Below are 144,179 nucleotides of genomic sequence, written 5' to 3' on the forward strand. Positions count from 1 at the left end.
TCTCTCACACCTTTTCCATATTAGTATTACTATTATTATTGTTGTTGTTATTGTTATAATTATAATTGTTATTGTTATAATTATATTGTCTAGTTATAATTATTATATTTTACTTTGTTTCACTTATTACACTGCTCTTATTTCAAGACACAATGTTTAGTTTCTTTTTGATTCTCCTCTCCACCAGGACAGGGGGAGTTTGGGAGAGAGAGAGTGAGCAGTTGAGTGGTCCTTAGTTGCTGCCTGGAATTAAACCACAACAGAGACAGAAACTGGGCCTCTTGTCCATCATCCACTTTGCAGTGAGGCTGCAGACAGAAAAACTCTGATGCATGCTAGCTGTTTTAGGAAGCCTGCAATTGGTCATAGGTGAGTTAATTTAGATCATCTCCAGCCCCATCAGTGCAAAGCTAATTCCCTGGTATAGTGATGCCAATAAACTATGGATGTTGTTCACTACTGATCATTTCGGTATAAAATTCCAAGCTACTCGAGAGTGCAGAGCGCTGTGTTTAGGTGAGGTATCATGATTCCCACTGCTCCATGTGACCTTGGATTAACTAATCTAGTTAGTTTACAGGGTCAAACATCTGAGTGGAATGAAAGCTTTGTGAAAGTTTGATAATGCAAACGAAAAAACTGTTGATTTCTGAAGGCAAGAGCTAACAAGTGCTACTGGTGACTGAGTCAGGTTTGTTGTAATCTTTACTTTGAAGATAGGCTGGAGTTCTCAAAGGTTAATGAACCACTTGTGGTAGAGCTTTTCTTCAGACTTTAACTCTGTTTTATTCTTGATAGAACCATTAACTTCTACACTAACCTTTCTACTTGTTACTATTACACACATTCTGCCCACTAAAGCTTTATATTGATTTTTGCCAGTGAGCTTTTATAAAATGTAGGTTTAAATACATGGGAGTTTTGGTTCTGTTAGCATTGGGTGGTATACAGAAGGACAATGATTAATTTGTAGTTTTTAATTTATTTTAGATATATTTTACAGTCACTTTGGCAAAACCATTGTCATTAGGTTTTGTTTCTTGAATCATTTGCACTAATTATTCCAGATATCTTTTTAATTGCTATAGTTTCCAGTTAAGAAAGTAAAATTTACAAGATATGATGAATAGTGTTGGCAAAATACATTGAGATACTGGAAATTCTTCCTATCCTTCCAAATATAGGATCTCATCTGTGAAGAATGGTGCCATTGGGTCAGAGAACCAGCAGTCTTTGCCATCTGGAATCTATCCATGCATTAGAAAATCCTGTATTCTCCTTTTAACATTTTAATCTCCAACCTCTTCACTTTGTTTATGAAGTTTTCATATCAAGATTCCAAAGAAACATTATTTTTTTCTTTGGTAACACAACTTGTGGTAAATTAATTAGAAAAAACCTCAGGATGGATCCCAATTTTTAGGATTTTTAAAAATTATATAATTAGCTTCTTTTCCCCTTTTTACTTTCAAGTTTTTTATATATAATCTATATAGTCAGTCATCCTTCTTGATTTCCTTCAGTGAATGGCCCATATTCTATTTCATCTCTACTCGAAATGCTGAAACACTACAGCTATAAATATTTGGTGAATGAAATGTTGGTTTTATCCAACATTTTGAGTCAAAGATGGCTTTTCCACTATTGCTGTATTTCTGCTTGTATTTTACAAATAGAAAATAATGCACTAGTCGGTGCCAATTTGTTGTTGGCAAATAGAAAAATAAATGAGGGAATAAAATTTTTCCAGGATTTTTTTTGATGACTATTTTTTGAACCTCTCTGTAGGCAGCCAGTGAAAGCAGACTGCAGGTAAAGTATATTAGGCTGGTTGGAACCCTTGTGCTTTGCAAAATTACTTGTAGTTTTTCTCCATGGGGATTTTACATCAAGGCAGCTATTTCAACACCATTGTTTTTACAATGGATGGCAATAAAAGCTTGGATATTTGCCTGTTTGATTAGGAAAGAAAGACATATACCTAGTCCTGGGACCTGAGCACGTTACTACAGTGAAGATGCTTAGAAATTACTTTCCATTTTAAGAATTACTAATAAAAGAATTCTTTGCATTATGGGTCAAATTTCTATCTGTGTATTCAAGCTTGACTCCCCTGATTTGATTGCTCTATACATTTCAGAAATCACTGTAGCTTTGAACAAGAATTATTTTCAATAAGACATTATTCATGTCTGCCCAAGAATTAGGCTTTGAGAGATTTGTACTAATATTTTCTATTATGTTGGTCAACAGGGTGGCATTCTGCAAGTTTCACTTTGATATTCAGATTCAAATATTCACAACAAAAATATGAATGTCTCATGATTGCAGCTGTGCAAATAGCATGGGATTACACCAACTTTGAAGTCGGATTCTGTTCTTATTCTTTTTATTATTCATTTCCCTGTGAACAGCAATGGCAGAAATTTGGGGAACTTGCTAAAATTGACAGACAATAATGCATATTCACATCTGAAGTGTTTACTATGGTAAATAGCCCCTATGCCTCAGTATATGTATAAAAAGAGCCCTGCCCCGGAGTCTCGGGACAGATTTCTACCACTAATATGCATTTAATAATTTGAAATGGGCAAATGGCTACCCTTACATCAATGCATTTTAGACTGCCTGGTGCAGCCACAGCTGCATTCAGCACAGAAATAGTACCTATACAAGGATCTCACCGAATTCTTCAGAAGTAATATTGCATGCATTATTCTGTGGTATCAATGTAGTGAGAGAAAATTAAATGTAAACATTTGCTGTAAGCAGCAAAAAAAGTCTAGCATTCAGCAATTTAGGTCATGATCCCTCAGTCAGAAGGAAATAAGATTTTTTTTTAAATCTGGTGTTTGTGAGCATTGCCAGAATATGAGAGTGGCTGGATAATTGAGGGGGAAAAAAAGGTTAATGTATCCTAATTAAATTACCTGAGCCTCTACTTATCTTTTTCTAAAAAAAAAAGAAAAGAAAAAAAAATTCAGTATTTTCTTCATTGAGTCACTCTAGAATAGTAATTGTATCACATAAAGGATTAAATATATGGGAAGAAAATGACCTATCAGCTTGAAAAGTAAATTCAGAAATAATAGTTAGGTGTGTAATGGCAGTCCACAGGCAAGAATTTGTCAATAGATATTTGCTTGGTAATTTTGAGTAGGAGACACAGTCTTGAAATCTATAGCATTTACAAGCAAGCTATGAACAAAGAATTAAATCCACTGAATTAATATATTAATAACACAAATAGTTCTGACTTCCTCAAATCGACAAAATTAGCTCAAAAACCAAACCGCATTTACTTAAAGAATTATGAACCACAGAATACTTTTCAGCAAACTAGAAGAGAGTCTGAAGCAAAGTACAAAACCACGATACCTTAATACAGTATAATACTTCACAGTGAACATTTCATGCAGCTGTGTAAATAAAAGCACCATCACAGTGAAGACAATGATCAATGATTCAGTGAAGCATATTTCCAAGAACTGAGACAACTCCATATTGCTAAAATGGAAACCAATTTAGCATGAACTAGTGAGTTAGAAAGTGATGGTTTGCTTAAAAAAAGCCCAACCCAACAACCTTCTCTTCTTTGTAAACACCAAAGCAATATAAAATCTAACGTCACAAGCACAGATTTCAACTGCAGTTCAGGAACAGACAAGAACAAAATATGATTGTAAACTAAGCAGTTTTCTCTGTGCAGAAAATCACTATTTCCTATGGGAAAATAATTGGGTTTAAATTAGAAAACAAAAGAACTGCATATATATATACACACACACAAGCATACATAAATTTATATTTTAATATGACATAACTCATTATTCATTATATATTGGACAACATTTGAGCATCTCTCTAACCAGTTCTCCAGATATCAGTTGTACCTTCCAAGCTCTTCAGTGTCAATGCTCTTCTTCCAAAGAATAGGCAACATCACATACCATGTAAAATGTAGTCCCATGAACATGAATAGGAGGAGGTAACACTTAAAAAGTGGAGTATAATGAATCAAAACTACAATTATGCTAGAGATTGCCTGGAACTCATTAAGCCATATCTTTTTCCAGCTGAAATTCCCAAATTTTGCCCCATGTAAACAGGGAGTTCAGGATTCTAGAAAAATTTGTCATGTTTATATTTAGTTATTTAAAACGCAGGATGATTGCAAAGTCAGAGGTAAAATTATCAAGATTTGACTTCTACCACTCCAGTTTCTTTTAAGAAATTTTGTTCAGCTTGTGAAGTCATATGAAGAATGAATTTTTTCAGGAAAGGCCATTCTTGCTTTTAAAAATATATGGTACAAATTGTGACTATAAATATAGGTAGCAAATTGTTAAGGGAAGGATTAAAAATGATAATGTGGATAAAATTTGAGCCTATTTTGAACTACAGTGGAGAACTTTTAATGCTAGTTTGTTCTTCTTAAGTCCCACAAACCCAAACACAACCATGAGGTTCTAATATATAATCATGAACAAAACCAAAGTGTGAAACCACCCATATAAATAGAAGATAAAATAATTGGAAAATCTTAATAGAAAAAAGAGTTAAAATGGATAGGCCAACTATTTCTGTGTTATTAAACTAAACAAAACATTATAACAAAAGCAGAATTTTAAATGGATCAGTTAAAACAGTTTTTAACTCATCTACAATCTACATATCCTAACCTAGAATTTCAGTGTCACTACATACTTTTTGCATTTTAGATGTAGGTTCCTAAATAACTAAAAAAGAGTTTGATTTCATACTAATTAAAAAAAAATAAAATTAGAAGTGTGGTTTCCAATACATTCAGTCCAACAGGATGCCATGCCCCAACACATGGTCCCAAAGGCATCGGTCAGAAAAATGGACATGTGCATCCATGACGTGAAGTCTGTTACTGCTCTTGCCACATGGGCTTTAATATCACCCCTTCTTTAACTTGCCTTTTGCCAAAAAGATTTAATTTTCATGCAAAAAAACCTGATCTGCACATACACACCATCCGTGTTGCAGTAGCAGGAACTTTGGCTAATACAAATGGTAAAACAGTCCCAGTGTGCTCAGATTAGAAAGACTCTGCCTTGCAGTGGATTGTATAAAATGATCATGAAGGTCACAGCACAATCCCCGAAAGACAAGTGTTGATATCACAGAAATCACCACACTCAGTAACTGGCACGGTGCTGACAGACTTGGCAGAGTGGCCAGAGATTCAATTGACATAAAGACTAAACAATGCTTTCTTTTCCAGTGGAAATACTCCCTTCAGATCAGAGCTGAGATGCATTTAGCATGAAACAATTCTCCATGGCACAAAGTTGTTCTGTATCAAAATATCCCTAAAAAAACAGAAAAGCAGCAAAAACTGGCTTAAGAAATGAATTTGACCAAGTCAGGTTCTTTTACAGGAGGTGAAGTGCGTCTTTATTCATGACATTCATTATTCAAATAAATACACACACAACCCATGTGCACATGTTTAAATACAGACTGACTCAAAACTAACAGAGCTAATTCTGACCCAAATTGTAACTGCATATCTGATTTCGATCTAAATACAAACAAAGCATCTGAGCATACTGACTGCGTGCTAGTGCATGCGAGAACAATTCAGTTCTCAGCCATGTCACCTTAACTCTGGAGAAACCCCACGGATGTCAATGAAATGGTATTGGATTTGTAATGGAGTGAGAACAGAATATTGCCCAGCATATCTTTTTATATATATATATATATATATTTTATTTTAAGCAAAAAACACAGAAGAAATCTTCCTTTGCTCCCTGGTTATCAATCAATGACCATTGCTCTGTTAATGTATTACAATAAAATATCTCAATGGTGCATTGAGCCGGGTGACTGTAATATATCAGCAGATCAATGGTTTGCAAAAAGGGAATGGTCAAATGCAAGACAACCTTCTCCAATTAGATAATTTTTAAAGATTTCATACACTGAATTCATAATGGCTTAGAAGAAAAGAGTCAACAATATTAACTGACTAACTGGAGATCTCACAGGGCTTTTCAAAGTGTTACCCTCCTTCTGGTTCCCCCATTATTAAAAGCAAGGGTAAATTATACATTAATAATTTAAGGATGTGTGTATCAAAATCTGGGTTTACCCCTGATTTTAATTAACTTCTACACACCGAAAAACACAAGGAGAGAAAGTAGCAACATGGAGAAATGGGGTCTGCAGCCCACACCCTGAGAGTGGGAGGTTTTCAGCCCTTTTGTAAATTCTGCACAGCACCTGCACACCCACCAGGTCCAGTTCCCACATCCAGTCCTGCCACTGCCACCCCAGCACACAGCACCCCAAACTGCCTCCCCCACTGCACCCCTGAGGCACTGTTGGAGAGCTTGTTGTGCTGTTTTATAAGCAGTTCTTGAACCCATTGAAGGCAGAAGTATTTATTTGAAAGACAGTGTTTACAGCACTGAAGTGAGATCCAGGAAATTCAGTGTGAATGTGATATGGCATACACTCATGAAAGAGTGAACCAGTTGTAAATGAACTTTGGCAGTCTCCTCTCTCAGCTCCATGTTCCTAATGCCTGTGATTACACAGTTATCCACACGAAGTCATTAGAAGTCCTGTTTATGCCAGGAATCTAATACACAAACTGCTGCTATATTGTGTTTGTTCAGTTTGGGTTTTTTTAAACCACTTTATAACGTCAGGACTGCGGAACTCAACATTTTGGGCTACTATCAGGACTCATTCATCTCCAGAAGAATCCTTTGTCAACCCAGGGGGAGCCAGGTCACTGCAGCATCAATTCTTTCTAAATCCATTTTCCTTTGTCTAAAATCTCTTTCAAGTTTTTAATGATACTTATACACAGAACTGATGGTATTTGCAGAGTAGACATATGCATATTTCTTTGTATGCAACCAGACATCTGAACACACAAAACAAGAAGTTGTGTGTGATTTCTCTCTCCCCTCCCCCCACATCCCCAAATTTTAAACCCTCCTTGTGGGCAAAATTGTTCACATGAAAAAAATATCTGTTCAACTTTAAAAGCCAGAGCTAAAAGCTTTGCTCTGCATGCAGTTGTTCTGCTGCAAAGAATTTTTTATTCATACATCCCTCTTTTTCATTGACATCATATATTTCTGTAATGGTGCATAATTAAACATTGACAAACTTAAATCGATAAACATCTTCATTGGTTGGGGTGGCATCAGCACTTAGAAGTGCTGCCTATAGAGAAGCTCTGGGGTCTCAGAGATCAGATTATATGTTTCAAGATATTGACATTTCTGATTTGTTCTGATCTAGGAATACAATAAGGAAAACCTCTCTGTTTTGCTTTGTTGTTTTTTCCTCATTGAGAAAGGAGTAGAATAAATAAGAGGGGGAAAAAAAAAAGAAGCTTAAGCAACACAAACAGACTAGTTCAGTGCAGTCTTCACAAGCAATAGACATTTTTAGAATAAGATCTCCATGTAACAGAAGTACGAGGTGATAACTTGTCAAAGAGCTAACAAGAGTAAGCGGAGAGTTGGGCTTTCCTGTGTGCTGTGACTCACCAGATGGAGCTATTCCAGACAGCTGTATTTATCCAGCAGTAAATGCAGAGTGCCAGAAGAAATGCTCCATGATCTTAAAGGTCTTTTCCAACCTAAGCGATTTCATGATTCTAAGATTCTATATAGCGCCTTCTTTTAAGCAAATTGAATCTATCTCCAGTAAAGTTTGTTCTCTATACTCAAACTTGCCCTTAAATCACACAAGCAAACAATAATCCCTAGTGCCAAAGTACTGCAGACTTCATTTAATTACTCAGAGCTCAGAGATATTTTAATTGAGGTTAGGTTTTTTTCTTTTAATGGTTACATATGCAACAAAAATAAAACCCAAGAAATGCACGTGCAGGAAATTATTATTCTCTGTAACATAGTATTCCTGTTTCTGTACAAAAGTAGAAATTGCAAAACATGTAATAAAAAGTAAGCATAGCAAACAAAAATATTTTCCCATTACTCAAAACAGGCAACACATCAGAAAACATCAAAGACCTGAGATGATATAATTGAGTGCAGGTGTACTGTAAGGTCAGAAAAATTGGAAGTTAAAATTGTCCATGCATTTTTAATCAGTCTCTTCCATTTATTTACTTTAGGATATGCTCTATTATTATCACAAAATATAATACTAAAATTTAATAATCAAATATTAATAATTTTCATTTTTCAATGCTAAGGAATCTCAAAGAACTTTCCAAGTAATTAATTGGTCCTTACATCATACTTTTAAGTATAAAGGAAACATTGTCTTGCCATTCTATATGGAAGAAAGAAACGGAGTTCACATAGAAAGTTAATGCCAGAGCTGGAACTAGTTTCTAGTTCTGAAATTCTGCTCACTGAAACTCAAACGATAAGTAGTGAGCAATACTGAATTAATGCAATATAAAATATGGTGACAGAATTACATGTGTTGGATCTTGTATGATCCAGAAGAAGTGCATGAAAGGAATTTATAATATGCTGCTTGTCACACAACACAGCATATCTCACAAAAGTGCTAAGAAAACTTGTATGTTATTACCATTCAGTATCTGACAAATAGTATATGATTCCTTAATGACTCCTGAAGGCTTCAGATCTTTAGTCACAACAAAGTCAAAGAGAAGTGAGGATGTCATCAAAGTCATATACAGTCTTAAATAACTTGTGGGCTATCAACAGATTATGGGGTTGCCTCAAGCAAGCAAGTTTAGCTTGCAAACATATGTTAACAAAACATAACGTCCCAAGCTAGTGATTATATTCCATGGACAGCAAATGAAATATTAACCATGACAATTCTAGGTTTCTACAAGTTTGAACTTCTAACTTCAATTCTCTCTTGATATTTAAATAAGGGTCTTAAATACATATTTTAGTAATTTTTTTGAAGGCAGAATACTACAAAAGAACTAGGGGTATCTTAAAAAAGAATATTTTATCTATACAATGTAAGCCCCCCCCCTCCAGCTTTCTATTATTTGAGGGATATGAGGGATGAGACAAGTGTCCTAGTGCAGCAGCTGTGCACAGCGCTCAATACTTCAAGGCATGGAGGTGCAGGATCCAGGGACACTGTGCGCTTCCACAGAGATCCACATCATCTCAGCACGAGAGGAAACACTACTGTGTGAAACACACGAGGACACTGTAACATGATGCTGTGCCAAAAACATTAACACTTTTCCTGTGGTATTTCCACCCGAGCTAGCGACTTGTTTGTCTCAGAGTGTGGTGTACTGGACATGCCATAGGAACTGGCAGGTCTGAACAACACGTCTGCTTCACCTCACAGTCACCTCTAAGTGCAGGATTCAATCCAAAGCAACAAAATAAAGGAAAACCCTGAACAACTACGTTTTTTGCGGCATTGAAAGATGTCTAGGCCAGATCTACCATTTCTGAGTGTTACTCCAGCATGACTGAGAGCAGAAATCAGGTTATTATTGTAGCCTTTGACAGAAAATGTTGTTAAAGGAATGTTGTCTTCAGAGTCTTTCATGAAATCTGTAAACACGTTAAACATTTCTTTGAATGCGAAATATGGCTTTTCAATCTATATTGACTCAGGGAAAAGAAAAGCCCGATATATTAAGCTTAGATCCTTTAGGCATTTATTTTCCCTAATGATTAACTTTACAATATAATTTCATCCTTTCACAAATCAATCCTATTAATCATAAGAACTCAAAATTAATGTTTACACTACATTAGTCTTCTGGTTTAATTCTTTTGGACATTGCTTAACTGAGCAGAATTCAGTATGGGGAAAACATAGCATAGGTACTGCTGCTAAATTAAGACCACAAATTTACTAATCAGGGGCTTCCAAGTCTTTAATTCAAGTCCAAAGTCCATTCCAGTGAATGAGAAGGCCATCTTTTCTGAAATAGGGTGATTAGTAACAAGCATGCCATGATTATACTTCATGCAGATAAATCCATGACCTATAATCTACACTCTTCACAACCTACACATAGATGTTATTAGTCTTTCAGAGCATCCCCTTATGGACCACGTGTAAAATGGACAAGAAAATACAAGATGATATCTCTTTGTGGGGAATTTAGAACTCAGAGAGAAGAATTCAACACTGTTTCTGGGTGGGTCTGCTTTTTCTGTGCTAAGTCCTCTTTTCTGCAGTTCAGTCTGTACGTGGACAGAGAATGTGGTCAGCCCAAATCTGCAGGTCATTGTGGCTCTGACTTTAGTCCCCAAGATAAAGAATGAAAGAAAATTGATTAAATTACTATTTTGGCTTCACAGTTTATTTCCACGAAGCACATATTAACATACTACAATGGTTAATGAATAAGTTTTCAAATAAATGAGAAAAAATAGACAAGAAAGCAGAAACAATACCCTGTGATAGACATGAACTTTTCATATGAGAAAAATCACGAATAAGAAACTGGAATGCCAAATTAACATCCAGTAGTTTACAAAAGATCCAAAAATCCAGTAAAACATACACTATTCCATTACTGGGAATACAGCAGTCAGGTTTTGGTGCCAGCTACTTGGTCTGATACTAGTAACCATAAATACAGAGATAAGCAAATTTTAAAAAAGATTTTTGCTTGTTGACATCGAAACATACACTTGTGACAAAGACAAGGTTTAATAAGCTTTTGCTACAAATCAGTCAGAACTGCAGGATGATAACAGGACTTAGGTTTTGAAATCTTACTATCAATAGGTTTCTAACCAGACACTCCTTGCTTTACAGGCAGAAATCTTCTCTGCCTCCTCAGAAACCTAGCCAGCTCCCAAAGTCAAAGGTCCCAAGCTCTCAGTTTCCATCCCAGCCACACTGAACAGAGGATAGTTATTTTGTTTTGTACAGTGTGAATGTAAAAAAAAAAAATCAGAAGTGTAAATGCTCACAAAATCAGAAGTGCTATTTTCCATTCAGCTCTAAAAGTAGGAACAACAACCCTTAGGAAGCACTATAAACAGCCATGTTTGATGTGAAATTTCCAGCTGCATGAATTGATCAAGGTTCTGAGGGGGATGAATGAGAACATGGCCTCTGTGCCTTCTATCCAGTGTGGGGTGGTGCTCAGCCATGCTCCCTGACCCAATGCTGGAACTCCACAAACCCTGGTTACACTCCATTTCATGGAAATGCCTAATAAGCCCTCAACTCTGAAAGGGAGCTTGGATGTACCTTGCTTAGAATATCTGAAGTTTATTCTCAGGACAAACTAGTGCTACTGATCACAAAATCACCGGCTGTAGTTTATATGCACACATTATTTGCCCAGCACTTGTGCACTGCCAACAACTCCATAGAAAAGACCCGACAGATTTGAGAGGATGAAGGGCTCCTCTTACTAAGTAGCTGTTTGCTAATTTGGTCTGAGTTGGTCCTTGTTGAAAAAGGTCCAAAAATTAATGAAGCTGCTCCACATAACATCCCCTAAGTTCTCTCATATGCGACATACCAACACTTCCCAGAGTTTTCCTGCTGCTTTGCTGATATAGGATCAGACTCTGGGTTGGGTGTGTCTCCAAACATCTTCCCCATGACAGCAGTGCTTTAAGTGAAGGCTGTAACTGAAAACAAATTTGCACTCCATTTTACTTGCAAATGAACAAAAAGCAAGACAGCAATTGGAAAAAAAGCCCCCACCATAACTCAAAAAAACCCAGCCAAATCCAAACCACAACAACCCAACCAAGAAAATCCTCAAAACAACCAAAACCAACCTACTCACATTCAGAGATCAGAGGGTTCAGAGCCAGCCAGTGCAGTCACACAGCTGGGGAAGGGCTGACCAGATGAAGCAGTTTTTGTTCCTGGAGTGGCTGGACTATTCCTCAAGAAAGTGAGTTCAATCTTCAAAAGGAGCATCTAGTCATGCCAGTCCTCATGTAAAGAACTTGATACTGCCAACATTCCCTTACTTCAGCAAATAACAGGAATCTATATCTTTCAAATAGATAGCAAGATAAGATGAGGTTTTTTAATCCCCACTGTGGGAAGACTTTAATCAATAAAACTTCCAGTTTTGATCTACAGCTGGCCAGCCTGTACATCAGGGTACATATTGCCTGCAAAACAAGCCATGATAAGGCTGTTTGAGGGTCAGTCTTACTGTTTAACTTACCAACATCTCAAACCTGCTTTAATTATACATTTAATACCCTGTAACCTGTACTCAAGGCTTAATGGCAACTTCCCAAAGATTTCTGAACTAAAAAAAGTAAGGGTGAAGGAGTTTGCATGTTTGTTTTATCATATAATGATATTTTAATTTAGATTTTCTTAGCACCTTACATGGATAGCCTTGGAAAACATGCTAGTACCCAATCAGCTATTAATAATTCTCATTTCAGTGAACAATACACAGAAACATTTCCATCCCTATTTTCTAGTTCTTTAACAAGAAGCACATGCTCATTGTACCTCATGTACAATGAGGTACATGTACCTCATGGGTAGTACTCATGGCGTGTGTGGATGTGGCATAAAAAGGAATTAACCAGATTTTACATCTCAGAAGAAATTCCTGGTGCTAGATGTTCTTGACAGGCACCAAGACCTTGGTGTAATAAGGCACAGCTGCTGAAATATGGAGGTACACCAATTCAGCTCAGACATAAAGCACACAAGTAGCAATAAGGTATGGGACAGTAGGACTGTAGTAAATTCTCCAATCACCCATAGTCAGTATCAGGACTTGCAGTAAAGGTCTCTAGCCCATAGTGACATTACTGACATTGCAGATGTCAAGTAAGGCTTGATGCCTTGTGATATGCAAGATGGATCAGATGTTCATCAAATTACCTTGTGTGAGTTTTGAAAGAGTGAAACCTAACCCATAGGCATACACAATAATTAGCCATGTTGCCATAAAACAGCAATGCTAACACTGAGAAAGCTGAAAAAAATGATACTTTATGTTCAATGCACCCACGTAGGTACAGCAGGAAAGCGGTTCTAGAGACCTTGCACATTTTAACTGTGCATAGAATTATTGAACCCATTTTCTTAAAATTTGTCTTCATGTGTAGGTGCCAGCATGCCTCCCAAAACAAAAGGAACTGAAGAAAGTCTTCTCAATAACTAAGACTGTATATTTAAATTCAACATGCAACTAGAAGAAGGCAAACTCAGAATAGGCAGCTGATATGGCCAAAAACTCCCAAGAATTTATGAGGGTCTGTAAACAGCAAACAATAATGGAAACAGGTTTTCTGGCTTTAATTATATTGGATGCTAACAGACTGAATATATACAGATAATTTATATTGTGAATACCACTTCAGATTAGAGAAATTTAATTTAATTTTGCAAAAACAGTAGTAAAGAACTCTCACTTGATTTATTGTGTTTAAAGGTTTCCTCCTTCCCCCCATGGCCACATGAACAAAGGCACAGCCATCTGCACATGTCCAGACCTTACCTGAACAAGGTCCCTGTGACACTGTGAAGTAAATCCAGAGCCTTTAACTCTGGATCTTTGCCACTCCAGCAAAAGAGAACCCTTCTAATGCTTATCAGTAGCATTAAAGTTTATATCCTCTTTTTTAAGGTTTCCAGCTACTGAAAGAGAGTGTGGTTATTAATGCCAGAGTAGTAATACTTTTATTTGAACAAGGGCAGCCTTCAGGCTTTGTAGGTGATGTATCACAGAAGATGGACCTGTCTCTCCAGCTGCTCTGTTCTGAAACCTGCCCAATGCAAATGTATTTATCTATTAAAATGCAGCAATTCCCAGGATTGACCAAAGTAACCTATATCACAAGGCAACATTATAGATGATGTTAGGACAGGAAGTGAAGAATAGTGCTTCCAATTAATGCCAGATAGGGAAATTTATTACATAAGATGTAATTATTTAAGATGGAATTTGGCCAGAAGCTGGAGTCCAGCCAGAACAGTAGTTTAACATTAAAATGCAAAATAAATTAAATTAAAATAAAATAAAATATTAAATAGAAAATAATATAAATAAAAAAGGGAAATTAAAAGGAAATGAAAAAGAAAATGAAGGAGAAAAATAAAAAAGAAAATTGAAGAATAAAATAAAATGAAATAAAATAAAAATGAAAACCAGAATAAAATAAAACAAAAAATAAAATAAATAAAATCAAATTACAAAATTAATATATTTCAAATAAATTAAACAATAAAATACATTAAATAAAAATAAATAAAAATATAAAATAAACAAAAAGTAAAAATAAAATAATAAATTAAAATTAAAAATAAAAAAAATAGAAAATACTAAGATAAAAATAAAATAGTCTGGCACTATGACTGAATCCAGCCACACCCAGGCTCCTCCCTGGGAAGGAGTTTAGAAAGCAAGAGGGTCCTTTCTGCACCACATGATTCAACAGGAGGACTTCTTTAATAAACCTTGTCTGAAGCTCCCACTCCACCCATGACACCAGTCAATACAGAACATCTTTGATATCCAAAACAGGTTTTCTCTTGAACCCAAAGGTAATGAAAAAGGGGGGAGAATTTATTTGATGGTCTCTGGGGGGCATTTATTCATTGTAACCTCATAGTTAAACATATGACATTTATGATTTTTATTAGAGATTTGGAAAAATTATCTAACTTTGACAAAATTTCAGCTGACTTTATAAATGATTAAACAAACTCAGAATAAAAATAAGGAGCTTATAATTTAAGCATGCACTTGTGCATGTTTAAATGTGCACTAATATGCACAAATTTGAATGATCTACTTGTAGACTGCATGCAAATGAAATTACCATCACTAGTCATGAAAATCATCATCATCACTTCTGGAATTTCCCAAGGATTTTCTCCGATCTCCTTAGGAAGACTCCCATTAAAATCCTCGTGCATATCTGCACTCCCATGTACACTAGAAAATAAATCTAGTTAATCTGAGACCAGCAGAGCTAATGAAGACTGTTTCCCAAATCCCCACTCAATATATCCTAGTCTTCCTCCACGCTCCTTCCAACCTCCCTCCTCTCTCCGTTCTTGTTCAGAATGAGAACACAGAACAGCCCCTCCCTCGCGGGTTTCCTAATTACTGAATAGGGAAGAGGCAGCACCAGAGCTCTATTTACGCTGCTTGGCCAGCCGGCACATGTCTGCTCCCAGAAAGAAAACAACATGAGCTCACCACACAGTCTTCTTTGCAGCAGGAACCCTAATTTGCATCACCTTCTCCTCTTGCTGGTAGCCAGTTTCCACAAAATTGGTAGAACTCCCACAGTAAACTTTGGTTGAAATTAATTAAAAGATTCCGAAGTTATTAGGAGCAGGCCGCCAGACAAACAGCATGACGGCATAACCCATGTTTCCTTAAGAAAGCAAGCTAAAAAAGGAAACTATTAATAATTATTATTTTTGTATACCATGAGGCCCAAGTTCTTGACTAAGGCCTATAAACACTACCATGATAGTTATAATAAACAGAAAATGTGCCTAATAGAAGGAACAACAGTAGATGAAATGATAACACAGCTTGCATTAATTAACAACAGAGCTCACTATTCACAGAGGAAGTTACCATAAGTATACAGACCAGGAGCCAAATTTTTGTTGGAGCTGAGCTCCCGTTTGCTGAGAATGCTAAGACAAGACAGACATTTTCAGAAATATCAAAAAGTCAGCAATCTCTATGTAGGTATCAGCAGAAACACTGGGAGCTTTAAAAAAATGAGAATAGTCTCCTACTGTTCACTGCGGCTGGGAGTGAGGATGTCCCAGCAGGAACTCTGGTTCTTTCAGCTTGGTGGAGGGGGGGCGATGGCCTCAGATTGCCTCTTCCAAACCTCAGTATCTGAAAGGCGAAGAATAGCTGTAGCAATAAACCCAACAATACTGAATAATTAATTCAGAGGAGAAACAAACAAACAAAAAATGGTGGGGCTTCGTACTGGCATGGGAGAGTTGTCTTTTAAAGTAATCATTTCATGACTCTTAAGACACCACCTCCCTTGCCTCTTTCTTAGGAGACACTTAAACATTATTAAAAATCAGTAAGATTTAATGGAATTTGTAGAAGGGGTCTAAAACTCTTAGACCAGTCAGAGGTAGAGTGGAAGAATACTTAGAGTGGTGATTACATTATAGCAATACCAATACCAGTAAAGTTCGCTGAAGTTAATTTTTTCTCAGCAGCTCTCAGAAATCCCTTGAGAAAATACTACCATCTTTTTTTTTTTCTTTTTTTTTTGGAGGGGGGGGGAATCACCACAAAATCAAAACAAACAAACAAAAACCACAATGACCAAACAAACCAAAATGTGTTTTCAAACTTTTGATAAAGTACTATTTTCCTCAGATACCAAGACGTCCTCTTTGTGAACCTCAAACCTCCAGAAAACATACCTTAAAAGTAACCTTTAGAATTAGGTACAGTTTCCTTTGCAATTGTCCAGGTGTCCTGCAGAACAGCCTGTGAGCTGAGGTCACCAGATCCATCTAGAAGGCCTTCATTTTACTGCACTTAAAATTACACAGGTCAGCAATGCTCTTAGGAACAAAATGTAAAATGTTCCAAATAAGTGCTACTCAATACACATTTCTGTGCTAAGTAGTTATGCTTCACTTCCTTATTTATGGTTCTGCACTTATTTTTCTTTTAAATAGGAAAACAGTTTAATAGATTTTCCAGTCTGTCACACCACCTTGCTGTAGAAGTAGGCAACTTATTTTTCAGATCATCAACTTCAAAATTTATTTTGAAGGTGTAGACAGGCCTTTATATAATTTCCTGCACATCTCTACAACCTCATTTTACCATAGACATGGGTGTGCATAAGGTCCGAGTAAATAGACCTACAACACCCCAAAACAACATCACAAAATAGCAAAAAGGTAAATTTTATGAGCTTAAGATGGAGTAAGTAGAATTGGATACAAAGGAGGCTTCTCACCCATTGATCTTGGCTTCAAGAAGGGATGCAAATACACATCACAACATAAAATGCAAGAAGAAACCAAGTTAGGTAGTGGTCCAGGCATGGATCACAGTTAGGTACTTCACTAGGGATCCATTGTACCATGAATTATTTTTTTGGGTTCGTAAGTGCTTTCCAAAAGCACTGGGCACTCTGCCATTAATTATACACCCAGTTTTATTGAATGCAGGTAGCCCTGTCTTCCTCAAAAGATCCAGAGTTTTCCAGTAAAACACCATATCTCATCTCTCCCATCCCTTGCTGCCTTCATTTTGCTGTCCCTCAGAAGAGTTTCAAAGTGCTGAAAAATGCCCTGAAAACCTACTTCTGTCAGAGCCCTCCTGTGCCACGCTGACTGAAATGTTCCTGGTTGGACTACTACAAGGATATAACCCTAAAAAGTTCCCACCTCCTGAAGTTATATTTGGTTCAGGTAATTTAGTCTTTTAAAGGAAAGCATCCATCTCTGAAATTTTTATGCAAAAGTTTAGTGGTAGCTGATGCAAGTCATAAAAAGTCTCAAACTGTGCTAGTTCTGTAGAAGCAGAGATCTCAGTAAGAGTGGATAAAGCAAGTCACTTTGGTGGTGGCTGAGTAACCTGCAGAGCTGTCAGTGTTCCCTCCAGCCCCAAAGCAGTCTCCAGCCAAGCACCCTCTGACAGCACGAAAACCCTGTCCAGACATGCTCCTAACACCGGGGGATGAACTTGCTTACAGCCAGTCCACACCTCTCCACCTGCCATGAGGCCTGAAGTGTGAGCTTATTCCTGCTTCAAAAAAAACACACCAGGTCTGGGGTGCCTCTAGACAACATGTCACTGTGCTGTGATCAGGAAGCAAGAGGAATTTGTACCTTCTCAACAAGCATATCTGGAAAAGGCTTGCCTTGTCACAGTTAACAATTAATTACCCAAACACAGTGGCAGGTCTAGCTAGATGCTGAAATTATGAGCTTCTTTACCCCTATGTAATAATGACTCTTGATCTATTTCTTCCTTTATGCTCCTCTGCCACATTTTCACCACATCTAAATGGAGCTACAATTATATGAATTGACCATTATTAGGAAGAGATCAACAACCAAAGTCACAAATACCAGCCTTGTATTATATTCAAGTATAAAAGCTGTAACAAAGTCAAAAGTCCAGGACATGAAGTAAACAGAGCCTTGGAGATGACTTGGCAAAACCACCTCTATTAGTTTAATCAAAAAGGGAAGATTAAACGCTACTGTGGCAAGATAAGGTCGTTAAAGTCAAACGATGATCTCTCAAGCAAAGGATAGCTGTAAAGTTGAAGGCTGTAAAGATGAAGGCTCGCCAATCTCCTTAATGATAACCTTGTCCAATAATAGATTTGATTTCTTTTTCACAACTTTTGACAATCAAGAGAGAATTAGGTTTAAAACAGAGGTGGTAGGTCATTGCATTTCTACCACCACTAGTGCCTTAACAAGCCACGCAGGCCAGAAGTAGTGCAGTACCATCAAATGTTTTATAATGAAAATCTATTTTATTGCAGGCTAAAGTAAATGGAGGGTTTCATTGTACAATTTAAAGAGAATATGGGTTAGCTGTTCAAAGGAAAGAAGGAAGAAAAAAAGTGGGGAGAGAACCCCATGCACGAAAGCAGCACAAGAGAACGGGTGACTTGGTCTCTATGAGGAGACTGAGGAGAGCGAAAAAAAGAAACTAAGAAAGGACAAGAACACTGAATACTCATTCTTGTCAGGATAAGAAGGAAACAGAGAGCAGTGTAAGCTTCATTTTGAACATTCTAATGACAATATACCAGAGGTGCTCAAAACCCAATGCTTTTTCATGTTTCTATTAACATTTTGAAGAATGAGGTGGAGATGAGTCTCATCAGACTGACCAGTGAGCAGTGGTAAACTACGCTTGTTTTGTCTGAGATAGAGTCTATCCCAAACTTCACAGTAGCATACAGAACAAACATTTAAATACTATACCAAATATTTAAATGAGATTTCCCTTTAATGAGAATATTAATATTAGCTTAATCAATTTAAAGCACAGTCATCCTTGGTAAGGGAATGTTATGACTGCCTGACACACAAGACTTGGAACCTAAAAAATAAAAGGACTTTATAGAACATTTTCAGTTGAGCTTGTGATTTAGGCCAATCTTGTCTAAACTAGTATCTTCAGTGGCTGAAATCACTTGTGTGATGGGAGCTAAAAAAATTTAGCTTTATGTAAAATACCTCATCTCCAGAAAAGGCAGCGACTCATCAGACAAGGTTGTAAAGTCTGGCAAAAGAGAGGGAGGGAGTATGGAAATTTGGGTCAGTCAGAGCTCCTGGCCATGCAACACTAGGGTTTTCCACAGAGCTCGATCTGCTCCACATCAAAGATGTCATCAGTCCCTGAACTAGCAACTGTCTGTCCTGTCTGCCCTCTGAGCTTTTGCTTTCCTACCCTGAAGTGATTTGAAGGGGGCATGGCTGTATGAGAGCTACCATCCTTTAGATAAGCTGGAAACATATGGCACTGACCACATGTGGTCATTAAAAAGTCCCACGCCAATTTTTGCAAGGCTAACAATATTAGCCCCAGTATCCTGGCCAAATTCCAATATAGGTAATTATATTCTGGGTAATGACATACAGGCTAGTTTTATAAGGTTTAATATACATTGTGGAAAGTGGCTTGCACCTAAGGGCTCTAAGTTAAACTCATTGCACAGTCAGCTGGGATAAAATTAGAGAAGAAACTACCCAAGCATGTCAAATGTTTAAGCTTTAAAACCCTGTGTAGACTGAAACAAAAGAGGAAGGGATCCAGGGGTGCTTTAGCATAATCAAGCTGGCTCATGCCGCTGAAGACACAGCTGGGATCCAGAGCTCACTGCTGCGAGGAAATTTGTAACAGTATCCCCACCCCACCTTCAGCAGTGGGTGTGCATGCATGTTAAATTACCAGGTTAAGAAAGAAGATGGAGCAGGATGATGCAAAATATTGTTTGCTGGGGGTTTTTCTTGACTCCCCCCAGTAAAATCAAACCAAATCAGAGTCTTATAAAAAAACCTCCATTGTTCAAATACTTGCACCTGTTGCACAGCTCCTCTGTGTCCCCAACTCAAGATGACAGAAGTAGTATGTTACTCTTTTACTACATTCTATTTGTCTCATATTGCCCTGGCAGGGCATGCACTCAGCTCTGCTGATGAAAAGCTCTGAGGCTGATGCCCAGCCCCAGAATAATCAGAGTGCCAGGACCTGTCCCTCCAGCATGCCATTAAAATCAAGAAGAAGCACTGGGAGCGTGGCTCCCATGCTCAGCTGGTTCAGGAGTCACTCACTTCCAAGGACTTACTGGCTGCATTCAAATTTGTTGGTGGGACATACTTTTGGATGACTAGAGCCTTCCGATGGAACACAAGCTCATATGTCAGACCTAGGGGCTGAGAGCATGACTGGTACCAAAATGAGCAACCTGGCCTAGTGGAAGGTGTCCCTATCCACAGAAGTCCTTTCCAACCCAAAGTATTCTCTGGTTGTATGATTCTTCAAAACCAGCTTAAGATTTGAAGCCTCATCTTCGGCTGGCAGGACATCCAAAGCAATGGCACTGCAGTTCAAGCAACCATCTTATAATCTTACAGTGAAGTTCAAATTAAGCTGCAATTTTCACAATTCATGAGCCGATTTGTGGGCTTGTTTTGGTGTTATCATCCACATTCCAAACTTTAATCCATGTATTTCCGGCACTGGGTGTGCATATCCTACACTTGCAGGCACACCGGTTCATTTCAAGATGCTGTGCACCTTTCCTGGGCTTGGATTTCAAGCTGTCGAAGATGGGAGACACAGGCTCTCCCCCCCACGCCGCTCTTCACGAGCAGAACACTGTTTCATCTCCTCAATTCCTTTCTCCATTAAAACACATTCAAACATAATTAGTGTAACATTAAAAATGGAGGAAATTTTGTAATTGCCAGTTGTTCTGTAGCCATGGTTACACGGGAGATTTATACCAAGTGACTCCGGCCTGAGCACGCACAAGCAGTTAGCAGGAACAGCGGCAGGATAATGTTTGTGTGCATGTGCAGGTGTGCCGAGGCGTGTGTTTGCCAAAAAAAAAAAAAAAAAAAAAAAAAAAAAAAAAAAAAAAAAAAAAAAAAAAAAAAAAGCAGGGGGAGGGATGGGGGGCAGGGGGGAGAGGCTGAGGGAGAGAAAGGAGGGAGGATGGGGAGGGGAGAGACGGAGAATATTCGGTGACATTTAAGGTGCTAATATCTGGAAGTCAACCTTTAATTTGACAGCTTTTAGTGCTAGTTAATTTCACTCATCCAGACGAGGTGTAGGAAATTTGCAGCACCTTTAAATTATCACGTTTTTCCACACTGCCTGAGGCCTATGTGGAATACCTGAGCCATACTTTCTGCCCCCCTTCCTATCTCCCCCTCCCTCCTCCCTCCCCCCCCCCGCCATTTTCAGGTCAGTTGAAGTAAAACTTTCATTCCCTTTCTCAGACAATTAATCTTTAGCTAATTGAAGCAGGAATGCTGCAGGATGGGTTTCACTGGGGCCTGTAAATCTCATTTAGCAAAGTGAATTCCAGGCACATGCTGCACCTAATGATGTGACAGGTGGGCTGCACCACAAGACAGCAGCCGCCGAAAAGTTGATTCTCATTAGACCCTCGGAGTCCTGCAGTCAGTTTTCTGATGGCTGAAGAACACTAATCGCATCTGTTTGCTGCTGGGTGGGGTGGGCAGGGGGGGCGAGAGGCAGCGATTAGAGGCGGGGGGGCCAGGCGGGGGCCCCTTCCTCTCTTTCATGAGTTAATATCCTTGACTCCTGCCCAAAAAACCAGCAGGCCTGCCTCCCACCATGAGCTCAGCCTCCATTCTGCTGACTCCTACAGGGTGCACCCTTTTTCTAATTAACTGGAATGGCTATGGAAAGCAAAGGAGGCCTTGTGTTGGGTGAACCAATTATTTTGAAGGGTATTAAGTCATCAGATTTACTTTTATCTTGATTGCATTGTGGAAATCGTGCATAATTAATGGTGGGAGCTTATTAGGAAAATGATTAGGCAAATTACACAGGTGTCGGATGCATTTTTTATGATAAATTTGCTAGAACAATCCTGCAATTCCATCTGTTCAGCTCATATCAGAATGTCACTCTGGAAGAAATTAATGGTGCAGAGTCGCACAAAGTTACTGGAGGCCTTGGATGCAGATTTATGTTTTAAAAAAAGATACAGTTAAAATTACCCAGCAATTTCCTAATAAATACTTGATGTTACAGTTCAATAAATTACTTATTTAATCTTAAAAGAAAATGATAGTCAGCTGGAAACTAAAAAGTGGAGAAAGCATAAACCTCATTTTGTCAGGTTGATGTGTATGTAAATAAAAAATAATCATAAGACGTAATAATTCTTTGCTGTGGGATGCTGACTAGAAACGAGCTGTCAGTATCCAAGTACTTCTGCTAGGTATTTTTTGCACAGATACTAAAGCTTGTCTAACAAATCCTGTGCTGGTTCTAAGGTGGCAGAGCTAGTTCCCTTTTTTGTAATTTTAGCAATGTTCTACAGTGGACATTGGAGCTCACAAACTGGGAACTGGGGAAGATGCCAAATGCTGTGCTCATGTCCACACTTCTTTCACCTTGCATTTCCTACCAACACCAGGAGATGAAAACTATGAAACCAAAACCATTGAACACATTGTCTTTCAGAGTGAGCCAGGAAATGAGTGCGAGGGGGGTTTTGTGTGTTTGTGTGTGAAAGAGTGCATTTGTAGATCTAAACCTGTGGAGGCCAGATATTCCACCCTGGAAGTGCTGAGAAACTGAGAAACACAGTTATGGATTAGTTATTATGCATCAAATAAATAAGCTCACATTCCATGGAAGAATCATAATATTGTACTACCTAATATAATATCGTTTCTTGAAAAAGCATAAGTTACAGGGCAGAGGTGACAGGAAAGTGGGTGTGGGAGGGGAGCATGACAAAGAAAAACAGTTTAATCAACAGTGGGCAGTTTAAAAGCCAAATATGATTTTCAGGGGTGTATTTTTCATAACCTGAATGGCTCACTTTTCTTTCAGTACTATTTTTAAAGGAGATTGACTAGGCAAACATGAACGTGGCTGCTGTCATCTCCAGGGACAGCTCTGAGGAAAGCACAGCCCCAGATGTCAAGTGGCTTGGGGTCTGCATTCAACTGTGCCACAAGGGTCTGCAGCACTTTAGATAAGATTTTTTAACCACCCTTCAGGCCCTTCGGTACAGACCCCAAGACCTGTAGGCTAAGGGTAGCAGAGAATATGGTGTTTTACCCCAGGAGCGGGGTGGGGTTGCTCTCAGGGCTGGAGGTGCCCTGTCAGGATTACTCAAACAGCACAACAGGTCTCTGAAAGGGTATCTCAACACTGCAAATGCAGTATATATTCAGTCAACTGAGCTACCATCTAGTTTTATAGGATAAGGTACTGTCTGGCACCAAAGGTAAAAGGTGTCCTGGCATTAAAGGCCTCAAGCAAAATCCATCCAAGAAGTGGGGTAAAAAAAAAGAATGGATCTGTTTATTTCTATGGCTGTTGAAGCTACCTTGAACATCTTGAATATCTTCAAAAACACAAAGCAGACTTGTCCCATTTTGTAGATTCCTCCCTGCGGTGCCCCAAGGGCTATTATCCTGTCCAAACTCCACAGCACTGTGGCTCTAAAATTTCCTCGCTCTCTCCCATTACTCAGTGTCCCAAGAGCTTGCTCATTGCCACAGGGTCCTTGGAAAGAAGACCCATTGGCAATGTGGCACAGTTTGTTCATTGGGGAATTTCTGTTCTTTTCAGGATCTTTAACTTGAGATGATGCCATCAGAATAGAAGTAAGCATCTCTCTTTCTTTTGGTGATCTGAAAGGGAAGCTAGTAATGATCACCAACTTTTTTCAAAATACTTGGAATTTTATAGTTAAAAAGCAACCCATGATAAAAGTGCATTATTTTTCTCCCTATCTCAGTCTTGTTAAATACCAGTGATACCAATCTGAGTGACTTTTGCATCTGATTAATCCTTCCCTGTAAAATGAAGCAGCTGATACTAAACACAACCATCTACACTTGGGATGAAGGCAAAGAAACTGAATTCCAAACAGCCTCCTGCAAGAGGGGCCACGGCAGCAAGACCTGGCAGGAGGTTTATGTCCATTACACAAGGAGTGCTCAACTCAACTGAAATCCTGCCTCCTCCTTCAGACCCTTTGCTAAGCACATTCTTTGAAACCCCATTTCATATATCTCATCCTTGTAAGCATTTTCAGAAAATTACAGAGGCATACAAGCAAATGTGGAGAACTACTGTGCCCCTGAGTCAGTTTGCTACTGGTTGTTAATTAAGACTACTGATAAATCTTGGGTTTATTCCATGAAGGATATTGGTACAATACAGATTAATGCTGTTAAGCACAGCAGGTGACCCTAATGCAGTTACTGAGATATTAGAGAATATTTAAGATAAATTTGAAGAAGTTAGGGTAAGCATCCTCCTTCATTTTAAAGGATGTCCCTTATCTGGTGGCGAATGGCCCATAACCCTTATCCAATAAGGAGTTTCTAAGCATTTGATCAGATAAGAAACATGTTTTAGAGTAATCATTATTCAAAGGATCAGATGCTGTGATACTAATGTATGATTTTGTACCATGAATAAAACATTTCAAATGATGTTCCTCAAAAAATCTATACTGGGATTTATATAGGTGAGCAAGGAAGGGTCAAGTGAATTTCACAAAAACAGATAGCGACCCGTCTGGATTAAATTAAATAGGTTAATATAAAACATAGCAAGGCCAAGAGTCATGGGTTCAGAATATATGGCCCTAAATGTAAGCATGACATACAGGTTACTTCCCAAGTTCACATGGGTCTATCCCTGTCCTGTTAAAGAATCAAGTACTATTTCTTCCTAGAAGAGCTTAAGTAGTCAGTATTATTGGCAAGATAGGACATAATATAGAGGAATAAAGCAACCAGATGTCCTTTGGAATTCCTGTAGTTAATGTGAGTACACAGGAAAATATGTTGTCTGGCCAACCACTCACCTATATAACTCTCTGAAATACACCTCACCCAGTTATCATTTAGATGCCAGAATATCTCCAGGTGCTTTTACACAGAGACATTCAGACAGGCCAAATGTCTTTGCATCACCCTTCAAACTCACCAATCTGAATAAATTTGAGGAAGCTGTAAAAGAAAAACTGTAGAGATATACTGAATCAGCACACTTGCACAGACATGCTCCAAGAGGCTTCAGTGCAAGCAGACCACCTTGCCAAACCCGAGGCTTCCCTGTGAGTGGCTCTGTACCATGAAGCAAGCACAGGCAGTCCCTGTTCCCAGGAGTGCGGACCTCAGGCAGGAGGGAAAATACGACACAGGGAAATTCGTGGAGACAAGCAGGCATTTACTGGCAGCAAAAGCTAGAAACAAAATCTAACTCTTAGTAGACTCAGTCCAAATTTCATGTACCAACCACAGTGCTCCTTTGATTTGGAGTGCTGGCATCGTATTTCAAGTGTGCAGTATCCCTTTAATACTGTAATCAATATTTGTTTTTAAATTAAATATTACCTTTCTTTTCCAGAGCATCAGTCAATTTTCTTTAAGCCCTACCAAAATAACTAATTCGTAATCCTTAGTATAGATAACTAGCTCAAAACAAACAGGCCCTTTTGTAGTATTGACAGTAGTATATTTTTAGCATATCATAAGCTTTCAAGTAACACCTAAACTTTTCCTAGTGTTGCATACTCTGAAATGTAGGTGGCAAAAAACACAAAGCTATTTGCTTATCCAATTTTCTGAGCACACCTGCCACATAATGATTTCAAAGTTTAGCCCTTCAACTGCAGAACATTCAAGACTTTGCCCTGGCTTTGCCCTGATCAGGTTTTTGTTAGGCAACAGACTGATTTATACATGCTTCTGAAATTAATTTAAGTGATTTTTCTTTTTTATTTCTTGGAAAATAGTAAAGGCCCAAACACAGATCATATAGCTAAAAACCACAGAAATATAGAACCCTTTGGATAAACATCTGGTTTTTTTACAAGTTTTCATGTCTTGTCCATTACTGTAGAAACAAGACCTTTTTCTGCAAGGAGATATGGCGAGGTCTAGCTGATTGAAGCCCTTCACCAAAACAGCTCTGTGTTTTGTTTCAGAGGTGCGGGCTTGGATTGATGAGGAATGCCATTGGGATGCTACTTTACAGATGGTGAACGGCAGAGCAGGCAGTGCTCCCCTCTGATGAGGAGGAGGCAAACCCTTCATTAAAACATCAGCTTCCCCCAGAAGCTCATACTGTCTGACACGCCTAACCTGTGTGCATATGTCAACACTGAACGCTTGCTAATGTTGCTGAGGCTGTAAATAAGGGTTCAGACTATACTATGAGGGAGATTAATGAGTAGAGTGCTTCCTTCTCCGCTGGAGGCTGAAGTAGGTTCCCTATTAAGATGCAGTATCTGTCACTGTCAATAGAGACATGCTGTGTGGGTGTGAGGGGAGGTTAAGAGGTGTCTCTGAATCTGGTAATTCCTTGCTTTTAAGAGTCTAGCACAGGGGACTGACACACTTGAGCAACATCAACTTCCTGAAGCGTGTTTTCCATTAATAGAATAAGTCCAGTAACATCTGTGGCCAAAGAGGGAGCAATGCAGAGGGACTGGAGAAATGCTTTTTGGAAGAGAGTACAAAGTTTTCTTCTTAAATTTAGAAAAGGATAAAGTGAAATAAACTAGTATTCTGTGCATAGTTCTTGCAGATTTCTGGGAAGGGAAAGGAGAGACTTTCCTTCTCTTAGCTTTTCCCTTCGTTCATATTGAGAACTGTGTTCTTATGATAAATTAGATGTCTTCCTTGCCCATGCTCCCTTATCTCCTTCCCTCTTCAGTTCAGGTAAACAACTGTTCTTATTTGTAAAACATCCATTTCTGTAGTATCAGAATGTCTTACAGAACGGTCTCATCTTCATGAAGCATTTGATGTCATCTCTGAAGGGTTATCCATTTTTACACATGAGAAAATAAAGCACAGAGATGTTCAATGTCATGCCCAAGTTTGAAATGTAAATGTGTCCATGAAGAGAGGTCTTAATTCTGAAGCCACGAGCTCTTAAACATGTCTCTGTTCCTGGACCTGGAGTCAGAAAAAAGATTCCCCACATAACATGTCCATGTTGAAGTGGAGTGCTAGCAAGGATGGCCAGTTCACTCAGCCTGGGGCAGGAAAGCTCTTTTCTACATTATTAAGAACTTTTTTTTCCCTATGTATGTGAACCATAATGACTTGATAGATCAGAAACTTCCTTCATATAGTTGAATAATACACAAAAGTTAAAAATGGCTGTGCATTTAAACACAGAGATGTAGCCCATCAGCTCTTCTTAAAACCCCTAAGGAACATATAAGTTTATACAAATCAGCCTTTCTCCATTAATTAGTAGATTTGCCTTTTTTCCATTACTTAGAAGAGAGAATAAAATTAATTTAACACACGGCAATATTACCCCATTTTGTCCTAATGCTAGTGTCTACTTTTCGGAAGCTGAAAGAACCTGAGGAACTAATCTAACCAATATAGTCATTAATCTGAAAAGAAAAAAATGTGTAACAAAATATTACATTCAGATTTTAACATTTGGTTAAGTTCAGCAAAAGCAAGCAAATGAAAAAGAAAGTGAAAAATTGAATAGGGAGAGATTCTGGGGAAAAAAATGAGAGCCTATGTCAAAAAATCACTTCTAGCTTTGCATGTTAAAAATTTATCTCACTTAAGTACCTGGATATGTAGCCCAAAGTCAATGGGAATTACAAAGGGCAGCACCTCTGAATAATAGATCAATTCTTTAGCTCTATTCTCAGTTATAGGCAGAAGCCAAATGCTATTTACTCTTTCTTTACATCACCAACCTTACTGAACACCTAATAGTTCACCCTTTTTTCTTTTTTTTTCTTTTTTTTTTTTAATTTGAAAATAAGTCTATATATAATAAAGTCTCATCATAAAAATACAATAAAATTAGAAAAGCTGCCCCTAAATCACCTATGAGGATTAAATAGTGTTTGGACGCTCCAAAATGTTATGTCATCCCACTCACAAAATGAAAATCAAGGAAAAAAATGTTTCCTTATTTATCAATGTATAACACGGATATTAAGACATAAATGTGTTATACTGCACTGTGCAGTGATGCTTTCCCGGCAGACTTGATGGTTTCTCCAGAACTGCTCAAAGAGGATCTGGCTCTGGCGTCTCGCAGTGGTTAGGAGAGATAACATGGCTTTCCCTGGCACAAAAATTCACTGGAACCTGGTTGCACCATGAGTGGGGCCAGAGTCAGGTCAGCCAGGGCAAGAATCATAGAATTGTTTAGGCTGGAAAAGACCTCCAAGGTCATTGAATATATCTGTCAACCCAGCACTGCCAAACCCACCACAGAACTACATCCCTAAGCACCACACCTACATGTATTTTAAATATATACTTCAGAAAGGTCTACAAACCTTGAGGGATATTGGGAGGAAGGAGCCTCTATTTTTTGGTTTATTTCCATCTATGAAAATGCTTATTCTGAAAGGCTTATATTGCAATGATAGACACAGATACGATGGAGTACATTGAAGCTGAAAGACCTTCAGCTGGGGATACATTACATTCACAGTTGCACTATTCACTTACTCCTATGCCTTTTGATTTTAAGGATTTTTATGAGCTGCTTCACCTTAATATTTCAGTATTTTCAATTTCTAGACAGTAGAAAATGCCATCCCCTTTACCCTCAGCCTATGAGAGGTCTACGCTGACCAATAAACAGAGAAAGTGACAGTGGCTGTAGATTTTAAAAAACACATTACTCAACATATATTGTTTGAGTGGGAAGAAGAGCTAAGTCAAAGAAACAAACTGCATTAAATCTTTTTGATGAGTTCATTTTTTACAACTAGAAGTAATGTAGTCCAACCCAGCCCTTCAAAAAATCCTAAACTTACAGTATGTTAAAGAGTCCCAGAGAAAAGTTGTTATCTGGTCCTTAATCATGTGAAAAAAATCAAAGTTCTTTCTGTTGGCAAAACTGAACAAATTAACTCCTCTTTACTTTCAGTTGCTTAGCTTTTGTTCCACTTGCATAACCAAAGGACTTTCAGTAGTATGAAGCACGAGTCTGATTCTACAGATAAAGTGTCCTAAATATTCAACTAACTTGCTAACTCTGCTTACTGATTTCAGTTAAGAGCTCAGTGTGGCAATCTGATGTAGCAGGAATACTACTTTACCTGGATGAAATGTAGGACAACATTGTGGAAAAACATTGAAAGAAACTACTTTTAAAAAAATTTATACACCTGAAATACAGCAATTTTTTCCCCCTACAAATAATTTACTCTACAACTATTATTTAGCAGTTCTTTATACTTTGAGGGAATAGCTGCTACCAACATATGGAGTCACCAACTTTGAAGGACACTAGAGGCAAATTCTGGGCTGCAATGAATGATGTCCATTAAAATGAGAGCTAGAGAAAGAAAAAATATTATATTTATATGAAAGTGATCTCTGAAGTACCTAAAAAGCCAAAGGAATTCCTGTGAGAAATGGAAGTTATTGGGACAGGTAACTAGAGTGGGATTTCAATTGGTTATTACTGTGGAAAGAGATGAGTCCCAGGCATTTAATCAACAATGAGTCTGTTGTAGAATCAGTGTGATACAAAGTGTGCTGACTCGTGCCATTAGATTGAAAAACTGTTTCATATCAGAATAAGCCTTTTTGGGGAGAAGGGAAATGCAGAAACAGAATAAAACTCCTGTTCAAATCTCCAAGCAGAAGATACAAGAACATATAAATATAAGCCATGTCTTGTAGAAGCAGATACGATTGCTAAGATACACACAAATAATCTCTTTTGAGGAAAAAAGGTATCTCTTTGATCATCTGATATGACTAAAAAACTCAATAACCCAAACACCTATTGACCCATGTGAAAAATAGGGGCAGATTCCATCAACTGTTGTGTTTGTTTGTAGAAAAAACCCAGGAAAATTCTTCAAAACATATTCTATCCAGTTTTGGGGGACGAAGAACAGACAGCTACAATAATGTAACTAGATTTCCAAAACTGAGGGAAGGTGGCATTTTATATGTTGGGGAAAAAAGAAAAAATCACTGAGAGAGGTTCTCACAGAAAAAACTCACAGAAAATAATACTCAAAATACAAAAGTCTTAACTTTAACTGTTACTTAACACAGTAACAGGTCAAAAACAAATCTGAAAGAGTGAAATACAAAGATTTAAGTTTGTTGGAAGGAAACATTTTTATAGTATTAAAAAGTATTAAAGCCCAAAATTCATATTCAGATTACTTTTAAGAGCAACATGGTGACAGAAGTCAAACTAAGTGACATGACCATCTTTTCTTCTTAAAAAAAAAAAAAAAAAAAAAGCATTTTTACTTATTGAAAGAACTGGGGGGAAAAAATGAAAAAGAAATAACAAAAGAGCTATCTCTCAAATATTTTTTATCTTGAAGTTACTGGCATATATTTTCCTTAAAACAATGTCCTCCTTGGAACCTTATAGGTTCCAAGCATACCGAGAGGAAAAAAAATAACTTTTTAAAAATGTTATTACCAACCTTTCAATTTTACATAGTTCAGTCTTGAAGTCTCCATTTTCTGAACTACTCAAGCCTTTCTGGCAGGGAGAAGAAGCAGCAGTCAGTTTCTGATGTGGAGAACTGATTAATGGCATTAGTGGTTACTGATGGGTCTGACAGCCAGGCACCAAGTCTTTAGTTTTCATCTGAGCAACGTTTTAGTTAAAACAGGTGCAGATATCTATGCTGTGCATTAACTTCTGTTTATCCTCTGAGACAACCCCAGGAAGCAGTGAATCCCATCAGCCTCTTACTCTGGTGAGGAGTCTCAGCCTCTCAACAGTCAGGCCCTGGGAGAGCCTTTTTAACTCTCCTTTTCAAAAGTAAATTATATGAAAGGCTGTGAGAATGATGTGTGGGCATATTAACACAGGTGGAAGTAGTCATTCACACAAGTGGAATTACACAATACTCTCTGGAGTACTTCCAGAAGGGGATGCCAAATAATATGTGAAATATTTGCATCCCATCACCAGAGACGAAACCAAAATAATGGCTTGAGTAAGATCTTTGCAACCAAGTCCTGACACCCTTTGCTAGTCATTGATACCACTCGTTAGATTTGTCCCTATGTGTATAATTGCTTTTCTATAAAACTAGGTAGAGCTGGGGAAAAAAAAAATCCACAAAAATACAGGCAATACACCTTCATATTTTAGGGATTTTGAATCATTATGAGCCACTTCTATTAGCCATCCTTGGTGCCACACTTTCTGGAAAAAAATTACTAGATTACATCCTTTGGGCATAGCATCAAGATGACCCATCCCAGCAGAGATAGGCCAGACCCTGCAGTCATTTTAAACTGAAAGTGACAAATCTACAATAGCAGAATTCAGATTTCAGTGACTCAGATGATTTATTCCATACGAAAAGACACTGGGAATTTTAATTACTCAAAATTGTGAAAATAACAATTTGTAATAAATGGCAGAAAAACGACAGAGAACACTGTGGACATGACTATATTCTTTCAAAGACATTACATATGTCCTTCCTCTTTGAAGGCAAACTTCTACAGCTAAGCATTTCTGCCCAAACCCAAGTTTTTAAGAATCTGCATCAAGCCAGCTGAATGTCTGTTCACTGTGTTGATACAAGTGTTGTCACAAGAGAACAAGCCATTTCAACTGGGCTTTTCCAAATGGCTCCTTAATGATCAATTTTGAAAGTTTCAAAGGTTGGCAGAAATCTTTACAGTGAATCGCCTGTTCTATATTGATGAGGGAGCAAAGAGTTGTTTCTCGTGCCAACTAGGCACAAAAGAAAGTCTTCTGACAAAATATGCTGGTCCTTAAAATACAGGTAATACATATTGATGAGGAAAAGAAGGGAAAGGAAGGGGTATGAAGGATCTGCAACACAACAGAGAGTAAGTAAAACTCCACACAGCTTCAGAATTTTTTTCCTCTAACTTACCAGTGGCATCAGCACAAGTAAACTAATAAGGCAGTCTGCACAAACTCAAAAACCATTTTTTTTCCTGCAACCTTAGCTTTACCTACATGATGATTCTTCAGTACACACACACACACACACACACAGTGCAACAATTTATTTTAATGTAATGCTGCCCCCTTGTGCTTTTGTACACAAGGAAGTTTTTGTCAATAACCAAGGTTTGTAGCAACTAAGGAAAAGTTAGAAATCGGGCTTTTCCTCAGTTCTGAGCTTTCTTATAGATTTTTTCACCTGAGCTGTAATGTGATCTTATGCAACAATCAGCAGTCTTAGAGCCATAGGAAATATGAAACATGTATTAACATAAAAATTAAAGATAGGGTAAAAAGAAAACATACCATATCTAAGTCAAAGATGAAAAAGGAAGACAAAGGTCAAATCAAACAAAGTTACAATAAGGTGCTGAAAATGAATGCAAAATAAATGTTTAGATTTCATACATTAATTGTAGTATGTCAATACAAGGAAACAGGTTTTACAGAGGATGGCAAAGAAAAAGTGATAGGGCAAAATGGGAATGAGAACTCTACAGCTCAGGAATCAGTCTCCTCCACACTCGGAATCCAGCACCAGTCAGCCTTCAGTTAACAACTTTGGGAAATCCCTGACATGCAAACTTGTCAAGTGTCCCGTGTTAGAGGCATTATAAACTTTTGGGAATCTCATAACAGAAAAATAGCTCTTTGTGAACACCTGGCTCAGAGTCAATTTTGTATCAACTGCCCTTGTAGATCCAGTAACCAGATTGTCTGGTAAATTTGTTTTCCATGGAGATGGTTCCCTATGAAATGGCTAATTGATTGAGCTACAAGGACTTCATACCATTCCATATGGCACAGCTTATGAGCGAAGACAAGAAAATCAGATCTGGTGTTTTTCAAGAATACCAAAATTTCAAGAAATTTTGTAAGAGAAAGTGATGCATGTAGGCAGGATACAAAGCTGTGGATGCATAACACCAGTACTTAAAGTCATTTCTTTTGAAATTTAAACAAGCCCTGCATCCTGAAGAAACTATTTTGTTTGGCGACTACTTCCTGGAATTCCATATGAATGATAATAAAGCTTATGTGTGTTCATTTAGTTTTTTATTAGGCAGGGATTTTCTTTAAAATCATACCTTTTGTTCTCAAGCTTTATGAAAACTTAATGTTAATCAATAAGACCTTACAATCCCAGAACAAATACCTGTACATAAACATCTATATACTTGCTCTCTATGTGTGTTGTATTCAGGCTACTGAATACATGCATGACCTTTACTGGCCGTTTTCCTTCTGAATTTCACAGCTGAAAAAGTTATTCTTAAAGAAAACAAAACAAAACATATTTATTTGAGTCGAGAACAGTGTGACAATTTCAGGCAACTTCTAATTAAAAAATTAGGAAAAGCAAGTTGAAAGTATTTTGTTTAGGTATCTACTAAATGGAAGGCATTTTCATCTAGTATTGGTTTGACTTACAAACGTACTACTTTGTTTTTTAAATATTTCTAAGCTCTGACAAATTCAATGGAAGGTGAGAAGCTAAACAAAACCTTTTGTTTCAATGTGAATGACACCTTTAATTTGAACTGAAATAATTTGGTTTAGCTTTTCAGAATGTTAAAGGGAAATTGATCATTTTTGAGTTGACCCAAAATAATGTTTTATTGTGTGTCTGAGCTTGGCCATTGACCTGACTAAAACCTAACATAGTTATTTAGGGAGGTCTATTTTAAATGAGATTAATCTTTAGAATTTCTGTTATTTAATTAATTTCATTACATCTTGTTCTTCTTAATAATTTTTTACATGGAAAAATCAGCAGATGCATTCTGCAAACCTAGAAGTCTATAGTGTATTATTAGAATGTATGAAATAGTATGCACAGGGACGTCCTCTGTTTTTCTCTTCTCTCTCATGAACGTAGATCTAAATGGTAGGTGAATTAAGGATGCTGGCACTCTGTCTGAAGCTATGCTAGTCATTTTTAAACTATGTGTTCTCACTTCTCAACATATGCATCTTAAGTAAATTAAATTAACTTAGCCCATATCACAAGCTGAGTCTCATCCCGTGGCACTGAGTTGACAAAAAAATGGGCTGTAAACCAACTGTAAAACCTGCCAGGGAATTGTGTGGTTACTAAAAGAGAACCTGTGTCTCACTGCCCAAGCCTCTCCTCTGCTGTTGGGAGAGGAAGGAGACGCAGTAGCAGGTCTTGGAGCAGGAGGGGTTGTGAGGGGCTGTCATTCCTAATATCACACCTGGGATTTGGGGAGATGTAGATAACAGCGCTACGCCCATTCACAGCTGAGCAAAACTCAGTGCAGACAACAATCTGAGTGGCTGCCTGTTATTTTGCCCAACAGCCATTGCAATAGTGGTTCTAAGATTGTAGCCCTTCTTTCAATAATTCAATTTTTTAAAAAAAAAAATTGTTCTATTACTTTCAGTGACATTGTGGCTAAGGATACAGGAGCTCCTGGCTAGTGACAGTCCTTCAGAAACAACTCATGTATCAAGCAAAACTTACTGTATGCTCTCTAATCAACAGAAAACTAGTAATATTAATATACTCTCATATATGTTTTTGTGGGCCTTGAAGGAAAAATATTGTTAACCTTAATATTCCAGTGCTTTTAAGTTCTTCCAGTTGCCCTAACTGATTTCACTTGGATTCTTTTCAGATACTATTTTTTCTAGTTATTCATATATCTTGTGTTTTCCTCACTTTTCTCCATTCTTTTGGTTTTTCAATAATTTCAGATCTGTATTTTCAGATAGATGTGTACATTCATAAAAATCCTTTGCTATGGTTACTGATACCATTATAAAAGGACTTAATACATGTATCTTACCACCTTCTTCCACCATTGCAAAGAGGCATGTAAACAAGGAAATTTTTCATAGTATCTACAGACATCCAGAGACCCTTCTGGTAAAAACAGTGTCCTGTGGGGGTAGGCCATAGCAGAAGAAAACTTATGTTAGTTTAAAATTGGTTTCTGAAGTTGTTTATGACATTACATTGCCTATACTATGACTTTTGTGAAATTAAGCTCCTAAACTAAACCAAATAATTTAACAATTATGTATCGAAGTTAGACTGTGTGAATGTCTCTCCCCTCAAATTACTAACAATTGGCATTAGTAAGCACTGTATTGTCTGATCAAATACTTAACCTGCTACAATATAAAATTTGAAAGAAAAAGAGACACCAAAGTTAATTTATTTGTTGTGTTATAGGATGCTGTGGGAGAAGCCAGGTAGACCAAAGCGAATTTTTTAAGTGTGTCTGAGACAAAAAATACTGGCAGCTTGAGAAACAATTTAGCCAATCAATTTCTAAACAGCGCCTGAATCTATTTGGCCCCTGCTGGATCAAAGCCTGTCTCTCATACTAAAAGCAAGGAGATTTGCTCCATTTAGAGAATGGAGACTACTTGACCCACCTGTAGAGTCCTGTTTTCACTGAAAGGTCAAATTCAGGACAAACACATTTGTGTGATGACCCAGTGGCACTGGAGGAAAGCATTAATTCCTGTAATGGCACTGCCTGTACACCAAGTTTCGTTGCCTGAGTCACTGGCTGACACCATTCTTGTACATGACAGCTTGAATGTCTGTGTTAGCTCTGTAGCCAGAAGCGTACAACGTTGGAGACACATCTGGAAATTGGGTTTTATCTCATCTGAGCGTGGAATCTCCAGTACTACATCGAGTTATCTGGGATGAAAGTAAAACCTTTCCTAATTGCTTGAGTATTTCTATTTCTAGACTTTCTCTCAAAAAAAACCCTCCAAACAAACAACCAGAAAACAACACAGAAATAACATCAGTTCTTTTTCATGTCTTTTTCATCCATGAGGATAAGAATGTATTTTGAATAATTCTTATTTGACATAGGCAATTTAGCTCACTACAAATAATTGTAATACTATTAATAATAATAATAATTATAATAATAATAATCTCCTGTATTTTATTTGCCAATGAATCCAAGGCAAGTGATGATTGAAAATATGTGTGACCTATCTTGTGAAAATCCAGTAGAAAAAAAGCAAAATATACACATATATAATGTATACATAAAAGCTTATGACAAGGATATTCAGACAATACTTGAGAACTAAAAAAAAAAAAATAAGATGAGTTTTAAAAAACATTCTTCAGTGGTGAGATCTGATGGACTACAGCACAGTCTCCCAAGACATGAGTCTTACTGCATGAGTTTCTTAAAACAATGCAAAGCACTCGAGAGTAGAGTGTAGGGAACACTCTAAATTGGTCCCCTGGGTAAGGACTAGCTGACCTAATTGGTATTTCCCATCTTTAATTTATGTGATCATACAGTATGCTGTTATCTTTTCATTACATTAACCCACAGGGTCAAACATTCCTCTGGTGGAGTTCCATTGGCACAAGCAGATTTGTACCAGGGCTCAGTTTGGCCCACACCATTTAAATATGAAATGAATTTCAAACATTGCTGTAATCAGCCTTATGGAGTAATATTATTCTCAAGCAAGAAAGGCATGCGGTTCCCGTCTATGAAAGGCAGATACTTTTATCAATGCAAACTTTATAAAACATAATACCCATGAAATATTACATGCTAGAACAGCGCTAAACTACTTAGAGTGGTAAATAAAACATTAGTTTGGAAAAGTATTTGGATTCTTCCTCACGTTATTGCAATGTTTTATTCATATCCCTCTTATATATTCTCTTCGTTCTGTTAATCTAAGTGACCAGCATGTGATCAAACCACACAGCTCTACACGATTCTCTTTCCTTTGAGATTGCACAGCACCTCTGTCACCTTCAGAGAAAGAGGAATCACACCGTGGCAGTCTTAGTTTACAAACATCTGCCTTTCAATTCATCTATCAGTCTCTTTACATCAGGCCACAGCACTAATGTCAAATAAAACACTGGTAAGTTCTGGAGCAACTTCAAATGATACTTTCTGTAAAATGCATGTGAAGGTGGCAGTCTAAAACAGCTCTCTTAAGAGATTTGCCATTAAGGCAGGGATGTCTTTAATAAGCACTTACATGGGCAACAATTCTCTCTTTTATTTTATTCCTGTTCTATCAATTAAGGAAATCAAAGTATCCTGGCCTATCATTCTGATTATGCCTCAAAAGTGCTAAGTAGGTGTAAGTTGTTTATTCCTTTGTCGAATGACTTTGGAGTCTCTCTGAAATTATTGCAAGACATCTCACAGTAGTTGTGACACTAAGTAAAACTTATATTACAAAAAAATGGGTATTGAATGAGTTGCTAAAAAATATTCCATCTAAACTGATATGTGATGGACAAATTATTTCATATATAATCAATCAAGCAATAATTCAATTTTTTTCCAAGAAAGCTGAAACTATCAAACCAGAACAACTTGAATTCTGAAATGTAACTGCTCCTCACAGAAGCTGTTGTTGATGCCTTTTGTATCAAGCCTTTGGGACCAAAACCCAAACAGAAACTAAACAGTCAGGAAGGATGACAGTGGAACATCACAGAAGATGTAGATTATGCCTGAAGTACAGGAACCTCAGAGGACCTTCTGGTTTCTAAGCCTGCATCCATGGTCTGCCCTCATCCAGCCTCCAGGCAGGATCTCACCCTGTGGCTGAGGACAAGTTAAAATTGAAGCAGTAAGGGCTTCCCTCAACCAGCTGCAGGAACCATTCTTTTTTCAGACCACTTGTATCTTCAAAAGGAGGCCCTCAGAAACTGAAATTGTGCTCATGACCAGTTAAGAAACTCTCTTTAACCCATCTCATGCACTTTAAATATGTTTGTCTCCATGAGGACAGACACAAGAACCCATGAAAAGGACAAAACCTGTAGGAAACAACACAAGATGGAAGAGTTGGAGCTTTATAAAAAAATGGGGCTGCAAAATGGGCTTATTATTCTTAGGTATGAGAAGTTACAACAGCTATTGCATTAATTTAACCTAAAAGTTAGTTTCTTCCTGTTTAAAATTTTGTTTTCCTTTTGTCAAGAGCAAATATTAATATTTTTCTTTGAAAATGAAAATAAATATGTGAGTTTGTGTTCTTTTCTTGTCATTTTGTTTCCATAGCTTGAGAAATATGCTACTTTTAATCTTGTCTCAGGAAAAAAAAATAAAAGAAAAAAAAAAGAAAAAGAGTGAAGATACTGATATGAAGGATGAAATTTCAGTGATAATTACTGTGCATCAAATAGGTGTATGAAGCCCAGTATGTAAAACGCTTTCATCATTTGGGGAAAAAAAAAAGTCCCTGAAAAATCTATGAACTGTCAGAAACAGGGTGAGAGTTGCAAAGCTATCCTATCTGCCTTACCAAAGGGTTACTTCATCAAGTAACTTATAAGTTACAGGCACACATCACTGCTGAGGGAAAAGTAATTTGTTGTAATCATTTTTAATTGTAGTTATTCTTAATTATCTTTGCTGTATGTTTAAACATTAAAATACAAACAGTGCTGCCATAGCACAGATGGCTGGTGCCTGCTATGCAGATTGTCAAGCTTCATTTAAGCACCACTGTCATTTTTCCCTACAGTTGTAACTTGAAGTAATAATGTACTTTCTGCGAAACATAATTATTCATGTTTTAAGAAGACTACCTGCCATAAGGTAGGTAGAACCTAAACAAAGATTCCCTGAAGCAAAAACCCATTCTACAACTTCCTCTAAAGCACAGGGATTTTATGCCTGAACCCAAAGTCTGGGTGTTCTGCTGAAATCATAAGGGAATGACAATCTGAGCTATGGGCAGCTGGGATCAGAGTACTACAGGCAGGGCAGCACCTCCTACACAACGAACTGAAAGAGATTGCTACGCTTTATAATCATTCCCCCTTGAACTGTGTTTTCTTTTGAGTTTACAAATGTTTCACCTAAAAACTAGGTGGGGATTAGGAACCATTTTCTGCAAAATAAAATTAAATATTTCTAAACTGAGATATCACTTTCGTGCTAGAGCACCTTTATGTCCTGTGAAACCTCACAACCATTTCATGTGAATCTTCAATCCAGGAATGTAAAAATAATTTCAAAATTACGTGAGAGAAAAAAGACTCAGCTCTGGAAGGCAAATATTTCTTCAAAGTTGATCTTGGGGAGATCCAGAACAGAGGGGAAAAATTAAAGAGTTGCAAATTTAAGTGCTCAAGAAGAGACTGTGCTTGGCCAGGAAAGTTCTTCAAAGAGATTTGAAAGGTGTGACTGGGTGAAGATACTTTTTGGCCACTGGTTTGAAACGCTTCCTGGAAGAATAAACAGTACACCATAAAAGATGGATCAGTGGGTGCAGGAATAACAGCAGGAAAGCTTAAATGGTTAATGGTAGTGCTTGAATGGTGTAGGTAACTGTGCAATAAATTGATGCATCACATTCAGGTTTGTAGTAATCTCTTACTTTGCTACTGTACTACAACTTTGTCATCCTATCATGAAAGTGATACCTTGTTCTTTCCAGAAACTCTGTTAGCTTCATTTGAGCTATTCTGCAAAATCAACTTGCCATCTTAACAATTCCTTCACTTTTATGAACAGTTATTTTTACTCTGTCATTCCCCATTTCTGTAGGTTCTCAACAGCACAGTCATAATTTCCAGGACAGAGGCATTTTTAGGTTGATAAAGAGAGATACCATTGCCATCTTGCAAATAAAATATTCCATGTTTTGTCATGACAGTACTACTTCCAGCAAAGGAGAAGAAAACAGCCAAATGCACATTTAATTGAGCAGAGTCCAGTTTGAACTTTTGCAGCAACGGGAAACCCTGAGGACCTGGGACTCCCACTGTAGTCAGACTTAACGCCACAGATGAAAACTCACTATGGATAAAGCTGAAACAAAGCTTCATTTACACTTTCAATGCAGAGCTGGAACAGGCATATGGATTTGATGACAGGTCTTTATTTAACAACAGATCTAGTGAGAGAAACTTGCTGGTTGCATTCAGGCCCTACCACAATGTGAACATGAACAGTCAAAGCATAACTTAAATGAACAGTTAGTAACAGTGGAGCGTTGCCTGTTTTGGATTTGTACATTTCCATCCACATCAATTTACTTGAGCCCTGAATGCTCATTATGCTTCTCTGTCAACATGTTTTAGCTAATGCTCCAGAAGAAAGTCAGGCTCACTCTGCACAATCCCTTACTTCATTCTTGGTCTCTGTACCATAGGCATCCTTCATTATTTTATGCCTTTATTTGGTAGCAAAGTTCTACAAATGGGCTCTTTTTTTCCTAGAAAGTGGGCATATTTAATGTCTCATATGTCATCAAAAAGATATCATGTAGTACTTTCTGACCTGGTTTGAAAGTCTCCTTATTCCATTATCAATTTGCTGAGCCTCCTACTGCCACATTGTATAGTTTTAGTGTTAATTTTTAATATTATTTTCATGCATTTTTAAGGTAAGAGTGTTTTTTCTTAACTAGAGTGCAATAATAGCTTCTCAATATTAAATAAATAATGTTACAGTGCTGAGACAATTATGACTTTTTGACAGTGTTGATATATTAATGTTGCAGCTACAGAAATTCATCTGTTTCTTGTATTTTATGGGCACTTTTTTGTTCCTTACCCTTCTTTTTTGATATTTGAGAGATTAAAGCTGTCCAATTGCCAAGATGTTTCCCTCAGGCCGATACAGACTAACACTTCCAGGGCTGGGTTTCTTTTTTTTTTGTTGTGAATCAATTCAGCACACAATATCTACCTCCATTTCCAAAAGATCTATAGCAAGATTCTAGGAGGGAAAAAAAAAAAAGTGATAGAACTAATGTTTTATGAATCAGACTCCTTTTGATGTTAGGTAGTGGGATTAAAACCTTCGTGAAAATTCAACATGGTGTTGTCATAAAATCCAAGTCAGCAGGAGACGCCATGAGGCTTTACAGGTCTTATGTCCTTCAGAAGACTTTTATCTGAAGAAAAATAGTTTGTACGAGTGAAACCACCAGATGCACATCCAATTCCTATTAAGTTTCAAAACAAACATACATTTAGGGAATGGGACACATGGGTTTTGGCAAGCCTAAACCTTTAGATTAAGACTTATTTAAGAAACTTGCTCTGAAGAAATATATACAGTGCTTCTTTACATAAAAAATGAATTTTATTCCCATAGAAAATCCCAGCCTCCAGCCCTATCTCCTCCCATCATTGCTTCCATGTCCACCCTCCAATTTTTTTGAGTGAATTTATATTTTTATATTAAAAAAAGGTCTACAGATTCACTGTGAATTTGACAGGTAAAGATGAGAGAATATTAGATATTATCAGAGACACAAGAGAGCTTTATGGATAAATATTTTTTCAATAAAAATTACATTCATTTCAATATATATCTGATGATGAAAATTCCACACAATAGTAGGGTTTCTAACTTTAATACAGGTCATGGGGATTCAAAGCTCTCTTACAACCTCTTCAAGAGATTTTTGGATATGATTTAGTAAATATATTCAATCCTTGCCTAGAGGACTCTACTCAGAAACAATGAGACATCCTCATTGATAGAGTTTCCTATGCATTACTCTGATGCATCAATATGCATTTTCCTTTGCTCATGTTCTCCTTCTGTATCCCTTATTCTCAGCCATGCTGACTTTTAACTTGCACTGTTAGTAAAAAAGCTGAATTGGGAGCATTAGAATCTCCCAACTGATCTTTTTTTAAAATATAAAGTAAAGTTAAAAACCACTTCAACAAAGGGTAAAGCACACTTAGAAGCCACAGACACTGACAAAGGTCAGCTTTAAATTAGAAGCCACCACCATTTGGGGCAGAGGGAGGAGTGCAGTGGGATAGGTCCAAGAAAACTGAAAAGGAGCAAAAAATGGTAAGAAGAAAAAAATGAAGACAGTAAGTAGTTTAACATTTTCTCTAAAGCACACAGACCCACATTTATATAAAAGATGATGCATTTCTACTCAAGAAGAACACCATCCAACCATACAATGTTCTCTGAATGTGGAAAGGTCACAAAGCATTCAAGGCAGCATCTTCAAATGATGGCAATTGACAAAGTCAACTCCTCCCCATTAAAATCAATGAGGTTGAGGATGCATCCTTGCATCCTTGTCTCACACTGATTGCCTAGTGCTGAGGATCAAAGGCATCAGCTTCATATATTACAGGAAAGATATTACCTAGAGAAAAAATAATTTCTTGTTCTTACAAATGCCCTTAGATGCAGTTGGTATGTAGTCTACACAAATCCATTTAATGTCAGTGTCTTCAGACACAATAGTGGTCGATAATTGAGAATTAAACAGCTTTGGTTGCAATAACACTCAATAAGAAATGGGAGGAAAAGTAAGTCTTTAAAATCATAATTTTCCATGGTCTGGATAGTTATGTCAAGATAAATACTTTAAAATTATAGTTTAAACCCATATTTAGATATCTGATCTGTAAGCTGGGTTCCAGAAGTCACAAGTTATCCACCAACTCAAACTTGATTCAAATTTCAATTCTCAGCACTTCTGAAAAATCTTTTCGCTTCTTTAAGTGAATATAGATTTGAGAACCTAAGTTCAAGTAATGTTTTAAAATTCAGTTCATATTTATGGACCTTAGGTTCTTCCCTGAAAACCAACCAGACTCAATTTTTTTTTTCCTCAAGTTGTATTAAAGGCTTAGTAAAGGTTATGAAGTTGCAAATATTGCACCATAAGAGGAAGTTCTAATTGGCCAGTCCCTCCCTGAGGACATATTTACATGTCAACTTCTCAGAATTAACCCTTACAAATTAACCTTTTACAAGAGTCACAACAGCCAAATGAAAGATTATGACCACACACATAAGTGAATCTGAAAGCCCTAAATGGCAGAGTCTAATTCCTAATAAAAAATTATAGACTTTTTAGCTTCTCTAACATCTTCTGTCTCAGTGCACTGACACTTTTTTTATAGATATGAACAACCTCAGCACAACGGTATGATACCATAATTCTACTTTTACAGGTTGGAATGTAACAGTATCTGATACAAATAGATAAACTTAGTTCTTCCAGGTCAACGATAGAGCCAGGTGTTATACATAGATCATCTTCCTTCCATGTCTAGATTTTATTCTGAGGTCTACTTTGGTGCCTGCAAGAGCACTGAAACAGACATAAGTGTCCCAGCATGCAAATCCTGCCTCATTTCTGCTGTTCTTTATTTCTACTCATAAAGGAGGTTTTACATTGGCAGAGTAAGTTAAAGTGTTTCCAACACACAAGTGCCCAAACTAAGGGCCAGAACATCAGGGCTCAACAAATCCATGCCAATTTACATGAGCTGTGGATTTGGCACACACTGTCTACCAGCACAAAAGGTGTATAGATATTCCATGGCACCTCTGATCACTGGACTGATTGCTTAATTGTCATGTTCATCTCTCTGCTGGGCCCCTGTGCCAATTAAGGCAACTCAACTGTGTTTTTCAGAAATTATTTAAAAAAAAAAACAAAACTAAGGCAAAACATCTGTGTGCCTCCTACGTGTTTATTTATTCATTACATGAATCTCTTTGTTAGATATAGTATTTGCTAATGGAAGCAGATAAACCTTTTCATTCCCTTTTTATATGTTCAGTTTGATTTGCAGTCAATAGGAGAACAGCATATTTGGATTGAGAGGGGATATCGGAAGCCAAGAAAACAACTTGCACACAGTTCATTTTATTCCATTGCTTAAAGCAACTCTCTTTGATAAAAGAGCCATTGAATATGGAAAACTGCACACAACATGCTCAGTGCATTGTGCTGAACAAAAGAGGCAACACAGTGCCTCGCACAAAGATCCACACTGTTTTTTTCTGGCTCCGTTAGAAGAGCAAAAGATCATCACATTTCAGGATCAATCCAGACAGGAGAGTCAAGCCCAATCATAACTCTAACTACTAATAAACCTGAACTGCCTATACAGTTGCTGATCTGAATTCCTCTCGAATCTGTAGATGTTCAGTCTGGGATTAACTCCAAATTTATACCAAAACCTACAGATAGGTTGACTAAGATCAAACACTTACACAAGTGGTGATATTTTCTTTGCTGTAATAATATACTGAGGGGCTTCATGCTGGGAAGACTAATTAAATCCAGTCCCATAAACCTCTGATGAGCACTGAAAACATGAGAGAGTTCAGCAGAAGACACTCACAAAGAACAGAGGAACAGAAAGTGAATGATTTGAGGGATGAGGATTGTGTGACTGTTTAGTAGAAGGGCACACAGCAAAAATCTGCAAGCTAAATACTGTGTGAGTGGGAGGAGGGACACCCTATGATGTAGATCACAACATAAAATCATGCTGGTTGAGCACCAGATTTATGCTCTCCAGGCCTCTGGATCTCTAGCCCTTCCCTGAGCACATGGATTACATGGATTAATGCATTGTTTTCCAGAATTTTATTCCATAAAGTTACCCAGTTCCCATTTAAGAGGTAACTTGAGATGCAATGACTGTGTTATACAACATACCATGAAAAGATAACTCGTGCTTACTTAATTTGCCCAGTGCTTCCTTCAGAGTAGTCTAGGTAAAGAATGGGTAGAATACTCATTCTTTACCTTACCTCTTGCTCCTGTTCCTCCTTTAAAGCATCTTTACACATCAGGGTCACCAGAAAAATTAATGTCAACTGTTTGCTTTCTTCCTCAAGACCTGAATCAACCAGCTAATACTGTATTCCTAAGGAAATTTAAGTTCCTTACCACCAGGAGCCTAGCCTAGAGTTGTTTTGCTTTACAGTTAGCACACAGAAAAGTTAACCTTGAGTAAAAGAACTAGCTGTAGGCTTGCAATCCTGCTATGGACAATAGAATGTCCGTGAGGATTTTTTAACCAAAATATTATTTCTGATTTTTTTTTTTTGCCTTCAATGACTTTTGTGCTGACACTCCTTGTACTTTGTTCATTCAGCAATGGAAGCAAAATCCAAGTTCTCTTAATATTTCATAGGCTCTACACCAAAGGAATCGAGTCACTTTACATCACATTTTGAAGATACTGCTTTTGAAAACTCCCGTTTGTCTTAAGAAATCTTATTTTCACACAAACTCAGCTACATGAAAAAATCTGTTCATTTTGTACTTTCTGGCTACGATCAATTCATTGTAAGTATACATTGTGTAGAAGTTACTCTGGATCATTTAATTGAAGTAAATCTGTTAATTCTTATAATAAATCTTAACAAAAGAAATTGTCCTGTATTTTTTAAATCCTTACCAAGACTTATACATCTGTAAGAGTTTTTTGGAACAGATGGTGGATTCTTGTGTGTGGTACTTTTCTTTTTTTTTTTTTTTTTTTAAGTTTAAAGCATATATAGTTAACACTTGACCTAATAGGCTCCTTTGAATAATTATTCTGGTATCCTTAAAGCAAAGGAAAAAAATCTGAGATTTCTAACCCTATTAACAACCTAAATGTAATTTAAGAAACTAGGAAATGTCAAACTTCCTTGTAAATAACACTAAGCATTGCAGGCTTGGTGTTTTCCTCCATCAGCTCTAACTCTGCTTTCTGTATGTGTTATCTCCTTTAGGTAACCTCAGCAAACAGAGAACTGAACCCATGTGGCACAGAGCAATCTGAGTTACCCTAAGAAACAAAATTCCTTGGGGAGTTTCTCAGAACATCACAGAATCCTGGATCCTCCTTTCGGCTGCTACTGAGGTGAGTAATCGATGAGACTCCTTGACTGAGGAACAACTACTTAAGAGGGAAAGTATTAAAAAGTATCTGCACAAAAGACATTGTTAAATAATGCTGTGATATGTTTATAGCTGCTCTTCCAGCACTGCAGTATTTCAGGACTTGGTGTTACCAGAAGAGAAGAAAGTCCAACAGAAAAAACCAGCAAACCAAAATGTCACGGTATTTAACAAACTTCTTTGTATATTCCCAGACAACTGGAAGTATTTTCGTCATTTACTTTCTCTGCACACCCTGTGCTCTGATTTTAGAGAGAGATATCATTCTCCTTCCTTCCTCTGGGCTGTAAGGACCATAAAACTGATTTTACAGTGTGCTAAACTCTAACTCATGGCCAAAGAGAGCAGTAGGAACCCACTTAATATGAGCATACCCAGGGAAGGCTCAAACAAAGGAAAATGAAATTCTTTTCACCCTTTTAGACTAGCAAAGAATAAGCATTACCCAGACATCATCTTACCTCTCTGTTGAAGCACATCCTTTCAGGGATGTGGCAAGAGGTCCTTATTGTCCTGTAATATAAAAAATTAGAAGTAAATGGAAAAAAAAAAAGATCATGAAATGAATATTTGATGACAAAATGGGTCTATGCAGGTGAAATGTATCTTCACCTTTTGAGACTCTCCCAGGTTTGAGATCATTCTGAGATTTCAACCTTGTAGTTAAATAGCAATATTTCAAAAGATAGTGAAAACTGCTCCTATCCAAGAAGTTCTGACATCAGCCTCTTAGCTCTCAAGAAGAAAAAACAAAACAGACTCTAAATTATCAAATCCCCCTAAACTTACGACTCTCAGCTCAGATAAGAATTTCCAAAAACAAGCTTGAAAATCTAAGCATCCTCTCTTTTGAGATTACCAATTTAAATACTGTGTGAATGCCACAGGCAATTGTTTTTCTGTGAGGATCTACAGCACTTGTCATTACTTACAGTGCAATGTTAATACTTACTCTTTTCTGTCACTTTAGCACGATCATCTTAACTGAAACTGTAAATATTTTGAATCAATGTAAAATTAATGCATCTTTGCTATATTTTACTTGTATGTCTGTGGGTATATGTGCATATAAATATATTCCCAGATAAATATATTCCCATACACACAAAAATGTTAACAGAGAATTAAGGTTGCCTACATACATTAATTTCTAAAGTCTTACCCATATAGAAAGTGCAGTGCTAGGCAAACCCATTCTAACTCAAAATCTCGATCTACAGCCTTCAAGGATTATTAATAATAAAGTTGAGATGAGCAACCAGAGTAATCTCAGATCATGTTTTTGAGCACATAAACATTCAGACTCATTCTCCTCCACAAAAAAAAAAAAAAAAAAAAAAAAAAAAAAAAAAAAAAAAAAAAAAAAAAAAAAAAAAAAAAAAAAAAAAAAAAAAGAGTAACTTCTCGTTATCATCAGCATACTGTCTTGGATAGATTTACAAGGGGGCTAGAGGAAGACTGTCCCTTCTCTGGAAGTGCATCCTGTGGTGTGCATCCTGTTTGACAGTTAAGCCTGTGCTTTTTCAACATACTATCTTCATCTACCCACAAAACCCCACCCTCAGAGATACAGTCAACTCCTTGCAATAATATTCAGACACACCATCTTAATTTCAGCCTCAGCTACATTAATATCTGTTACCAACCCAGGCTTTAGAAAAATACAGAGCTGATTTATACTTTAGTAGAGAAATTAAAGATCAAAAAGATTTATTAGGGTTACTCTACCCTCCCCCCTACCAGTGCATAATCATTCCCCACCGTATATTTTTTATGGTAATTAGACACTCAGGGCTGAATCCTACAGAATGCTAAGTGTTCTGGCCCAGTCCAGCAGAGCGATTAGGTGTGTGCTTAACTGTAAATGCCTGAGCAATCCCTCAAAAGTTAGCTATGAGTAGGTGAGCCATCCTCTCTATTTATGCACATGCTGAATTATTTTCCAGGATTATGTTCAGAGGCTCAGCATCCAATAGAATAGACCTAAAGCTTTGTTTATGCCACCTTTGTTTCTCTAAAGTGTCCCACTGCTATCATTGCAGCAACAAGACATCAGGAGCAAACTAAGCTGTTGGCACCCTGCTTTCAGGAGCAACTGGTGCTGATTTTCACTAAAACAAGTTTGCCTAACATTGATGTACTCCTTAAAGAGTGATCCCCTCAGAGCCAAGGCAGTTAGAGCAAAACTCCAAGACACCGCATCAAACACTTGAAATGAGAAGCACGTGTCCAAAGCAAAACTTGTATTTAATATCTGCTCTGGGTAAGTTGTGCTTGCCTATGAGCCTGATGCTGCTGGCAGTAGAGCACAGTGCTGCGAAATGGTGACTGCCTTCCCAACCCCACAAGGAAATGAAAGCAGCAAGAGTAGCCCAGTTTCACGAAGGAAAACAACCACCTCTTCACTGCATGCTGCAGTTACACACACCCTCGTCCTTTTTCCTCTTCCTTCTCTCCCCTTTCTTCCTTGTTTTCTTCCATGACTTGATACAATAGGAACCTACATAAAGCACTGTGTACAGGGAAAGTTCTATGCTCTCTAGTCTTGGGTGTGTGGTGGTACAACTGAATCAATATGTTAAGCGTGATTTAAACATATGTTTAAATGTCAAAATGTATTTAAATGCCTTTACATTATTTATATTATAGATATGGAGGAAATATATTCTATCCCAACAAGCACCTCCTAATATTTTAAATAAACACATGAAACATATGGCTGACTCTCTGCAGATGTGCATGAAGTTTATAATCTTCAGTTTTTATTCCAAACACATTAATGATTCTTACTTCAAAATGACCTGGGTAAACTGTGAAATTTGCTTAAGCTATTAAGAGTAAATCTGTCACACTGACAATTTCAAGCAGTGTCCTTATTGCTAAAAGGGCATATACTGTAACTTACAGGCTTAATGGCTATTGCTTTTTGCCCTGATGTGCACAAGTCCTTTACCTTCGCATTTATTTATTTCCTGATAAGCAATCAATGTACAAAAATAGAAAAGCCAGATGGATTAAGAGACTGGTTCTATCCTGATCTCAGTCTAACAAAAAAGGTTTGTTGTCATGAGTAGAATCAAATCTAGATTTAGAGGATTTTGTCACTGAAGATTGAACAGATCAGTGTGAAACAGCATCAGAACAAGTACAGCTCATCTTATTCCTGAAGGTTAGAGGTCCCACACTCTACTTAAGTCATTGACATGGACATATGCAGGGCACTGGAAATTTATGTGCATCTTCTGTGCTACACAAATATTTGACTGCCTAGCCCTGTAGCTGTGGCCTAAAACCCTGTCCTTTTGACACTCACATGTCAGCTTTTCTTTATCTGTGAAAACAACATAACTGCTCATGAAAATAATGGCAAGTGCCTGTATGAGTGTTGGCAGGAGAGCTTTACCCACGTGGGCTTGCCTACAATTGACTTTAACAGGTCACCAAATAACTATGACACTTTCCTTTTCATGATATTACATGAAATCACATTAGAGAAAATAGAAGACATAATCCTGCACACTGCAAGACATAAATGTACTGTGGGGTCTCAGAATTATCTCTCTTCATCTAAGAAAATAGACACAATTCTCTTTCATTGGTGAGACAGTGTATAAAATATTTCCCCCTTTATACATTCATTGTAACTTGAGAGTAATTTCCTAGCCCTTGTCACCAACCTTATGTCAAGGGAACAAACAGTAGTTCCATGCCCCTGACAGCAGTTCATTCCTAAAGACTGCTCTACAGTAAAATCCATAGGAATTACAGAGAAATGTTCAGAAAGACCACTAAAAGTGGGAGCTGTTTTAGAGACAAGAAATGATCAGGAGTGTATCAGGTATAGACCAGAACATAGATAAATTTAGTCCAAGGGCCAGGAAAAGATTCCCAACAATGAAGTCCTGTAGAGTGTCATGAGGGGAAAGTCGTGGAACAGTTAATCAGCTATGTCACTTAAAGCTGCACAAAACAAAGTACTTGTGGTGTACTGGCTAGAATAATTCTGCATTATCACAGGGAGGGTTAAACAACTGTTGACCCAACGGCTCTCCACACTATTTCTCTGATTCTAAGCATCACATGTTATGTAGGTGGAGAGTTAAAGGTCATTGCTGCAGGAAAAAATTAACACATGCGGTGATGTGTCAGATATTACTGTACATACCATACACAACTGAAAATCCTATGAGGAAAATATATGCAGGGTAGATTTATGGGTGACCTTCTAGTTTTATATGTCACAGCAGACATAATGGGATTTTACTCAAATAAGTGTTTTGTTTGAAATTAGTGGCTAGCGGCCTGATCCAGTTCTCAGTGAAGCCACAAATACAAGAAGTCACATTTGTGGAAGGCAGACTTTGGAAGTCATTCCTCATCAGGCTTCATAAAGATGCCTTTTATAAAATGGAAGGGTTTCAAAAGATAATGCAGAAGAGGTGGAATCATTAATAAATTACAAGGAAGAGAGAGAACCAAAACATGAGACTAAAGAAGACTTATAAAGGAAACCTGATCACGATGAGTGCAAAGCCCGTCAGAGACAGGCAGCTGATAGGGGGGGTGCAGCCAGACTGGAGTATTGCATACATGCTATTCCCTGCCCACTTCATTGCCTTGCAGAGACAGACGTCCTCTGTTACTGGTTTGGCTGGCTGCTGGGGCCATTGATAACCATATGAAACCTTGGAAGTTCGGTCGAGTTGAGTGCTTTCAGAAGGGCTCATAGTGGGATGGAGTCAGGCTGTCTGTCCATTACATCCACACCGTGAGCACCTGGGGTTTAATCTAAACAAGGGACTTATGACTGCAAGTATATCACTGTATTGGCGTATCATATTGACTTTCTGATAATGTTCTAAGCCAGTCGGGTAAGAAAGAGAAAGTGCCACTGGGTACAAATTGTGGCATCAATTCTCTGCCAGACTGATCAATTGAATTTATATATTACCTCCAGCTACGTACTTAAAATCTATAGTTTCACTCCCTCCAGTGCACAGCTCACAGTTTAAGTAATTGCAAATACAAATGAATTTTAAAAGGATTTAGCAGGCTTTAAATTAAAAATGTGTGAACATTGTTATTTTAAGCACTCTAAATTATTTACTAATATAACCCAGCTGATTCACTTTTCTCTTCTTTCTGTCTTTGCTTGATTTTTTTGATCCCTGAAGCCTCAGCAGAGCTTAACATACCTCCGATAAACTGCAAACAATAAAATAATGCTCCATTTTACCCAACTAAAAAAAAGTCTTCAAACTCAGCCTACAGAATAACAGTCTGCCAAATGTCAGCAGTATGAGGACGGTTAAATCCTGCATTAGAAACGGGCAAGTCATCAAGACACATAAACATGCAGTTAACTTTAAACACAAGTCTAAATGCGTAAAATTAAGAAGAGTTTGGAGGATCTGTTTTACAGAGGCGCTGTGGGGAGACAATAAGGTGAAAGGGCTACAAAAATAATGCTGGGCACAGTACCTGAAAGGGCTCTGGTCGTAAGACACACTTGCTGAGCCTGATTTACCTTAATCAAACGTTGCAGCTGTTTTCTGTTTCAATCACATCTTTTGGGTTTATCTGTAAAACACTTGAGTCCTAAGATAAACATCAAATCAAAATAATAAATTAGGTCATTTGAACTTGTGCTAAAATAGAGAGCATCCTCTTACATTTTTCCATGTTTTCTGGCTTCAGTCTATTAATTGTAAAAATGATTCATAAGCTTCTTCAGAAACAATAAGGGAGAGATTCAATGCAGTAAAAAGCATCTACATACAGAAATAATGACATGTGACTTCAATGTGTCTATTTACAGAACCAAGACTAGTGCTGGATCATAGTTTATGCCTCCCTTATATGCCACTATTGATATATGAACTACAGAATTTGGTAAGAAAAATCTGTAAAACCCAGATAATTCATCTGCAATATTATGTTCCCATTTTACAAAGGTATTGCCTATTCCCTGAACACAGAAATATGATAAAATTCTCTATGTCATCTTGCTGGGAAGAGGTATTGGTAACTCTATATATGTTTGTCATCATTATTTTTTTTTTATTCAATTTGTTGAGTGAGAGAAAGAAAAAGAAGCTAATGTGTAAGGATTATAGCACAGTACATAAAAATATAATGTTGGGAATTTGCAAATAATTGAAGAAAGGGTATTATTGTTTTGAAGGAAATAAAGTTATATTCTCATTATGGGGATAAATATACAATCACAAAATAAATGTTTGTCCTCATTACTATTGCTTTTTTATTGTTAAAGTTATGATCTGAGGTAATTTGAAATTACTTTCTTCCAAAATAATGCTGCAGTCTTTATTCAGGTATATCATCACAGTCAACAGTACTGTAACTACCACCTGTCAAAATTGCTCTTACAGTCACAATCAGCCATGTTTTAAAACTTCTCTAATTGTTGTTTGTTTGTTTGTTTGTTTGTTTTAAAGAAGTCTGAAGTAGGGGGGATTTGCTTTTACATCTGATGTATATGCTTAGGAAGAAGAAATCTTACCACAGGTCCAGGTTGAATTTAATACCGAAAATAATTTTCCCGACACTGACTTCCCAAATTCATCTGAAACACTGTAACACTAACACTTTGTTAGAATTCAATAGCAGTTAGAGGGTTCAGGTATCCCGTAAGATATGGGATGCTCCTAATTCCTTGAAGAATCAAGACCTTACCAAAAACATAAGCAACATATATAGTGCACTGCATTAGTTTTTTCCCCTAGAATTCCCACTTACTTTTAATGTGGACAGTGGACCTGAGGTTGAAAGACAGGGAAATCCTGTTGCGTCACCAATGTTTCCATATTTTATCATTTATCAGTATCACAAAGTACAGAGGGGCTGCTTTTCCGGTTTGCTGTCATCAGCTTTCTGTCTTTGCTCTGCTCTTCAGGACTTTCTTGGAGTAAGTCATAGGGAACACTAAAGGGAACAGAAATATTCAGAATAGCAAAGGCTAGGAGAAGGGAGAGAGTTAAGTGAATGCCTTTTAGGCCTCAAAGCCTCAAGTTTAGGGTTGCTCTTGCTTTCCTGAGTGATTCTACCATGTGTGAGGAATACCTTTAAGGTTAATGGGATTCTCAAATCAATAAAAATGACTTACTAATGGTTCAGGGAAGTTTTTGTACTACAGAGTGTGAATTTACAAGGTTATTAGCTATTCTGCAACAGCTCTCTCTCTTTCTACAGTGATGCACCACTTTCAGAGTGGAGTGAGGTACCCACAGGAAGGATGCTGTGGAGTGCCTGCATGTTCTGAATTTGTACCCCAGCTTAACTGCTCACAGGTTCCCTTTGTTCACAAGATAAAGCATGTTTGAGGTCAGTACCTCAAAGAGTAGAACAGTTTCTCACGATTTGTAATAAGATTTCACATACAGAAACATATGTGTCATTTGAAGTAAATATTGATTCAAATAATTAAGACAACTAATTTAAAAGATTTTAATGAAGGAATGAGTTTCAGGGTGTTGTTTCAGGGTTTTTTTCCCAACACTCTGATTTTGAATAACGTGCCATTTTTTGCTAGTAATGCTCCTTGATACTAAGCAGACTTCAATTTGACTAATAAACTAAAAGACTAAAGTAGCCCACTGTTTCAGAAGGCTGCAGTTGCAGAGTAGTTCCATCCCACATGTAAAGCCAAAGCAAAAATCCAAACAGTCAAGTCTTCTCCTGAAGAGGCAGTAACCAATGGAACTGTATGTTGTGCCTTGTCACAGGGTACTCTGCACCGTGGCAGAACCAGCCCCATGTGATGTACCTAGAGGATATATGCAACAGCAGTTTTTGTTGGAGAGAAGATATCTCGTTCCCCCCTGATTGAATTCCACCATTATCTATGTAAAACATAGTATAGGTTAAAAGTGATGACTTCATATGGTTAACCTGCTGATATGGAAACAATTCACCATGCTTTAGAGACTTTAAAATTCTCCTCCTTCTTCACCACAGGGATCATATCAGTATTACTCCTTCGGACATAAAATAATTCATCTGTGTTTTCCTTACAATAAAGAATTTGTTTAGAGAAAATCCTGAGGAAGCAGCCTGATCTGTCTGGTATTAAAGACTTGTTTGACAAAACAAATTTGCAATAAACACTGAGAAAACAGGAGCCATGCCAGTTAGAATGATAGAAAATCATGTCGGAAAGATAAATGGGTCATTAAAGAGAAGGTACTTGAATTTTCATTACAGATCACTACACAATCACTAAAGGTTTCTGAACTTGTCTGGCTTGTTGATCTTCTCTGCTCCTCCTACCTCTAACTATTATGCCTAATATCCATATTTTCGCATACCTTTTTGAAACCTATATATTTCATCCTCAGAAGGTATCATTAAAAGCTCTTTGTAACTATCAGAATTCATGAATTTTGATATGCATTGGCCTGAACAGTACAAGAAACTGTTTAGTGAGTAATAATGTGAACATCATACCTAATGATTCAGAACCTGCATGACATAAGTGATAGTATTTTGTTGAACATATGGATTTTAACTAGAGCTTGGCAGCACAGGCCCCTTGTTTAGCTGAGCGTGTTGGGCTGCTGGGGAAACTAAATCAGAGGGATGACTGAAATATTAGTTAGGATTTTTCTTTTTCTGTAGGCTTACAAGTAAAATGACACTGCAAGCCAAGAGACCTCATTATAAACAGGAAGCTATCTTTTCATTTCTTGGGTCTTGTAGTGCCGTAAAATTGGAAGAGTAATTTTTGCTATACACCAAATTCATTCAGTGCCATAAAGGTTTAAATACTCAGGACCCAGCTGTCATTAAGTAGTAGGCACCATAAACACAGACCCAAACAAGTGCAATGAATTCTGATTCTCTGGTGTTGCAGATTCAAGACGAAAATACACGGATCCTTTCCTAAGAAGTGCAGAACTGGCAATATTAAGTCTTGTGCAAAAGGATAAGACAGGAGATCAGCAAGGTGTAGATCAAGAAAGACTTTGGATTTCTAGTGAGTTTAAGTTGCAGCAAAATTTATATCAGTAGAGATGTCTCCATTTAACTAAGATAAAATTTTCATGCCAACTGGTATTTTTTGTCATCAGTGTGAAAGCACTAGGATAAGACAGCAATATTCTGAAATCATTGCTGGAAACTTTCCAGCCTGGAAGAGATTCTGTCTCCCTGCCTGTTAACCCTGAGCTCATGGCTCAACTTAGGAAACAGAACAAATTACCAGAAGGTAATAGGAAACAAATTGATTCCCTAGACCAAAGCAAACTGTAGTCTCCAGACACTTTACTCTTATTACTTCCAGTTTTTAAAAGTGATAGTCCTACTTTTATCCAGTCAGTTGTTTTCTTTTTACCTCTCTGTGTCATCATGTGACAGTAATACCACAAAGAGAAGAAAAAAATTATTTATCAGTAAATCTGAAAGGTACAACTTTGCTTTTGAATCCTCTATGTAAAAATCTGAATGAATTGCAAAATCAGCTGAGGAAACATTGAATGTAATATCAAAATCACATTAGATCAAAATATACTCAATTTTCATTTCCTTCCTGGGAAAGAGAAATTTTTGACATTTTTTTATATGGCTGTTTTAAATGGTTTGAGAAGCTAATCAAGTCAATGACACAAGCAATAGTTTTTTAGAACCAAAAATATCCTATTTGATAACAGCTGATCATCAGATAAAATATAGACATTGTAGCAAACAGCAACATACAACCATCAGGGGACAAGAGAGCTGTGAACATAAAAACATTAGACTTTGATTACATATAAACTTTCTTTTCTCACTGGCCCTGGGGTTTTTAGACCTTGGCTGGGAGAAATGCTGGTGACAGCTACAGAGGGAGAGGTGGGAGTCAGAGCTGTGCAGCAAATGTTCTTGCACAGCAATGCTTCTAGTGTCAAAGCCAGGAGCTGATCATCATGTGCAAGCCTCTGTCTGGGAGAGGGGAAAGTGCCAAGAAGGAGTGGGAGGTAGAGGAGAACCCTTAGCTCTTGGCACCTCCTAACATATAATGACATAATGATATATACGTAGAATAGTATATGTTGCATTGGAAAAAAAAATTAGGTATTATGATTAAGCTCTCAGCTAAATTTTAACTCAGAAAATTGACTTACTGGCCCCATAATTTTCTTAGCATCTTTATGTCCTGTCCCAAATTGTTGTTTAATGATTGAATTAAAATCACTATTTGCTGTTAATGTTTTACACCAGAAGTGGCTGCCTTAAGATGGTGAAAGATAGTTTCTGTATGTACCCAAATTATATCCAAATTTGTGACTGCTGTCCATGCCAGTGGTATGATTTCCAGTTTGCTTGCTTCTCTCCCAAACACATCTTGTTCAGCAGCAGCCACTACAGTTCTGAAAGACATATCCAGTATCATCACTTCTGTTGAAAGGTAGAGAAAGTTGATATTAGCTTTTAAAAATTGGACATATAAAAGGAAAAAAATCCTAAGAAAAACAGGAAAAAAATGATAAAATGTTAGTTTTACTATAAATTTGCTCTAGAGCAATTTTATACTCTATCAGTTACAGGAAGACCACCTGTACAATGCAAACTAGGTGAAGCTGGTCTTGTATGTGTCTTAACTAGAAAAAAAAATCTGGTATTGTTGCTTAGCACATTTATGTACTTTCCAGCTATAGATCCCAAAGTGTTTATAAAGCTCCAGAAATATAATTATCTCCATTTCATAGCCAAGGAAATTGAAAGGCAAAATTAAGTAGTTTGCTGAGGGCCAGACAGTGAATCATTTGAAGAGCCAAACTGTTACTGTAAATCTCCACACCTAGGCCATGATTATGCTGCTGTGACTCACACAAGATATTATTCTGGAACATCAATTGCTGCTGCATAACCAGTGTTGTACACTGGCTCCTACACACTCTTCATTCTGTTCAGATGCATGCTGGACTTTTTAACTTGTCTTCATTTTGCTCAGCAAGAAAGTAAGTGCTCTTCAGAATTCCCACTAAAAATTTGATTTAAAGAGGCAGTCAGCTTTCCAGAGCTGGAAGTTTTTTTCCTAAAAGAGTTAAAAGCATTGTTTGAGAGTCTAACTTAATTTTGCCAGCTAACTGGCACCCAGGCTCTGCAAAACAATTTTACAAATGTGTTTTTAAGGGCTAACTTTTCCTACCCACCCACAGCAGAACTGAGACAAAAGTCTGGGACATCCCACCGTAACTGCATTGACATATATATTCTGAAGCACAAGAGAATACTCTGATTTTCTGATAGCTACCGAGTAAACAATTTTTGAGAAATATATTGAACTCATTTGAATTGTGGACAAGTCCCGTCACCTGTAACTGTGTGTTTCAGCTCTATTGCTGCTGCCACAGCTGCGTAATATTTTACAAGAAAATGGGAACAAGTTTTGTCTACAATTCAAGCCAGCTAGAGACTATGATTAGTATGACACCAAGTTAATTACACTGTTTTCAGTTTGATGAACATTTATGAACTCAGGCCTATTGCTGCCTTTTCCCTCACAGCTGCTGGCCTGGCTGAACTTGGATTCGGCTGCAGAAGAATATGGAGGCCATGCAAGTTTGTCTTAAAGACAGATGACTTCTTGATGATGCTGAAGAAGTGATCTGCTGTTAAACACAAAAATTGGTCTGGCTCTCCTCCAACTTCAGTTTTTCATTTGTGTGGCTCCATTAATGTTCAGGTAGGCTTGGTGGTTTTTGATTCACAAGCACTGTTGAAAACCTGCCCTTGCTTAAACAGGAGGTTGACACTTCTGAAATCTGTCCATTGTCACAGGTTTTGAACATTTGCTTTTGGTAACATCTGAACACTTCCTGAATATACACACATTTCAAAAGTTTTGTAGATGCTGCTGCTGCTTCCTGGTAACATCAGATGCTGTAATTGTTATAAGCTTTCATGAGTCTTCTGCTAACAGAAGCATCTATCCACGAAAGTACCTTTCGTGCTAGCAAACAAGCTTATGCCTTTCAACCATAAAATTTATTCTGTTTAAACAATTAAGTGGTCACTTCTCTCTCAATGCACTGTATAATCTCAAAAAATATTCTAACCATAGCTAAAACTTTTTCAATGATTTAGTATTTTGGGCACTCATTAAAATATTACTGAAATAATCCCATACGTTACCTATATGTTAACCCTACCCTTCCCATCTTCTCTCTTTTGTCTTTGGTTTAAGATGAATCTATCATTCCCAATGCCAACTTCACATGTTCTGTAGAGGCCACAACTGCTAAATTCTGCCACAGAGCTGCTGCATTTTAGTAGTTAATTCAGGTACCTTCAAAAAGTATGATTGCAAAAAATTCCTCCAGGGATTTGCTGAAACAAAACCCAAATATTTTTGCTATGTATTTATTCCACAAATAATTTTCAAAAACATTTTCACCTTTTTTTTTTCTTTTCATAGATTCATAAACTTCCAGACTAGAAAAAAAAAAATTGACTGTCATAGTCAAATTCAACTGTTAATGTGCATAGATAATAGATTTATTTTTTTGTATATAAGGCTCTTTAGAGAGATATCTGACCTCATTTTAAAGATGCAAGCCTATGGTGAGTCTAATTTCTTCAACAAACTATTCCAATATTTAATTATAGAAAGTCCCCTCTTTTGCAAGGTAGAATTTGTTGAATTCATCTGCAAAGGGGGGAAAAAAAAAAAAAAAGCGCCTCATCCTGCATCTTTTCACACAAATATATACACAGGCCTATAAGGTACATCACTCCCGAAGGCTCACTTGCCAGTATCTAGAGCAAGGCAGTATTTATTTCCATATTCCTCCTAAAGGGCAGGCCCAAAAGCTGGACATGGTCTTCCCAGTGAGAACCCCTCCCAGGTCCTTTTCTGAGTCACTGTGTTCAGAGAAAGTCTCTCTAATTGTTCTTCCTAAAGGTACGTCTTCACTTTTGGCTGCGATTAAAGATATTTCCCTGGATTTTGGCTGTTAACCAGGCAATTCAAATCAGTTTATAAAATTAGATCATCATTTTCATAACAAAGACCATGTTTGTATGAGTCCTCAGGAATAGTCTGTTATAAGTAAAAGCCTTTATGTTCAGTAAGACTTGTTTTGTGTTGCGTGGCAGAGAGTGGTATTTCCACCAGTCTCCCAAAGAAGGAAAATTAACTGCCTACAAGACAACTGGGCAGGGTTGACACCTCCATTTTCTACGTTTTGGAAAGCTTGCTAAATTTAGCTTCTTAGCTCCTTTGAGAGTCTTGGGTCTAAAATAATCTAAGCCTGTTGATATGAATATGTTCTATTTCAGCAGTTGCTGCCTTACCTCTTTCTTTGTTACAGATGGCAAACTTTCATTTCCATCCACAACATCATATGGGATGGATACATCCTCCTGTTTCATTCCAAGTGCAGAACAGAAATATTTATTAAACATTTCTGCCTTATCTGCGTCATTATTTATGATTTCCACCATCTGCATCTTCAGTGGAACTATATCTGACCTAAGATTCTTTTTGATGCTAAAATGTTTTTAAATTGCCTTCGTGTTGTTTTTAACCATATTGGCCATTGATGTTTAATGGAGTTGTTAATTTCTTTTATCAGTTACATGTAAGTCTCATTAAATAACTTATCCTTGTTTTTCCATTCCTGATATATCACTATTTTATGATTTTGCTGTACTTTTTTTGTGTTTTAATCAGGACATTTTGATTACTATACATTTTTGTGCACAAGTTTATGGCCTTGAACAATTCCCAGTATTCATTAATACTTCCTAATTAAAATTTACATTCCTGCTCAGTTATGCTAACTGATTCAAGCTTGGATAAACTGGCCCTCTAAAACATCTAAATATATCTGCTTGGTGTTTTATACAGCTTGTATTCATAAAATAAATATAACCACGTTGTGATCACTAGTTCTTAACTCTTTTTCCGGTTTGATGGTCACTGGTGAACAATATTTATCTCCTTCTCCATCAAAATTATGTTCAGTTTTGAACTTCTTTATGCAAGATCAATCCCTACATTCTGAGATTTTGTGCTACTATTTTTGGAAGCTCTAGGTAATTCTAATGCTGGCAAAACAAAGTCCCAAAAAATATTCCTCAGTTTAAATGCTACTGTGATAGATATTCTTCTCCCTACACTGAAGGAAAGATGTTGAAAGCGCAGCTCATCCCACTGTCCTTGAGGTTGAGTTTTTTTCTCTGTCATGTACATAGATGTCTGTAGTTACCTTTTGACTTAGAAGTATTGAGTTCCTGTTACTTGATTATTTTTGACTCTTCAACACTGTAATTGATGCAGTATTCCATCTTCAATCCCTCTTCCTTATTTATTAAGAGGACTAAGAAATTTAACCTCTTTCAGTGATATTACAGCACTATGACACCTTATCAAGTTTCAGAAATATTAACTATATGACATTTTTTTCTCATATTTGAATACTGTTTCTGCTCACTTATTACCAAGGTGCCTGAATGATAGTATAGCAATTCTTTTACAGTGAAATATGTGCCTTGTTATTTGGTTTTGTTGCATGTCTGGTGTTCTGGTCATAATTCACACGCACAGGTGAAGATACACAAGTACATATCTCCTAGAATTTCTCTATATTATTACTCAACTCCACACTTAGTTTAAGTCCCTTCTGGCAGTTTTTCATTGACTGGGATGGCTCTTACTGAGACGGCCAACAGAATCAGAATTTCCCATCCCTCTGGTAAGAAATCATCAACAGCCTGTCAGATAATGCCTGACAAGGTATTAGTACCAGACTACATCCTGCTAACTTAAATCTCACCTAGGCTTGACTTCAAATTCTTCCATTTTGATCTAGAAAAACAGAAAATTGCCAGTTGTCCTCCTATGCCCTTGAAATATCCTGCAAGTTCTTTCTAGTATATTGACAAGGAAGCCGTCGAGAAGGACTGCATTTCATTGTCCTGCAAAGGATGCTTCCATGGGTTCTTTCAAGATTATCCTGGCCTGAACTATGCTCAGTTCTCTTCATGAATGTTAATCCAAAAGTGATTTCTTAAAGTTAGTCAAGCAACATCGAGAAATAAAAGCACTTCATTTACAGCAGGTCATTGTCTTGCAGGTAAAATGATCAATTATAAATAGATAATGTATGACATAATTGCCATGTGAAACAGCTTGCAGGCAATCCCCAGACTGAAATACTTTGCCTAAACTATTAATCAAATAACTTCAACTGATGAACAAAAGAACTCAACTCTGCACTTGAATAATTTGCAAATAAGAAAAAAGAAATAGATTTGTCAAATTAATTATTCATTATAAGTAGTTCAACCAGACCTATCCCTTTTTATCATTTACATTGGTTTTAAATTCTTAAAGTGGTTTGGGAACCTTAAAGAGTAAAATTTGCTATAAATGCTTAATGCAATTATCATTTATATATGGCCCTGTAAACGTACAAACATACTTTACTTAGCATTGAATTAGGCAGTGGAGACCATAAGAGAGTGGTTACAATAGCTTTAGCTCTCAAAAAGAGGTAGAAGCCTGATATTCTGATGGTTTTCAGGCTGACTGAAATGCCCTGACTGGGTACCTGCAGTTTGAAGATTACTGCTGTGATTGCCCTCACTGCAGCCCGAGGACCTGTGTCCATTCCAGGGCAATGAGCCAACACTGGCAGAGATGCAATGGCCACAGTCCTTGGGCTACAGCAGGGGCCTGATTTCTAGAAATGTTTATCTGCACTTTAGTGCTGAATGTGTCTGGTGCTTTGTTTTGGGTTTTGTTTGTTTGTTTATTGTTAATTTTAGGAACTTTTCAAGTTATTACCCTGTCCAGTAGTACTTGGCTTGCTAGGACAAATGGATTCACAGAAGGTGGTGTGAATACATTGCCTAGTTCAATCAGCAGACTTTGACCTAGGACTTGGGTTTTTTTTCTATAATATTTACCTTCTGACAACTGGAATAATATCATCAAACACGTCAGAATAGCTCAGATTCTGGTGTCCTTATTCATAGTGTATAGCATCAAAGTCCATGTGCAGTCCTACTTAAATCATGCAAAAGCTTACACTGTGCACTTCTGACATTATTACAATTACTTGTTAAATTTAGAAGATTAAAGGTGATTAGAGAGATCAGTGACAAATATAATTTTGAAGTCTGACAATGACTTAAATGACAGAAACAACATGATACGATTTTCTTTTTCAGGTGGTTGAGTGTTTTTTGTGAGGACTGGGAGGGTGTTGTTATTTGCCTGACTTTGTTTTTTACAGCCTTGGCAGTTAGCAGAGAGACTGATTTTAACTATGAGTAAATCTGACATAAAATCACCCACAGGAAATAAAGTACTATGAGGGCATGCTTACAATCACTTTTTAAAGCTCTTTCTGCATCAAGTAAGCCTCATCTCTGCATCACTTGTGTTATACTATGTAAGTAATGCAATATTAAAATGATTTTTAATGACCAAAGCCCCTAAATTTTGAACATCTGTTATCTATTCAGACAGTGAGTAGTCAATTCAGTATTTGGGTGAATAATTTGCAAATTCAATGCATAGAAAATTTTGTGCCGGTGCTAGGGTTAATTCATTTTTCCTGGGATATTTTGTAGCCAAATGGAATCAAAATGTCCTCACACGCTACTTCACACCCACTTACTTCTGTGAGAAACTAAACAGTGTGTTGGACAGTACTGAAGAGTCTAACGATAACATGGGATGAAACAGGAGCCATGAATAAAGCAGGAAAGAGAAAAGTACTTTAGATGTTAGTCTCCAAGATGCACTTTTCAGCTCAGTACAGCAGAAACAAAGTATTTAAAAATCAGCAAAGGAACCATAAGGAGAACTACCACTGTCTGGATTTATTTATTATTTCAACAGCAACTAGTAACCTAATTTCATGAAGAGAACAGTGCAAAATTACATGGTGTTGGATAGGAAGATTTCAAAACAGGATTTTTTAAAACAGGAAGAAACACCTTTCATCCTCAAATATTTAATCTGCAGCATATGCCTTCATATGTTTGCTGTTATTTCTTTCAAGACAAATACACCTGAAGATTTCATACTTCCAGTTACAGCGGTCTGTGATGTTTCAAATGGGATGGTACCAGAGTAACTAACCTGTTACTTTGTGTTGCTAAAGGGAGGTGAGTACACCATGAAATAATTCAGTAGTATCTAGCGGCGCTTGGTATTCAAAAGCTCGGTGGGTAATCAGTGACTGCTTGTGTGTGTGGTCTCTTCGCTATTTAGTCTAGTAGTTTGGCTATATCAAATGAGATTAGTCTGGAAGACTACAGTAGAAAAGTGTCCTTACACTCCTCTATTTACATTTTCTTAAAAAAATATTAGAGTACACTGAAGCAGAGCCCAATGGAAGTTGTTCAGCAGCCTTTGGATGATACCTTAAGACTACTATTTGCAGATTTCAAGGTCCCATTAACAGCAAGATGAAACGGGAGGATGTCAAAGGGAACTGAGCACTGTTACAGCCACTTTCTTCTCTCCCACCCATCCTTGTTATACAGGAAGTTAGCAGGAGTTTCAGGAACAATAACTAAGCCTGAACTCCCAGCTCTGAAGTGGAAGACCAGAGCACCTTCACCCTTTTAACCTGTGCCTGGCTCACCATTGTCTAACAACTCTTCACAGCGAAGCTCTGGGGAATGAGGGCGTGGGCTGGAGAAGGGAGGAATGCTTTGCACCTCACTGGCAGTTCTGCAAACCTCATTAAGTAGAAAAGTCTTGTTCTTTAACAAGTTACCTAGACTTTCCCAAACACTACATTTTCTGCCTTTTTATTTGGCTTCTTGCTCTAAGAAATCTCCCTAGGACAGACTTTCACATGATAGACTGTCACTGATGGTTAAAAGCTATGTCATCATTGACCTTATGTACAACATCATTACTCACAGCTAACTGGTTCCTAGGTATGAAAAAGCCTTTTGTCTCTGTAGAAAAATGGGATTATAACATTTTATCCAGAAATTAAACCCAGCCTCATCATGGCTGATTTCAAAAGGTTAAAGAATTACTGAGTCCCACATACACTTGCTATGTACACTCTAAACTTGCATGATTATGATGTTGTGGAGTTTCATATTTAGTGATTTACTAGTTTGGGAACAATAAAATAAAGTTACTTGTTTTGACCACTGTTCTGGGTAAAACCTGAATCTCTAGTGAGTCTGAATATACGAGAGTTGCTGTGTATTGTCTCCTGGTTTCCAAAGTGGTCAGACAAATTTTCAGCTCCCTCTCTGAAATTGTGCCTCTGTTTTTAATTAAAAAGAAGAGTGTCTTATTAAGAAAATCCACGTGGGTGTTTTGTGATTCTTTAGCACAGAATACCAAATGGCATGAAATGTTGTTCTGTGTGTTTCTCAAAGCCTACACAAAGTTTTCAGTCCTTCTAGTGCATATTAATATATATTCCTGGCAGCTTTTCTGTACAGGCTCAATCACACAAATGGATCCAAATTTCACATACACAAACCAGCTGCCCAAGAAAGAAAAGAGATAAACGTCCTGTTTGAGACCAGAGCTATTTTAACACTCTCTACCCAACTTACTGCAAGAGAGAAAGCTAGTGACAGATTCACGAGGCATAACTGTTATGCCTGTTACCAAGGCATAAGAAATCAAAGATTTCTTCCGAAAAGTGTAAAAAACCTTAAAAATAATAATAGTATTATTTCCCTAAATGAACAAAACAACTGAGAAACTTTCTTGGACAATATAATTTGGATGTTTTCAACATTGCTTATTTTATTTCACAACAAACTTACATTTTATCACATGATTGGTTTCCCAATTATAGTGCAAAATAAAAGGCATCATCAAATAGTTTAATAGGTGCAGAGGAAAATGTAGTTTTGTTCATCAAATGATGCAGAAAATAATGTGATGCTAACAGAAAAAATCTGTGTTGGGATGGGAAGTTATTGCTATGGAGATATTTGTCCTATATCTCCTCAATGGAAGGAAGGGACAGAGAGCCCCAGGTTTGATTATTATTTTTCTGATAAAGTGTACCCTGGAAAAAAAGGAAGATTTCCTCTTCCAAGCAGGGTCTGCAGTCCTTCTAGTGAGTGTGTAATCTCAACAGTTAAAAGACAAATCACATTTATCCATAAAAACAGAAGTCCATGCTTAGGCTGCAGGGCAGGAGATTTAGGGAGAGAGACTGACAGTTTTTCTTTAGAGAACTGTTTGTATTTTCACCACAATCTACTCAGACATATACTAATAGAATTTTAAAAGGTCTGTACACATCCACAGGTGCTCAGATCGCATGTTGATAAGGACCTCCCGGTGATTTTCAGATCTCCAGCGCTGGTGATTACCTCTGTCTGCCTGGCTGTACAGAGCACTAATCTGTCTCAAAATCAAGGCCCCGAAGAGCGCGCGGGGCAGCGAGCGCTGGATCACCGGAGTACACCGCGGTACCCTTACGAGGGCCTGCATCCAGGTCGCGTAGCGCAGGTATGTATTATTTATAGCCCTGCCTCTGCATGATTACCTCCAGTTAACTGGGAGCCTCTCTAAAACAAAGGTTGCTCTAGTCCTGCTCGCCATTGGCATGAGGCCCTTCTCGCTCCCGCTCTCCCCCTCTGCTGTAAGCAGACATAACAGCCCTCGGTCTAATTAGCTGTCTTTAAGGCAGGGCTAAGTGGGCTCAGTGGGGGGAAGAGGCTTTCTCGAGCCCCTCCAAGCCTCTCCTTGGTGCTGGCAGACAGAGCGCGCGCGGCCTCCAAGAGGCACCGCAAACTCACTGACATTATGTCCACGGGTTATCATTATCATCTTTTTTTTTAAAAAAAAACCTGATCGATCGCTCCCGACCACAATGATGCTTCAGGGCATCTCTCTCTCTGCTGGGGAGTGATTGACCATTGGGTATCATTAAAGAGGGGAGGTGAGGGGAGGGAGGCAGGCAGGCGAGGGGAAGACAGAGGCGGCTGCAGTAGAAGCACAGTCTCCGGCTCCTCCTTGCGCACGCCTCTCCCTCCCGGACACTGCTGACCTTTCACTCAGGAGCCAGCTGGAGCCAGGAGAGATTTAATTGAATGGCTTCCTCAGATGTGTTTGGGGTTTGGGTGATGGAGGAGGAGGATACAGCACTGAGAAGACAGAAGGAGGGGGGAGAGGAATGGAAAAGAATAAAAATAATAAAAAAAAGAAAATAAACCCAACAACTTTGGATGACTTTCAAAGGCTAATTGCTTGGCTCTTCCTAGACTTGGGCTTTGGTTTGTATGGGGACTCAGGCAGTGACAGGGCAAGGGCTGTCCTTCTCCAAGCACAGGCACCTCCATTGCAGCAGTCCTGCTGCCCCAGCACTCCCCAATACCTCCCTGTGCAACAAACCACAGATGGAGCCAAAGTGGCCACCTTCGCCCCTCGTGGACGATCCCACGTGGGCAGGCAAGGATCATCCTAATTTCCAAGGTCTCTTCATTTGTCAGAAAAAAGTCTTGGGAGAGGTGGGGGAAGAAGCAAGCGTTGCTCTGAAAGAGTGCATAAACACACAGAAATGTACATAGATATTTTCTTCTCTTTTTGATGCTGCGTTTTTCTTCAGTTTGAATACAAAACCAGACAGTAAACAAAATCAGAGGAGGCCCCAGCCAGAGAAACCCAGCCACTGTTCTGGCACTTGCTCTTTTCCACTCACCTCCCATATACTGGGATTTGGATCCTTTGTTTGTGTCTGGGACACTGCACCTTGGCAGCACTACCCACCCGCCTTCTGCTCCTCCTCCCCTACTTTCCTCCCCCTCAGTCCAAGCTCCCCCCTTTCCATTTTAACATAACTAAAAAGGAACGAATGGATCTCAGCTGAGTTAAATGGGTGACAAGGGAGATGGAAAGAAGGAAATTCATCCCTTCTTGTCTTTGAGAGCAATTTAATTAGGCCCAGGCCCCCTGTGAGTGGGTAAGAGAAAGGCTGAGGATTGGCTTGTCTGGGCTTCCTCTGAAGGCAAAAGCGGCCTTGGACACACATACAGAGAAAGGATTTTTAAAGGATCATGTTAGAAGATCAACAGATAAGCAGCTAATTTTGTGTACTTAGAGAGAAAATGAGTGCGTTGACTCCCACTGGAATAGCCAGAATGATGGGATGAGAGGAAGAAAAACTGCGAGGAAGCAATGAAAAATCTTAAGGTATTTCACCATTACTGCTGATTGCCAAAATTAAAGATTTATACTGCTTGATAGGGTACTCTGGCTATGGCTTTCACAGTGACTGTGCATGTGTACATATATCTATATACATACATATATAGATATAGATTTTTCTTTATACAGCTCAGTTATTTCAAGAATTTTCATCAGAAAACCACTTTTAAACTAATTGGAGTCTGTGGAGAGGAAACCTCATTTTTGGTTCAAATGAATTTTCTGAAAATGTCATTTGATTCGGGAAATATGACTGATCTGCCCGATTTCTTGATAAGAAATGAAATGAGCCGTTGTCCTTCAGGATATCATAGACTTGAAATGGGGGATTTTATGGTTAATGCCATCAGATAGAAGTGTCCTACTTTGAAAGGAGAAGTCCATCAGCCCCAGGGAAAGGCTGAAGACTGAATTTCGTCTTTAAATCCACAGCTGCAGTTAGAGCTGGCACAGAGCAGTGATAGATTTTTTTTATTTCCCTAGCAATAATTACAAGATAAACAGCAATAAATAACACAATGATTAATAACAAAAAGTATTTAAGACTTTTTCAGCTCTTTAATTCATCATTTTTCCCCTCAGTGATGTGGTCAGTGCTGACCGCAGAAGCTAAAATTAATGCACACTATTACAGCATCTTAGCTTTTAATTAACTCACATAGAATAAACCTGTATTTGGAGATGGCTGACTTCTTAGTGCAACAGAAATAGGATCTCTTGGATGTCAGTGTAACCTTGCTAACTCCATTTTTTTGTATGGGAAAATGAAGAAAGACAAGATAAGTGACTTTCCCAAGGCCACAAAAAGAATTAGTCAGAGAGACAAGAAAATCCCTCAAAGTCCTTGCTGGAGGGCTGGCACCATTAGTTAGTTTATCTTTTTCATAGCAGCATATATGCAAATAGAAATGGAGTCATATGGATAAAAGAATGAGATCAGGGACAAGAGGAAAGGAAATGAGAGAAAGCCAAATAAGTGTAAGTAAATGTTCAAAAAAGCTGATTCAAGCTAATATAGAAGAAGAAGGTTTTAAACAAAACATTAAGAGAGAGCAAGCTGAGTGAGACTTGTAACTGATTCCAGTACAAGGTTGTTTTACAGAAAGATTATTTGCAGAGGTTTGACAGGCTACAAAGATTGGATGCAAACTTTCAGACATTACTATGTAGACTTATAGTTCTAGCCCATCTGGCCTCCTGCCCACACTCCAAGTGTACAAGCCCTAGATACTCACCATGCTGTCCCCAAAGTTTATGGTAAAATTCCTGATGACTTTGCTGGGGACATAAGGAGGTCTTTACAGGGCAACAGCTATTTTATGTTGTGTTTGATGCAGGAAAGAAGATCAGATCCTACAAGCTTCCTCTCAACTTCAGGATGCTGCAAAGAAAAAAATCTAGCAGGAGGAAAGAGAAGCAAGGGAAACCCAGGTTTTCATAATTCAGTAAAGAAATCTTTAAGGAGCAGATAGACAGCAAGTCTCACTTTGAAAGTTGTTTGTTTTACCATATTACTATATATAATACAGCATATTGTTGGTGGGAAAATTACCAATTTTTTACTGACACTACTAAACTTGTTTCTCTGTGTACAAGTTCACTTCTCAATTAGTGGCTGGACAGACTGTTTCTTAAATGCAGAGAATGGAAGCAGCAAGATGATGTACTACTCTAACCTTTTCCCTCTTAAATGGAAACAAATGGGCCTTTCCGTGATACATCACTGATTATTCTCAATGCCTCTTTGTATTTCTAAATAATGTCATGGTAAAACTTTGCCAGGGCTCTTGCAAGAAAGAAATCTAAAGTGTAAGAGAAATATTTTACTCCCCCCAAAACTGCATATCACTGGAACTTCATGTTTTGCATCTTCTTAGCCATGGCTCCCCAACAATGACTTCCGGTATAGGTGAGAGAGGACTCAGCAGTGGTCACAGGAAAATAAATTCTTGCATTGCCTCTTAAAGAGAGGATCTCTGTCTACAAAACATTACCCTACCCTGCCCTGTCCATGGTCTCTGTCAAGTTGTCATTTGTGGGAATGATGTCTGGGATTACTTTTTGCAACTACGATAAGACAACAGGGACAAATCAAGTGTCTGAGCAGTGGTTTAAGAGTACTGCATGTGTAGACCTGGTTCTGCTTTCTTTTCCCCTACTAGTGTATGAAATTTCTGGATAGTGTGAAAGAAATCCTACATGAAAGAAAAATGTTTCAGTCTTTCTCAGTCAGGATGAAATCATATTGCAATACATAACTCTGAATCTCAGGCATAAGTATTACAGATGGAAAAGAGTTATTAGGTCATCTAGACTTGTGTGGGATTGTTCCCTACAGTATATTCCCCAGTTCTAAAACCAGTCTAGTTTTAATTGACACAGGCAATGGGCTTTCCATCATGTTCCTTGGGAGGCTGTTCCACTGCCTGAACTCAGTATTAAGAAATATTTCCTGATACTCATCCAAAATGTTCATTATTAAATTTTGTCTTACAGCATCAATACACTACTCCTTACACCGCATTCTGCAGCATGAGCCACAAGCTACCACTAGCTTTCCCCAACAAGACATTTCTCCTTATGTGCACTTAATGTATTCATTTTGTTGGGTGGATAAATGTGTATGATATACAGTATTCTCTAAGCACAACATACATTTGTTTTGTACAGCAACTGCTGAATAAAGAGCAGGCCTGAAAGAATTACAATGGTGGAGACTTTGATGTACGAATAGTTAGAAGAGCAGAAGAGGAGAACAAATAACTCAACCCAAGATTGCACCCTCAAGAAATCATGTAAAGATTCCCAACAGGTAAACACCTTGACAAATCCTTACTAGCTTGATGAAAGCAGTTCACAGAAATATCGTAAGAGCACAGAGTGGATAACACAGCAGATAGATCAATTTCCTTCCCTGAAGTTCTACAGTACCCTGTTTAGCTAGAGATAGAATAATGTACTGGCACATGCAGAAAGATTAAAATATATCTAAGAATCTCAGGGAAAAAAATATATAATTACATAGGAATTGTAATGTAGAGAATGCCACTTACAATTGTAGCACAGTTTTTTAATCTTCAAAGTGCTGTACAAACACTGTCTAAATGAGTAACTGGTTTACTTTCACAGATCCCCATGGAGCAGGTAAGCATTATCCCCAGATGGACATGGGGCCTCTTCCTGAAGAAGGCTGAGTAGATTGCTTCGCAAGATGTCAGAGAAGACTGAAGGTATACATTTTTTTAATGCCACAGAGTGCCATCATCACGTACCCAGCTTTAGTCTTTGTACCAGATCAAAATCTCTGAGACCACACAACAAAAAAACACTGGCCTCGTGTAAGTTCACGCTGCCCTAACAAAGATAATGAAAATATTTTAATGGTTTATTTTTTTAGTAATAGACATTATACTAGGCAATCATCTGTTGTCATCTCTCTAACTTCATATTGGACTAGGTATCAACTGTTCTCCAACATCAAGACGACACGAACACTGAATAAAATCCTTAAGACAGTATAAACTCTTGATAAGCTGTTCCATTCTGCTGATACCCACAGAAGACATGCATATAATATCTTCTGTTAGTACAAGATACTGCAGCACTGTTAATGACTGTTAATGACTATTAATGAACACAGAACCAAAGATTTTATATCACAGCTCATAAGAAAACCATCAAGAAAAAGAAAAAGCAATGTGATGTGGTGCTCAGAGGTGCAGCCACAGCTATGATCTACTGTGATCCATCCGGTTGGTGACGGAGGAATTTGGTGTACAAGAAAAAGTATGTAATACATGTTGTTGTCATTCAAGTGTGGAAGCATATCAGGGGTGGCAAAACCATTACATAATGACAAGTTCCCTGTAAACACTGTTCACTGTATCAGAGTAACTGGTGCTTGGCTACCACTCCTCTTCAGCTAAAAGCTGCATTAATAGTTGGTTGAGTTCAAAGAGCCCGGGAGCACGGAGCCATCACCCATCCTACTACTCCTGTGTTCCTTATTTTACAGAGCACAGCATGAGATATTTTGAGAAACATGCCAGTTCTCCTGATGTGCACTGGGCAGAGGCTGAAGAGGAGGAGTAGAGGCCAGAGGAAAAGCAGGAGAGATTGCTCTTTAAACTGTTAATTGGTAATATCCATTGCATAACTGCAGGTAACCACATAACCACTAATTTTAAGGTACTCACACAAGTTGCATTTAGCTGCTTTATATTCTCTGATTTTTTTTAAGGCTGAGTACTCAATTACTTGAAGTGATACTTGAGTACAAGTCTTCTGAAAAGAATGTATTGTCCAGGGATAGGTGGGAAAGCACTAGCAGTAGGAGGCATTGTTTGCCAGTGGGAAGAATGAAACAAATTTCCCAGCCATATAAATCTGTAACAATCTGAGAAGTAGGCATACATGGAATACAGGCATCTGGGACCAAATTAAAGCCCATTTTCCTTTGTTCGTTTTTGTTTAACACTTAGACACCTCAGTAACTTCTGCTGTGAAAACTGGGTAGGGGATCTTCTATGCTTTACACCCGTCTGCATTATTCTTTCTATCCCTACAGTGCTCCTAGCCATGTGCTCCTAATGTTGCTCCCTGATCCTTCCACCCACCTCCCCCACAAAAAAATTGAAAAAACATCAAGTGCTCTTATCACCCTCACGGAGCTGCTCTGTCTTGAAATAAAAGTCTTTGCAGGGTCATTGGTTTGGCACACCAGAGCCAATGAAAGGGAAGTTGCAAATCACTCCCTAAGGACAAGGGAGGAGTTGGATGACCAGGGGGAATGGGAAGTGGTACTTCCCAAACCAGCTCCCAAAGTACCTTGGAAGAATTCACATAAAAACACATTTCCACTCTTTCTCCTGTCCCTCTTCCATGGGACAGAAAGAGCACTGTTTGGTCTCACAGGTAATTTTCCCACTTTGCAAGATGTTCAGTAAACCCTCCACAACCACCAGTCCTGAAAGAGCTCTCTGCAATACGACTGGAAATTCAAGTATTGCCCATCCTGACAATAATGAAATATATGGAGGGGTGGATGAGACTGGAAGGGTGAAGTATGGATCTCAGGCTGAATGACAGCCTCTGGAACCTCTCCTTCTCCTTGCTGGACCTGTTAAATCTGCAGTTACTGGTGGCCTCAGGGAGGACAGTGCACCATAACATGTGTCCCTGTCAGCATCAATAAAACAAGGGATTGAATACCCCCATTTGGATGCCTGGAGCAACCTGTGACCAAAACTGAGGAAAAAATAAGGGAAAGAATGCATTTAACTTATCTTATAAAGAACATATTTTCAAAAATCTAATCTTCTAAGGATCTGAGTAGCTTCAGGGTTTTGTTTATATTTTTCATTTAGGAGTCTCCCTTGGGTCTTTTCTTTGCCAGGAGCACAGTGGGCAAAATCAGGATCTTTGGCTTCCCCAATGTGCTCAAGAACTCTATGGATAATTTAAGCTTTCCTACTGCAGTAAAACAGAAAGTTCATAAAAATAAATAGAGTAATACTTTGCACTCATTCCACAGGAGGCCTGTGCTTCATAAAAACTGTTCAGTGAAACATCTCTTAGAAGTAGGTAAGTGTTGTTTTCCCATATCACAGATGTGAAATGGAGATACAGGATGTGTCAGGACCACCTAAGTCACTAAGGACTATTCTTCAAAATGGTAATTTTGTTTTTCTGGAAGTCATGACTAATTCACCTTTATGTGACATGTCACCTTAGCATACTTAAAATACTAATGCCTGAATGTGTGGATATAAGTGTGTAAGTTTTTGATGCAATTTCTTGCTGTTATCCTCACCTCTCAGTGGTGCATAACACATCCACAGGAGAAACAAACATATAACCATCCCTCAACCATTAGAATGCAAGTCCCAGGATACTGCTTAAAATTGCTAGTGAAGATATATCAACATCAGGAAGCGGGACTTTGAGCTGGAGTAGCAAAGTCCCCTGTACAATTTTCATTCTGTTATTACTAGATTGTGATGTTTTACATCTCTGTAACAAAAGCTGCTCTAAATTCAAATAACTTCTGAAAATGGGACAAATGCTCCTTAAAACTGATTCCAGTGTATGTTTCTGATTTCACCCTCTGAAACTTTGATCACATATCCAGATCTTCCAAAATCCCATTTTCTCATTTAATCATAAGAAATTCTATAATAGAAAGCCTCTGAGATCATCAGTGTAATCTCAGCAATCATTGCATCAACAGCAGAAACAGAACATGACAGTGTTTCTATAACTGTTAGTTGAAAAGCAAGCTTGCCAAGTAGCTTTTGCTTTTTCTTCTTCCAGACATTAAATTCCATTAATAGAATGCAACTAAAATGGGCAGCTAAAAATATGTATTGTAAGCACTTTTCTTTGATTACTTTTCGATAAAAGCAACTTCAGGACATATCATCCAATGGCAGGTAGTGGGGAAGAGTATGGCCTGTATGATCTCAAAGGAAGATTTAGAGAGAAGGGTATTCTTTGAAGAATGATTCAGTGTATAGTCCAAACAGTGGCAATAACAAGACATGGGGCAATTCTGCCCTTCACCCTCAACATTTCTTTATGCTTCCCTCTACTTGATAGTGCCCAATCTTCTGCAGCAGGCAAAAGCTTAAAGGATGCAAAAGAGAAACAGGTTTAAAAGGAATTGAGAATATGTCAATAATCAGCATGGTTTACTTTTTTTAATTGGTACATTCTTCATCATGATGGCTACTTTACAGGGATCTCTCCCAGGAAGCTAATTTAGCCTGAATAATGGCTATCTTAGCCTATTAGACTAATTTTCATTACTGGAGACAGAGTGATAGGGAACTTAAATGCCATCTAACCTCGTTTCAAACAAGTTTAAAATCTAAACCAGGAGAATTTAATCTGGTAGTTTAATCAAAGTTATCACATATTCAGGAACAAAAGATGTGAGCTGCATATTTTTTGTTATAGGCAGAAAAATATCTCTGTCTGCTTAACTTAGTTGCATATCTAACCCATAATCCAGGTTTTGAAGACAGGATTCAACTCACCTGGCTTTAGATTATTTTTAGATTATTTCTAGATAGTTAAATTTACTTGTCTATACTTTCTCTAAAGTCAAAGGAAGCAGGCAACTCAAGCACACAATTATATCATTAGCTGAGAGGGAAAACTAGAATATGAGAGATAAACCTAATTGGGAGGTGTCTCTACCTTCACAGACAGAACCTAGCAGACTTTCTTAATCCAGATGATCCCTTAAAACAAAGTTAGATAGACTGAAATGAGTTCCAAGAGTTTTTGATACCACATTCTGTTTAGGAGGATGAAAGCAATACAGAGACACCAGACTAAAATCTCTGCATTCCCTAAGTCCTGTTCCTGTACATTCTACTTCCCTATTTTTATTTATTTTAGGAGTTGACACAGTGTAAAGCACATTTTAATTTAAATAATTTTGTCTTTTGGTAAGGTAGTCTGACTTTAATGGTGTGCCTTTAACTGTCGCTCATTGGTTCTCACTGCTTCTCTGACTAGATTCTTGCTCTTCAAGGCCGTTTTCCATGCTAGCACCAAATCTTTGCTTCTCTTTTCTAGTGTCCTCTCCAAGTCCTTTGTCCTCTTGACTAATCTCTCCCTATTTCCTGAGTGACACTCCATTTTCTTCACCATCCACTACAGAAGGCAGTCTGTCTCCTGAATGCTATCCAATTCTACACCCATACCTGAACTAATAAGGTGTTCATTTAAATGTATTCTTCTATCAATAGCTTTCTGGAATCCATAAAATTGAATTTCATCAAAATAATCCAGAAACACAGGGATCAGTGGAGGTAGAACTCTCTATGCTGCTAGCCCCTATGCAAGTGTTATACTCTACACTGGTTATCATAGGAAAGAGGAAGAAATCCCAAATTATTAGAGGAAAACTTTTTCAAATTCAAATAGTTCAGAAGATGAATGACAGTTAAATGCCTATTACCTTAAAATGCCTGTAGATAGCCTAAAAAAAGCCTTGCTTACCTCCTAAGAGATGTAGTTTGATGTCAATCCTAAACAGGCATCTTTGAATAAAAAGAAAGAAAAGGAAAAAACCCTCAACAACAAAAAATCAAAACAACCCAAAACAGCCCAAAACAACAATTTCAGCACTACTTTTTTCTAGCCCATAGACATAAAAAAAACACTTAACAGCCAATTTATGGCCCTGACTTCCATCTCAATTACCATGTTGGTAGAAAGCATAGTGGAAACCTCCAAAGGAAGGAAGCCTGAGATCAGCAGTGGAATGAGTGGGATCTGGACAACCCAGAGATGTAGGGCAAAGAACACAGAATTAAGGACTAACTTTTTTCTCTTTCACTTAAGCATCTACTTCCTGCCCATAATGCCTACAACCATCAATAATATCTGCTTGCTGACCTGGCCATACTCAACATCTTTCAGAGTTAGAGCTATGCTTTTCTTTAAAGATAACCCCGTATTTGGATTGAATAAAACAGACTTGCTGCATCAGATCAGTCACATACTCCACTTATTTCAAAGGGGATTGATTGGCTAGATTCAACAAGGTTATATCAGTGTAAACCTGAAACTGGTCCTCCAAATTTAAGGAAGTCTTACAAGGTCAACAGCAACGAAACAAAGAGCAAAAACTAACCTGGAGTCTTTCTAATCTGGAGGATTTCAAACATTAGTACATCATTCAGCTACCACTGGTCTAAGATCTGCAACCACTCAAAAAACTAAAGGCTGTATCGCATTCCCTATGATGCAAAATGCACAGCATTTATTTCCAAATGTGTTTGTAATCAGTAGGTAGTTCATAGATAATAATTAAAAAAAACCCACAACAACAAAGTCCCCAAACCTCAGTTCAGTGAACATTTTTATTTGTGTAAAGAGATGGAATAGCAAAGAGAAATATCATAGGCATAAACTTCAGTAATCATGATTTTAAGACTGAAGTTTCACAGGCTACATTCATGTTTAAAGTTTACACACAAAACTGACTACCAAATAAACAAATTGGTTCCACAGAGATATTCATCAAGGCAACTAAGGCTGTGTCTTGCATTTTTCTACCCTTACAGCATTGCCAACCGCTCCTCTTATTACTTTTACCATTGTAGGTCTACTAAAATTTAGACCTATTTTAAAATGACAGTCATTGTAACTACAGTCTCTACTAGAAATTCATACAGGTTGATCCATGTTTCAGTTGAAAGAACATTTTTTATTCTTAGTTTTACAGACAAAATTGGTGGGATCTATGTGCCTTTTCATGTAAGCTGTATGTGAAAGTCTTTCCAGATTTTGGCAGATTCACTAATATTTATGAAAGGCATTGAGTGGTCAATCCCAGAATATGCACTGCTGTCTTCCCTGCAATCTTTCACGATGTGATATTTTGATAATTACCTGATGAATAATGTATTGGTTTACTGTGCTTATTCACCAATTATCAAGATTATATTCACTCTTATAAACCTAATCTCCAAAGAACATTGAAAAAAGTGCTGGGATATATTCACAATACAGACATTTATGTCAGAAGCAGTTTGGAATTTCCATAGGTCAAGACAGAGAAACAGACTCTTTTGTGATGCAACTGAGTGTTATCATAGATGTCAGCATTACTATGAGCCAAATCAGTGTTCCAGCCTATTGTCCACAGCAGGAAACTTTTGAGACCTGCAAAAAAGAGGTACGAGATCTGCTTTCTAGATGTCTAAAGTTAAGTGAAAGACAGTTCATCACAGGTGATGGTCTGCCTGTAGTGAACCTGTGAGAGGCAGCCTCCTGTGGAAGGTAGGATAAAATCTCTTACCAGCCTCACATGTGCCAAACCAGTCAGGTTTCGACAAGTTATGTGAATATACCTCCTGCAAATCTGCCCAGTTTTACAGAGGTATATAGTGGGTAGCTGATAAAAGCCAAGGAATAAGTTCCCTGTCCCTGGCTTGGTCACTGCACAGTTGCTAGATGACTTCAAGAAAGACATTAAACTCTCCCTGTGCTTCTACTCTTTTTTCCACATTTTATTTCTCCATTCCAGAAAGAGAGGTCTGTCAGCCCTTTGGAAGCTTTTACTTCTCAAGTGAATTATATAGCATCAAAACGTATATTTGGTGCTGAGAAATAATCTCAGGAAAGGCTGTGGTTTACTAGCCACCAGACTCTCAGCCAGATTTTTTAGATGCACTCAGTTCTTCAGTATTGACAGTTGAGGCTAACATTGAATAATGCTGACAATATTTGAACTAGTTAGTTACACACACATAAGGCACCTGCACATTCACAGAAATAAATAAAATAGGTTTCTTTGCCTGTAAAATGTGGAGAAAAATTTTTTTTGCCTTATTTTCTGGGATATATTCACAGCATGGTGTTTCATTGCTATCAATTCCATATTGTATGCAGTGTGGAATTTAGAATGACAGCAGAATGGTTTGCATTGAGAAAATACTAGCTGAAGTGTACTGCAGAGTCTATCTGTTTTTCTCATTGCTAGATCTCTTTAAAAGTGCCTGGAATATATTTTTAGTCTTTTCTTCTTCTTCTTCTTCAAGAGAATATATTTATTATGTAACTGGTTATTTTTTAGTCAAAAAATGAGGCTGTCATTTTGTAGAAATATTGAAGGGGGAGGGGAAGGGAAGGTAAACATTCAACCAATATTAGCTCTGAAGTGCTGGGTAATTGTACAGGGCCCTGGGCAAAAACAAAACATAGATGTGCAGTAGTCATAGCACATCTTGTCTTAACTTGTCTTTGTTAGTGTAAGTGAAAAGGTTAATGCTGTTCAATTCCGTCAGCACAGAATGAGGCACTGTGGCACCTTTGAAATCTAAACTTACCCACAGTACAACTGATGTGATTCCTGAGAGAATCACGTTATTTACAAGTTACTTTAATAATATGAATGCCAATTAAGCACGTGCTGGTGTATTATATATATATTAAAGAGGAAAAAAAGGGAAAAAAAAAAAAAAAGCCCAGCAGATTGCTTTTAGTATGCTTATCACAGGGTAAAGCTTTGCTGCTGTCTACCAGCAACATATGGTAAGGTCTCAGCCACCTACTAGCCATAAGGGCCTAATCCTACTAGCCAAGACAGATATCAGGAATGGATCCCTGCAAGAGTTTTGAATAGCATGCATGGCAGTTCTAAGGAATAAAGCTGCCTTTAAAGCAGAATAACTGATGATGACTTAAATTCAATGCCAATTAAAAATGTCAGAGGCTGCTTCTTGACTGCCTTGCACTTTGTGTAATCAGCTAAATTCAGAACAAAGTGTGTGCAAGAAAGCTGCCAAACCATCCATGTTTGGCACGGACCTGGCAAAGGCATACATGGTGACACAGGTGTAAGTCAGGGAAGAAGCAGATCCTCAGTTTTTTAGCCACATCTTCATCATGCATAATGCCATCCAGCTCACCCTAAAATACCTAAACCATAAAACAAAAGCCTCAAAATAAAAGCTAAATAAGTATTAGTACTATCTGCTATTTCCTTATGAAATTCTGACTATTCCTATTCCTTTTCTTTTTTCCGTTTGTCTAAACAAATGCTTTGGACCATTCTATCCCTTAGTGTCAACACAGTAACTCTTCATAACATAGATGCACTAATCTCAGGAAATACACAGCAAATTGGATATGATCTCTCCTGTACACACCTTTCCCTATTAATAGGGACAGAATATTGGGGTTTATTATTTAGAAAGTAGTAAAGCTAAATGGGCCAACTTGGTTCTCCCTGCATATCAAGCAGTTAGAGTGCTTCTGATTTAAACTACTGCACTTGAACATTAGCATTCACTGTTACCAAGCTCAGACTCTGTAGAGCCATCGAGCTCTACACACAGACAATTCCCTAGATTTTCCTTTAGCTTCTCTGTATTTGATCCCAACAGGGAGTCCTCATGTGGCAAATGTGAATAACAGGTCAATATGAAAATACACCCCAGTTTCACTACTGCCAGCTCCAGAGATGGAAGTATGGCCACAGCCACAGGCATACCTAGCTTGCATGGGATCATTATGACACTGAATCTGCATAATGCTTCTGGCTCCATTCCCAAAACTACCCTCTGTGCTAGCTCATGCAGGGCTGGCAGAGGATTACTCCATGAGGCACACACAATACAGGAGGCCCCTGCTCTTCTGCTTCTATGGTGATACCTCTCTTAACACATCATGAAGTCATGCAGTCTCCAAACCAAAGTTTTCTACCACCATCTATGACTAAAAATCTCTTATTCTTGGCAGACCTCCACTCTGAACTTGATTACAGAGGATTTCAGTTTTCAGCACCTGAAAATATGAATATATCAAGAAGCAGACCCAAAGCTGCAGGTATCTTTCCTATATTGCTAAGGATTAAAAGAGATTAAAGATTTTGTCATATACCAGCAGTAAATCTATTCTACTACCATCAGTCCCCCAAATACGATCCACTATTTCAAGATCACTCATTTTGAGATGACCAGCTTTAGAATCGTGTGTCAGATTTCCGGAAATGGTTTCAAGTAGTGGAATCCTTAAATTTATTCAGACCAAAGGTATCTGGAACTGAGCACTTAAAAACAGTGAAACCAAGCAGTCCCCACCCAAACTACATACCCAAAAGCAAATACTTTCCAAAATATATTTCTTTTAGGTCTCCCTCTGATTACATTCCAAAGCCTTTTATTAGTAGTAAAACTATGAGTCACACTGACTTTATTTTGATAAAACACCAAACTTCTAAAATACTCCCCCTTTCTTTGTCTCTCAGCAAGCAAAAGATGGATCAGGTTTCCTCGACATCAGTGGTTCAACCTCCTTTATTTTGATGTTCTCCATTTACCTTTCCCAGAGTAGGTCTTTGGTATGGCTGGAACCCATCCTTACAGATCTACCTAAATTGCTCTTGGGACTATTACACATTACTTGTAACTCTGGGAAAACAAGTGAGCCAATCCACTAGGGAAGGACAAGCCATATCCATAATAATTGTGAGCCAAATTCTTGTCTTCATTTGTATGAGTGGGCAGATAAAACAGTGTGACTAATATTCATGAACACAGGTGTTCGGAGATAGAAGCAGACCCAGCCTGTTTCTGTGTCCAAGGCTATCAGTTGTACATACAAGGAAAAGGGAGGAAATAGATTATCACATAACCACAGAAAAGAATTGGTATTTGTGTTCAATGACAAAACAAAAAATTGAAGTAAACTGAAGCATCTGAAAAGAGGAACATGTTAGAAGCACCTTTCACCTTCTCTGCTCAAAGAGGAGATCTGTCCTCCTGTTTGCTATTGACACTTTTCTAAAACAACTTTAATTTCTCTTGCTATTTAATACATGTCAGAGCACTTGACAACACTCACAATCTATATTAATCAAAGCCTCAGTAGCTGCTGCAGCCTGAACAGGAGTATAATCCTTAAGATTCAGTCCCCCCTCAAAAGGAAAAAAAAAATGGCAGTAGTTTGCCTGACAACAGGGTAAACAGATTATTGTGTTATTGCTGGCTGATTGCCGGAGTTATTTTGGAGCTCCATAATTCGTTTAAAGAGATTTTTGACATTTATGAAATGACTTCTATAATCAACTGACAGTGCAATATCCTATAATTGTTCAATTAAAAATGACTACTAGTGCATTCATTTATTAGTAGAATCAGATAATTGTCTTGCCACTAAAGAGTACTTCACACTTTGCGCATCAAATGAAAATGTTTGAGTATAAATCTGTGGCACAGCAGCTAAAGTCCTGGGGATTTTTCAAGTGAAGGTGTAATTATTACAGGCCTCTGAAGTAAATATGGTTTCATGTGATAATCTTTAAATGGATTACCTGTGTCTTACAAGACACACTCCTGCATAAACTGTCACGTCTGGTGAGGTGGACACAAACAGGTTTTCAGTGGCAGGTGAGGCTCCTGTGATTTCAAAGAGGGTCAGTTTAAAAACTGGCAATCTAAATCACAGGCCTGATCTTCCTTCCTTCCACCCCTCCTGCTCCTGGGAGGGCACTGTTCTGCTGGAGGAAAGCAGCAGCGTGGGGGTGTGAGCCAGTAAAACAGTTTTGCATGGGAAATTGGACTGGAATATGGACGCATAAACTACATAGCCCCAGTCATAAAAGCACACCCATACCCTGCGCTCCTGGGAGGTATCAACATCTTCATGAAATATCTGGTGATTTTTAGATATATTTGAAGTCCACTTGAGGTCACTGAGCACCTTGAAACGATTTCAGAACAGTTACTTCCTCTTTAAAATGGAACATTTTAAGTTGCATTATCCAAACCATCTGCTAAGCAAAATCACAGATCAATTTTTCATTAAATAATAAAAAAAGCTCTGTACATCAAGTAGGTAGAGATCATATGGAAAACTGTGTAAGCAAATCACTGAAAGGCAAGCAACAGCAGCAACCCCTTCACAAATATAATGATTTTTTTTTAATTATCTATCTGTTTCTAAGGACAACCTTCCAGGATACTTGGCTAAAACTCACAATTTATATTCAGATAATAATAATTAAAGAAATACAGTGCATAGTCACCAGATGGAAGATAATACTTAATTTTTGGCTGCTACAGTATACTATTTAGTAATGTCATTTCAGAGTCTCAGCTGAGCTTAAGCCCTGCTCCCCTGTTCCATCCCTCCCCCACACACCAGTTTGATAACAGAACATAACGCTTCTTCACCTCGCACTTGAGCTTTTCTGTATTGCCATTACACCCATGATCTTCAAATGCTTTAATGAACCAATAATTAACGAGTTATTTCTTATACCGTGGCTTCGCCAAGTGTTACTTTCTCTGTGCTGTGCAGGGAGAAAGCTGTAAAGCGGGGAATTACTGCCAAATTTTTTGCTAGTAGTCCCAGGATTAGGGGGAGGGTAGCTGGCTCCCATCTAGAGCATCAATGGGGGAGCATCTGGAGAGCACCTCATATTACAGCACAGAGCCAATTAAAACCAATGGGGGGATGTAGCTGATTGTAAGGGAGCAGAATCCAGGCTTCAGCTCGGCACCCCGTCGCTGGGCAGACCTTCACTAGCAGGCTGGTGCTAACTGAGCACACTGGACCCCTTTAGCAGAGTCCAGCCAGCCCTAGCTCTCCCCTTCTGGACTCTAATCACAAAACCCTCCTTCCTCCAGCTTAGAAAAAAAAAAAAAAATTAAAATCAATGTGTCCTTATATCAGATCAGCTCCCTACAGGGCTTTGCAAATGACCCACCAAGGATAAGCTGCTTCATTGACGGCATTTTTCTCCCCATTTTATCCCCCACACGCCTTTTCTGTTGTTGTTTGTTGTTGTTTCAAACCCATTTTTCTGCGTGTTGTATGGATTTTAGAAAGACTTTTGATAAAGACGGTCCTGGCAGCTGGATGATAAATATTATTTTCTTAACCTGCCTAGCTTTGTCAGCCACCTGCAACTGCAGCCTGCCACGCGTTGGAAGCAGCTCATTAACTTTCCCACAGCTTCCCAGGAGTTTTCCTTGTTTTCTTTCACCTTGGGTGTGTGCTGCCTTCTCCGTGAACAGTTAACTACCCGAGCAGGCCGAGCGGGCTTTGGCACCGCAAGCATAGCACGCTTCAGGCAGCCTCCCTGCTAAGGCTCAAAATCTCTCTTAAACACATTAAGCAGCCCATTTTGGATTGATAGTGCAGTAATTATTCTGCTTCACCCTAAAAACCATCCTGGGGTAATTGGCGCAGAGGAAAATTACCCAGAGTCCTCTGCCACCTGGTAGTTAAGGAACGAATCCAGGGAAAGATAAGTGAAGCAGGGAAAAAATCGGCACTTATTTGATTTTAATCTCACCACTTTGCAAGCATTTAAATTGCCTTAATCAGGTGGCTGGCTCCCAGCCTAGCTGGTAATCTGTTATCAAATTTGAAACTAGATTTTTTAAAATGTCAGTGTAGGCTGAGAATTGAAGTCTATTAACAGTTATGAGCCTCCCTCCTAAACTTCCATAATCTATGTATTAATGATCCCTTTTACAAAGCTGTCAAATATTACTTTATTATAACTATATATTAGTAACGTCAGTGTAAAAGCAGGATTTAATTATTTATTTTTTAAAGATGGGGGGGAAAAAAGCCAAACCCCATACACATACACAATGCCGACATTCTTAACACTGAAACCCAATTTTTCTGAGGCAATAACTTGAGTGTATGGAATAACCTTGATAAATGTAATTGAATTTTTCTCTGATAAGATTAACTAGTGGTAATTGTGAATGGGGAAGGTCTGACCCACTACAAATGAGATGTATGACGAGCTGAAAATAATCAATTTTTTCCTTTCTCTTTCTCCCCTCCCTGCCTCCCCCACCCTCCCCGAAAAGAAAGAAAAAAACCCTGAAATAGTAATTTTGGGCCTGGCAGGATGAAGCATTTATGTCTGAAATGTTTTTGTATGTGCTGATTATCTGCTATCTTCTCAGTGTGTCTAATTGTGCTGAGCTCAGTTTAAAATGAGATCAACACATTTAAACCCCAGAAGGCTTAATTAAGGGAGGGACTTAATGCTTTACAAAAAAGGGGAATTTACGTCTTTTGAGAAATGCAGTATAAATTCTACCTGCAACTTCCCTGACTATAGTACTCCAAAGTCTTGTAGTTTATTAAATTACTCTTAAAAACAAACACAAAAGACAGAACTTTAGAACTTATAATTGCTGTTTGTGTTTGAGAGCTGTGATTTTTTTTTTTTTTCATGCTTACTACTCCTTGTTTTTTCTTCCAAGTGCTCTTGTTTCAAGCTGTCTGGATCAAGCAAACAAGATGCAATATATAAAACAGGCTTGAGAACTCCAGCATTTGAACTCTTCAAATGAACACAACAGATATGTGCTTTTCAGAGTTGTGGGTGCCCTTCCCACTGCGTGGAAAAACACACACGCAAATTCAGACAAAGCACTCCCCTAACTGGCATTTGTTTCCATTAAGCAGACAAACTATTGCAGTGGAAATTAAAAAAGGTTGATGGGAAGGATTAATACTTTTTAGTTATGTGATAGAAGTCAACCAAGAATTCTTTGAAAATAGTGCCACAGTTCATTTTTTTTTCTTTCCTCCCTCATTATCGTATAACTCTGACCATTGAACTTTAGTGCTGTAGATCAGGCTAAAACACCACTGACAACTGTGTATTCATATTCTCTGCATTGAATCCTGTGTAGGTTCTGTGAAAGACTCTTCAGAAACATAAAATCTACCAACAATGAAATTAATCACAAAGTACAAAAGAAAAGCAGCTGGCATCCAACTACTGAATAATGCAAAATGTGCAGATTTAAATTACATGTCACCGTTAATGTATACAATATATCTATATCTACACACACACACAGTTGTGCTATAATCAGTAAATAATTTTTCACTGTCTACAAAATAAGTATTTTAATTCAAAAGCAGTATATAGTGAAATTGCATCAAAATTAAGTACAAGATGAGTTCATCATGATTAATGTTGCTGCAGTAAATACCAGAAGGAATTAAGTTCAATAAGAAATGGTTGCAATTTAAAAAATAGTTTAAAAGGAAAAAAAAGCTTTTAAATGGGAGAAAATTGTAAGTGAAACCAGTAAAAATCTGTGTCAATATCTCTGCATATTCTGTCTCTAATTAGTCAACAGGATCAAATACAACAAGGAAAGAAAGTTGTTTGCTTCATTTTTGTGCTCATTAGAATATGGATTATTTGTAAAGGAACTACCTGGAAAACTATAGGAGAAAATCACTGATGGAGTCACTATTGTCATGGAACACCATGGATAAATTATAGTCCTAAAGACTGGCACTATTTTTCTTTTACAAAAAATAAAAGCAATGAAGGAAAACAAAACAAACAAACACACACCAAGAAACCAAACCAACAGACAGAAAAGAAAATAAAAGGTTTAAAGAGAAAACTGGAGTCCATAACCACTTGCCTGGAATTTTGAAGTTTGCTAGCTCTGAGCTGCATAGCCATATATCCTTGAGAGCAAACAAGAATCCAGTGTACTTTATTTCTCAGCTTTTGACAACCTTTATTATTTCGTTTATCTGCTATTCATAGTGAGATGTAAACATCTTACTTCCCAGTGTGATCCTCATATCAACAGTGGGTCAGTTTAAAATATTGGGAATCAATATGTTATAAAACATCAGCCAGTACTAAAAAGACAGAGCTAGAGCAAATTCATTGAATGTCAAATAAAAAATAAACAAACATGGACCGATAAAAAAATGTAGCAAGATCATAAATAAAAAGACAAGGTATTAGAAATATATATTTCTAAAACAATGACTTGACAGGGAAGATGCCCCTACACTAAATATTGAGCCACTTAGAGCAAGGAAAATGACAAATTTCATGTAGGCACAGAGAAAATAAGTAGTTTTAAATGAATGTCTTAATTTAATTTAATAGAAAACCTGCATGGTAATAGTGCTTATTACCATTACAGCAGCGATGATAGCAAATAGCATAGAAGGAGAAAACTTGGTTCAAATTCAGCTTATTGTTTTAATTTATTGCAGTAAATGTTTCAGACTGACAGCAGAGGCAGGGGACAGCATTCACATCTCAGGCCAACAAACTGGCACCATGGACACCTTGCAACACAAGCTTGACACAAATGAACCAGGACTCCTGCTGTTCTTCCCCAGTCACAGTTCCCAGTCTAGTCAACGATAAGCCTATAAGCAGAATTGGTCTAAAAAAATTTTGTCAAAACCTTTTTCCAACACAAAAAAGTAATTTAAAAAAAATGTCCAAGAAAGTGCTACTTTAAAATATTGTTTGTTTGTTTTTAAAACTAGAGGAGTCCATACTGATTCTTTCAAACCTGAGTTGATTCTTTTCAGAGACATAATAATATTTTGTTTATATATAATAATTTTGCCTATTTTAAAATATCATATTATGCCAAACACTTTGATTCAAGAGCAGTTTTTAATGAAATTATATGGGATAAATACATTTACATGTTGTACATTGCAGGGCAATTTTTTGCCATGAGCAAAATTAACTGATCAGAAATTAACAAAATTAAATTATGGACTAAAATTCTCCATTTTTAAGAACTTATTTCATGAGAAGATTTGATTTTTTTTTTTTTTTTGCTTAAAAATCGGAAAAGTATGTTTCTTATCCAGCAAAAATCCTTTTTCTAAACAACCATACATATGTTTTCCCTCATTCTCAAAAACCTGTCAAATTTCAAAATATAACTAAAATAGACTGAACAAGAAATGGAATATTGAAACTTTAAAAGACAGGGGGATTTGCAGAAAGGAGGAAGGGAGAAGGAAGGATGAAAAGGGAAGAACTGGAATTCAGAGGTTTGGATCAGATCTTTGTCTGCCTTACAGAGCATAAAACATCATTTCTTGTGACCTTCTCTACCTGTGAGCCTTGTTGTCTCCACAGACCAACATTGGTCCAACAATACATTATATCAAGGCAGAATGAAATACATCAATTCCCTTATTTCTGTAACTCCTGTGAAATACTGTTGTTCTGCACCGCTTCCTTCACCCTAAACATTTAGTTATGGCCTATTATAAGGCTTCAATAATTTTTTTATTTTATTTTATTTGTGAAATTTTTCTATCTTTCACTTGAAGATAACTTTTAAAGTGCCAATTTGAAATTAGAAGTTTCTTTAAAAAATAAATAAATATATAACACATACACCCTTTCTGAAAAGAAACTTTGCATCCCAAGAATTAAAATGTCCTCAAATCTTCCTGTTTCCTCTCCTAAATTTAACATCTCAATTTGTCAGATTCTAGTAAAATTTGCAAATATATGTGCAGCATTTATTTTCTTCCCTTTAATGATATTCCCAGCCATTTTAACAAATATACTATTAATCACGTATACACTGTCCAACACTCTTCATATCCATCCTGTGACTTCATGTGAACTGAGGTGTTAGGGTTTTATCATCAGCCACTGCTCACGGCCTTTCCAAAAACCCTTATAAGCCCTACCTAAGGGCAGAAGGCACCCTGAAGCAAGGGCAGGAGGAGGGGCTGAATGTTAAACTGGAAATACAGAGGCCAAATGAAGACAGACTGACAATGACAGCACAAAAAGTGCAGATCATTGTTCACCGCCACTGATCTCCTACAGCTCCTCTCTGATTTCTTTTGTTAGAAGAGTGAAGAAAACAGCAGCTCATTAATTGTCTCATCTTAGGATCCTCTTTTATTTGTCTACTTTCTTCTTCTATCACTTGCTGCAACGCTTTTGCTCCACACAGAAGCCTTTGCAGAGACAAAGTCCTTGCACTTAGTCCAACCAGTGGACTTACAATGAGTAAATGTACAGCCTACAAAGAAAAATTCAGAAGTCGAGATTGAAAATCTTTTTACATAAGGTTAGGTCTTCAGCCATGTTTTCTGTGGTCTTTTGCATGGTTTCAGGGTCATGTAACCCTTCTGGACCTGGCCTTCAGACCGTCAACCCTACCTCCAGCCCATGAGGCAAAGAACCTGCTTTCTCCTGCTTGTCTGATTCGCCTCGGCTCTGCAGTGCTGCAGAATGGAGGAGGTACAATCTGCCAGGGTTCTCATTCATTTTGTGCCACAAAACCAGCTGGAATGCATCTTTTGTTCCTTCAGCTGGAGTAGACCGGTTCTTTCTGGTTTGATTCCTTCTCTCATCACCTCTAACAGTTTTGGATTTGGGCTCTTTCCAGAGGAGGAGATGGCGGGGTTGAAGACAGGGAGACTGTTTACAGCGTGTTGAGTCAAACACTGTAATGTAATTATAGTCCTATGTTTTTATAGCATGCCCACTGTGCATAGAAGTCCTCCATCTCATTTATTGCCAGTTTTAGTACGGCATCTTTTCTACACAGGAGATTTAAACCTTATACCAACTGGCTTCGAATCACACAAACAAGAAACAAAACTCATGTTCTGATGTTTTTCCTCAATTAAATATTTTTTAAAAGATTTTTGAAGATAACAGTAAAACACCGGTCTGGTAAAATAGCAAGTTTTTGAAATTTCACTGCCAGAGAGATGGTCCTTGCTAGGCACTGAGGACTTACCCTGTCTGAGGTGTTGGCTCCTGCTTTAGTTTGACCTGACAAATCACAGATTGCAAAGCAGCAGCTCCACCACTTGAAATAGGAAAGAATCTTTCTTGAGACACAAAACCAATAAAATTGAGATCATCTTTCAGTTTTCCTGACACTAGAGGGCAAGCCCATTTTATGTAACATTATATTTGATGAAGACTCTTAAAATATAAGCAAGTAAACTGTGCCAACTCTCAGTCGTTTGTATCTCCTCATGGACTCCTCTGGCTTCTGAGGTAGAACAACTCTGCTCAAGTTGGTGAAACTAAGAGGACTGAAGAGAGCAGTCATCATACCAGAGACCTTAAGTAGTAACTCTCAGTGGCTGTAACAAAGGCTCTGATATTAATGATGGATAATGATCAGCTGCAATAATAAGGACATTTTCCTTATGTGTACAGATTTTTTTATTCCAATACCGTAGACATCTAGTATTTATTTTAAGAATATTGATTGCCCAGTGGTGAGCAAGATGGATACAGGATGGAGAAAGAGATGAGAAAAATGCTTGAGGAAATCCTTTCCCTCAAATTAGCACCTCATTTAACCATTTCCACCCACTAATACAAAATGAAAGAAAAACAGTGTTTAACTCACGTCTCACTGCTTTCCAGGCTCCTCCACGGTGCCTTCCCCTTTACTGAAAAATCGGACACTACAGCTCATTAAGCCAGACTTTGAAAGATAATAAAGCTTACAGAGTCCTTCACTACTCTGAGTTTAGCATTTCTTTAATAGAAGACAATGGTCTTGTGGTTAAGCCACAAACTTGGTGTCAGGGGACCTTTGGTTACAATCCATTACACATACAGACTTTGGAAAAACATGTTACTTATCTTGCCTTAACTACATTTTAAAGAAGGCTAAATAAATTTGCCTTTCTACTGGATAAGGGAAAGATAATCGAGGCACAAAATGTACACCGTGATTCCTGCAAGGCCAGGCTCCCAGGGAGGAAGAGGTCATGTCCAACCCAGTCATGAACCCTTTGGTGCTAATCAAAGGTGAATAAAATAAATTGAAAAAAAAAAAAAAAACAAACAAACTCACAAATCAGCTTCCTTCAGATGAAATTGTAAAGTAATATAAATGCAGGTATCGTAAGAATCAGGACTAAGCATATAAAAATCAGGCAAATACATCTATTTTGAAACTAAGTTGTGCTTTTTTTCCAAACATTTGGTATGCAGGCAGGCAAATATTTCATTGAAGAGATCTGGGGCTTAGGAACCCACCTTTAAGATGCCTGCTCTATTAAACACAGTCAGAAGTTTGGACTCAACTGCCTACGCCTGGTTTTAGCATCACTTATGTCATTTGAGGGTACCCTACACATCCCTCAACTGCCAGTCCAAAAGGAAGGACACAGGTCTCCATTTTTTGCTAGGGCATATGCCATCCCTTATATACATCCTTCATGGCCTGCAGCACCTAAAATAGCATTAGACATTTGTGTTTAGATGCCCAAACCTCCCATTTCTATTTTCCAAGCAGAAATATTTGGAAAATTGGTAGACATGATAGCTTCCTATCAGTTCTTCTGTTACAAATCAGGACAAAATTCACTCAGAAGTTGTAATTACTACACTTCAGCTAAATTATTTAGAATTATACATGCTGCACTAATATGTATTTCCTATGTCACACCTATTAACAATTATCACCATATAGAAAAAGTTCTTTGCATACAAGAACATTTGTAAACCTTACCTTCTTTCATATACAACTGACTCAGTTTCCATTTGAATATCTGAATTTAATAACAGAGTGCTGTAGTCACCAATACCTTAAAAACTAAAGCAGGCATAGAATAGATGTGTGCAACTACAACTGAGAACTGCTTCCGAATTGTGCAAACTACACTGAGGAATGTTCAGTTAAGTCTTGCATAACGCTTTATCATAAATAATTACAGCTTAACTACACTTGGCAAATAAACGTACAAAGCACTTGCTATAAAGCAAAATATCTTATTTTGAAATTTTGCTGATTCACCAGCTAATTTAAAAACCCCCAGCAATTTGTCATGCAATTCTTAACAGTTTTTGTAGAACAAAGCAGGGGTTTTGTAACACAAAGACTGAGAGTATGTGAAATGTAACACAAATCATTGTTAAAGCTCCTTCACTTGGAAACGACTTGACTTAACAGACTTCTTTTCAACCAAATATCAAATATTTGGAATCTGACAACACGTTTGGCAGGGCAGGTTTTAGACTGATACAATTAAAACAGTAGTCATGCTGTCATATCTCTGATGAGCTTTGTAGGAAGAATTAATCAATTTGTCAACAGATTCGTTGAGAAAAAAAATATTTTTCCCATTTCAGTGTAAGTTCCTCCAACTTTTTCACTCAGTTCAAGAAAAAATATCACCATTGCCTGCAAAGCTTGTGGAGGCTTAAAAAAATAAAGTAATAAAAAAAATCAGACTTACAAATGCCTGATAAATAAAGCTTCCATACACTGGAAGTTATGGGACGCCACGTTAATTTGTGCAATTCAGATTAATGATGATACTCTCCATCTCTCTTATTTAGAGAGTAAAGCTTCTCTTATCATGTTATATATTGCTGCTACTTTGAAATATTAATTCACTATAACATCTCATCCAGAAAGCCATTTTCAGCCAGTAATGCCTACTCCCAGCACACAGACACTGTGAAGTCAGTGTGTTGTTTTTGGACTGTTAAGGGTATTTCGCTACTGAAGAAGTGTATCAGTATATGGTCCATAATAGTTGCTGCAAGTCATTAAAAAAAATAAAGAAAAACCCCTGACTTTTAGGTTTGGTACTATTTGTGCATTGCTCTACTGAATCCTTGTATCTGGAGAACAACTCGTCCAAGGGAAAAGAGCTCACTTGTGTAAGGGGAGAGAACTGATGTTCATTTGTTGCCAACTAAATCATCAAAATGTCTGAGAAAAATTGTACCACAGAAATACCGCAGAGAGAAGAAGAAATCTATGTTTGGACCAATATTGAACTAACACTGGAGGATGACCTTCCTGATGCTCTCCATCTTCATCTCTGTTTTTGTGCAACATAGATTGCCTAGCAAGGAAGAGCTTATTGGTTTGTCATAGGAATTGTATGATTTAGATGTATTTCAGGAGAATGAATTCATCTGGATTAAAAAGAAGGATTAGACTGCTGAACTCCAGATCCCCTTGTGAGTGTATACTATAATGGAAAAGTACCAGATCAGTATCTATTTTAGTGTTTTCAGTCTAAAGAAGTAAAAAAAAAAAAAAGTAAAATTCTTGTACTATTGCAGAAAAGCTGAAATTTCCCATGGAAATGGAAATTCCAGAACATCTAAAGGACCTTAATACCAGTGCTTGACAGATGGAAACTGTGCTGAAAGTTCCTTGAGACAGATTCTTTTTGCAAGCTCATGTACAAGCTCAGATATAGTTTTAAGATCTTTACAGTATTTTTCTAAAGCAAAAGTATCTATCATAGATCACACATGACATGCTCTAGATGGTCTAGGTAACGTATAAACAAAAGATAAAAGGAGCTCTCCTATCTCCTTCACAAAAGAAATTCTAAATTGTTTCTGCTTAAGACTGAGCTTTTTGCCTTCATTAGAAATTTAATTTATTGTGAATAATAGGTTTTCTTTCTAACTCCTCAGATGCTGATGCAATGCAGCTATCCCAGCCTGAAGTGTAGCTCCTGATTTCCACCTTCTGTGCAGATTCAAAGCAAGCAATAGATTGAACTGCAGCCACATCAGCAACTGAAAGATGATGGTCAACTGCTCTTCTGAATTGTCCTTGCTGTCTGTGGCCTGCGTGTTCAGAAGCCATCTAAGTTAATATCAGCTTAGTCTGTATCCTCAACCCAAAACTGCCTGTGGCACCACAGGCTGTAACGCAGCAGGAGAAATTTCTGGCAAGAAGCCCTGTTTTTGTTGGGTAGATATGAGCTAGGTAAGAGCAAGTACACAGCCCCATGTTCTTTCACAGAATATTCACAAAATTAGTAGAAACTTGGTCAACCATAGCACCAACTGGACTCTGTGTTAATGGAGGAAGAGGAAAACTTTGGAGGCATTTAATTTACTTATAAAGCAGATCTGCGTGGATGCTGCATGCCCTTTCCCTTACTTCCTAAGGGCTTCCTTTATTGAAACCAGACTTTACCTAATAATGAAAACTGTGGAAGATGCAAAATAATCAATAATCATTGCAAGATAGATTTGCAAAACCCTGCAAACTCAACAAAACTCAGAAAACTAAAGAATCACAAATTATAAAAAGATAATATTAAAAAATATATAATTCACAGAGTGGGTAGGCACACTACAATGACAACAGCAAAAAAATTGAACCAGATTTGTGTGACAAGATGAGCTGCTCACATTGGGAAGGAATGGGCATTTTCTCTTATACATGTAGGCTGCAACTTTTTACGCTATAATAGCTAGGTTACAGATGGTAATTCCACCACATTTTATTCTACAATTACACTTGAACAAATCCTACTTCAAATTAATGTGCATTGGCACTTACTGAGTTTGAACATTCAAAATGCTCTCAGCAGCCACAGACTCCCAAAGAAAATGTGTCTGACTCTTCTGAAAAGCAGGTCACCTCTTCAAATACCTAATCGTGGCTATATCTGTCTGTTTTTTAATATCCATCTCAAAAACATGTATTTGTCACTTACAGAGTATTTTTGGATGAAAGACAATATTGTTTGAAACCAGCTTCCATAGTAATGTGGTCACGTGGAATATGTTAAACATCACTATTCACTGAGCTGCCTTGCTAAAGTGGCACTCTGAAACAGGTATTTAGCAATAGGGTTATGATATTTTTCATCAAAATGGGGTTTCAGAGACACAAGTTACTGTACTCCTTGAAATCATGTTCCAGAACTTCAGCATTCCCTACATTTGTGATTTGGGGAACTGATCTCTAGTCTCGGGAAAGAGAGGGAGCATATTCCTCAATCAAGGTCATACCAAACAAAAGACAGTGAATGAGACTTGTGAAAATCAGTTTCCAGATTTCAGCCAAGTTTCTATTCTTCTTCTAACATGAGTATTCCTCTCAGTCCTTTAAAGCAGTATCAACAGAAGCATTAAGATCATCACTGGCATAAAGAGTCAAAAAATTCTTGTGTTTACTCGATTTACAGAGATAGCAGGTGATTTTTTTCTGATGCAAAGGAAAGAAGAAATTGCAATTCTGTATATTAAAAGCACATAATGCTATATATAATACTATAAAGGTTTTGTCAAGTAAATATTAGGTCTTAACTGCAGAAGCAGTTTGTGCAATTCCTCAATATTGTAATTGCCAGCTTTATTTTCTTATGTTTGAGCAAAAGGCTGCATCTTTGGGAAATTTACAATTTGCACTATTTATTGAGACAGTTCCAATTCCTTTTTTATTTGTTTTCCAAAAGTACCTATTTTTTACCTCTGCTGACCAGTGCAAAATCAGGCCCACTAATGTTTATAAAATACCACATTATTGTTAGATATCGAATCCAAATGCAAGCACTGCAGCTTCTAACAGATAGGAGCTTGATGGAATCTGTCTGGAGATTGCAGGTGTCCAGATTGTCTCGGCACATACTCTGGTAATAACCCTTGACATAGAAGACAGAAAGAGCTCAGCATTTTGTAAAACTTTTTGAAGCTTTGACATTTTAACAAGAACATAAAAATACCTCTCTTGCCTTTAATTTTCAGGTCTATTATGAGCTTAATAATTATAAACTCTTAGGAAATCCAGACAGTTGCCTATTAACATTTAAGGTAGTGATGTGCTTCACAGATTGAACAGGAAAAGAGGGATAGGACTGATGCAATATTTTTTTCAATGATGCCTTGATCTAATGTTTTATCTAGTGTATAAATAGGACACTAAATGATCAAGAAGGCTAGAGTGACTCTGGCAAACACAAAGGGATCCTTTTTAGTACCTCAGCAATGTGACAAACTAGTTAATACCTCTCATTCTTACATAAAAAATTTTGTTAGTAAGTTCAAAATGCTTCATCAAGGAGGTAAATGTTAGTGCTCCTGTGATGCAGAGACACACATAAAAATCAGTGGGTAAGTAGCAAGTCTGGCAGGTACAAAGAAGATCCCCTAAACTGCAGAGCAGCACTCTGTCCATTGGTAATGCTGCCTCCAAAATACACTGGCAGTCCCAGGGAGCAGAGCCAAGTCCAGTACAGATGGATATACTTCTGCACCTCCCCAGCCCTGTGCAGAACAGACCTTCTGAGTCTGTCAGGGCTCTGGGTGACTTCCACCAGGCAGAGGGGTTGGAGGCAGTGCCTGGCCTCTCAGCACAGGGTGAGCCAAGCCACGTCCTCCCTTTGATAGCTCTGGCTGGGATATGAGTGCTGACTGGAGCTCCATCACTGTTAACGGGAACAATTCCTACAGAATTCCTTCCACTAAGCTCTATTACTGCAGCATGGCACAAGGAAGGACGGGTGAATCTCTGTCTCATTTCTTAGCTGAGAGAAATTGCTCTTCTGACTATGTTAAAAAAATAAATTTTCTTCTTACTTAAAGATTCATAACCCTGAGAGGAAGCTGCTGTGAAAGCGCTTTTTTACTTTTTGTAAACAGGACACAACGGGCTTCTGTGTAAAACAGAACTTGTGATTTGGTCAAAGTCAGTAAGGTATGTTCTGTACTCTAACTTTTTTCTTTAAAAGATACTTTATTCTATTAGATGGAAATAGTACCAGGGCAATTCACCCCCTCCTGGCTTTCCTATCTATGTGTGAGCATCTTTGAGAAGTGGGATTAGAGAGAAACCTGCAGGCATATTAATAAATAAACTTCACATGCTGTTTGATATTAAGTAAACATACCGCTAAATATTTCTCTAGGGAGTTGTGATCTCATAACCCATGGACTTCTAATTTGGTTACCTGTGACATGTGGTTCTTACCCCCAGGGTTCCACATTGAATTAATTCTAAAACGCCTTTTAAAGTTTAACATACTAAGATAAAATAATCAAACATATGTTCTTGAAAAAACTTAGTTCACTTTTCTTCATAGGTAACAGGAAGTGATACTACTGACAAAAAAAATATCACCAAAAAAAAGTAACTGAAGATCCTCAGACAGGGAGACACACACGCTCCTGGTATAAGATAAGAGGATGGAACCCATTCTGGAAAAAGAATTTGCTGCTGTATCAGGGAAATTTCCCCTCCCAGCAACACTGCTAACTCTGTTGTTACAACTAAAAGAGTCCTATTTTAGGAAAACATGTGTTTGTCCATGTATTCATGCATAGAAATATTCTTAGTGCTTTCTCTACATGTCCATCCATTTATTCCATGCTGTGGAGGATGAAAATTCACAATTGAAAAACGGTTAATAAAAATACGGTTGTAGCGTTTTCGGGGTTGAGAGTTTTTCCTTTAAAAGTGAATCTTGATTTAGCAAGAGGTGTGTCTGCTCGACATGGATCAGACAGACTGGACTGGATTTTACCCAGACTACTACTACTACCCACTTCCCATAGTGGGCAATGATGTGGAACTCCCACGATTTCAGATTTCTCTTTCCCATGACAAGAGGCTGTGTGGAATCCCAGGAAAGGCAATTCATCTAAACCACCAAGGGGAATGGAACATGAGACATCATTCTCACAAATTGCTGCTGAACCCTGACAATGCTGACAGCTCCAAATTTTCTGAGTTTGGTTAGATTTTCCACCTAAATATTGTTTCTGAAAAGTAGATAGGTACTAATAATTTTCCCTATTCTGATCAACTTTGCTTCAGAGTTTCCAAAATAATTTTCTCAGCTTCAAGTCTCTGGCAGTGTTTTTCTCTGACAGAGCACAAAATGATTGTAAATACTCTTTATAATCAATGCAATGCAAATATGGGAAAAAAATAAAACATTTGCCTCATTTTCAATCTATGATAATGACTGGGGAATTAACTGCAAAATGCTTAGAAATAAAGTTTTTAACTCAGAGTAAACTGGTACAGTGAGCCCATCACCTCCACATAACAAAAACCAGGAACCTGGATATCTACACCTGAAAAGAAAATCAACGAAACAACAGAAATATCAGACAAAAAATCAGCATGTGAAAAAAAAATTTTGAAAAAAAAAGTTATAAAATGGGATATCTGATCAGAGATTATCTTTTTACTGCCTCAAAATGGATTTTTAACTTTATGTGAAGCTAAATCTGTGCTAAAAGTCACCACACCAAAAAAGTATTGTTTCATTTGCAAAAAAACCCAAAATATAACAAATCCCCCACACACAAAAGACCAAAACAAAAACAACAACAAAACAAAAAAAACCAAACAAACAAAACCACAAAAAAAACCACCAAAGACTTATTTGATTTTTCTGTATTGCATAATGGAGGAAAGTGAGAATTTTTCATTCGATTTTATTTATTTTTGTTCCTTTTTTTTGTGCAGGAAGCTGGTCAATGTTCAACAATCGATGATTGCTTTGACTTGAAAGACACTGTTACTTATTTCCTTATTACAGGAAAACCCTTAAAACAAGGTTTTGGACCACCTTTCAGTCCAAAAGAACCAACAGAACACTGTAATACAGCCTGCATTTGGTTTTCTGCAGAACTTAGAGGATGCTCAGTGATACAAACTGTGTGTGCAGCATTTTTTTTTTTTTTTCACTTTGGTGAGGCAAAGTAACTATTATCACAGTTTTTCACATTGAAAGCTGAGAAAACAGACTTTAATTGAGATGGCTAACATCACACAGGACAGTCCAGGAATAGAAGCCAGATGGCTTGATTAGCCCAGTGAATTAACCAAAAGGCTCTCCTGCTCCTTGAGAGAATGCACAGCTATCTCAAGATAATAAACCTTTTAATATCACATGGATTAAAACTTGGCTGTTTGTGAAGATATGTTTTTCTCAAATTTCAGGACTCAGAAAGTAAGAGACTCCAAAGACTTGACATATGTTGCATTCAATTCTCTAACTTTATTTTTTTCTAAAGAAAAACCTACTCCACAAATGCAACTGGACTTGTTTGTAGAAAAGAAAACCTGCCTAGAGTTCTAATCACTGTTTAGCTTTGCTTCTGAATTTCCTGTTTCTCAAGATGGACAATCTTCCCAAGATGCGAGAATCATGTCATATATCTCAATAGTTTATTATTTTCTACCTCAGCCTCATAAGAAAAGTTTAAAAAATTTCCTTGGAAAAAAAATAGATGAGATATAAATGAATACATGACAGAATCAATTTTTCTTTTAGCTAAAGGGCATAATATACAGCAGTGTGTCTCCTGCTGCTGAAGGGAAATTATTGGAACATCATTCTACTGCCCTGTGAATGAGGACTATCAAAGAGCTTAAAGAAAGGGATAGTTACCAGGGAGAGAGGGAGAGGACAGAAAAAAAGTTCAGTTGTTTGACTTAACCGTATGCTTCCTACACAAGAAATCTGGCACCTAAAAAACATACATAGCCCATGCAGACTCATAAATCCTTGACTCCTGCGGGAAAACATAGTTGTGCTTATGGAGAATTTGGCTGCAAAACATGTCCTCTTTTTCCTGATAAAGTTACTATCCTTTGGCTCTGACAAAGGTGCAGAGGAGTTTATCCCTTCTCAGTGAGGCACACCCCAAAAGTTACAAGGCCCTGTAAAGGCAACCTGGGAGCTGGACATTGAAGAGCAGCTTCTTTTCCATGACACACCTCACTTTGTCTGCAAAAACACCTGGGCAACACTCCAGGCTCCCAGAGCTGTGCAAGAGTAACTAGACCGTGGCCAAATAATCATTCTTCACTGACGCCACTCGAGAGCACGCTCCTATTTCACTTTATCTCCATATTAGCCCTGTGATGCTGACAAGAGGAGAAAAGCACTAAAGACTTTGTTTTGGATGCTGTAGCAGCTGCGTGTCTCTGCACACACCAGAAAGCAAATATTTTGAGCTGTTGCTTTTTCACAGTCACCTTCCAGAAGATGAGTGGGCTTCAAGGCTCTGAGGAAGACACCGGGAAAAAGAGGGAGAAGAGTAAAAGCAGGACGGCCAATTTTGTTGGCAGCATAAAAAACATACTTTGATGACTCATTACATTGCTACAGCTCCAATTGGCATTGTGTAGTGATCATTGTGGAAGCCTGTGGGTTTCCCATGTTGGGCACTTTTCCCCTCAGGGAAGGGACACCGTGTCATTTTGTGCCTATTAATGCAAAGCATGCTGTATTTGCTTCAGTACCTTTACAACTACTCACATAAAGACTTAAAAACCTCCCCTAGTTGAAGATGACTGAAGGATATTTGCATATTAAAAAGTATCTAGACAATATGACATAAGAAGTATGTAGACACCAAAGCCTCTGAAATAAAGAGTGTTCTCAAGTTGTTTGAAAATTAAACTGCATGTATCAGGACACAGCAATAATCAACAGCAGAGGTTGGGGAGCAGCACAGCCTTTTTCTAGGGACAGAAAACTGGGCAAGTACTGGTATGCTCATTCTGTGTAGAAGAAGATTCCTCTAAGATTTAAAGGTCTCAACCAGGTGGAAGCTGTGGCTGAAGTAATGGTTGACAATCAGATAGTGAGCTATTTGTCATAGCTGTTACTTAAATAATGCATCATTAGTCTTAACCACCACTCCAGTACAAGACAGGGAAACAAGTCTGCCTTTTCTATAAAGAATATAAAGGAAAATAAGTGGGGTGAAGAAAAAAATCAAATGTTTGTTTCATTTTCCATAAAAGAGAATGAAGAAACAGATTATCTTAGCTATTTTCTTTTTCTCAATTAGTTTTCTCAATTTTCTCAATTAGAGAACAGCTTCCCTTCCACTGAGGAGGGTAAGTGGAGGGAGAGGTGCTAATCTCTTCATCCTGGTGTTTCAAAGGAATGTTTCAAAGCTGGGTCAGGGAAGATTTAGGCTCAACATTAGGAAATATTTCTTTACTGACAGTCAATACTGGAACAGGGTTCCTAGAGAGGTGGTCAATGCTCCAAGTCTTTCAGTGTTTAAGAGGTGTTTGGACAATGACCTTAATAATTTTCTTTCACCTTTGATCAGCCCCAAAGTGATCATCAGTTGGATTAAGTGTTCATTGTAAGTCCATTCCAAACTGAAATATTCCATTCTATTCCAAGAAGTGCTCTGATTCCTTTCCAGATGATTTTCTGATCATGTTGAATAGTTACTCAAGTGGAGGAGCTTTAATTAGAGGGGAAGAGGAAAAATTTAGGAAAAATTATTAAGTGGAAAATTACCAATCCGGCATTCTTCTTTTGTTATGTTGTTCAGTTCTTTCCAGTGCACAATACAAGTAAAATCACTTTTCATCTGAATTTAGTAGACGTATTCTGTGGACTTTTTTTGAAACCCACCTTGATTTTCCATCATTCGAATTAAGCTAAAGAAGAAATTTAGATATGGACAGCCTATTTTTAAAGGAATTTGACCATAATAATACTGGTAGTAGACCCCCATTCATACAAAACAATAAATACACAAAAGCTGGAAAAAAACCACCATAAAACAAACAAATAAAACTACCTCTAAAAAAACCGAGAATCAACAGAATACTAATGAATTTCAAAGCCAAACTAAACTTTGTTCTTTCTGGTCATCTCTAACAAGCTGGTCTACTAATGGCCCCTTTTGAGCATTGCACTGCTTTCAGTTTTTCCAGAGACAATTCATAAGAAATAAAATTTAATGAATCTCCAAAACTGTACTTTCTTATTACATTAGCAGTGCCTCTCATCTGATTGGGAATTTTGAGAGAATCACAGAATTCATTAAAGCAATTTACTGCATAATGGTAGATGGCTAAGATAGATCCCTACTAATGAGATGAACATTAATTAAATAAATTGTTGAATAGAAGTGAGCTGTTTAGCTGAGTTAAAAAGCCTAGCAAACAAGCCTCAAATGTTACAAGTCTGAATTTTGTTCACTGAGAAGTAGAACAATTTTTTTTTTAATATATAAGAAGGCATATAGCCAGCAGGTCTGGCAGTGGTGACCAACCTAAGTCTGTAAAAGCCAGCCACACTTTCCCAAATGAAAGCAAAATTTTTTTGTTGTTGTTGAATTATATATTAGAGATAGAGCTCAGCAGGTAATCATCTTTAGTATCAGCAAAGGTCCAGTTCAACTACAAAGTGAGATGGCCCTCAAAAAAAATCAGAACATAAGCTTTAGAACTAGGTCCCCCTCCTGGCATCTGCAGGTTGATTTAATGACCCAAATAACAAGTAACTGAAACATTATGAAAAAAAAAATGTAAAGAAAAGACTCACATTCAAGTTTCAAAACACACCTTAGCTTTATATTGTCGTTTTTCTTTTTCAATATCTTTTACCTTCTGCCTAGATATCAACCATTTCTTTGGTATTACACAAAATAAGAGAAAATGATGAAACCATTATTTACTCAATATTTGGTTTAGGTTTTACAAGATGCCTTCAGAACGCTCAAGGATGGTGTTAACTTCCAGCTGATTTAATTTTTATTTTTTTTTATCCACTTTTGAGACAACAGCTTGGACAAAATAAAACTTCAAGCTTTTTGTTCCATAAGGCCCGTTTTACACTAAGCACTTGAAGGTGAAAAGAGCATACATCTGTTAGAATGAGATTATAGGACTCAGAGATCTTTCCATAGATAGGCACCAGCATGAGGTTAAAAAAAAAAAAAAAAAAAACACAACACAAATGAAAACAAAAGTAAACTAAACAAACAAAAAAACCAACAATAAAAGTCACACACAGTCCAGTGATAGCTGGATTTAAATGAGACAACAATGTGGCATTGCTAAAAGAACAAAGGAGATAAAGGAAGAACAGGACAGTCAAAACCTTAAGGTGATGCTAAGCAGTAAAAGGTATGAATTACAAAATAAGAGAAGTAGCTTCTGTAGCAATTTGAAAATAAGTTGAGATCCAACAACTATGATTGTCAGCTGGCTGGGAAGTCACAGTTAGCCACTGCATTTTGACTGGATAAGAAGGGGATGATGAAGGTCTAAGAAGAGCTAAGAAGAATGACAATGTAGTAAGCAAATATTTTTAGCCTGGAAAATTGAAACAGAGAGGGAGTTTTCAAGGGGCTCAGCAGTGGGGTAGTGCAAGGAGTAGAAGAGCAAGCAGTCATTGCTCTCTACAAAAGCACAGAGACATGCTTTTGTCCAATGGGATGGAGAACGAAAAATAGGAGGAGACTATCACTGCTGAAGGCAGAGAACTGGGACAAGGTACATGGCCATGGAGTCACATTCAACAAGGAATTCCTTGGTAGTAGGACCAAAATTAAGTTGAGAAATCCAGAGTGTTTTAGAACCTCAATCAAGTCAAAGTATGAACATCAGCAGTAAGACCTTGACTTTCAGTAAGCTTGATGGTATTGCACATGCTCTGACTTCTCCTTCCCCAGCAAGTTTTGTTCTTTAAAAGCCTTCTCCTCTAACGCAAAGGAGAAAAACAACAATGCTCAATTCTGAAACTCTTCACTATCACCAGTGCATAGAAAGTTTCTGAAAAACAATTAACATTGCTGCCATTTGGAAGACAGGCAGGTCTGCTTGTGGTGAACTTTGTTTTCTATAGACCACACCAAAGACTGAGAAGCAAGATATATAAGACGAGCCGGGCAGAGAGAGACTTCACCCACAGCTGGGCTGACAGGGAGTGGATGTGAAAGAAAAAAACAATGTATTGCAACTCTGGCTAATTGTTGGGTGTGAGGCAGCTGTTTTTGAAAGCTGAAGTGAGCCTCCTTGTCTATTTAATGGAAATAAATTCATCAATCAAGTTTAGCTGAATCGGGATAATAGTGAAAATAAACAGATAAATGAGACAGCTTTCCATTAAAAGGTGAGTCAACTCAAATTTTTCTCTCTGATAGAACCCAAAATTTTTTTCTGAATTGTGACTTTCAGCATGTTAAATAACGTATAATTACGTCTCCCTAATATGTATATTTCGCAATCAAAAGAACACAATATTGTCTTGATCCTAATAAACTGCTTCCCCCTATTTTTTTCCCAAAATATGTTTTGAACTTAATATATTCCTGCAAGAAGCTTCAATAGAATGGCTTTTTCTGACCATTATACACACATGTGCATATAGCAGGTGACATCTCACAGAGTTACCATTACCATTCAATCACACTGAAAAATGAAGTCTCTGCATTACATAAAAGTGCCACTAAACTCATCACTGCTATGTCACCTATGTCTGGAAACATTGCTGTTTGCAACAGCAATTTCAAAGGACATATCTAAGCAACTCCCTAATTAAAAGTCAACCTAATGTCCAAGTAAATCACGGGAAAAGTATTCCTCTCCTGGGCATGTTGGTCTGAAATACTTACTTGTGGAACTGTGAGACTTGGCCCTTTCTTTGATTTGAAAGAGCTCATTTGTACTGTTCATCCTTCTTGTCCATCCATAACCCACTGCAGGAGTTCACATGTGTTGGACTTCTCCCTTCATATCTTCTATCAATCCTGCTTCCTTCTTGAAGTCTCTAGCCAAGGCACTGAAATACTTATTCCTATCAGCATTTCAAGTCTGGAATTCCAGCTCTTTGCCAGCACTAAACTGATCAACCATCAACATCCCAAGTACCACAGAAGTGGCAGAAGACTGTGTACTAGACAGCCAGCCCACATTTATTTACTTACACTTAAGTTCTTCAGAGCCTTTGGCAAGCAGGCAGTTGTGCCCAGTCATTTCTGACTGATGTACTCACACACCAAAAAGATGTATGAATACAGCCTAACCTAAGCAACTCCAAATTGTTTTATATACTGAGTGAAATCTTGGCTGGTCAGCTACTGTGGAGGTGTCTACATTGCCAAATTCTTGTCTGTGCAGTCAAGAGTAGCAGAATGCCAGTGGCTGTGCTCTCCTTCACAGGTGCCTCCAGAAGAGGATTGAGACACCAGGTTGTAAGAGGAACTTATTCTGACGCTGCCTGTTCTGTGGATAAATAGAGGGCTCCAGAGTTGTCAATACAGCACTTTTGCTACCACTCGATTCACTGCAAAATAAATGAGGATATTTTCCTCTTGCAGCATGTATTAAATCCCATTAGCATTAATGAGAGTTCCACGTGAGTTTGGCAGGGAGCACACAAAGCGCAGAGCAGACAGTTTCCAAATTCTCAGCCCTCCCTTATATCTTTCAGCCATCTTTCCTCTGTGAAAGCCTCACTGTACCAAGTCCAGAATAAAAAAGGTAAATCAAATTACTGCACGTACAGTATGTTAGGATGATAGGTTGAGGTGGGGAGGGAGGAATCCAAGGGCCTGATGTGCAAATAATTACTGTGCTTGCATTTAGTGAACTGCTACCAGTTAAATTCCCAGACAGTGCTAATATAGTAGGAAAGCTTTGAGTTGGCTGAGCAACTTTTCACAGCACACTGGTAAAATAATAAATTGTGCTATGACCGATAACATTCAATAATTTCTCTGATATATTGCTACATCCACTTTTCTTACAGTGTAAAGCTCATATTTCTCTGTCATATTAGTAATTTCCATATTGCATTTCAGGCTCCCTCTTGGAGTTAGTAGGAAAAAGTACATCACAGTAGTAACAATAGGAAACTGACTGTTCTTTAAAATAAAAAATAGAGACAGAAAAAGAAAGAAGGAAATGTCAGGATTTATTTTTTCTTAAAACTTCCGTAGTATACCAACTGATGCCTACAGGAGAAAAAAAAGAAAAAAAGACAGCAGCTTCTACAACATTTCTTCATTACAGACCCAGCAGAGTAAAAGTCGTGGATCCATTTTGCCTTTTTCTTCCTTGATGATATCACTAAAGCATTAATGGAATCCTTACGCTCCATTGGTACGGTATGAATTTATCTACAGCACATTCTTTATTGGTTTGAGTACAGATATGTTATTTTTGTGTATGGGAAGGTGGGGAAAAGGGGCTTCTCTGCAACTTTTAAGAAAATACGTCCCTTATTAATGTAAAACTGGAGAGGAAAAAAGCAAACTTTAGTGCAAAATAAAATAGCATCAATATTCAGGTTAAGTTATTTGAATGAATGAGAAATTAATTTCAAACAACTATTATGCAAAACTTTGTTGACTTAGATTTCCTTTACCCTTGCACGGTTAACCCTCTGTTACAGCTGGCACTAAAAGACATTATTTTTGTTATGACTGTAAAAAGAAAAAGTAATTTTATTTTAAGGGACATCTACTTTTGGAATTAGTTATTATCATAGAATACTGTTGTCCTCATTTGATTACAAAACTACGAACATTTTACTGATTATTATCTACTTAAAATTTTATTTATTGACATAATTTATATTGAGTAGAGGGCAAGATTGCACTTTCTACAATATCTTTAAGTATGATTTTTTGCGTACAGAAATAAACTTTTTTTTTAAAGAACACAGAGTCATTATGATCATGCACTGCGTTGTTAAAAAGTCTATATGACAGAAAACTTTTACAGATGCCATAATTACAGCATCTGAGTGGAATTTTCCACCCACAATTTTATTCTGAACTTGACAACCTGATTCCCAATTATAATTCCCTAAATCCCTCCACTCATCAGTACCATTTGGTTTTCAAGAACAGGGGGATGATCACATTCAGCGTCCTCTTAGACATCCAAGAAAGAATATAAAATATAACCACTGGACCAGATTCCGCTCTGACGTCGTACTATGAGGAAAGTAGGGAACGAGCAGCTGGAGGCAAAACCCCACCCAGTCTTTGCACCTTGCTGACAGCAAAACTAGCTGAAGCAAAAGGGCTGGGGGAGCAAAGAAAGGAGAAAAAGAGGAGGAGGAAAGCAAGTAAGACTTGTAAAATAATTATGTTCCTGCTTCAAGTGGAGTTAACTTGTGGGTCCTCAGGGGTGTAAACAAGGTGGGTGGGTCAGAACAACTCTTGTAGATTGAGGAGAAGAAATTTAGTGATGTAGACTGGTAGAACAATTCCACAGAGACTCTTGTCTCCTGTGGAACGAGACAAATATTTTTACAGCGAACCCTCCCAGTCACAGTTACCATCTTACAGGGTCTTTACTGGTTTAGCAGATGTGGCAATCTGGCTTCCCAGGGCACTAGAATATGTCGAAATGCAGAGAAGAACCATGGCTATTTTGGTGCCCTGACTTGTCTGCTTAGCCTGTGTCTGAGAGTGCCTTTGCTCTTAGACACAGCTCTGGGGAGTGTTGACCACACATCAGGTTAATACCGAGAGGGACAAGAGCTTAAATAGATTTTTAGTTTTAAGAATTGTAAATTTCTAGTATACAGGAGAAGTTCAGTGACAGCAAATATCTTATTTGCTATCATACAGTCACCATCAGTTTTTCAGGTCCTAAGTAAATTACAGATAAACCTATCTATGCTACTGCCTAAGGAAATGGCAAGAATCAGTGTCAGAGCAGAGCTCAAAACACACAGAAACAAGCCAGCACATGTAAATGATCACTTCAGAGGGCTAAGTCTAGAGAATGAGACCAGTTGGACCCATGAATAAAGCCTCAAATGTCATTGCTATGAATTGTGAAAACCACAGGTTTAAAAAGTCACAAGCAGTTAATTTATTTATCCAAAAGCTTATCTATATAAGGAGATTTACTACAAGGCTTTGCTGCAACTTTGTACAAACTGGTCTCTCCAAACTAACAGCTGTGTTTACTGAGTCATATGGTGAGAGGACATGGAGAAAGGGGAGGGAGAAGGAGGAGAAGCACAGCTACATGACCAGGTAACCCACTTTCATCTTCATTAGGCATAATGGATTCTTCTTGGATTGTTGGCATACAGGCATAACAGCAGAAACTAAGAACTGACCGCTTTTTGCATCTAGGGATCCACATCCCAGATCCTCAACACCTTCCTTGCCATTCCTCAAAGTAGGTGATATGATTCTCAGGCTCCCAGCAGACCAGCCTGAACACCACACTCTTCCATATGGCACAGTGTTGGCAGCTGCTAACACGCCAGTTTTATCTGCTATGCTATTGCCAAACCACAGCAGCTTTCAGGCCAACTCCTAGGACACCACTAAGCACTCCTGGTTGAATGGTTCATGAGAGCAGCCATGGTAACTACCACTGCTTGTCTCTGCTTGCATTTCCAGATCTCTTTTCGTGACTGTGCAAGATATGGAGCGAATAGTGGCTTCAAGAACAACAATTTTCTGGAATAGCCTTTCCCCATAAAACCATTTCTGGGCTCATGAAACAAGAACCAGCTGGCACTGGAGAACAGTACTGCAGAGCTATTATGCCTGGGATGATCTGCAGAACTTTAACGTGATGTAAATATTTCCTTTGATGTTGAAGAAAGTCTGTAGCTTAGTCTTGAGCTGCAGCAACAGGGTATCAGCATGAGAACGGTATAGGCTGTGAGAAATCCACAGCCCTGGTTAGCCAGTTGTTTGCCCTGGCTACTAGCTGCAGATCCCAGTGATTGTTGGAGTGGACATGCAATCTGTCCTCTTATAGCTCATTGCTACCTCTGTCTTGCAAGTCTTCGCATTCCGTGGGAGAACAGTGAGAGTTTACATTTCCCTCAAGTTTATCTGCAGAAGATCTTTCAGCTTATTAGTGGGAAAAAAGACTTTTACATGGTACTGCATGACCACCATCTACACAGTTGATCTAAAAAATAAAAACATATTAAAAAAAAATTAAAATACCTAATTTGTGTTAAGTTGTAACTGCACACTGGTTTCTGCTCAGAATCTATCAGAATAATGGGTATAACCACATAATTAGTTAGAGGCAGATTAAAATCCTTTGTATGTACACCCCATCTAAATTAAATTCTTATGGGATGACCCATATGTATTCTTTGAGGAAAGAATATTGCTCATTTTGGACATTTGATTTGTATAGCAGTTTCTGCTGTCTTAAATTTGATGTGGCTAAATTCATGGCAGAACTTGCACAGGCTCCTCAGCACAATATGAGAGAAAGGCTTCATTAAATTGCAACAGTAGAAATTAAAAGAATTCTAAAATTGACCCAAAATTTTTTTTTTAAGTGGGTATGCTGTGAAAAGAGCAAAGGTTTGAACTGATAGGCAAGAGACAGCTTGGATTAGACTGTTTAAAAAAAAAAATAATAAAAAAAAACTAGCAGTCAATTGTCATTCCTGGCCACAGAGTTTTCCTTTCTATGACCAGTCAGGCCAAAAGACTGAGATGGTGTGCCAGGCTGTGAAACTTTCATGAGCAGTTGGAAGAGAACAGGCACAGTTTTAAAAGCTTCAGAGAGGGCTTCTCTATTCTGCAAAGTTGGAATAATATCTGTATTGTAGATGCATTTTATATCTAAAATTTTAGGTCTTTTGCAGGCAAGTTAAAAATTAGATGTAAACCTGTTAATTCAGGTTTACAATTAATCTGAAGCATATTGGGAGTCAATGGTATTAATAGCTTTGTGCAATGTGTTTCCTATCTATTACTTCAATTGCTTTTTTAAAAATACATTTGCAGTGATAAAAACCACCATTCAGAGATCTTTGCTGATTAAAAAAAAGCCTTTATGATAACAAACTTGCAAAGACTATCCAAATTAATTGTTGGTTTGATTAAAATGCAATGTATATACATATATGATAAATATGAGATCTTAGGGTCACATTGTGATTCTCAAGCAACACAGATGTGATAAGTGCTCGTTTATAATCTAGTACAGTTGGCATGCGTACCAGCATCATGTTGGACAAGAACATACTTTTGAATAGATTAAGCAGCAAACAACTGCTTCAGGATCCTCAGTATGAACAGAAGTGGATGGTGCTCATTGGAGTGAGCAAGAGAGTACTGGGGCAAACAGATGTGCTCGTGCTGTCAGTCTGCAGCAATTTAGAGGAAAGAGAAACAAGAGTTCAAAAACTAGTATGAGATTTTATGGGGTTTATATCCACCACTTTTAGAAGAAAATATCTGTAATGTGTAAGTCAAGCTCCTCAGACAATAGCTTCTGAGGTTAATGTAATTATTCCCTAGAGCCTTCCCTGATGTCAAACAGAGCTTTCAGTGTCATTTCTATCACAGCAATGTCTTAGCCAGGTCTCTTGTCTGTCAGAGAACTCACGGCTCTCAGGCACTGTATCATACAACAGTTGGTGTTGTCACCCTCAATACTACAGCCCTGTCACACCTTATACAGCACTATTTGTGGGTGATGTCCTATAACAAAAGTCCTTACAATTCATCTCTGAGTAGGGAATTGATGATGCACTAACAGAAGTGTTAGAATTGAAGATGTTGCTGCAACCTTAGTTTGATTCTCTTTTGAATATACCCTATAAATAGTCTAATTATGTGAATATGTACTATTTTACTATCTGTTTTATTCATTCAGCTGTGGGTCTGCATGTGTTCAGATTATTCTAACTACAGGATTTAACTGTAGCTCCTCTACTGCTCTGAAGTATTGTTTCACTTCTCAGTTGAAGTTCTGCACAGCACTGTGTGACCCTGCTTCACCAACACCTTGGCACTGCCCACCAGTTTTTTACATTGATTGTAGTAAAAAGGTGGACTTTCAGGAGAAAAGTCTTGCATTGTACCAGATTGTCAATAAGACATCGTGCAGCTGTGCAATTTCAAAGCATTAAAGTGCACTTTAGATTACACTAATCGAGGAATTACCCAAAGCACTTTCTCTTTAAATTCTTCTGCATGAGAGTAATCTCAAGGCTGCAACAGGCAGTTCCTAAGTTCCCAAGAGTGAACCATTGCTCATGGTACTGGAAGTCACCATGCTTATGCCTTCTTTGTGTTGAAAGCATTGTCAAGAATCACACACTCAGCTGTATTTAGTGAAACACCACTTCTCTTTTTCCCTACAGTTCTCACGATGGTATCTAGCAACCATATTTCATACCATCAACACAGATCTCATAAACTTTAGTATTATTTCTTCAGCCATGTCTCAGGTAATTTCAGAAGTCATCCTTTATTCCTTTGCTTTTATACAGCCAACACTTTTACCAGAACCGAAATGTAATGTTAATGGCAATCTTTGTGAAGTACCTCCAAATTCCTCCATGAAATCTCAGTTCTGAAAGGAAGTCCAGTAGAAAATAAAAAAGAAACTGTTGTTAAGAGAAATGAGAAGTGAGGAACTTTTAGCAACTGTGGTTCCAGTTTTCTAGTTAATCTGAAAGGTATTTACCTAAGGTAACAAACTGTCAAGAAGGACTGAAATACCCAATTAGGAACAACTCTAAGGATGGAGTTGAGCTACATTATATACATTAATGCAGTCACATCGTGATAACATGTTCTACTCAAGAAACACTTTCTATGGTACTAACAACCGCCTTTTTGTGTTTGTTTTGTTGCTGTTTTGGGGTTGGTGATTTTGTTTGGCTCAGAACACTGAAACATTGGCTGAAGGAAGCAGTGTTTCTGAAGAGGAAATCAGAAGATAGGAAAGAAGAAGAGGTATTAGGTATACTAAAACCCAGAAGGTTAGGAATCAAGTAGCTTTGTGATGCCTTTAGCTTAAAGATTGGAACTGCAGTTATGTTTTAGGTCTTAGTTGAAATGAGTTTGACAGATTAGGTCTGGTTACCAGCTGTCAGTGAACTACATCAAAACACAGCACACACATGCAGAGCTTTCTATAACTAACTGCTCTCTGCTTGAGACAATTTCCCTCTGGAGCTAACATGAAGATAAATGAACCCTTACCCCCAGTGAGAAGTGTCCCTCAATGAGGCAAAACAATGTGCACTCAAATATGCTACAGGGCCCCTGCTCTTCTTGGCTGTTACCAATAGAAGCAGAAGTCTGTGTTTCCCAAGAGTTGAATATGGGCACAGGATGAACTAGAACACTACTAGAGCAGGGGTTGGGCAGGAAGAGGAAACCCCTAGAAATCCCCTTTTTTTCTTTTTTTTTTCTTTTTTTTTTTTTTCCTTGTTAATAGAAAAAAATCTAAACATTTTCTCAGCTGGGGAGATTCTTCTCTCCTCCTCTCTTCTGTCTGTTGCTGTGTCCTGATTCCTGATTGTTCTTCAACTGAAGGTAGCATTTCTTGAGAAAGTCTGGCATAAAGCACTTCCTGAGAAGATAAATTATCTCACAGTTCCCGTGGTTTTTTTCTATTGTTTTGTCTCTTTCTTTATCTTCCCTTCATACTACTTTTGCTATTCACCACAATTTATTGAAATGAAACCAAGCTTTAGACATCCTACTTATGTTTGCCCTATCACTCCCTAGATCACACCAGGATATCCTGCAATTCCCTTCCTTAAAATTGATTCCATTAGGAACAATTCTCTCAGAAGTTTGCTGTTGAACATATTTGCTAGTGCATATTTTGAAACAGTAACCACTTTAAGCACAAAGCCATCAGTTCTGGAGTATTTTTAAACTTGTCTTATCTAAATGACACCACTTTGCATTCAAAGCAGAATTCACGATCTAAAAAAGTCAAAAGCTACAGTAATGAGATTAAAAAAATGAAATTTCTCTCTAAAAAAAGTATCATCTGCACAGAAAACCCCTGAGAATCCCCCAAGAAATCCCTAGGATCGCTGAAATGTTTCTTGAATGCCATTACCATCCAATACCTTTATACTTGCAAGTATATACCCATTCTGGGTACAAACTAACATTTTTATTAAATGTGAAAGAAACACACTATCAAGAGAAGTACTGCAAGTGCTTCATATCCATACTTTGCACCAGTACACAGAAATCTGTTAGCAGAGATTTAGTACTGGGTCCCTTGTGAAAGTGACCCTTACAATATTGTTTTCATGTCTCCAGCCATCGTGTCAAGCAATGAACAGATAATCACACATGTGAACCACTGAAGATAAAGAATTTACTCAAATCTGTCTCCAGGTCCTGAGAAAGCGTTGCTTAGTCTTAACTTCTTGCCAGCACATAGCAAAATTACAGTGATTCTGGATGTCAGCAGTGGCAAAGTCTGGAAAAGCTTCAGCCTTGCTCTGTGATTTCTTCACACAGACCTCTTTGCAGGTTCTCTCCTTCCCTCATATTTTTTTAGTTATATTTATTGTTCATTGGAAAACAAAAAAATCCGTCATTATACAATTCAGCCTACAAGTACAGCTTTCAATATCGAGGATGCAGAGTCTCCAACTAGTTAGTAGTCTTTTCCATTCCCCTTAAATTCCTTTCTCAAAATGTAACTGTTTCAGAATTTCAGAGATTCCTGACTGGATAACTATGGTTACACAGGTTTTCCAAATGAAACCCACAGGTTATGCAAAGAAACTCTGTGGCTCTGTTCATTTCTGTTCACCCATAGACTAAATCAAGGAGCTCCTTCCCCTCCAGTGGCTCTGTTCATCTCCAGTTCTGAACAAATCACTATGCAAACAGCCTCGGGGCAGCATTTTACCCTTTGCACCAAGAGAAGACAGCAGAAGATGCCAGAGCTTGAAACAGACTCAAAGACCCATGTTACCAACACAGCTATTGGTATTGTGATCTAACAAGTGATAGACAAGATTTGATAATAAAACAGACAGTATTCCTTAAGATAACAGTACCTTTTAAAATAGATTACTCTATAGCACCATGGCTAAAACCCTTCCTATTCAGGGTATCAAACAACTCTTCAGTTACCAAGCAATGCCTCTTGTATCCATCTTTATATGTAATTAGATAAATATTGAGTCTGAATACTCATATTAAGAACCATGGCATTACATATACTTTACAAATTTATACAGGACAGCAACTCCTGCCTCACAGCTGCTGGTTTTTATCCTCTTTTTAGTTTGATCTAATCTTCAGCTACTACTACACATCATGACATCCACCGTGCATTTTCATCATCTTTCATCAATTTAGACTTCAAGAACAGAATCTAGATGCTTGTGCCCAACATTTTCTTTGCCTTATTACCAGGTAAAGGTCTGATTTTGACTTTCATCCTCATGCCATAACTCAGGGCGAGTTCATTAATGAAGTTGCAAATTTGGCCTGATAATTTAAACAGGTGTTGGCAACATAAAGTTGACCTCCAATTAATAATGAAAGTCAGAATTCTGGAAGAGATAAGGACACTATGAGTTTGGCAGCCCAAACAGAGAAAGGTACCAGCAGAGCAAACACACTACTTCTGACAGGGTTTGGGATTAGTAATGCAGGTATCTTCTCAGCGTTCAGTGACAACAGAGGTTATATTATCCAACAAAGACACTATCCCAGATACACATGTGGTGGTCACTGATATACACAACTCATTTTGTCATCCCAAAACAAGTATGTGCTTATTTGACTAAAGAAAAACTTCTTGCTGTTACAATGGTGATGGTTTTCTGTTCCCTAAATTCGACACCCCTGGAAGGCAGTGACAGGGTTAACAACTTTACACTTTCTCAAACCATCAGGCCATATGCTGTATGAGCATCCTGCCAATCTCTTGGATATACAGATCAGCTGGTTGCTTCAGTCCAAGTCTGAAGAATCAACATGACTGGGACAAAAGGAGGGCGCTAAATGTTGTGCGCACTCACACGTGAATTATTGAGTGACTTCATTCAAAGCAGTCTCTTCAGGCACACAATTTACAAGGGTGGGCTGGCAAATACATGCAATATACACAAACCCGCTGACCTAGAAAGCGGGGCTCGCTCCATGACAGTCGGTGGCAACAGTTTGAGAGGGAACCTTTGAAAAATTCCATTTGAGGACAACAGGACCTGGCAGCTGTCAGCCCTGGTAGTCAACTCAGTGGGGAGAAAGGCTTGGCTAGCCATGTCATACCCTTGCCAAGCTGCATGGACTAAGGCTCTAGCCAAACCTTTCAGCAGACTGGACATAATTAATGCAGAAAAGGCCCTTTGCCCTGCAGCAGCCTGAGAGAAGCTGATAGGGAAGCATGGATATTGCCCTAATTTTATTCCTGGGTTATTTAGTTCTATGCAATTATGAAATTAGGTACTTGCAAGAGTTCAAGACATGAAATATATTACTTCAGCTTTTGCAGGAACTATGAAAGATCCCAAAGTGTTTATTTGTTGATAATCACAAATGTAAAAGCATGCGCAATCACCATCATGCTTTTTTTAACAAAATGTACAAATAAGATCAAGACATAATACATAGTACATATGTACAGTATGCTGGAGATTGACATGAAAACTTCCATCCACAGAAGGTGAGAAATCAATGTTGCAACAAAACCTTGCCTTTTGCAGACGTATTCAGGAGCTTTAGGAATATGCATCCTGTGGTAAGTTGCTATGTCAGTGGGTATTCAAGTTTTAACTAAGCACCTTGTAGGCAGCCTGTATAGGTGAAGGTATACAGGCAAAGGTGTGGACAGCTTTTTCAGTGAATGATTTAGAATGGAAGCATAGTGGTCTCAATTATTCCCAGAAGAAACCATCCCCTCTCAACTGGCTATGCAGAAAGCTTAGCTCCTACATTCCTGCAACTAGGTGCTCAGGCCCTGTTTCATCTCACCTAAACACAAATACCTAAGCAGTGTCATCCATCTCCTTGTGTAGGCAATGGGGAGAGTTAGACACTTAGAGATGCACCTATATACTCATCTCTATGCACCACTCATCTCTTCAAAGACTAAAGAAATCCAGACAAGTCACTTCGACACTCAACTCTTGGGCTTGAGATGTCAGGCAGAATTAACCCCATACTTAACACTTCATGTGATGAATTCCTCGACTCCTAAACACAGCTTTTCTTGGCTAATCATAAAGGTATGTTTCAAAGCCATTCACCTTGCTTGCTGCAAATAATGTGATCAAATTTTCTGTCTCTCAGAAATACACTGCTAGAATTCACCCCCTTCCTGTGTAGCCAGCATCTACAGCTGGGCACTCTTTCCACAGTCCTCCCTCCAGCGAGGTGCCAGCATTGACTCAGCTTCTGCCAAGCAGCCCAGCTACTGCTTTGCTCTTGTGATGGAAGGACTTGGCCTTTCTCCTGCATTCTTTTAGGCATCCATGTAAGAGACTTAGAATGGATGTTGAGAATTAGATATACATAATACCTCCAAAAGGACTGAACAGAAAGGAAGAGATTAATGCAGTTAACCACATCACACCTGTCCAGGCCAAAAATATTTACCTCAGCAGACAAAACCAGGAACAGCGAAATGTGTGTAATTTGTGGCTGAGCAGCAACTCAGCATAAGTGATCTAAATCACAGTGATTTAGATGTTCTTGGTATCTAATCTTTTGTTGTATTGAGGACATTACAGTGCAACTCCCAGCATCCAATTCTGTATTAGCTACAGTTGTACATATTAACTTCTCTACAACATTGCTTCTGTCCTCATGCTGCCAAGTCTTGTGTCCCTTCCTAAATACAGCATTCTGAGGTGTTTTTTTTTTTAATCACAAATCAGACACAACAGTCTGCTAAATCAAGAAATTTGCTTTAAGAAAACCAATAGATTTTGAATCTCTAGAGTTCTTTGGGGTCATGTTTTCTGGCTTTCCTCCACAGCAATGAGGGCCACAAATAAACATTAAAAATAAAATTTAAAAAAAAATAGAGCAAGTGAAAGAAAATTAGAGTGAAATCACTTGTCTCCAGCATCTGACTCTTGAAGAGAAACATACATGACTACCATTTTTTCATTACCCTCCACTCATACAATCCTCACCACCCTCTCTTAGATGGAGAGCCTCACTAGATGATTCACAAAGCTCCCTGTCTGCCAAGCACATTGGGGGCCATATAATTTTACCCTTTCATTATATAGGCTGTTGTTATGTAAGGATGTGGGCACACTTACCAGGTCATCGTTTCTTTTGAGAGGCAGCGGCACTGAATTGCACACTATAGTCAGCAACAAACTCTGCCTGATATTCTGCTACTTAAGTAATGCTTAAATAAAAATGATATCAAAGTGATAAACACAAGCCCTCTTCTCTTTGCTCTTTTCATGGCCTCAGTCTACATTTTCTGTCAAAAAGTACTGTGAAGTATTGGAGACAGTGCTGATAACGAAAACTGAAGTTATGGCTGCCTAACAGTCTCTTATTTTCAGTCATTTATAACTTTGCCAAAACCAATGCCTCAAGCTGGTTTAAAAGAGGAGGGGATCAGTAATTAAGTTAATCTGCTCCTGAGAGCATGAAGGAAAACTAGTCTTTAATATTGTATTTAGAGAAAAGGAAAAAAACCATAAGCCAGCATTCCAGTGATTTCTTTGAAGCATCCATACATTCCACTGCTCCAAAGCTGACATTTATAAGTTTGTTAAAGATTGTTCTAAAATAAAGGAAGTTCCTGTTTGACAAAACCTATGGGAACAAACAAACAAAAACCCCAAAACCAACAAACAAACACTAAAATCTTTCAACTTATTTACAGGAGCAAGGGTCACAGCCAACAGGGAACATGCCCCAGGACTATGATGCAGACTTTGTGTTAGCCCAGTTGCACTGATCAGGGTCATCCATCCATCCCTACTTCCTCAACAAATAGAGCAAACAACAAATTGGAGGAAGAAGGGGTGGGTTAAATAATGAAGTGCTTGAGGGGAAGTAATTCTTTAAAACAGTGAAACTCCAGAGTCTTTCTGTTCCTCTTTTCCAGCTGCTCTCTTTGCACACCAGTATGCAAATTTGTGTAAAGCTATGCAAATGCAGGGCCCACTGCTCTGTGTTCCCTGAGTGCACCCCAGCATACTGAGCTCCCTCTCCCATTGAGGGCCAGGCTGCAGCCCTGCCCTGCCTTCCTGATCACAAACTCCACATTTAGGAAGATGGGGAGAAGCTGCAGCACTATGTTGTAGCAGGCTGTGCCAACATGTCAAGGAAGGGGAGATGTTTGTTAATGCACATGGACTGCATCTTTCTAAGGCTGATATCACTCCCAGAGACAACCTGTCCTTGTGCTGGGATTTGCCTGCCTCCACTGGGATATCAATTCCCCACAGCCACTAATACTGGGAAAGGCTTATAGTTTCTACAGTGAGGGACTGTTCTCTTTTTCAGATAGGATAAAAGATTGTGCAGGTTGTTTTGGGGCATTTACACCCCTCACCTCTGTACCTATGCTATGGGAAATGTAGGCAGACCTTCTCTGTCCACCTTTCAAACTACCTTGGACACATCCTCACACTTGGCTGTGCTGACCCTGACCCATCTCAGCCCCCCAGTGCACAAATCAGCCCTGCAAAACTCTGGAAAACAAAAGCTGCATCTCCTGTCCTGAAACCCACTGGCCTTTCCCACGGTGAATCCCTGTTCACATGGACAGCGTGGCTCCTGCACGCTCAGCATACCTCCTTCACGAGCCCCCTGCTTGCTCCTGACACACAATGACAGAACGCCTCTCCTGCCGTGTACTCTTCACCTCACTCCTCACCAATGCACCACCAATGCATTTACGTTCCTCCCCACTTCCAAATTCACAACCAGAGAAACAACCCCCAGATCACACAGGCTTCAGTTAGAACAGAGCTTAGATTAATTAATGGGTAGTTCAAGGTATTCACCCACTCTGTCCAATACCAGGGCTTCAGGTGAGGTACTTCATGAGCATCTCCAGCCTCTGCTGAAGAAAAGACAGAAAGGGTCTGGTTGCAGTAACTTCATTTTGCTTTGCCTCATGGTGCTTGGACCCAAAAGTTCCTTTCCTACCCAGAATCCCAGCTCCCTATCAACATAGGTATCAATATTGACCATAACTGGAATTTGCTATCTCCACAGAGCTGAACCCTTCCATGCCATCCTCTGCCTCTCTCTGCAGGGATCATGCCTCACCCCCATAGCTGATTTCACTCGTCTCAACACCCAGGTGATTCCCTCAAGAGAAAGGTTTCAGCATGTTTTCAGGCTCATGTTCTTCATGTTGATTTCCCCTACATCCTTATCTGAAGTTTTAGTATTCTGATACTGACATTCTCATTTGTCCTTCTGTAATTTTTATCAACTAGATGCTTAGTTGCTATGAGCTCTCATTTTTTGGCAACATTGATAAAGGGCTTGCTTTGTAAAAACAAGTTTTATTCCCCTTATAGTTCTGGAAGTAGGGCAAGCATGATTTAAATGCAAGAAATACTATATTAATTGTTTCTTTTGGTGAACTGCAAGTAAGCATAGGAAACATCTATCTGGGTATTTATGCAGAACGTTTTGCTGGAGTAACTGAGCCACTACAAATCAAGCCAAACATAGAAAATTCTCTTTGCTTCTCTAGGAATTGGACTCCTTGCTGCTTGCCTATATTTAGTTTTAGTTCATTCCATTGTGCTTTTCTGAGTTTAAGAAAGTAGCTAAGCAATGCTGTGCAGTATTTTCAGCCCAATTCACAACCAGTTATCTTGATCTTAACTATGCTACTGTTTAATTTAATAAGAACATCATAATTATCCTGGTTTATTTTCCTTTAAAATCATTAATAAACTTGATAGAATCTGCAGCATGAGCAAGTGTTTGAGTTTGGATTAGCTTTACTGCAGTTTTGGATAGGTGTAAATTTTCTGGCATTAGTGGAGGATACTACACACAGACACAAAAAAAAATCTCTTTGCTGGAATAGAGATGTATCAAATCAGTGGCTGAGCTATGAATGAAGTGGAGGTATTTTGCAAGTTTTACAAGCATTGATTCAGCTAGCATGTTTTTTTCTTTCAAGATTTCCAGCTCTACCTTGCAGACAAGGGCAAGCATAGATAAGAGCCAGACTTGAACTTTGAACCTTCTGAGGCTCAGATATCAAAACTTCATATTTTATTTCCCTTTGTTTGGGGTTCCTCTGATGAGACACTAAAGGAAAGTACGTTGCATTGTACTGTTTTCAAGCCTGTCCTTTGACAATAACTATAACACCACACATATGGAGAGGTGTACATAAAACAAAGAGAAAAATTAACTTCCTCAAAGAAAAACTCCTGACTGTCCTCCCAAAATTATGTGCCAGCCCTGACCCTCTGTATGCATTAAGACATCCAAGCCTTTTAACTTCATGAAAATCTGTTTAGATAGCTTACTCTGAGGGCAGATTTATGTCCAGAAAATTTGGAGTTGCTTACCAAAAGGATGAGAGTCATTTATTTTCCTGTTACCAGTCTGCCACACGAATGAGATATCATCAGCTAAAATATTCAGCAGAAGCTAGTCCTCACATTTTTTCCCCTTCTTTTTTCCTTTTCCCTCTTTGAGACCAGTTACCTATTTAACTCCATCCTGTCAATTAAACCAGAGAAAAAACGCAAAGAACTAATTAGGCAACTGTGTAATTTTAATTAGCTGTTTTGATAATTAAACTAATTAGTTCCCCTGTGTTTCCACAATATGTGGTGGACTGGTTTTGATATCACGGCTTCAGAGTTCCATTCCATTAGTTAATTAGTCACTTTTGCATTAGAAAGCTTTATTAATGGCCTTAATTTGCAGTTGAAATGAGAAATCTGCTGTCAATAATTTGGATAATTGCCTACTGTTTGATTATAAAGTACAAAAGTAGCAGCACACTATTACATATGCAAATCCCAAGGGTTATTTCCTGGATGCTTAGCTTTCTTGATCTACATTTCATCCTCTCTGGCTTTCTGTTTTTTCTTGACCCTGTTAGGGGGAAGAGAATCCAGCTTATTAAGAAAATGAAGGCCTGTTTTTTTCCCCTTGTCCTGTACTGCATGTATGCTTGTGCCTGCAATTGTTAAAGTTATTGTTTGCTTTGTACCTAATTAGTGTCCTTGGAATTAAATGAACAGCTCTGTATACACCTCTAGCTCCTGCAGCCATGTTTGTGCATTGAATAATTGATTCTACTCTGCTAATCAGATAGGGACATAATGAGCCAGTTTAATTAAATGGGGATCTAACCTGGTGAACACTGGGAAAATATTTGCTCATTTACTTAGTAAAAGGCCACAGTTGCTTTTCATTGGATGGAAGGGAAGGTTACGGAAAGCAAAGTAGGCTTTGAAAGCAGAAGCAGTTCACTGGCTGTCTACCCCTCGCAAATCAGGCTACTTGAATAGCAAAAAGGTTTAGCAAGCAGGAAAAAAGAAAAAAAAAAAAAAAGGCTTAATCAAAGGGCCAGGAGACGTTGAAATTGCTGACAGGTTTCCCTGCCTCTCCCAAAGGTGTCAGCATCACTGTTCAGCTATGCTCTAAGAGGCAGGTTGCCTGGTCTTACAGCCCTCAGTGATTTGCAGAAAGAATTTCAACTCAGTTCATTGCCAGTTGGTGCCCGTGTAACTGCAATAAGGTAAGATTCAGTTGCAGTTTATCTTCTTGGTAGTGGAGTACTTAACTTCAGGTGCATATGTGTTTGTCTTTTGTGAGATGTGGCCAATTATTCTGATGTTTCCTTGTAAATCTTTCTATTATGCTCTTCAGGCTATTTCTGTGACTGTTGGCATTGATACGAAAACTTAGGAGGCAGTGACTGGGGGAGCAGGGGGAGGGCTGCCAGGAGTTACGTGACTCTAAAGTTTTTTTGGCTATTTTGAATAAGCAGCTAAAGGCTTTGAAGATAACATCTGATGACTTTCAAACTTTAAAGTGACTACAGCAATGATTTTTCTTTAACGCCAGCTAAATCTTTGGAATGGGAAGATGATTATGGTCTCTAAATGCAAAAGATTACCCACATCTTCAGTGACAGCTTAAGTGAAACTTACAGTCTTCACCATAATCTGCAAAAGAAAGTGGTAGCTAAATACACATCTGTAATTCTAATTGCACATCAGACTAACTTTACCTGCAGGGGTAAAGTAGTGCAAGGCCAATATAGAAACAACATGGTGCTCATCTGCTGTGGTGCACTAGGATGAAATAGCATATTGACCCTGAATCCATACTCTGAGTAAAAGCAATTGTCATTCTGCCACTGTAACACCTTGTTGCCAGTGGCGATGTAATTAAAGCTGTGAGGACTCATTTTCCATTCTTATCTCTTAAGCTCGTCTGAATCAGAAACTGTTTGTGGTAACTGAGAAAACGTACTACAAGGCTACATGTTTATGTATGAATTTTTGGTAGTCTATTTTTGTGGGGCGACGAGAGGACAGCTCTAAGCATCTTATTTCCAACATTCATTCTCCTACTTTATATATACATATATATATATATATATAAAACTTGTGTGTGGAGATATATATGTAATTTTATATATTTGATTCGTACACACATATATAGATAGATATATAGGCACACACGCACATACAGTTTAAATTTTACTCACCCCCTTTTCTCCTCTATTAAAATTCCGAATGGCTAAGAGGATTTTCTCAATTTAGTCATACTTTTAATCTTCACTGAAATGAGTGATGACTTCTTATAATAAAAAGTTGACAGGCTTACATTGCGCACCGGTGGATTAGTTTCCCTTGGTGATGAGGTTTTCTTTTGTGCGCCGTGTGTCTGTTTGATGGAGGTTTAACAGAAAGCATTTTGGCAGAAATTGGATGCAGCAGGGATCATCTGGAGATGGCTGCTGTTCGATATTAACTGCACACAGTAACTTTTTTTTTATTTATTTATTTTTTTATTCTTCAGCCAGGTGACAGAAGCAGCCAAAGCATGTTTTCCCATACTGATAGAAATAGAAGCAATTGGGGGGTGATTTTGAAATCAAATGTGTGTGCATGGTATAAACCTCCTTGAGTTTAATTTGCTTTTGGTCATAGTCTAACAAAGGCATACAAGTAAGGTGTTCTCTGAGAGAAGTTATCAGACCTATTAACAGCTGCAACACTCACCTTTTTTCTTAAAAAAATAAAAAAAACCCCCAAGCAAACAGTTTTTCATTTGCAGAGGTCGGGTTTAGTATGAATGTATACAGGATACTGTTACAAAACCTGCGTTTTCTTAGAATAGACATGGGCCTAACTATTTCTTGGAAGAAAAAAGTCAAATTAATTGTTTCAGCTTTTAAAAGTTTCTGCCAGGTACACGGAGACAGACAAACAAATGTAATTGCTTCCCAGTATCATCAGCAATGCTGTTTTCCAGGTATGATAAAGGCATGAGACCATTTCAATGACAATTCTAAAAGGGATCCAGTACTTGCTTCGAGCCACCTGTAAGTGCTCTGACATCCATGTTGCTAGCTGAAACATCATTCTTTATCAACTTATTAGTTTCTAATTCTGTATTGTACAGAACACAAATTGAATCTGTTTTCATGAATCCTGAGTAGGACTGAGTAGTCAAACAAAGCTCTTCAGCTCTTCTGAGTGCAAAGTCAAGGTTTGACCAGGCTTTGTTCAGGAATTGCCTAAACTTGCTAGTTCACTAAAACCTACTTTAATTTTTTGGTAAGACTTTCGAAGTTCATATCATTCTGCCATATTTGCAGCCAGAAGAAAAGGCAGGGAGATTCACACTGTGCAAGAATCAGTCTTTCAGAATACATGCTATACAAGTGCAACACAAATTCAACGTTGGTTGAACCCAGACATATAAATAATTCTGGAAAGAGCAAAAGAAATGGCTTAATATATTTTAAAGTATGTCATGCTCATCATGAGCGCTCTTAAAATTTGGTTCTAGGTGTCCAGATATGACTGATTTCAATTTTATTTAAGGAATTTATGCCAAGTGCCAAATAGTTACCAGTAGAATAATAACGAGCAGCATCTGAGCACTTTTAGTACTTTAGAATTTCATCTGACACTTTAAAAATGTAGTTTATTTTTTTTCAAATAATAAAAAACAATAGTCTCTTTTCTATTTCACTGAACTTTTGAGAACAGAGGCAATGTGTTTATAATGGAGATAGGAAAAGCTTAATCTGCACTTACCTCTGGTTCAGACAGCCAGCAGTGACAATCCTGCTTTCCTTGTCAAGTTTCAAGAACTCACAATCCTTAATTTAAACACTTGAGAAATCTATGGAGCCTGTCAGTCTAGTTAATGAAGCTTCCTCCTTCCCCTTTTTTAAACAAAATCTGACTTTCTTTAAAGACCACTTAAGGCATATCTCTGATTATACAAACAGGTTCTGTCCTAGAAGAGTGAATAATCCAATAATACCTCCTTTGACTTGTTTCCCTCACCACCCCCAATAGCTCACTAGAGCTTCCTCAAACGTAAGGAGCAAGTCTAAAATAAACAACAGATATATGCCACTTTCAGTACAAAGCATGTGCAATACTTGATACAAATCATTGCTTTGATTAGAGGGCTTCTTGATCTTCGGTAACTTAGAAGGTTACGTACATGGATTAATAATCCCTTCAGATTCTTTTACGTATCTATCACAATATATCCATTTTTTCAGATATTTGCAAGACTTGAAGCTGCTTGCTCAGCATCACACAGCATATATGAGAGCATGCATATAAAGCACAAGCAGAAATGCTGTGCATTCAACTGTTCAGAAAGTTCGACCACCAAATTAGATAGACTTTGGCATCTCAACATTGGTGCTCTAGAATAGTTAAGGCACTTTATTAAAGAAATCAGGTGTTGAATTAAGACTGATACCTCACCATGCTAAATGTTGTGAAATATGTATTGACATCTCTTTCTCAATGAATTTACAATCTCTGCTCGGATAAAACACAGCAAATGATTTTACACGTGGTACAAGCCCGTATGTTTTTTCTCTTTCTATTTTGCATTGTAACCATAGACATCTAGAAGGAAAAACCTATGTAGCAGAAACATGAGATCACATTGTTGAGTTGTTTGTGTAAGCTATTTAAATGCATACAATTAGTAAATATTAATAGTCAGACTGGCTGCCCATTGGTAACAGTCAATTCTGATAGTAATTCCTATAGCTGTCACAATAGAAGAGAAGCTTGAGATGAAATATTTACATCAACATTAATTAACATAACGTGAACACTAATGACTTTGTCATCTGCATGCACTGAGAATAGACAACATGAAATATAGCAGATATGAGAGGATTTATGGCCTCTGATTACTGCAACTGGCATCACAGCTGGCAGTGCAACTATGACCAAACAAGGGTGGAATTGGAAGCAGGAGGTTTTTAAAAACAAGTAGATCAAACAGAAAAGATGTGGATCTACAGAAGGACCTCTTTGTAGTGTAACACATTCAGAATTATGGAGGGAAGAGCTACATTAACCAGGGGTATCTTGAACGTGCCAATGGAATGGGAAGTTTGTTGGCTTCAAGAAGGTCAGAAAAGATTCCTATACATGCTGAGACAAGCAGCAGAAGATGAGGGATGTGAGTGTGGAATCTACTTAGTGAAATCTTGCACAGGAGAGATCTCTTGGTAGTGGGGGAGATGGGTGGCAAGACAGGCTTGCTGTCAGAAAAGTGGAGTCAAAAGATGGAAGGCAATGTCAGAAAATGCTGGTTCAATGTGGCATAAATAGCAGCAAAGCAACAGTATCGTCTACTGTGACCAAACTTTGGCAGGAAGAAGTAAAACAAGTCATTTTATCCATCTGAATTTTAAAATAATAAAGCTGCTAAAAGATTATGTCAGAATGAAAGACAAATACAAGATGACAATAGTTAAGAGCAGAGACGTAGGCTTCTGAATCAGTAGTGTAAATATGGTACCATCTCTTACGTGAAGATCAGCCAAAAGGTTTTCATCTGGTCTTAGGAGGTGTCCAGAAATTCTAATTTAAAATACCTTTGATGAAAGGGCTTGGATTTATCACTTGGTTTGTAAGTGTGTGATAAAAACTCCAATTTAATACCATAAGACACAGTAAATACTGTCTTTTTCATGTGTAGGGCTATCAATGTAGAGCTGGACATTAGATGCTTTTATTGAGGCTTTGGAAACTTGGCTTCTGAGTGCATTGTATGTATAAAACTGTGGAAGTCTTTCATCTAGATGTATAGTTTGATGTCTGTTTTAATTTTCAGGGAACTTATCCTGAAGGATTTTGAGTTCAGTAAATGTTGTCGATAGGGATTTTCTATTCATGCACTGCACGTACAAAGCCCAAATCTTTATACTTTCTCTTTTTTTTTTTTTTTTTTTTTTAAATTAGTATATTTTACTGTCAAATATGAAATGGTTGAGCTATCCTTAAATTGGAGCAATTTTCATCTCACTGAAATTCATCATTATCACACCTCCTGGAAACTGAGAATACTTCTGGCTGTGGGTTGGAGATAGTTGCAGACGTTCTGGTGTAAAAAAAGGTTGCCCAATATAAAGCAAGAGCTTTACCTGTATGCCAAAAGGTGTATTTGTGGTACCAAGATCACAGTTAAAAAATGGCTATGAATTTCCAGCTTGGACTGAAATTAAAAGAAACCTGTCACTTGCCAGAAATCTTGCTTTTTATCCAGCCCCTAGGAGAGATTGTTTTGGGAACAGGTCTGATCTCTTAATCTCATTCATGTTACCACTGTCTTTTGCAACTTCCCTGGTTTCTGGAACATGCAAATGTTTTTCTTACTTGCTTGATATTTACCATTCTGTTAGCATTTGTCAGTCACATTTTAACTATTTCTCTTCCAGACTGCATTAGATAGTGTGAAAAAGGTACAAATAAAGTTGATCCTTGGAGGAGTTCACAGTTAGAGAGATCTGAAGTTGGAGTTTTTGATGTATCTCTCAACAAAGCCTGCAACAGTTAAGGTGAAACCCCAAAGTCCTTGTGTAAACTGCTGTCCTAATGTCCCTGGGTCGATTGCTGTGAACAGGTCCAGGAACCTGAGGATGGAAGTCTGCCCTTTGCCCAGAAACGGCAGTTCACTGGCCATCAGTCTCACAAATGCCATTTCTCTCTCCACATGCTGACCTGAAATCCAGATTGTGCTGGCGTAGTGTATTGATTCCAGTTTTCTCTCTGGCTAGACTCTCTTTGAGCGTAGCCCAAAATGAAAGGTATGAAGCTGACTGGTAGCTAATGTGATGCAGTTTCTTCCTTGAGGAAAAAAAGGGACCTGCCCTGAAAGCGCAATTGATTAATTTAGCCAAGAGAAATATAGTTGCTCAGGATAAGTAATGCCACAGCTCAGAGCCAGAGGCCAGGATGAAACAACATTTATGTTTCCACTCCTTCTGGAGATGTAAATTTGATTTCTGTAATGAAGGCCAAGGTTTCTGTTGATCAGCAGGCAGGGACTAAATCTCTGTGATGTGTGAACACAGTCCTTGACAGGGACACACCTTAGCTCCTGGAAAGGCATCAGCGGCCTGTGTTTGTTTGCAATACGTGATCAGTGACACTTAAGCCAGGCTCAGGAAGAAAGCACGGCACCACACATGGCTCCTGCTACCGGCAGATAAAGGAGGGACTGAAGCCCCAAGCCACGTATGACACGTGTATGTGGCTGTACGTGCAACAGGAGTAGCTGAACCAGCACACATCAGTTAGTTCCACTCAGCCAAAGTTGCCCACTTACAACCAGTGTGCTCCTGCTGAAGTCAGAGGTGTAAGAGAGGTACAAGTCAATACAGCACTTGGCTTAGTGTGTTTCACATGCATATTTAAAGCAGCGTGGCTTTGCATGGTACTTTCTAGTTTTATTACATGAATACATATGTTCCTGCCAATGTAATTCTCTCGAAAGGTATAAATAATGGATATTCTTCATAAGCAGTTGACCCCCTGGAAAGACTGAAATCAGAGAGAGGGAGTTTGAACTACCTTGCACAATTCAGCTTGCACCTGAACTCAAAGTCGCCGGATAAAAGTCAGTTAGAGGAATGCCTGTAATGTGTCATTGCCTGCTGCCTCCAGTGTCACTCTGGTCACTAGCACCAAGGAGTCTATTAGATGGAAAAGACAGGGGGAGAAAAACAGTTCAAGTAATGTAGCTTGTTAAACTACTGCCTTTCAAGTCTTTGGGGGCACTTTGATTCTTTTTTTTTTTTTTTTTAACCAAGAACAACTCCCCCTTTCCCATAGCCAGCTACAAGAATAAAGGAAACAATTTTTCAAATGTTGCCAGTTCTTGGGCGTTTTAATCCTTTGTGATTCAAAGACCACCGAATAGGACTAGACAAGCCCAAGTTCTCTAAAAGTCCTTATTTCACTTAAGAACAACACAGAAAAAAATGCAGGAAAACAGCAGCAAGGACTTAGTTTTCAAAAGGCTCGTAGATTTTGCAGAAGTAAAAAGCATCACTAAAAGCTGAGTCTTGTCCACTGCCCTTACCAGTGTGTCTGGTCTGCACAGTGCTAGCTGCTTCCAATCTGCAGGAATGGGGATTACCTCACCAAAATAGTTCTGGCTTCACTTTTTTGCAGATCCTGCTTGTGCATGGTTTGAGAGGTCTGGCTAGAGCTGGACAGATGGGGAAAAAAAAGATGGCTACAGCTTTTTAAAATCTTTTTTCTTTTATCTGAAAAGAAAATTCAACTTTTGTTTTTCCAAATGAATTTGAATTTTTCACCTTTCCCCTCACACAGGCATTGCACCTTCTAGTACCACAAACTAGTGTAACAAGTCCTAGTTGGTGTTGCTTAATACTTTATGGAGATGCTTTAGCATTGGTAGAAAAGTAGAAGTTGGGGGGCTTTAATCACTGAATCTGGTCTAAGCTTGCTCCAAACAAGGTTAGGAAAAAGGTTTTTATTCTTGAACTTCTGTTGTCGTAGTCTATCCACTGGAAGAACAGCAGACAGTACCAGGAACAACACTGGTGTATCCAAACAGCAAAGCATCTAAGTGGTGTTATAAACCTGAGAAGGTTCAGCTTCATAAATTGAAAATTGCAAGTGCTCAAATCAATTAGGTGCTCCTTGGTGGTACACTGGCAACCAAACAAATGCACACTCAAGCCTGGTTCAGCAGGAAATTGGGCAAACCAGCCCTTTGTCCCTCCTTGCCTAAGCAAATTTAATACTGCTCTTTTTAGAACAAATACAGGGGTTTTTTTATGTCTTGTTATTGTTGCTGTTGATTCACATACTGAGATAGTCTGACTTTTTTAAAAGCATTGGATTTGCACCTTTGTAACTGAGTTGAGACTCCCACCCACTGTATCTGCTATAATTTCCCCCCCCCCGCCTTCCCTGCCACCCCATGGTTAGTTATAGTATAAACATATCCTGCTTCTTTCATACAGCCACCTGCCATTTTTGCTTTATTGCTGCCAGAAGGTTTAAAGGCATGCTTTTAAATATCTTGAAAGTTTCCTGTTGATAAGAAAAGGTGGTTTTAGCACTTTTAAGTAAACAGTAACACACAAACATCACAAATCATGCTTTTTGATAGAATCTACATTAGCTACATGAAGCGTGAGGGACACAACTGTAGGGGGAAGAGGAAAAAAAAAATTTCCTCAATTTCTGGCTGGGAGACCTAGCAAAAATTAGTTGCAAAATGTGGCTGGATATCTACTGCTATATATCGAAACGATCAACTCAGAATTTGAAACAGTCTTTCTATGTCTTTTGTCTGGGTAACAGTCTTCAGGCAGTTCTGCAGGTGGGAGAGATGGTTCTGCAGCAGATAGCTAATGCTCATGAGCATTTTAATCTATTGAAATCCACTGCTTGAAGGAGAAAAATACCTGTTGATGTCCAGGAGGACAAAAATCACTGTAACATGGGTACTTGGAATATAATTTCTGAAATTTTACTGCTATTTCTAGACAGCTGACATACTGAGACTTAAAAATCATTGACGTGTGTTTAAACTCTCTCATTCAAAACAAGTCCATTCAACATGCAGCAAATTAAAGCATAGGTGACCCAAAGAGAGAATGTTTATTATAAATCATGAGTACAGTGAATGGATTCAGACTCTAAATGTGACCCCCTGGTTGCGTTTCTACAAATAAATATTCCCTGTCAAGAATCACAAGCTTTGGGATGTCAGCAGAGCACCAGATGCATATTCTACACATAGCCCAAACTGACAAATGGTAAATTTATAGCCTCTGCATTTCAAATACTTTCTAAAAGTGGACAAAGAACAATTAAATTAGCCACTTTTGGGGGAAGGGAGTGGTATAGTCACACCAAAGCAAATATTCATAGCAAAGGACTCAAAACACTTTTAGTCTTCTCTCTGCCCACTTGAGAGTTTTCCATGAGGAGCTTCCTATTTCTAATGGTGTCTTTCAGTATCTGTGATTCAGAATATTTTAGCCTATGAAATATATGGTCTGGTCTCCACTCTTCGGGTTGAAGCTCTTTTGTTGGGGTTTTATTCAGGATTGATTTGACTAGCTGAATAAAGCAAAATAGGTGCTTCTTTTGAATTACATGTAAATCAGCATAAAGTAAAAGGAAGAATTCGACCCTCTTGTTTGATGTGTAATCTGAGTCAACTGTGTACTGTTGCCAAGAGTTCCATGGCTGTCCACTTGCTACTCTTGTGTCAATCACATCTTGATCCGGTACCTAGGAGGCTATGAATCTGGCTGGTTACTGGCTTGATGGAAAACTAGCCCATCAGACTACAGATCATGAAGGTATGTGATTCACTGATCCAACCCTGAAGGAAAAGCTGGGAACACAGCAGTGTGGAATGGGGAGAGAAGGGTTGGCTCTCTCAGCAGCAGGTTTTCAGCTATGCCAAATAAAATCCAGCATAAACCTGTGCTCTGAGGCTGCAGGTCTGTGGGTACCAGAGCCATCCAGGCAGTCCACTGCCTCCTTCACTCTCACTGATCAATAGTCCTTGCCTACTTAGAGCTGTGGGATCGCATCCGCTCCTCTCCACTGTTTTTTGATCCTTACTAGAGTCTGTCATCAGAAACTTTAATAACTCGGTGGAAAGCTATTAGGCTGGTTTTGCTAGGCTTGTTTTCTGGAATGTGCTTTTAGAGAGATCATATGGGTCTGTGTGTTGGCACATGGTGAGAGAAGATCTGGAGATGGGATAATGAGGAGAAAGGGAAAAGGGGAGATTTTTAGCAATATTGAAGTGTTAGAAACTCTATAAGATGAACCTGGGTTTGGGCAGTTTGGAAATCAGAAAGTAAAATGTCCACCTTCAACGCATAATGTCACTACAAAGAGGTAACACTTCCCCAAAGGTCCAAAGGGGGGGAATAGGACACACACCAAGAAAAAAATGGTTTAATTTACTTCAAAGGGAATTTTTAAGTGGTGTTTGCATGGAAAAGATTTTTAGCTATGTGGCTAGACCCAGTTTAGATAAACACTTGAGGGAGATCCTAGGCAATGTCAGTCCCTGTTGGTGAAGAGAGGTCAGCTAGATTGTCTCCTGTGGCCTTTTCAACTCTGCATTTGGATGACTCTAGCAGTACTGTTTTTAACACAGGTTCAAAGAGATAAACTTAATTTTTCAGATATCAACACAGACAGCTTCATTCATAGAAATATATTCAGAACAGAAAAATACAAAGATCAAGCTATCCATCTGTAATTCAAGCAACATTTGCTCATCTAACTCATTCATCTGGACAATTTGCAAAATTGGCCTGGCTGTAGTCCTATTTGCATGACAACAACAGCTGATGAAAGTTTGGGGAGCAGGAAGGACAGCTCCGTGATTAAGACCTGGAGCTAAGTTAGACAGTCAAGAACATACTTCTCATGGGGTGAAAATAGAAATTTTGCATGAAGAGCTAGCAGATATATCCAATGCAAAGAGCCCAAAACTATTCTTACTTACAGTCGGGTGGGCTTAAAAAAATCATTTGACTTGGGGAGAAGACATGAAACTGGGAGTCAGAAGACCTTGAAGTGCCTACACCACCTCTCTTCCTACCTTTATCTCTTTTGCTTGTTAGGGCTTTGAGTTGGTACAGTAACACTGGTGCCTAATTTCAAGTTTATCAGCTGGCCTTCTTGCACCAGGCAGGGATGGATGTCTTTCTACACCATGGCAAAATTTCCAGTGGGACAGAGCCAGCACCTCTGCCTGCAGCATCAGAAAACTGATCACAGCAGTGGCAAAACCAGCCCCAAACCTCTTTTTACCCTGCCCTGACTATTTCCTTGAGCCCAAGGTGTGCCACTTCTTGAGGGACCAAGAGAAGAGACAGAAGAGACAAGGTCCTGTAAATAGATGTGCCAATCTCATTTAGGAAAGGGGTTGGCAACAGAAGAGTGAGTACAGTGAGAGGGAGAGGGTGAAAATTCCTTGTACTGGCTTTCCTATCAAGGCAACAGTCTGAGGAAACTACAGCCTCAGCCAGGGGCCCAAACCTGTAATAGTAACCAAAAAACAACATTTGAATAACAGGAAATTCTCCTATTTACTTAATTAGAGCTACCATCAATTTGCATTGGAACCATTAAAAAAAAAATTTGGGTTAGGATAAGACTTTTCAAGCTGTCACAGTAAAATTATTATGGCAAGATTGAGATATGTCTCCAGTGGTGTGGATAGAATATTTATCTTTAACAGGAAAACAGGAAAATGTCGGGTTTGCAAGTTCTTTTTTTTTTTTTCCCTCCCCTGTATCTTCAAAAGAAAAAAGGAGAAAGTTCCAGCTATAAAAGGTATTCGTCAAGAACAGCCATCGGCCAGCACCACAAATGAGCAACTCCAGTGTGAAAACACTTTCAAACTTCTAAATGAGTTGTCCCTGTGGTAATAAAGAAAGGCTGTTTTACAGCATGACAGTATGTAAGACAGCATTGTCAGCTATAGTTTTTTTAAAGCACAAGGCCTGTAACAGGAAAATAATGACTTTAATAAAATTTACTATTGACTTTGTAGGCTAAAATCTTTCTGTCATCAGGAATACAGAAAAACAACCTGCCTGAAAGCCCTTCACTTAAATATATTCCTTTAATATTTCAAAGCAACTTGTGAATTTTTTTTAATATACATGCTACTTCAAAAGATACTGTAGTGGAGTGGAAATTAGTATTTTTAATAGAAAGTTGGAATTGCTTACATAAGGGAAAAACTGGTAATGACCTATGACACTGTCTACTGAAAGCAACATTTGAGGAAGCTGCAAAAGCAGTTAATGCAATTCCTTGAAAAGCTGTATAAAGCTATGTCACAAATGAATGATTTATAAATTACTGAACGTCCTTCTCATCTAGAGGATATCTTTTAATCATGCGCTGTAGTTTTGTCGGAGTGAACTCCAAAGAGCCTGCTGCAGAGATACACAGAAATCTGCAGCATGTTAACAAGGTTGGGGTCACTCCTAAGAATTGCGGGGGGAGCAAAAAAAGTAAAAAAAATCCTCACATTCGGCATGATTTTACTTTCGAAGCAATTTGATTAAATGCACTACGGCTTGCTGGTAGTGTGTGAAAGGTCGCGCCTTTCATATGAAAAACTGCAGAATTTTCATTCTTTTAATGTTTTTATACATAGTTAAAATAAACTGTGGTAAAAAAGTTTCCCAACAGCGTATGACAGCTCAATTTAGAGGTGAAACCTTTTAATAAAATCTCATGAAATGAATGCTTTGGTTTATGCACTCTGTTTGTGTTTCCCACTGGAGTGCTTAGCATTGTGAAGCGGTGGTTTCTTTCTTTACTGCTGCAGAGCAACATCACGAAGGAGAGTCTGGAGCTTTAGAAGAGAGAAGATGCAGCTTAGCTGCAGTAAAATTGTTGATGGAGGAATCTTAATTTACAGCGAAAATGCTTTCCTCTCGACTTTAAAAAAATGCTATTGTGCATTAATTTACATTGCAGATAATTAATTAAAAATGAAGAAAAACATTCCACAGAGGCTTTTTAGAAAGGTCTCTGGGGTCCAGAAATAGTATTAAAAGGGGAACCAATTAAAGATTTATCTGAGAATGAATAATTTTGCTAGGACTTTGGCAGTGGAACTGGCTGAAGTCACATTTGTTGCAGCTTTGCCTTGTTTCATGCACATCCACAAAATCCTTCTTATGTTTGCTAAGGGACATATCAAGGCAGAACTAATCTTTCCATAAGAAAGCATGGTGCCTGTCTTCCCTAGTATGCTGCAAAAGTACCACCTAAAAAAAAAAAAAGTGGTAGTACGTTTCACGAACTCCCAAAAGTTTAAATGGACATTTCATGGAAAATGTAGTTAATTCTCATGTTTGAAAATGTGAGTTCATGCACTGTTTGAGAACTAAGATGACAAAAATAGTGATCAGAACAGGACCAAGTCTGACAGAAACAGCCTCTTACTACACATGAATTATAATAGTTCAGCCCATCCATGAACATAAAGAATACAGGAGCTAGAAAAGTTGCAAAATCGTATTTTTGTATGACCACTCAAAGATTCAAGGGGAAGAAGAAATGTGTGCAGATTTTCTGGGTGGCACAGAAGGTGAAAGAAAGACTAAAAGGTCTCTGTTCAAGATGGGCACTTGAGGTGTTTCTCCCTCACTCCTCTCCCATCCACTTTAACCCCCATCTCAAACCATGGCACTAAGGACTTAGAAGTGACCCAATGCAAACGATCTGCTTACACTTGATCTGTTGCAGGAATAAACCTCAGGCCTGATATTTAAATCAGTATTTCACTTACTTCTGAAATAACATGTTGAATCCATTTTTAAAAGACCCACTTTTTAAGACATATCAGCCCTCAGAAATTTCTGCCTTCTTTAGTAGGAAATGCTGAGAGCTCATTGCTTGGAGAAAAAATCAGGACTAAAGAACCTCAGCCTAAGTTTTGGAGTATGTCTTAGACTCCAACTTTTCAAAGTCTAGCCCTTACATTTTATTCAAACTGCAAGAGGATAGTTTTATTAATTTCAGCTGGAGGTTATTTTGTCTTTTATCTTTTTTTTCAAGGCATGTGTGAGCAGAGGGAAAGACTTCAAATCTGTAGCTCATCAACTTTAAGAACCTCTTTTTTTTTTTTTTCTAAGGCAGGATTCATATAATGTAGAACACAGGACATTTATTCATTAAACTCTTCCCTGGGGTCCCAGAAACTTCAGTCTTCCTACTGTATACTGGGCAGAAGGAGAGAGATCATGGAAAAAAAACCCAGCCATTTTCAAGAAGACCTTATTATCTTTTAAGCCTTTTAGGGGTGTACCTACTTCATTCTGTAGTTGTTCATTTTGTACTTTTCTGATATTGCTTTACTGCAACACCAGAAAATATACCAGCAATTATGATCCCAGCTGCAGAAACCATATTACCTCCAAAATGAAAATAAACATCACTTGACAAAGATGTGCCATGAATATAGGTCTTTCTACTGCGCAACTAAAAATAAAATATATTCCTGAGAGGTGAAATAGGATGCCCAGGCCCCCTCTAGTTGTACCCTCTAAGCCTGAAAATAACTAATGGCTTTATGCTGTAGTATCTACATGTGAGACAGCTGAATTATCTAAGATCCTGGATGGCCTAATTCAAGTACATATATGATCCTTAAATAGTTTCTGCTTTGAAGGATTACATAGGTAATTCTGGAGCCAGTGAGACAGGTGCTCTACTGGAAGGGTCGGGACAGCCTCACTGCAGTGACCATGAGATGGTGGAGCTCAGGATTCTGAAAGGGAGGAATGAGGCAAAAAGCAAGATCACAGCCCTGGGATTCTAGAGAGCTGGCTTTGCCCTTTGCAGGGACCTGCTTGGAGGAATCCCATGAAAGAAGAAAGGTCCAGGAAAGCAAGCTGATTTTGAAGGACCAATTCTACCAAGCTCAAGAACATTCCATCCCAACATTCAGAAAATCAAGTCAAGGAGACAGGAGGCCTCCATGGATTAACAAGAAGCTCCTCATAAAACTCAAACATGAAAAGGGAGAATACAGGAGGTGGAACTAATGTCAGAAGAAATACAGAGACTGAAGTAGGCCAGGATGGAATTAGGGAAACCAAAACCTACTTAGAGGTAAATCTGGTAAGAGCAACAGAAAGCACTTCTATGGGTGAAGCGAAAGGAAAACCAGTGAAAACATGGGCTAAATGAGTCAGGAGACTGGTGACAGGGTTTATGGAAAAGGGTTGAGGTCCTCAATGCATTGGTCTTGACTGGTAAGACCTGGCTTCAAAAATCCCAGGCCTCTGAGATGTGTGGGAAAGACTGGAACAAGCATGATTTACCTCAGGGAAGCAGGACATAGTTGAGATGTATTTGAAAAATCCAGGCATATACAACTCCATGGTGCCTGATGGGATACACCCAAAAGAACCGAGGCAATGACTTCAACCAAGGCCACCTTGAGACACTGAGGTTTTTCCATAGGGGGGTGAGAGAGGTATTTAAAGCCCTAACAGTAAAACTTCCTCACATATACTGAACTCTTGGAATGACACCATGTACAGACACTTCCTGCTTGATGGTAGCAGTTACAAACACTGACTTCAAAGCAACTCAAGCTGTAGCTGTGCCTGTATCCAATGTGGAAAGAACTCTAATTAGCATGTAGAGATGCCCTAGAGCAAATAACATCACAGCTTCTAGTAACTGTTTGGTTACAGTTGTCTAGCAAACCCACAGACTCTAGTAGAAAGTTGTTTTCAGGAAAATCCTTCTTGCCTAGCTTGAACATTCATTTTTGAGAAAACTTTTATTTTTCCGGAGGTGTGTTGCCTTTTTATTTTTCTGAATCTGTTGTGCAATCAGATAACAAGTCAAAAAATGCTGACTCAATTGCGTTCTACAGTCTTATTGACCAAAGCATAATGCATTCCTTTCCCTCCCAAACCATTTAAGAGGCAGGTAATTTGAACAACTCTAGTATCTTCCTTGCTTTTGTATTCACATGGTATAAACCAAAATTATGCACAAGATTCATCAAAGCTGAGCTATGCTGCTAAGAAGTGTGTAACTCAGATGTAGAATGAGCCATTTAAAGAAGTTATTGATGCCAACATTAAATTTACAATTATTCATAAAAGAAAACCATTTGAAGAATTCCCTATGCTGCAAGTACACAAAATACTTCGCTACACATAAGAAGTTACATTTATTAATAGCCTTTTTTGCCAGAATCTCATTTCACCAAAGGAAACTTCATCCTCCAATGGGAATAAGAATCACATGAACGTCACAGATACTGTAAGTTTATTCACCATAAGAAAAAAAACCCATCAAACTATCTCAAAGAAATGATGTTTTAAAGTAGGCAACTGTCTAGAATGTAGGACACAAGAAAACTTAGATGTAAGAAACTTTTGTAATTAATGAACATTATTAACTACACCTTCTTCTTCCCCCTTGGCTTCATACATGGTGCTAGAGATACTTCATGCAAATCTTGTTTCTGTAACATTTAATTTGTGTTACATATACTGTGAAAATTTCTTTACTGATGATCTTTTGTTTATTCCCTTGCAGTTATACCATATACAGATCTCATAACTAGGTCCGTAGTTTTTCAGCCAGATGGGTTGAAACCCTATTTAGAAACTTTTTAGAAATATCATGATTATCATAGGAACCAAGCATCTCACACTGGCTTTGGTAGGATATGTGGTTGATCAGTAGTTCAAAAATCAGGATTATCTGAAGCTAGGAAAGCAGAGATTTAGGACTATGTTATTCAGGAAAATGATTTTTTAGAAGTGTAAATAGCTAGGTTATGACAGCAGGGTTTTTTTTTTAAGTAGGATGTTTGTTGCATAGAAGTTTTCATACAGATATGAAAATGCAGTTATTTATAACCATAAATACTTACACTTATAAATTTTAAAGCTTAATTTTTCTTTTCAATAGGAATTTGGGAAAAAATCAAAGGCAGAAATACAAACCCAAATTCTTATTAAAAGCAGTCACTAATGAAATATACAGGGACCATTTATTTCTTCATATACTACTATAACTTGTCTATGTCTCCATCCATTCTCATGAGCGGTTTGGATTTTTGGTTTTCTTTTGTGGGGTTTTTTCAATGATTTCAACCTCTGCATCCATTTTATTTAAAAATAAAAATAAAATGGCAGATGAAATGGCAAAAAGAGATGCTTTAATAAATTTGACAGGATGATAAGAGAGGTTGAATGTTTTTTTCCTTTGAAACAAGATCTCTGTAATTTAGATAAGGAGGACAGCTTCATAGCTTCCTGTGTGTTGTAGAAGTACTCCCTTTGACTGAATACATGCTTTGAAAGGGTGGGGTGGCCATGCTACTGCTGAATAAAATTTTCAGGAGGCCCTAGAAATGGGCCACCATCACCACCTCTCCTTTTTTTTTGAAGTAATCTCTATGTATTTTTCAAAATCTCCTAAGAAATAAGGAATTCATAGTTTCTTCATTGAAATATTCCTTCCATAGTAGACTTGTACCCTTCAAATGCAACTGGCTTCTAGCTTTCTCTGATCACCTTGAGTGTGTTCATACATCTTCTGTCCAGGTTCTCTGCACCCACCTTCTTGGATTCTCGTCCACTGTTTCTAAGTGGTTGCATCAAAACATAGCTTCAGGTGGTGTCATGCAACCCATAAGAAGTTTGCAGACACTCCAAAACATGGCATCTGCTTTTAGATGAGAATTGATGTGGTTTTCCATCCCCTGGAGATGATCTTGAGTTTTCTGAAAATTCAAATTGTAGACTGAGATCATGACACAGATGATGAGCAGAGACATAAGTTCATCCCTCTCCAACCTCTGCCGTAGAAGATCTAAGTAAAGCAAGTCAGTTGATCCCTCATATATGTTGTATTCACATTTTCCTTTCCTGCAAGTATCAGCACTACAACTTTTCAAGACGAGGAGATACCTGTGAGGAACAGACAAATTAAAGCTGGAGACCACCAGAATGCCAGTAAAAGCAACCCTGGATCTTTTTTAAGCTTTTCCAGAGCCAGGTGTCCGGTATGATGAGGACATGGCAGGGTGTAAGGTGTATGTGGTAGATCCATCATGCAGACAATCTCAAGCACACAAAAGAAAGCCTAAAGCCTAGGAGATTCTGTGTGATCCATGGTTGCAAGAGTCCAAGTGAGGCTTGCCTATGGGACCATGTAGAGTTCATGACCACAACGTTCCAGAGGCTGAGACTGAGCCTCATGTGATCCATGAACCAGCTGCTGGACATGTGGAAACCTGGCTCTGCTGAGAGCTGTGAGGTAGAATCTTGAACACCCCGAGTGACAAGACTGGAATCTCACCTTCTTGAATTTACACAGTCTGTGCAAAGCAGTCAGGAATCAGATACTAAAATCCTTGGGAAGGACTCCAAAAATGGCTGGGGGGTAGTATAAAGAGAAAGATTGGACACCCATTTTAATATGTGCTCACATAACTTAGTGATACACTTTTACTTAGAAAAATGTAGTTCTGTGGTTTTCAAGTGGTCATCTTTGAGTCCTTGATTATAGAAATTGTGCTTTCAAAATACATACATCTGAAAAACACAGAACCAATGAATAGAATAGAATAGAATAGAATAGAATAGAATAGAATAGAATAGAATAGAATCATTAATAAAATCTGGAATTTAGTTAACTCTGGTTATGGCTTACTGCCAGCACAAGCAGTAAATAGCTCAAGCTTGTGGTCTGATTTTCTGTTAGTGGTTAGAGTCCATTAAGCGTGCTTGTAGAGCACCTATTCCAGTGTAATTTCATCTGAAATTTCTATGGTTGGAGACCTCATCATGAGGTAAACCATGGGGGGCATGGACCAAGATTTTCATGACAAACCACTCTCCTGGTCAGGACTAAAATTCTAATATAGATGCACCAAGACACAGTCTAGGCCTTTAGATATCTTTTATTACATCAGGAACTTCTCCTTTTAATCGATTTTGGATTATTCAGGCTGCAGTTAAGGGAACCATGACACACTCATTCTAATCTTCATGGCTCTGACTTAGGTCTTAGGGTGCTTGTGACCTATAAAGTTGAGTCTTAATACTCTGTTCTCAGGAGGGATTCCCTGACTTGTGTTTACAGTGGTATTCATAGTTCAATAGTAATACTGTCAGGCTATGGGTCAACTTCTGCTTTTACATTAAACATATATTTTCTTTCTTCTTGCACTATAATAATCTCCATAACAACTGATTCTCAGACTATTCCAAGACTTAGAGAGACCGCTTAAAGGGAGGTCAAGCTGAATTTTATTTTGCTAGGGATGTCCACTTTATTTACTGTCTAATGCAAAATAAGGCCCCTGTTTTTTTTTAGTGCAACACGAGTTTTACTCACTAGGTCAGGCTGTTCTAAGACCTCCATTCAAATGGCTCACATGAAGATGAAAATGGCAGAGCAGGCATATGAATGTGGCTTCTCACAGCAGATGGATGTCTTAACTACTGACTCTTCTGAAATGAACGAACTCTGTTCTCCTTTTCTTCTTCCCTCTCTCTCTGGAAATTAAAATCTGGACCTGTGAAATTTTTTCCAATTAAAGTTTCAATGATTTTGGCATGTTCTAACAAAACCATTGCATCAAAAATGCCTTATACATAATTGGTTGAGCCAACAGATGTCACATTATGGCTTAAGCCCTCCTGAGCACTAAGGATCAGAAAGTGGCATTTTTAATAAAAGAGCTTTTTCATCAGTAAACCCGAGACATGACCAGTAGATAGATTAATGTCTGTGTGCATCCAAGTTGCCCACAGATGGTAGAATAATCTTGGACTGTTTTTCTTGGGCAATGACTTGAAATTTTCTTCATAAAACATTTTTCTAAAAGCCGTTAAGATCTGTCAGACTAAAATAAAACCTCTAATGCCTTGAGGAGTCAGAAAATAAAAACAAAAAAAAACCCACACCAAAATTATAAAATTAATTCCTGTTTATATGTCAAGCTCAACTCTAACTTTGTTTTCAAAATATAACCAGTACCTAATCTTCCAGTAACCACTCTTATAGGCACTTACTGAAAATCCATTGGGTAGCTACCATAATATTTCTAAGATAGGCTTTTTTAACAGTTTCACTTATCTTCCCGCATTGTCAAATCATTCTTAATCTAAACCTATAATTCAGTAAATAATACTTGATCTCCAAGGACAAGTTTGGTCATTTGATGTCATAATTTGACAAATTTCACTTATATTTTGGAAGCAGAAGAGGGTACCCTGCTTCTCATTGTCTTTGAGCAGATATTTAGTCTATTGTATAGCCATGTGTACAGTCATTCTCCTGAGATTTCAAACCATTTTCCATTTTGGCTATTTCTACACTGGCGTGCTGCATGCCAATTCAACCTTGTTCTATTTGCATCCATGTGATATGATTTATCATACAGTAAATGCGTTCCAATAGTGGAGTAATTTTTATAGGACTGACAATAGTGCTATATTAAACTCATCTGAGAGCCAGAGAAGGAAAAATCCTCCATGATTTCACTTGCCAGTCATGCCAAGGACTTAATTCTATAAACTAAATTAATTTACATAAACCACATCTCTCCCTCCTATTTTTTGTGATCAGCATTAGATTGTTTGTTATACTCTGTTGTCAGATGTCACTGGCAATATACCAGCATCAGAGAGTGGCTATGCTTCCAGCAGAAGGAAGTTTGGTATCCTTGACGAATTTTCTCTGGTTGCCTTTCGAAGAATTACATGCTACTATGGTCAGAACAAGCAGTGAGCTGTGATACATTATGTCAGAGGCTTTGATGTCTATCCTCATGCAGAATATGAGGTAGCATATGATTTTTACATGCCAGATAGATAGATAGATAGATGATAGATAGATAGATAGATGATAGATAGATAGATAGATAGATAGATAGATAGATAGATAGATAGATAGATAGATAGATGAAAATGCATGTTGTCTTATTTGCGTGTATAAATTTTAAAATGTATACACAGATCAAAATTGAGATCCATGAAAGCCTCTGAAACATAGAAAAGAGTTGGAGAAGGTGGAAGATTTTTCTAACTCAATTTGGAAAAGCATGACTCAGAATACTCAGAGGGTTGGTACTCAAGCAGGAAGATTTTAGTGATCCAGAGGCTTCTAGCACAGATACGGAAAACACACTAAGAGAAGAGTCTTCAGAGAGCTTTAGCATGTCTAAGACTCCCAGGAAACAAAAACTACTCACCACCTCCCATTCAGGATGACCACAGGAAGAGGCAGGAGGATGAGGATCAGAATGACCAGTTGTGCAGGTTTTGCAGTTTTACTTGACATGTGAGAGTGTCCAAGATCCTCTTCTCACCTTGGTTCCCCCCACCCATGGCTCATCCAACCTGGAGGACATTTTCTGTTCTAGGGTGGGCTTTACTTCCTCTCTAAATTCCAACCTAGATGCAAAAAACCTCCCCTTCAAAAGTTCAGTCAAAACCCATGCCTTTCAATAAAAAGTAATTTCAGCTTCAGAGAAGAGTAGAGCTTTTTTTCTAAGGGAAAACGTTGGATTGAAAAACTAACAGCCAGCTCTAGCTCATACCACGAGTCCCAACACAGTCATGCAGGACTCAAAAGCTAATTGCTCATAAAGCTTTACATGTGCAACTGTCATATTCTTCACCAAACTTCATAAGGAGGGGCTTGGAACTGAAGATGATGGCCTCTAAACTCTTAGACTTTTCATTCTCTGTTCAGATTTCTTTTACAGTCTGCACAGGAGAGTTATTATATTTCTCCAGCTGACAGGAAAGATTGAGCCAAAGTCTCCTCCTTCTCTTGCTTTACAGGAATATAGTAATTCTCAAGTCAACTGAGCTAAAAATGGTGTAAACAAGAAGAACCAGGCCCCCAGGAACAGGAATACTGCAGAAGCAGTCATCACTTTTAAAACATGGCAAGATTTCAGAAAAACACTGCAGATGCTTTGGCTCTGTCCCTCATCCAAGCTGAGCATTGCTTTTTGCTGCTGTACTTTGCTTATTTCTACCAAGTCTCCTTAGGCATTCATGTTAATACCTTGTACTTGATATGAGTGTTTTATAATTAAGCACACATACATGAAATACCCAAACCTATATTAAGCTTAAACATATTTTCAAAAAGTTGTGAAATACTCTTGCCAGATTCTATACTCTCAAATGGATTAATCTGAAAAACAACTGGGACTCAATTTAGACCTTCCTGGCAGCAAGCAAGAGAAACGTCAAGCTCAATATTTTACTTTATTGAAGACCCTCTTAGGAGTCCATCAGAAAGAACTCTATCTGCCTGGTAGCCAGTGATCAGTGGGAGGTAATATTTAGTTTATTAATGCGGCTTTGATTTTTTTTCGCACTGTTGATGAATAGTAGTAAACTAAGGCCTTGATCCAATTTCCCCTTCTCCTTTCTGCAGAAAAGGCAATGAAACATAGATAAAGTTAACAAGATCTTGCATAATATCAAAGTGCATTCAGTAGGTCCCAAGTTAACCAGACATATAGTTTATTTGTACACTAGTATATCTGCATTAAAACATATGCATAGAAACTGAACACAATTTGAGAGACCGTGTGCTGAAGTCAAGGTTAATTTTGAAATAACCCTTCAGTCTCAAGGCAATTATAGGGATTAGTAAGTGTTTGTGTTGCACAAAAGAGTGGCTTTCACTGGTACTTGACAGTACAGGTAAACCATCATAGAGTTCTGATCATAAATAGACTGCAGCTTAGTTACCAACAATGGATTTAATAAATGAAAGGAACCAAAGCAAAATGCAGAATTTTTTTTGTCATGTTTTCTTCTCAATAAATCAGAACAAATCACAGATGCAGGTAGGGATGCTCTCTCAAATGTTATGATACACGACCTCCATTATACTTCATTTGACTTACAGTGTTATTTGTGGGGTTTAAGATACTGTTGCTGAGGAGTGAGAAACTATTGGGGCTAAAACAGGTAAAACTCATGTGGAATAAATACTCAGAGCTTGAAAACAAAGTAGAAAGTAAAAATTCAATGGCAGTAAGATAGGAAGTCTCAACTAATACTCTATGACAGGGAAGCACATATGGAGTTCCTTACTTCCACTGATGACTTCAGTGGGGCTCTCGTGTGCATAACTGCTATTGGCAGAGGTGTAAACACTTCACAGTCCATTCCACATAATTAAAAAGCTAAAAGGTAGGCAGCTAATGTTGTAGAAAAATCTTTAGACTGATGCTCTGGCCTTCAGCAGTGAGATACTTCACTGATAGTGTCTCAATTGCACAAATATGCAGACCATGCAAATGAAGTTTCCTGTGCCCTGTTCCAGTATGCACTCTGTGAGGAGGGTTCAGATGGAATTTGATTTGCCTTTCGCTAAGGACAAAATGAGGAAGAGTGTTGGTCCTGAGGGAAAATCTCCAAAACTTTACTACTTGCAGTAGCAAACTGGGACTTGGAACAAGATCTCCAGTAGTACAAACAAGCAGAGACCAAGAAGAGACAGAAGAAGTGGTGTATATGTCAACATCTGTGGAAGAGTAAGCTAGCTACACTAAGGTTTTGGATTTTACAATGATCCTTATAAATGGGGAACTGATTTTAACAAGGTTGGAAGAGATGATACACCTACAATCAAGTTAAGTAGAAATAACCACTGATCAAGCAATTTAGAAAAAGAGACATTACTGTACAAAGAAAAAAAATCAGAAAGAGAGTGGTTGTTCATAGCACTTGAAAAAACCTCATGAATATGCAATTTGTAATGATGAGGAAAACATTCATTTCAGTTGTATTGATGTGGCCAAGTCTAACCAATCAAGCTAGTTTCCATCCTCCCTTTTGTTTTGAGGAAAACAGAAGTTCAGGGGGAAAAAGGAGTGGTTACAATGATTTACTCACTCAGCGTTGGCTTAAGAGGATGTCAGAAAAACTTTCGTTGTCTCAATCCCAGGAAACAACAATTAGAATGTGCAACATAAGCACCTACATATGAGTGGAATCCCTTTATCACGTATGATAAGCATTGAATAAAATACTTAGGAAAGGTGGTCCTAACTGCCCTCTGATTCAAGAAGTGGTGGGCCCATTTAAACAAGTGAATTATGCCCAGGGGACCAGTGTGATCCTTAGAGATTTTTTCTTAATAATAGAGGCAATGCAATTTGAAAAGCCAAGGTCTAGAATTGAAAGTGCTCAGAAAAACAACACAAGGTCTACTTTTAGTGTTAACGTGGAACTCCTTTTTCAACAGTATTTTTAAGATTGTTTTATTCCTTCCCCTGTTTTGTGGGGGCTGCTATAGGACATCTGTTACTTAAAATGGCTACTTCCCTTATTACATATTGGTAGCTCTAATAAAATTGTGTTTATCCACAGATATATAAAACAAACAACATTTTTCTGGTATTTATATATAGTATTTACAAGAAAGGTTTCTAGTGTGGAAGTCAATCCAACCTAATCACAGATTTTCTGTCACATTTACCTTAGTACCAGGACTCGTATCCATCTAGGAAATTATTTCTTGTAGAGATACAGGGCCAAATTCTCCTGTCAGTTACACCAGTATGCACTTGGAGTGCCTCCAAATTAGCTAAAAATCAACAGGGGTAGTTTAATATGTTCTGGTGTAAATCAGAAGAGGATTTGGCTTCTGATCTTTCAATAATTATTCAAGAGTAAACAGCATTCAGTTGCATCACAGGAGAGCACTGGAATGTGAAATACTGGAAAATTGCAAATACACTGAAACCATAAAATTAAGGAACTCAGTATAAAATGCCCCTTCTTTACTGTTCCATCCATTGTCATTTCTTGCAGAATGCTCTTTAGACAATTGACCTGCACCTAGGACATCAACAAGATGTTGGTTTATTATGTTTGGTATCTTGTAGCTGCCAGTGCATTATGAGACAAGAGTTTGTAGCAACACATGGCAAGAGGGGATCTGTGCGCCCATGCTTCATTACTTCTTGACCTTTCAGATGATACCCAATTGAAAAAGGATCAGCTTTTACATCTGGCAAAAGCCTAATTTACTAATATGCTGTCCTCCTGAGTCACTTCTGTAATATGTCTGCTGAACTTATACATCTTGACCCCTGTTAGCTCGATGTTGCTCAGTTATTTACTTTTGACATGCATGCACGCACAGCCTCAGGGTTACAGAGCTACAAAATTTGGGGTAGAGGCATGAATAGACTTTACATTTGAAGTGTTCCACATGAGGGAGTGACGGATTTTTAACCCAAAATTCTGAAAACATTCATTTACTAAAAAATACACCAAACAAGTAATAATTAAAAAACCAAAACCAAACAAAAAAACCCACAAATGAAAACAAAGCAAAGCAAAACAAGAAAACTAATCAAAACCTCTAAGAGAACAGAAAAAAAAAACCCAAACCCTCAGACACTGCCAAGAAATTTAACTTGGCTCAGAGTCTCAGCATATTAATTAGGTCATTGCTTCAGAGTCTTCTTCCCACAGTACCTTCAGAAGAAGGAACTGTGGGTTCCACATCCCACCTGCCCCATCAGCTCTCTGACCCCACATGGTGTTTGACACTGCCACTCAAGGGGGTTGTCCAAACCGGACCAGGGAGGGGAGATGAACCCTGGTTTGAACTCCC

The sequence above is a fragment of the Empidonax traillii genome, unplaced genomic scaffold (genome assembly GCF_003031625.1).
Source record: "Empidonax traillii isolate 1590-97213 ecotype Southwest subspecies unplaced genomic scaffold, ASM303162v1 scaffold305:size1471525, whole genome shotgun sequence".
NCBI lineage: Eukaryota > Metazoa > Chordata > Aves > Passeriformes > Tyrannidae > Empidonax > Empidonax traillii.